The 143514-nt window shown below is 47.4% G+C and overlaps 3 protein-coding genes across 3 annotated transcripts; 2 read left to right on the plus strand and 1 right to left on the minus strand.

Annotated features, from left to right (window-relative positions):
• Positions 1-8374: 8374 nt before the first annotated feature.
• On the minus strand, positions 8375-43733 carry LOC149336071 (tyrosine-protein kinase Fyn-like). Its single transcript, XM_089552570.1, has 12 exons — positions 43462-43733; positions 35239-35386; positions 30487-30810; positions 27063-27156; positions 26786-26884; positions 24404-24507; positions 20576-20725; positions 17545-17709; positions 15075-15334; positions 13923-14076; positions 11678-11809; positions 8375-9024 (listed from the first exon to the last, which is right to left on the minus strand). The coding sequence occupies exons 3-12, from the start codon at positions 30761-30763 to the stop codon at positions 8810-8812; spliced, it is 1650 nt and encodes a 549-aa protein (XP_089408696.1). The 5' UTR covers positions 30764-30810; positions 35239-35386; positions 43462-43733; the 3' UTR covers positions 8375-8809.
• A 443-nt stretch (positions 43734-44176) lies between these two features.
• LOC149336072 (histone deacetylase 1-like) lies at positions 44177-84335 on the plus strand. Its single transcript, XM_089552571.1, has 13 exons — positions 44177-44265; positions 47535-47647; positions 50631-50748; positions 51640-51714; positions 54835-54973; positions 58860-59001; positions 62330-62422; positions 66939-67188; positions 71101-71209; positions 71314-71372; positions 74637-75008; positions 81870-81932; positions 83710-84335. The coding sequence occupies exons 1-12, from the start codon at positions 44217-44219 to the stop codon at positions 81923-81925; spliced, it is 1575 nt and encodes a 524-aa protein (XP_089408697.1). The 5' UTR covers positions 44177-44216; the 3' UTR covers positions 81926-81932; positions 83710-84335.
• Positions 84336-87097: 2762 nt separating this feature from the next.
• LOC149336073 (uncharacterized) lies at positions 87098-100401 on the plus strand. The gene is made up of 3 exons (XM_089552572.1): positions 87098-87218; positions 89085-89404; positions 96206-100401. Exons 2-3 carry the CDS (start codon positions 89111-89113, stop codon positions 97334-97336), a joined length of 1425 nt encoding a protein of 474 aa, XP_089408698.1. The 5' UTR covers positions 87098-87218; positions 89085-89110; the 3' UTR covers positions 97337-100401.
• The last annotated feature ends 43113 nt before the right edge of the window (positions 100402-143514 follow it).

Genomic DNA, 143514 nt, shown 5'->3' on the forward strand with positions numbered 1-143514 from the left:
CATGCGCTATCAAAAGCATGCAGGCAACGCAACCCCTCCAGTGCACGTAACTCGGCGAAAAAGCCAAATTTTGTCCAGCCAGAGCGCCAATGGTAATCGCAGTTTCGAAATTGTAGGAAATGATAATGGCGATTAGTAACGACCGGCTACAAATCTAGTTGCAACTAGGCGTTTAACTGTATTAGTTAAAAGTTTAATTATTAAAGATAAGTTAACCAGCTTACCACTTAAGACGGCTAGGTGGTTTTCTGGAATCCAACAACATCGCTTACTATGCCGCAAAAGCCATATTTTTGCTCCAAAAAGCGTATTTTTGAAAATTTTGGAAGTGTGCAATGAAACACCCAGTGTATGTGTGTGTGTGTGTGTGCGTGCATGTCATCTGTACAGTGCACAATCAAAAGTTGCTCGGGCTGTACTATCCTCTAGGAACGTTGGCAGCATGAGTGAAGCCAAGTTGTAGGCAGTATTTGGCTCTTACTGTTAACGCGGACACAGTACAGAACATGTAAGGACACATGGCGATCGACAAACAGTCTTTACAACGTGCAAGCAAAATGGGGCTTCCAGCGTTAGACTATGATCACTGACGCAAACTATGGAGAAATGCGCAGTACATGTGGTGATGAGGGCGAGTGCTAGCTAGTAGAATGATCACCCGCGGCTTCCAGTGGCCGTGGAACAGTCAAAAAGTGGTAAAAGCTTGATAAGTTGTTTAGGGTCCTGTAAAATGGGAAAGTCGGTTCCTGGTATATTCATCTAATTCTGCCAACTGAGCACATGCTCGAACTTATGCGAGCTTCCTGAGGTGCGCCATTGCCTTTGGATAACGTCAACTAACATAACTTTCTTTGGCAACTTTAAACTGCTTTAAACATTGTAAAGGTGCCTCCCTATAAAGCTTAAAGCTTTGAATTGAAGACCTTCCAGGTGTGACAGTGCCAATAATAACATTATCATGGAGTAACACATCCTGACATCATACTAAAACTTTTCTAGCGTTGTTTGCAAACCCGAGATTTGGAAACTAAGCTACATGCTCTAGAGTGCTTCTAAACCAATGTCTTATTGCTCCAAAGTGCTCAAGATTCGAAATTTCAGTGCTGCAGACTGCTTCTAAATCGACTTGCCTCTGCTCCAAAGTGGAAATTTTTGCTCCAAAAATTGCTCCCAATTGCATTTTACCAGTAGCATCACTGCTAGCCCTATCAAGAGGGGCACACATAAATATCATAGTGGCAACAGCTCACAAAGTGAAGCAGACAGCAGTAGTGCCGACACTATGCCAGCAAAGTGAAGCCGATAAGTAATTGGTGCATTTATAACAAACGATATCGCTTTTACGTCTTACCGAGTTTCTCAGCAAGATTACGTTTTCTACACTCAAAATCGGCAGATCACGGAGCCCACATTGTGGTGATATCTCCGTTCTACTGCCTGTACAGCTGTTTAGACATGCTCTGAAAGTGTTTGTTGAAGAAAAAGCAAAATACTGAGCACTGTTATAGTGTACTAGAAGATATTCTAGTACACTATAGCACTGTAAACACAGCACAGTGTTGCCCAAGGCAAACCCAAAGCATCCAGTTTAAAGAAGCATTTCCTTTATTACACAAGACTGCTAACCACTGAATGCAACACATAGTACAACCACATCATCAGCAGGTGTAAAAAAAAAAAAACAACCAGTGAAATATAGAAAAATACACAAATTAAGCTTCATTTGGCCAGCATATCCACCCCTTCCAAAAAACAAACACAAAACAACACAATTATACCAAAAAAGGATTGGTCACAGCTTATATTCGATTGATCAGTTTGAGCTTGGCTTAGGCAATAAAATTAAAAAATAAACACTCAAAAGAAGACAAGCATATGTATAAAGACTAAGGACATATTTGCAGCTTATGTACATGTATAAAATTTCCGTTGCAAGTGATAAATATAAATACGACATGCTCAGCAGTCTCCAGACAAACACATGTGGCTAACTCTTTTTGGCTCACCCTGACAACACAGGTCCTAGACCAAAACAAGTACTTGACCGTTGCATTTAGAGAACAAAATCACATCAACAAAGGGGCATGTGTTCGTTGCAAATGCTTCCGTGGAGCCTATAGTGGGACCTACGAAGGGCTATCATTTTATGTCTCATTCTGGTGTATGAAACACAGGCCTTGGCTAGCTTGCACAGTCTGTGAAAACATTTTACCTCTTGGAGATTCAAAATTGTCACATCTCCACAGGTTCAGTGCTTCTATGAGTGAATTATGCTTCCTGGTTAAAAATACTATTTCTTGGTAAATACTATTTCATGGTACTTCACGCACCACCTGTCATTAGCTACTACGATGCAAATCCGAAGTGCAGGGTATTAACTAACAGATTAACTAACATGACAATGAAGTGCTGACAGCATATCACTACATGTCAAGTACTTAGGCAATAATCACAGTCTAACGCGAGAAAACATAGCACCAGGAACAGTTTCGCAGAAAAGAAAGTTTGACGTGCTACGAAAAGACACGAAATACACAAGGATACAAGAAGCATCCTCCTCCATTGCTCGTGCGCGGCTAGTGTAGTGTACAAGTACAAGTACTAATACGTGTATATATAAAAGGGCAATAGAACTATGTAGACAATCGGACTGCTTGTACGTTATGTATTATATTAGCTACTGAGAAGAGGCGAAGATACAAGCAAAACTGGGTAGAAATGAGGCTGACAACGAGTGAATGGACGATGTGGCTACGATACAAAATGGCAGTAGGATTGCCCGAGACATTAGAAAAATAATGGCGTACGAAAATACGGCACAGTACTAAGGTGCCAGCCATTTTACTTTGGAATCGGAGGATAAGACAGCAACAGGTGCGTCGCAACTACTACGAGAGAGAAAAGGACCCCACAAAGGCCTTAGTGGCACTAATTCTGCACTCTGCAAAGCACTGGCAGAGAGATAATGTTGCTTATACAGTTCAGAGGACCAACACCAATTATATTCTGCGATTCAATGTGTAGAACCTCGCATCACGATTTCGTACGTGTAGTAAAGTGAAAAATTCAGCAAATTCAGGTTAAATGAAAACAGACATCTCTGCTGCCCACTCCAGAGCACAAATCCGGCATTCCTCACACTTCACACACGCATGCACACACAGTGACAAAAACACCTGCAATACGACGTCCAGGAAGGAAACAACAAAAAAAAAAACTGCAGTGAATTCCACAACCCGTCTCATTTGTTCGTCAAATTTCCTCCACAGCACACATAAAATTGAGCAACATGGTGGTCTTTTCAAGCCCTATTGCTTTTTCACGTTGGGTCTGAGCAAACAGGGTCTGTTGCCTACTTACTGTGTATTAACGTGTATTTAAGCAACACCCGCAAAACTTTACACATTGATTCCTGCTAAGTGTGATGCTTCAGTTTGCTTCAACGCAGGATGAATTTTTAACGAGGGCTGGCAAATTGCATGCCTCAGTATTTTCTTTAATACAATATCATTCTAGAGAGCTCATGCATTGCATGCTTCATGTTTTATTACAGTAAGCATCAATATGTACACAATCCACTGCACAACCCATAGACAACCCTACTCCAAACTGAGCTAAAACCTTGATTGTGCTCCTAATGCGGCACGCCAAGACATGTACCAAGTGTGGCTTACAGTAAAATTAGCAGCTGTATTCATAATATAACTATAATAGAGAAAAAAACCCTAGCAGAGATCTCGCAGTCTATGCCGTACTGGCCTCATTACAAACCAACAGACATCACTACTCAGAAGGTGCATTTCACACCATAAAATGTAGATTTGATCGTGTAATATTGAGTACATCATGCCCTGACATCAATACATACTGCCAGAAAAGTGCATGTTACAGGCCAACAGGACTTCAAGGTGATTATTGATATGTTAGGCTTACATGGGTCTTAGATAATTTTTTTATTTACTGACCAAATGCAATGAAACTGCACAGACTTATTAAGTTTTTTCTGCTGATTTCAAATATGAAATTTGTTTATTTCTAGGCCAGTTAGTTCCTGAGATATTAATAATATCATGCCATTGTCTGCTCAAACAATAGAAAAAAAAATGGGCCACCAGAAATTTAGTTTTAATATGTGGGTAGATACTACAATGGGTGAGGAATGCAACACTGGAAGCAGTTTTCAATTTTTTGTCCGTGTGGACAAATGGGCTTAATAGTTAGTTTTCAAGTGAGTTAACCAGACATACTGTGCCAGAAAACACGACACACATGAAACTAACTATTCAGCCCATTTGTCCACATGGACAAAAAACTGAAAACTGCTTCCAGCGTTGCATTCCTCACATATTGTAGTATCTACCCACATATTAAAATTAAATTTCTGGTGGCCCATTTTTTTTTCTATTGTTTGAGCAGACAATGGCATGATATTATTAATATCTCAGGAACTAACTGGCCTAGAAATAAACAAATTTCATATTTGAAATCAGCAGAAAAAACTGAAGAAGTCTGTGCGGTTTCATTGCATTTGGTCTGTAAATACAAAAAAATCCTTTAAGACCCATGTCCCCCCTTAAACTGACAAAGCACTGTTGGCCATGCTGGGAGCCTGGCAATAGATGAAGCAATGCTCAATACTACTTGACCTCTACCACCAAGTAAAGTAAGCAACTTTTCACCCTGCTAGTCATGCAATTTATGAACACTAACGTTCAGAACATGGAAGCTGTGTGACACAATTGTGAATCATTTGCTTGAGCCATTTTTTTCGAGGATGATGCAACCTATCGCGAAAATTAGGCTACTTATAGCATTTCTTTGGAGGTAGACAAGAACTAGGACGACTGCAAATTTCGTTCACTCCAAAGCTTGCTAAAAAAAAAAAGACTAAAGTGAAACACAAAAAACATGCTTCACAAAAGTTTGCCAAAAAAAGCAAGGGAAAAAAAAAATGGTCCTGTCTGTCTCCACAATATGTGCCCCGCTTGCTTGAAAAAATAAAGTTTGAGCAACAATGTAGACCTCGAATTCACTGCAAAATGCACTTCAATGCAGCGTACATTAAGTAGCAACACAGCAAAGTAGAAAAAGAAAGGAAAGCTGGCCTAACTTGTAAAGGAGGTAAAAAGTGTGTGACACTATTCACAGTGCAAAAGACAGCCGCTGCAAAAATAAAAAAAAAAATCTTGAAAATCGCATCCTATAAATATGAACAAAGAACCGAGCAAAAATGTAAAGTCTGACAGAGCCTGAATGCTTCAATGAAAAACCTGGAAGTGTGACCATGAAACGTCACTAGAAGCATAATCTCCCTTTTTGGCAGCGTTTCAGTGCAGGCTAAACGAAACACTAAAAGCACCTGTGTGTTGTGCAATGTAAACACCAATTCACAGCATGGTTAATGTGTCCACTGAGATGTGAGAGTTAATGTGCCCTTTTCTTTCCTCAAAAACCTTTTTTTTCTTCCCCTTTTTGTTTAGACAGCCCAAGATGTCAAAAAAAAAAAAATACAGCTGCACTGCCTTCAAAACCACATAAAGTTGAAAACAAACATGTACGGAACAATATTTTAGAACCGAGCACCAATTAAAGGCAGGCACTGCTTAAAGGTCCCAAACGAAAGCCTGTGAGCGGGACCATGAAGAAGAAATGCTCTTTTTAAGTTAAGATAAACACCTTTCCGGAGTTTGGAAAAACGCCCTTTTTATGGAGTTCGTTCACTTAAACCAGGGGTTCTCAACTAGATTCAGCAGAACCCCAGGGTTCCTCAGAGAGCTTTCTGGGGTTCATTCACTTAAACCAGGGGTTCTCAAACTAGGTTCAGTGGAACCCTGGGGTTCCTTGAAGAGCTTTCTGGGGTTACCAAAGCACCTAATCAATGAAAAGCCTCAACGTTCCACCTTCCTTTTACACATTCTTCTGTGACCAACCACACTGTACTTGTTCATTGCAGATTGAACACCCAGTCACTATTGATTGAACCTAGGCATTTTTCGAGGTACCATGTGGTGGCATGCTCCTTTTTACATGAACTTCAGGTAGGTAGGTATGCGAGCCAAGACATGCAATGTTCCTTATGAAAGCCATTGGGGTACCCCAGAGCCTAAAAAGATTGAGAACCCCCGACTTAAATGTTGAAGGCTGGCATTACACTTGAAAGAGGGGGACAAGTTGAAGTTATGACTGGATGAGCACAAAGCCAGATGTCCTACTTGTCATTACAGAACAATCTTGGTCCCCTCTTTTCTTCCCAAAAGAGGATGCAAGACTTTACATACACAGAGAAAGGCGTCAAAGAAGTCCGAAAAAGTAAAAGATCGCTCTAGACACAGTGGTATCTTGCAGGGCATATCACTGGGGCGGCTCACAGTGAGAGTCCCGGAACATGCAGTCCGTCACTCCCCGGGGAAGAATGGAGCGACGAGTGTGGGATCTGCCTAGACGCCGGTCGGGTGCGGGCATCAATGGTTGCGATCCAGGCATCTTCCGAGAATCCCACCGTGAGCCCCAGTAATAGGTGGTATAAGGTTGCCATGTCAAGCTCACCGCAATACAACAGTATTTTCACAAAAGCACCACTTGGAATACAATATAATACACTGTTCTATTTAGTGTCCATAGTTCACCACTGCTGGGGTGCCTTGTTTCGTTTGGCTTAACTATCACCTTTCAATTTGCAAAAAGAAGAAAAAGTGGTACAGTCGCCGACCGATTTTTCAGACTCGGCGGGAAGCGAAAAATGGCCCGAATAATCGAACAGTCCGAAAAATCCGCGAACTTAAAAAAATAAACTTCTCTGCGAAAAACTGGCTTTCAAAATCTCGAAAATCGCCACTCTCCATGTTCCGCCTACAAGGAATAATATTAGACTATCTGAGTCACAGCCATGCTTTCGTCATGTCCGCACCCTATCACATCATGATACCAGATAGTGTGAAGCGGCCACGTTCTTGCCGCAAATGAATGCACTCGCTGCACGAAGCAAGCACAGTCAGTTTGCATGGGGCAATGACGTTCGCGAAGACCGAGAGGCAACCCACAAGAAGACGCGAGCGGAAGCGAGCGCCTCTGAGTGCAGTAACCCCCCCCCCCCCCCCCCTCTACCGTGTTTGCTGCCCCGCACCACGAGGTGCATCGTCCATGCCGTGGCGGACACTGCAGCTGTCTCGCAGTACTGTTATCAATGCGATCGTGCGCCCTTTGTAAGACATGATAGCAACGATGGAGAACAAATAGCCCAGCATATCCAAGCCAGTCCGATAGCGCTCGCCGAGCTGATTCCGTTTAAATCCAAGATGGCGCCCTTCACGGTGGCGGGGAACTGGCTGGTTGTGACAGCGATGCCCGCTCGCATCTATATTAGGCCAAAATAACAAACTTTCGGTTTAAAAAAGATCAACACAATATTGTTGGCGTCTATTTTAGTCCGAAAAAAATTCAAACTTTTAGACTCCACAAAGTCCGAAATATCGGCTGTGAAAATGTACACGTTCCTATGAGGTGTGCGACGGTTACTCAGTGAAGTCCGAAATATCGCGCAAGTCCGAATAATTGGAGTCCAAAATATCGGTCGGCTACTGTACGATATATGTGTAGTACCTGATGCCGCCGCACTAGTAAGAACTGGTCACGTAACACAGTTATCTTAGCCAGTTAACTAAGCTTGGCAAACTTGTGACGAGGTCATTCACAATGCCTTGAGAGGAACCTCACAAAGTTTCCAGGAGCAGCACAACCTCTGGCAATCATCGCACAAATTCAGCGGAGGAAAGAAAGGTTTCGCTTAATACTGAAGTCACAGTCTTGGCCATTTTTTTTGTTTCGTACGGAGAATACGGACCCGTTTGGCATGACTCGTCACAACGGCAATACAAACTGTACAAGACAACTAATTCTGCTCGACAACTGATATGTATGAAGGGTACTTCTGTTAGTTGAGCTTCTTGGGAACAACTTGTGACGCGAGGGTTCTCGCGGGTTTGGATAGTGAACAAAACAGCTTCTTGAAGTCAGCTGTATTGTATGCACCCTTAGTAAACACTACTGCTAAAAAAAGGGAAAGTACAGTATAGAAGAAAAGTTTCGGTTGTCCGAAATCTTCTGTCACTGCAAAGTCGAAGGCATGGCAATGCTGGAAGCCTCAATTTTGAAGACATTTCTGGTCCTAACGTCAGCACCGAAAACCCTGCCACTTTCCAAAACTGTGGCTGAAAAGTTTGCTGGCATAGTTTTCACAATACAACTAGCAGCAAAGTTTTCACATGCACATTCACAGCGGCAGCAAGCTGGAAAGGAGAACCAAGCCGGCAATCTTCCATGCGAGGTATTCTGCATCTCAGCACTGCGGAAGACTTGACGCAAAGTCATCACGTAATTCACAAGCCCAACCTCCTTTAATAAAGTCGTTGGTGACTTTCAATAGTCCATTTCAGAAACCTGTGTGGCATTCCTTTGTAGCTGTATTACTGCACTCAGGCGGATGTCAATTTTAACTATTTCCTTAAATGAACACTGCCACAAAGAGTGCATGGAAGGCTAGAGAAGGCCGTTCGCGACATAAAGGAAGGTTTCTAAAAGGGTTTCCCATTCAGCTTGGCAGTTGAAAAATTGCACGGGGCAATGCTCTCGTCTTTCACGAGCCCTCTCTGGAGCGTGTGAACTTTCTCGGCACACCACAAGACTTGCGCCGCCGCCCTGCGATCCCGGGGCGCTTGGCGTTTCCTTTCGAGCCTCCGAAATGCACGGGAGCCAAGGACGCTGGTTCTCGGCCCTGAAGCTCAGTGGGACGCTGGCTGCTTGTTCGCACTGCTCAGAAGTCCTCGGCGTCCCTGTAGCTGGGCTCTGTGGAGACGAAGTAGTCGTCGAAGAAGCCGAAGAGGAACTCGAACGTGGGCCGCTTCTCGGGGTCGGCCTCCCAGCAGTTGAGCATGATGGTGTAGACCGACTCGGGGCACTCACAGTTGGCCGGCTTGGGCATCCGGTAACCCCGGTCCACGACCTCAATCACCTGCCGGTTGGGCATCGCTGAAACACGTAAAGGCGCAGGTGAACGAAATGAGCCAATTGCACCCCAGCTGCACAAGTAATTGGCACAATATTGGAAATGTACAGGCAATAGCCGGCCCTACAAATGATCAGTCAGGCCATCAACTTCCAATATTGGGCCAATTACCTGTGCTGCTTGGTAAGTGTCTAACTGATTCTCATTCCGGGGAAACAGAATGCTGTGAAACCACAAGCTGCCCTCCAGAATTAGCGTACCAGCGTTTAGGACAACAAACTGGCAGGGCAACAGTGAAGCTACATTGTCTCAGATCAGTGGTTATGTACAAAATCTACTTCCCCTTCCGATCTATCAGAAATCTACTCTACCTTTCTGATTTACATGCCTTCCGAGGCATGCAGCAGCCGCTTAGAGCTGTGCCGGTGGTGTTCACGAGCTCTGTACTTTGTCTCAAAAGCATTTTGCAGCATCTCAGAAGCTACAGTGTCCTCACTTAATTACATAGCTGCACCTGTACTAAATGTGTAAGGATGTAAGGATAACATGAGACTATAGTTCTAGCCCCCACAAAGCTATCACAACTAAAGCTAAAGGCAAAGGTCTGCACACATCGCAGGTTTAGCAGTGCAGTAGGCAACTTTAAAGACAACGAATCACAGGCTTGTCGGTGTGTCACCAGATCAACCTACTACAGGATGCATTCCGGTGTGGCAACATATCCTCTTGGCATTTGTGCCCTCAGCTTCCTCACAGCACTGTTGCTGACGGGATGCCACACATTGACCTGTGTCGATTACAAGTAGCAACTTGTTTGCTGAACCACTTCCCATCTGATTCATTAGCCTGTTTCAAGGGCTATCACAGAATTGCAAGGACGGCACCACAATCTGCAATCCCGTGGTCAGAAGTATGCACAGTCTTGGTCAAAAGTCTCAAGGCCAAAGGCTTTTCACTTCAGCTGCATTACAGAGCCATTATGGCACTTCAAAAGAGCGAAAATGACCCTGAAATGCTATCAGAAGGTTTCTTCTTGTGGTCAAGAAGCTTCCTGCTTGACTTGTGCTTTGAATGATCCGCTACACGGAGCATTCTAGGAACATTCATTTCACTGCAACTGAAAGCTGTGGCCTTGAGACTTTTGACCAAGACTGTACTTGTCGGGAGCAAAAGTGGTGTGCATATCATTAAACAGTCGGTCATACTTCGTTCTTGCACCACTTTTCCGCCAGTGCCTGGTGTCGAAACAACCGAGGACATAAGTCTTTTTACTTTAAGGTGCGCCGGTGTGTTTTAATCCGCGGTGCTCCGCTTGATGCAAACACCGAAAGGCATTGAAAAAGCAGTGAGCAATGCAATGACGCCTGGCATAAACCACTTTCGTTCCCGACAGTACCTTTTGTGGCTGCAGTGTTCAGAGAACGAGGAGGACGCAACACACCTGATCAAGTGCACTGAAGACACAGCGAGCTACACCTCCCACAATTTTTTGGCACACCCACGAAACTCACGACTTCAGAAGGCATTCACAATGAAAACTTTAGAATAGTGTATGCCCATTGCTCATGACATGATGGATGCAGCAACTGTGTTACAACACAACATTTTTTTTTTGCAAACACAAATCTGTGGGTATAATTTTCAAGTGCATCCTGTAAGAAAAATTCAGGGGGCACTTTGACGATCTAAAGTGCGCGAGGCGAAAGCCTTTCCTCGCAACCTTTTCTGCGTGGCCGTAGGCACACACGAGGCGGCTATGCCCCATAGCCGCCTCGGATTGGCTAGTAGTCATGACCCATGACTAACTAGTATTAATTGGTTAATGACTAACCAGTCATGATTAGTTCATCATCATCAGCCTGACTACACCCACTGCAGGGCAAAGGCCTCTCCCATGTCTCACCAATTAACCCTGTCCTTTGCCAGTTTTGCCGCCACTGTATACCCGCAAACTTCTTAATCTCAACCGCCCACCTAACTTTCTGCCGTCCCCTGCTACGTTTGCCTTCTCTTGGAATCCACTCCATTACCCTTAAGGACCAGCAGTTATCTTGCCTTCGCATTACATGCCCTGCCCAAGCCGATTTCTTCCTCTTGATTTCGACTAGGATGTCATTAGCCTGCATTTGTTCCCTCACCCACCCCACCCTCTTCCGATCTCTTAACATTACAACTATCATTTTTCTTTCCATAGCTCGCTGTGTTGTGCTTAACTTAAGCTGAACCCTCTTTGTTAGCCTCCACATTCCTGACCCATAGGTGAGTACTGGTAAGATACAGCTGTTGTATACTTCATGACTAGTTAGTCATGACTAATTAATGACTAACTGGTCATAGTTGGTTAATGATAACTAGTCATGGTTCGTTAATAACTAGTCATGCAGTTAATGGCTAGCTGCTCATGACTGGTTAATGACTAACCAGTCATGATTGGTTATGACTAACCAACCATGGTTAACTAGTCATGACTAATCAGGCATGACTGTTTAATGACTAACTTGTCATGACTAACCAGTCACAACTGATCATGACTGACCAGCCATGACTTGTGACTAGCAATGACTAGTTACGACTTTCACTTCAGATGCAGCGGACAGACGGACAGAGTCATGGCCACGATTATAAGCGATTAAAAGGCTTTCGCCTTATACGTTGAGGGTTGTAGCCCACACATACCTGGGTAAGGGATCTGCCCGTGGGTGATGAGTTCGTAAAGCAAGATGCCGTAGGACCACACGTCGGACTTTATGGAAAACTTGCCGTACAGGGCCGCCTCGGGGGCCGTCCACTTGATGGGGAACTTTGCACCTGCGCAGTGGACAGGAAAAAAAAGATTAAAACAAATAAATCGTGCACTCGCTACACACCTCTTGGTCACACACAGTGCAAAAAAAAATGCCTTTCTGTAGATACCTCCATGCAGCAAGGCAGTTTCATTCACTACCTTTGTGTGAGAGAGATTTGGACACACCTGGTACACTCACACATGCTTTTTGCAGGTACTGCTGACAAAACAAAACAAATTTTCATGGGTATAGTGAACTCTCATCACTATGAACCTCATGCTAACGATTTTTTTAGATTTGCAAATTTTTCAAAAAATCCCGCCAGAATGCCTATATTTTCAATATAAAAATATTTCGCTACTAAGAGTTTCAAAATAACAAATATATAAGAATAACGCAAACAACTTATTCAGTCACCTATAATAAAAGGAACCTAACTCTAACAAAGTTGCCCTGAATTAATGACGCTGAAAACACTATTCAGGTTTTCTGTTTATGTGTGCGTCTCTGCTGATAGCTGTTATCATCATCAGCCTCGCACACACCAGAAGCTCGGTATGGAACCGCTCGTGACAGGACAGCAAACCACTTCACTTCCGCCATGTTTCTTTTTTTGTTTTTGTTGTTTTCTTTAAGGGTGTGGTCATGCAGATGAGGCCTCTCCAGCCTCGAAGCCTTGTTTTTCTTTGTGCTTTCTAACACGTTCAACCAATTGTGCCATCAAGTTTCATGTGGTGCTAAGACGAGTGCTTCCGCTGATGCCCGCATCAGGAATAAGCGTCGACAGTTTCTGCTAAAGGAGAAGGCGCGACGACGAACAAACGGCCCAGTCTCAGAGAACCGTCTGACCGCTTAGCTTCGGATTCGCTTTTCTGAGCTTCACATCAACTCGCAGCAACGGTGGCTCGACTAGCCAGCATTTACCGGCCAGCCTAACCAAGCTGAGTACAGTTTCGGACACTGATTGCCACAATGCTGGTGATGATGATGGGCATGATGGGGTAGCGACAGAGCTCCGCCGCATCTAATCGTAAATGACGTGGGAGGCCCTCACGGTTACGAAGCAGTTCTCCTTCGATACTCCCAGCAGTATCCACACGATAAAGCATCGATGGAAACGTGAAAAATAGTTAATGCTGCGTGGTTCATGTCTCAAAATCAGGCAACCACTGCCCAGTCTTTCATGAAATAAATTTACGATGATGCAAGCAGTTCTTGACAGTTTTTCTAGATCTCATGACAATTAAAACATTTCTTAAGGCAGAAGCCTTTAACGCCTCATCATTGTAAGCACGAGATGTCGAGACAAATGTCATGCTTCTCAATTGGTCGAAATGGTTGTGACGTCACAGTGCGAGAATTTCAAGCGAGGCCAATTGTACTTTGGCTAGTAACCATGCAACAAATTAAAGGAATGGTATAGTGATGCTCCAAGTAAAATAAATAAATAAATAAAACCAAGTAGGAAATTGGTCCAGTTGGGGAATCGAACCAAGCACACTAACCACTCTGCCATGCCAGCTCAGCTGGATGGTTTGGAATGAACAAAGGTGCCTCTAGAGAATACTAGTGAATAGGGTGTCTTCGTTCACTCCCATCTTCCTCCCTTCCCTTACCTGAGGTTCAGGTGTCCACCGAGATATGCAAGGCAGATACATTTCCTTTCCTCAAAAACTAATTTACCACTCTTAGAGGCGAAGCTTAACATCTTAACCACACATCAGTGACACAAGCAGCAACACCTTGCTTAAGGCTTTCGCCTCACCGCACTTTAGGTCAACAAAGCGCCCCCCTGAATTTTTCCAGTCCCTTAGAGTTCCAATTCATGAGCTTTTACTGTACTAGCTTTGATTTCCAAGCCTCTCATTATTACGATATTTCGATACAACGAACAATTCTAGGCGGCCCCATGAAGTTTGTTGTATCGAGACTTCACCATACCTTCAAGTTTGCCTCAAAGCAAGTCTATTTATTGTAACTGCACAGACTAACACAGCATTCCCGTCACCAACAGCCTAGCAGACTCCCACCAACATGAACTAGTTCCCAGAGTTGGCACACACTATGGCTCGGACAGAACCCAGTGTAATGCAGTCCCCGCTAAAGACAGGCTTGGCCATGACGATGACACCCACCTTGCCTTGCGGTGTACTCGGAGTCTTCGATGATCCTTGCCAGACCAAAGTCCGCGACCTTGACGATGTTCTCCTCGCCGACAAGGATGTTGCGTGCGGCCAGGTCGCGGTGGATCAACTGCTTGCTCTCCAGGTAGGCCATGCCGCTCGCAATCTGCGTTGAGAGAGCCGATGATGATGATGATGGCCGTGATATCCACAAGGCAGGAGAAGAAATCCGAAAGAGCGGTCCCACTTATTCTGCTCTCTTCGTTACTAATATCTACGGCCCTCAATTCTCTATGGAGGAAAACTTCAAATTCCGTGAATTAGGAAAAAAAAGAACCGCAACACTCCACGAGAATCACAACACACCCAAGAATCAAATAAGCGTTTAGTTTTGAAACATGCATTTCATAAACCAAATGTGTCTATATTAAAATCGCGGTTGCTATTCAGTACAAGTTCGTGCTTGGTATTCTCTTCCCTTCAAGAACAGCACTAGTTTGGCGCAATGCCCCCTAAGCAACTGGATGATCTCTCTATGATGCGCAGCCCAACAGCTGTTATCAGCATGTTTCTCAATTTTTCAGCAGTGGCGTTGTCGGCGTAACACCACACGACACTCATAACGGTCAGCACACAGTGGGGTCACGCATGAGGTCACTGCAACACACCATGCAGACTGGTCAGCATGCAATCTCGTACAAATTTACAGCGACAGCTGTTATTGGCATTTTTCAGCGGTGGCGTTGTCGGCGTAACACCACACGACACTCATAACGGTCAGCACACAGTGCCGTCACGCATGAGGTCACTGCAACACACCATGCAGACTGGTCAGCATGCAATCTCGTACAAATTTACAGCGACAGCTGTTATCGACATTTTGCAGCAGTGGCGTTGTCGGCGTAACACCACACGACACTCATAACGGTCAGCACACAGTGCCGTCACGCATGAGGTCACTGCAACACACCATGCAGACTGGTCAGCATGCAATCTCGTACAAATTTACAGCGACAGCTGTTATCGGCATTTTGCAGCAGTGGCGTTGTCGGCGTAACACCACACGACACTCATAACGGTCAGCACACAGTGGCGTCATGCATGAGGTCACTGCAACACGCCATGTAGACTGGTCAGCATGCATCAACATCACACGGTGCCAACCTGGGCAGCCATGTCGATGAGGGTGTGCAGCTTGAGTGCGCGGCCCTCGCGGCTGCGCAGGTACTCGAGCAGCGAGCCGTGCGCCATGTACTCGGTGACGATGTAGATGGGCTCCTCCTTGGAGCAGACCGCATACAGGGAGACCAGCTTCTCGTGCCGGAACTTCTTCATGATGGCCGCCTCCTGGAGGAAGGCTGCCGGATCCATGGTGCCCGGCTTCAGTGTCTTGATGGCCACCTCGGTGCTGCCTTTCCACAGCCCTGCAATTGACAGACAGTGCCAGTCTTGTCAGTAGGGGCTAACAACAAACTGACGAGATCTGCTTAACTCTTTCACTAACGCGCCCACTGAGCATCGTTAGCCCGCAAACGATCATTTCATGCCCCGATTTCAGTACCTTCTCCGTTGCTAATGACCACGCTGCAGATATAGTTAGTAGGCCAGGAACCAAAGTTTTGTTTCCGATGTAGATTCCTTTTGTCCCGCAAGTGGGCACTTTCTAACGCGCTGCGAAGAAATGAAGACGCGGAACTGCGCTCATTGCCCGCCATGTTGCCCACAGATGACGCCTTCGCCGCTCAACTTCGGAGCCTTCCGCGTTGCTTATAGGCACGATGCGCATCTGACTTGTAGCCAGAGAACTGAAGTTTTGTTTCCGATATAGTTTTTTTTGCCCACACAAAATGGCATTTTTTGAACGCTCTCTGAAGATGCGGTACCATCAAAGTAGCTTGGCAGCCTCCACATGCGTGCCACGCGCTCTAAAACATAGCAAATCTCAAGACTCCATTTCGTCTGTGAGTGATTTAACCGACGTGCTGTGCAACAACGAGCCTGAAAATGTTGCAAGCTGCTGAAGATGTTTCAGTTTTCACATCCGTGATGATGGAAACCAGCCTGAAACATAGGCAGCTGCGCTCCGATGCACAGCTATAGGGTTTCCAGTCATTGTTTTGTAGCAAGAATACTATTGAAGATAGAAATGATTTTTTTTTTGCAGATAGCGGCCAGTAGAGTAACAAACATTTTGCATATTTCAGAAAATTTTTAACATTTTTTTCTTTTTAAATACAAGCGTGTCTTTGCAAGTTATGTTGAATTTTTTCCTAAAATCTTGTTTTTGGCAAACAAAAATTTGTTGCAACATGTAATTTGTTGTTTAAACTTATATGAATAGAAAGCACCTTTATTCAGCTCTGTTTCTGGGTATTGCAAAAAATATTGAATACCATAGTTTTTACAGAAAAGAAAAAATGTACTGAAACCTTCAGAAAATGGTTATTTTCCCCATGGTATGGAAAGAGTTAATCAGGCAAACATGCTTGTCGGCTGGTCAGGCAGCGGGCGAAACACTGGCTACAAATAAAGTAAAAGGCATATTTAGGAGATACACCTGATAATATTCAGCCATCAATACATGTAATTGCGTCCATGATTTTTGACATCACAAATAAGACGTCAACAATACCAGGCACAACGCCACACCAGGGAATGAAGTTGCACACCAGTTTCTCAAGTTTTTAACAATCTCGCTTTTTATAACTTAAAAATATAGCCAGCTCAGCACACAGAAAGTTTGAGTGTTCTTGAGACACAAGTTGATTCATATAAATTTGTTTATTTTTGTTTGTGTAAATAACTTTTATCAGCATGATGTGGACCATGCAAAGTTATATCACGCCTTGCAATATGCTCCTTAGCATAACTTGCAAAAGAGAAGCAGGCCCTGACATTAATGCCTATATAGAAGAATCATCAGCACCCATTTTCTCTCAGGATGGATACAGTGAATCAAACACAGAGCTACTAAGCCAAGAGGTGAAGTGGACATGATCTGTGACCTATCTGCATTGAAATCAGTGAGTGAAACTGAGTTCTCTCACACACCCTCCCAATACAACAGTGACAGACTTCTATAGAAGGTTTTGATACTTTCAGGTCAGAGCCAAGCTCTCGCACACAGGATTGCAATCTGCGCAGTCCTCATGCTTTTGTGCCGAAAAGATTGCCATGGCTTCTAACATAACAAAGGAAGGATAACTATGCGCTATACACTAAGATAGGAGCCAAACTGCTCATTTTGTTATTTCAAGACTCGTACTGCGTGCTCCATTAGCAACTTGACGCTCACGTTGGTGCATGTAAGCTGACGGCTTGTGTCAATGAGAGCCTTTATTGGAAGAAAAAGAGCAAGCTTGAATTCTTGCTCATGCAGTACTGCAGGTCTTCATCTTTTGTTGCCCAATGCCTACTTAAAGATCTCTTCTAAGCGAGAGTGCAAAAACTTGACTGAAACTTGGTTGCGATTAACACTGCCCAAAAGCTTCTCTCTCTCTCTCTCCCTTTTTTTTTTTTTTAACAAAATAGCCATTCAATCTGATTGACTGATACAACAAAAGTCTCTGATGGTGTAGAAAGGGAAAGAAAATTAAAAAAAAAAAAATCAAGGTGCAGCCATGTCGACACTCACCATACCAGACCTCGCCAAAGTTGCCGCTGCCCAACTTGCGCTTGAGCTGCACTGAGCTGCGGGGGATCTCCCACTCGTCACGTGTCTCCGGGGACAGGTCCCAGACGACGGGCTTGGGCTTGGGGCACGCGATGGTCAGCTTGTGGCACAAGCCATTTGCACCTTCTGCAGGGGGACGGGAAAGGCAAGGCTCATACGTGAATTCGGAAAAGGCAAAAAAAAAAAATACAGCGCGACCCCGCTCTCCCAGTTTCTCATGGTAACGCGAAAAAAGAAAAGCACCAGTCGGGAAGTGCAGTAGTCGAGTTGGCTGCAGTTTTCTTTTTACTTCTGGCAAGCGCAGCATCTTTCTCTGGAAACTACCGTATTTTCCGGTGTATAAGACGCAACTTTTTTTCAAAAATCTTGCTGGTGCGTCCTATACAAGGGTGCGTCTTATACGTGAATTTTTTATTTTTTTTTTACGAGTTCACAAATAACTCAGATTCATGTTCAAGCTTTTTTCACCGAAAAATATCACAACCAATAACGCGGTTGTAACACGGTTAATACTTCAATACAGGGACCGCCGTGCGCAACTGTGTTAGGTGAACTTTATTATGAAATGGCGGGGATGACGCTTCCTGGGATCATAAACACGCTGCCGTTTCGGAGGCCCCAAGCAAAAGTAATGTGAAACGACAAAAGATGGCGACAATCGCGCTTCTCACCATTGTCAAGACAAGCCAAGACAAGCCGGCGTTTTTTTTTTTTGGTCATCCTTTGCAACTTTGTATGCTCCGTGTGCGTAGTACGTACGTAGTGCATAGAGAATGTTTCAGCCGCGTTGCCTCCAGAAATGGGCGAACTTTTTGATAGCGCATCCGAAGATGAAGCCTTCGGAAGGTTTTAAGTTAAAATAAAATGTTGTTATGGACATAAGGAGAGTTCGTTCGTTTGTTTTTCTTTTTTTGCTAAAACGTGGGAGGGTATGACCTGAGTGTTGCGTTTTTTGATCACTTAAGAACTTCTAACAGGTATGGTGCATTTCGTGATCGTTGCACAAGCATGTTTAATTAAGCTTCACTAGCCTAACTGGGTAAACTGGGGCGTGTCTTATATACCAACTTTTTCAATGACAGCCTGCATATATGGCGGGTGTGTCTTACACAAGGGTACGTCTTGTACATTGCAAAATACGGTACAAGGCTTTGTGGCTCTGGTGATCTCTGAAATGCCCTGCAATAGCTCTCTGTTGGTGGAAGGAAAGCAGCTGCGATGAGGGAAAACGCACGTAGCAGGCAATGTTATGGCTTGCGTACATGCCGCTTTCGTGGCAGACGCTTCAGTGCCACACAATCCCTGTCTTTTGGACCCTGGAAATTGTAACACTGAAAACGGCGATGACAGAAACATGCCTCGGAGCCAATCCACGCAGCTGTCTCTCGTAAAGTGCTGATACGGCGTTCAGAGCGGCGTAGTTTCGCATTCACACCGTCAGTCATTTGTGCTCTCACCACAGAGGCAATAGAATTGCACTGGCACCCACAACAAGATTCACGCAACACACAAGTGTGCTCAGTGATGGTGTGGAGACAACACGCCAGAAGCTGCTGAACACGGTGGCGGCCAAACACCGATGGAGCCCTGGGGTGCATTGACATTTGTCCGAAAATCTGGCGAGCAAAGTGGATTCACTCATGGGAAAACCTAGGGCCTGTTCTCGTCTGCTGATGCCCGGGCGAGGCGGAACCACCACACTGCAGCTGTTTCTCACTTTTCCACACACTTCCTGGCCACCATGCCATCGCTCGTGGTGTACACAGATATAGTTTGAAAAGAGCATAAATCGACGCTGTCTATGTGCCGTATGCATGCTTATGTATGTTAAACGCTGGCACATTCCCACTTTTAGTTCAGATATGCAAACAGACGTGCAATGATAAGCTCAGCCTAGTGGCGCCATCTGCTTGTCAGGATGGGAACCATTACTGTCAACCAACAGACACTTTGCTTCAGCCTGATAGCAGCCCACTCGTCATTCTAAATAAAAAATGAAGCAAATTTATCACTTATTCGTTTTCTGATAGGTGAGGTGAGCCGAAAAGAAAGACCGGTGCCCCATTTATAACCAGTGAACACACTGAAAAAGGCAACAACGACATATTCAGTCCGAAGCGAGGGGTCCTGCTTCAAAGGGCGCTGCCATGTTTGTCGCCACGGAATTTTTCCGGCGGCAGAAATCAGTCCTGGAGCGATCGGCCTCGTCACGCCACCCCGCTTTCCACCCTGGTCGGCGTCAAAAGTGGCCGAATCCGCTTCACTCGCAGGATTTTTGGACAAGTGGGAACACACCCTTCAAGTCCCGCTGGTCTGCCATCATCGCTCCACACATGCTAAACGTAGGATGTAAAAATGCCAGCGCAAGGTAAAGAACTATCACGAAGTGACATTCGCGACCCAGCATGTGATGACAGGGCAGATGACCTCGTCGGCAACTTCTAAATCTAAGGTTGCTCAAGAATGAGCTGACTGGCCTTATATATGAAGAATTTCTAACATGCCAAGTGCAGACTGTCACCAAGCAATCCCAAAAACTCTGACAAGTGATGATTCATGTGTGAGCAGGCCTGTATTCCAAATCAAAATTTCTACATGCTGGGGGAAAAAAAAAAACATGCTAGAAAAAGCCCGCTTTGGATTTCTGGCAAGACATGTCCACTTAAGCAGCAACTAATGTACGGCAGGTACCTCGCAGTCACACCTGGATATGATACCTGGCGGTTACGCGATAGCGGAATTGTTATGCTACAAAACTAAGAGATAATGTTAACGGGTCACAATAACACGTGAAGCACTTTTGCCAGAAAATGCACTTGACCCTTGCAGGTGCAATTCACTTGGAGACAAAAATAGAGGAGCGAGTCACGACAGCATGAATAGCGAGACGATCAGACTAAATCAAATGTCACGTGACCGTCCAAAGCAAATCAACTAACGAGTTGGGTACTGATTAGTGGGCAGATGAATTCACAGCGCTGCAGCCACGCACCCATGTAGTAGGAGATGAGCTCTTGGAGGGTGGAGAAGGTCTTCTTGGTGGTGACAAAGAAGCCCCCGTTGTCCATGGTCTTCACCTTGTAGTGCTTCACGTGGTCCCCTTTGGTTGGCTCAAAGTCACGGATCGACAGCGAGAACGCCCCTGCATCACGCGGAGAGACGCAAGCACACCGTGAGGGTCCCTTCGCAGGCAAAACAAAAAGCGTACATGGATGGTTTATGGTTTATGGGGTTTAACGTCCCAAAGCGACTCAGGCTATGAGAGACGCCATAGTGGAGGGCTCCGGAAATTTCGACCACCTGGGGTTCATTAACGTGCACTGACATCGCACAGTACACGGGCCTCTAGAATTTCTCCTCCAAAGAAATTCAACCGCTGCGGCCGGGTTCGAAGTTACACAGATGCTGACATTTCAGTTTAGTGCGTCCAGGCGCTGAACAGTACCCCCCCCCCCCCCACTGCTACTACACTGGTGTTGCTGCGTCACGGTGGCTTCAAAAGGTTGCAGCTGCAAAAGGCAATAGGTTTGTTCACACGCTAAACAAAGTACAGGATCACTGCAAGTGATTAATTTAGTTTAAAACAACTGCTCTCCGCAGGAAAAGTCCCCGATCCGTTGCCCACCTTGCCCGCCCTTGAGCAAAGGAATGGCAGCGGTAAATGCAAGACCTCCCCCCATGCACCTCGAGGCTCAATTCCAGCTAGGCAACATAACTTTGGCCAGTAGTGGAATGCAAGAGTTAATGGGACACTGAGGAGAAATTGAAGTTGGTTTGTATCGACAGAATACCAGCTCCTGATTACAAAAACGCCACTCATACTGACAACAAAGCTCGTGTAACGTAGAAAAGAGCAAGAACCAAAATACAGGTATCACCGCCACAGGCCAAACTCGCAAGTACAAGTGCGGTGACGTCATAGGACAAAACAGTGTTGCTAGAACCAATGGTTCTAGCAACACTAGGACACGAGAAACCACGAATCACTGAGGCGCAGCCAATGCATGCGCAAATCTCCTTGACGTCGCCAGATGGCGCCACGTGCCCGGCAGCAACGCGCGCCTGCATCGGGACGAATCAGCGCCTGCTCTCCGGCGGGCTCCTGGTATTCCGCTAGCGGTAACAAGGTACACGGTATGCTAAACGTGTCTATTTGCTAGAACTTCATTGACGACTTCGAGAACGGGATCCATCGTAACGCTGGCAAAACGCCGGTGCAAACGTAAACGATGCGACGGTAGCGACGGCCACAATAGCTGATAGATGCCTTCAACATGCGGCCAGCGGTAGCTTTCTTTTCGGCTGCTGCCAGGCCGCACTGCTGGCCGCCAGAAATCACGGAGTCTGCGTTAGGTCATGTGCACATCATGTTTCACGTCACTTTGTCCTGTGTCGTCAGAAGAGAATCCCAAGTTTGAATCAGAGCGGCGGGAAAAACCTTTTCAACTTCGAATCCAAATTTCTTAGAAATAGCATCTTTCGCTGCTGGCCAAGTGGCAACAAAGCCATGAAATGCCGAACTATCGGATTTGGCTGTAAAAAAAATAGTAACAGAGCTCTCCTCACTGACCCTTTAAGAGTTATGATGTACTATATAAATACCACTTAGCCCTATCGGCTCCTGCACAAAAGACGATCGGCAGCGCACGAAAAGGACCAGACTCCCTGAAGGCCAAGAGCTTCCCGATTGTTTTCACGAACGCACATGGGCCGCTCTTGCATTTGCCCCAATTCCTCCAGACACCATAAACGAGCAGGTCACTAGGCCGGCTATTGACTGCATCGACTGATGTTTGCTGTCGGAGCAATGAACCAAGGAAAGACTGCGGTGCGGCATACTGCAGGTGCAACGAAACGAGACAGCTTGCAACACGACTGAAAAGCTAACGGTCGGGCAACAGCGTGAGGACGTCACCTTTCCCCTTCCCAAACCTTTCAAAAGTAGGCATATCCGCGCTCTGATATCCCACGTCCACACTTCCAAGCTGGCTAATTGTTAAGGCGAAAGCCTTTAATGCCTCATACTGTCGTTAGCAGCCGTGTCAGCAGGTGTGTCCGCGTTTTGGTTACGTGCCTTATATGGGCATATGCCAGTCATTACTTAATCAATACTTAATTGACGGCATTCAAATGATATTTGAATGCAATTTAAGGTATTCTATGATAATTGCATTATAATTAATGACTAATTGAGCCTAATTAACCTTTCTAGACAGACCACATAAATAAGTAAAAATTCAGGGGGCACTTTGACTGTCTAAAGTGCGTAGAGGCGAAAGCGTTTTCCGCACCACTTTCAGTGCTTCTGTGGCACTGGTGGCGTCACATGTAATTGAGTACTAATTACTAAGTGATGACAAATCACTAATTAATGGTTAATTACTGATTGATGCATGAATACTAATTAACTGCTAATTAAGGTTAAGCTTAAGCTTCGCCTTTAGGAGTGGAACGCGACAGCGTGTTGTAGCTCTGCCAGGGAGTCCACGAACGCCACCACCCGTTCGGCACAATGCCTTGCCGTTTGAACGCAACGCTTTTTGAGGAAAGGAAATGGCGCAGTAAATCTCTGTCATCTCGGTGGACACCTGAACCGCACCAGGAGTGAAAGAAGAAAGATGAAGATGGCCCCTAAAAATTACGCAAAATTCGGGGGGGGGGGGGGGGGGGGGTGCACTTTTTTGACCTAAAGTGTGGTCACTGATGTGTGGTTAAGATGTTAAGCTTCGCCTCTAAGAGTGGAACACGAGAGCGTCTTGCAACGCTGCCAGGGAGTCCATAGAACGCCATCGCCCATTCGGTTCTACATCGCCCATTCGGTTCTAGGCCTCGCTCGTCGGTAAATTGGTTTTTGAGGAAAGGAAATGTATTTCTCTCTCATATCTTGGAGGACACCTAAACCTCGCGGGAAGGGAAGGGAGGAGGATGGCAGTGAGCGAAGACACCATATTCACTTGACGTGCCTTTGTTCATTCCAAACCATCGAGCTGGCATGGCGGAGTGGATAGCATGCTTGTCTCGCACTCCGAAGACCGGGGTTCGATTCCCGAGCTCGACCAATTTCTTACTAGGTTTTATTTATTCATATGGCCTGACTAGAGAAGTTAATTAGGCTAATTGGGTAATTAAGCAATTAACTAAGCTCAGTCCCACTTACTTGGACCATCACTATATGGTCCCTTCAATTGGTTGCATGGTTACTAGCTAAAGTACAATTGGCCCCGTTTGAAATTGGCGCACTGTGACGTTACGACTGTTTCGACCAACTGAAAAGCGTGACATTCTCTGTCGACAACTGCTGCTTACAACGATGAGACATTAAAGGCTTTCGCCTTAAAACTGAGTTGGAAATTGGTCGAGTTGGGGAATCTAACCAGGGTCTCCAGAGTGCAAGACGAGCACCCTAACCACTCCGCTCATTTGGAATGAACAAAGGCGCCTCTAAAGTGTCTTTGTTCACTCCCATCTTCCTTCCTTCTGGTTGGTGAGGTTCAGGTGTCCACCGAGATATGCAAAGAGATACATTTCCTTTCCTCAAAAACCAATTTACCACTGAAAAGCGGAACGGTGGCGTTCTGTGGACTCCCTGGCAGCGTTGCAAGACGCTGTCGCGTTCCACTCTTAAGAGGCGAAGCTTAACATCTTCACCACACATCAGTGACATAAGCAGCAACATCGTGCTTAAGGCTTTCACCTTACCGCACTTTAGGCTAGCAAAGTGGCCCCCTGAATTTTTTTTAAACAACAGCTCCGCACAATCACGACGCCAATGAGTGCCTCGCGAAACGAGAAGCTGCGCACACACAACGTTGAGACGCACCTGTTGTCTGCTCACTGTTGCGGATGAGGAAAGTGCCCCTGGGGTTTGAAGCCAGCATCAGCATCTTCTCGGCATCTTTGCGAGACACCTTGCCAAAGAACCAGCTGGGAAAGAAAACAGAAACAAAGGAGGGCACCCCTGTGACGAGAGTAAACACAGCCTAGCGAATACCTTTAAAGGTGCAGTGAAGAGGAATCTGAACTCGTCTTTTTGCCACGGGAACTCAATCTGCGCGTTCCGAGCATTCTTAGAAACTTCGATTTATTGCCCTGTGTGGCCGATTTCCCTAATTAAATCGAATTAATGTCCGGCTCCCGCCCCTTTTTTTTTTTAATTCTCCCCCGTACGGTGGGCGGAGTCGACCAACGCGTGGAGTGCCTTTCACCCAGTCCCGTGGCGGCTTGCCGCTCTGCCAACGGCGGAGTAATACGTAGTAGTCCGTAGAAGCAAATAGTCCACGCATATTTTCATTTCTGTGGGCTTATTTTGCGGCTATATTATCTGCAAATGAAACTATTTATTCACGGAAACCTAAAAAACAAAATAAAGAGAAAGCACAGCCTCCACGGAGCTGGCTGAAAGGCACTCCACGCGTTGGTCGACTCCGCCCACCGTACGGGGGAGAATTCGAAAAAAAAGGCGGGAGCCGGACGTTAATTCGATTTAATTAGGGAAATCGGCCACACAGAGCCATGAATCGAAGTTTCTAAGAATGCTCAGAAGGTGTAGATCGAGTTCCTGTGGCAAAAAGACGAGTTCAGATTCCTCTTCAGTGCACCTTTAACAACCAAAACCAGCGCACTACCCGTACGACTAAAGCCCATTAGGGAGGCCAACCGAGCACAGAAAACAGGCTACTGGCAAGCTGAACAGATCCACAACTGTTGGTGAAAGCATGGAACAGAGAGATAAGGATGCATGCACCGAGAGATAGAATGGATGAGAAGTAGCATTGCACTTGCATAGCCAGTCCCATTCATTCCTTTTCAATGTGCGTGCATTTTTTTTTGTTCTTTTTTCGCTACTGTTCTGCAGTCAGGTATCAAGTGGCCCTCCTCATGACTCATCTGCAACCGTTGCCCTGCTAGCTTGCGACCAGTTAAGCTTGTTAAGACTTCTCAAGCTTTAGGTGAGCCCCACTTTTTGTTAAAAAAAATATATACCAGGTGTTTCAGCAAACAACTTTAAAAAATTTTCAAAAATAGAACTTTTGGGGTAAAAATATCGCTTTTGCGGCATAGTATTACCAGAAAACCAGTGAACCGTATTAAGTAGTAAGCTGGATAACTAATTTTTAATAATTAACTTTTTAACTATTAGAGTTAGGCGCCTACTTGCAATTAGATATTCATAGCCAGTCGTCGGTAACAGCCACATCAGTTTTTAGAATTTCGAAAATGCGATTATCCTTAGCACTGCGGCTCAACAAAATCTGACTTTTACGACTACTTACGTGCACTCGAGGGGTTGCTTTCCCTGCATGCTTTCGATAGCACATGTGCATGTATTATTCACACAATGCAGCCAAATTTTGCCGAGCCACAGCAGTGAGGGTAATTACGTTTTTGAAATTCCAAAAATTGATACGGTGATTACTATCAACCAGCTAGAAATATCTAATTGCAACCCCCCCCCACACACAACACACAAACACACACTCTTCAGTCACTATTTGTAAAGCATGCACTGTCAGTTAGACTGGAGATCAACCAGCATGACCCTTTGATAAAATGTGCTCTGAAAGCTCTTCGTTTATTACTAATAGCTTTTCCCAAATCCCCAAGGCACGAAAAAAATATGCCATAGCAAAATCTGCACCTTGGAAATGCACACACAAATAAGACTCTCATAAAGGAACAATTACTTCTTAGCATCAACCCAAGTGCAGTTTTACAGCTAAAAAGAAAAAGTATGCAGCTTTCACAGAAACTTCGCACTTGAAGAAAAATTTGTCCTGGCCCGATGATCGAACTAGGCATCAATATCTATCTGGGGTAGTTGCTCTACCAACTAATCTAACCAGGATGGCTAGCAGATGATAGGACGAGAGCAAATTGATCAACTCAGAGTGGAAATGATGCTGGTCCAATGTGTAGGAGAATCCCCAAAGGTGGAGCCCTAATGAGTATTTACTTCTTTACTACAAATCTACTCCACCTCGGAGGATTCCACTAAACATTGAACTAAGCATAGTCGAAGCATTATGCTTTACCAGACCAACTTACGCCAGTTTTTCACATCTTCTTTAATGTCTTACTGTGTGTACTGTAATAGACAGAAAGGAAAACTGTACCAACCCGCAGTCAATGGGGGAGATAAAAGAGAAAAGAAAAGAGGAAAGTACAGTGGTAGAGCGGAAGGTAACGACGCATCGAAACTCACTCTTCGCTCTCTACTGTCTTCTCAAATGCCACGTAGTTCTGCGGAATGTAGCCAGTCTGTTGACTGTTGAGCTGCTTTGCGTGCCACCAGTCTGGATCACTGAAATCACACATACAACAAGTGAATTCAATTTCAATTCAACTTGTTTTTACGCCAAGTCACACGAGCCGTGAGGCACACGAGCAGCTTGACATGGGTCAGGAGCCAGTGCTCACTGGAAGCGAACAAAGCCGAAATTCCAAAACCTGATCCCAAACAATCAAGAAATGCCGCTCACCTGTCATTCAGAATCTGAAGCCGGTCTCCCTTCCTGAAGCTGAGATCACCATCATCCCTCGCATTGTAGGTGTAAAGGGCCACCACCACTTTGCCTGCACACAGTGCCACTGTTACGACTGCACACTGTGCCACTGTTGCGACTGCACACTGTGCCACTGTTGTGACTGCACACAGTGCCACTGTTACGACTGCACACAGTGCCACTGTTACGACTGCACAAAGTGCGCTGTTACGACTGGGCAGCAGATGCCAAAAGGAACCAAGTGTTGCATTCACGCAGTTCTTATCTCTCTTTTAAATACAAAAGTTCCTGATTATCGATTTCCACCAAGGAATCCAATTCATTAATTTCTAGCCTCTCCTATGTTGGAATGGGCTTTCAGTACAGTCGAACCTGCATATATCTAACTCGCAAGGAATCGCCTACGAGTTCGATGTTGTGTGTATTTTGATATAGTAGCAGCAGTAAATTCAACAACATACAAACACACTGAGACAAAAAATTTCTTTGTATGATAGACACTTACTGCATGCGGATTACACAGTAATCTATTTGATTTAGTTGCGGATCTACTGTACCGCCATTTTTTTATTGTTCGAAATTTTTGTCACTATCTATAGCCGATACCCTGTAATGCTTGTTTATTTAACTGTAATTTTCATGCATGACTGGAAATCAAGTTGTTCTGCCAAGTTGTAAGCGGTCGGGACCTCATCAAGCTGCTCGAGCTTTAGGTCCCATACTCATCCTTTGCAAAGGATATAAAAGATGATTGATCGATTGAAACAGTCGTGAACTTTAGAGCGCAGCTCTTGGGCATCCGTTCCCACATTCTGCGTCGTCGTCAGTGCTGTCGGCATAACCGGTCGTTCGAGCAGCACAGCGAAACGTCACCCGGGAAGTGGCTGCCATGGGAAGATCCCGGAAGGTGGCAGCATAGCACCTGTCACAGCACCTGCCAGCGGTGGCAGGTGACGTTTGAACAGCTGTGTTCAAACTCGCGTTACCAACTATCGTAGTCGTGTGTCCATCTCTTTTTCTGTTTCTTCATCTTCACTGCCTTGGAGACAACACATTTTTCAATGTTTCTGATGGATTCCGAACAGATGAGACTGCAGCCTTCTATCGACGAATCATGGTGAGTGTGTGGAGCGTAATGAAGCACGTGAGCACAGGCAAGTCTCATTATAGTTTGCCTTAACATCAGCACACATGTCTTCATCCGCAAGCTCCCCTGCTGTCTCAACATTGTCGTTCGTGGAGACAACGTCGCCTCCAGCTGCCCCATCACAAATAGCACCAAGAAATATGAACACCTGGCTCCACAAATCATCAAGACCAGCAAACGGCTTCGTCGAGCTCGCCCAACAAAGAATTTGCTCACTCTTCTCCGGCAAACCAAAATGTCGGAGGCAGTTCTTATAGTTTCGTTTTTGACATCATTCCATGATTCACTTGGCACAGACAAAACGCCTATGAGGTTGATTTTTATATCACTTCCAATCCTCAGGTTCTGTAGGAACCTTTCAATCAAACATTTCCTACAACCAGCCTTCACTGTGCAGATTATCCCCTAGTCCAAGGGTTGAAGCAAAGCACCCATGCAGCATTCAGCGGCAGGAAGCGAAGGTCGATGTCGCCAAAACTACCACTGCAGCAGTGGACAGAGCAGTTGTCTACAAGGAGGCAGACATTGTGACCTTGAACTAAAAGGTCATCACTCCAAGATTTCAGCCACTTGGAAAAAGTTTACAAGTCATCCATGCTCTTCGATTGGACCCGTAGGTCACGGGAGCCGAAAGCACATTCTGTAACCATCATGGAGAGTTGCTTTTTTCTATGACGAGTGATTGTAGCTTTGTTGATCTATCCATGCTGGTGGCGAGCAACGCCGATATTCTAGCCTTGTTGGTTTTCTCTCCGTGGGACTTGTCACAACATGCCAGCGTCTTGTCCGGAAGCATCTGCCAAAATAATGCAGTTTCATCTGCGCTGAAAACATCACGGGGTTGGTCCCGCGCTGTGATGTCACCCCAGGTTTCTTCAATCCACTTGTTCACAGCATCATGTCCATGGCACGGCTCTCACCAGTGATTGCTTTGCCGATAATTTCGCGGTGTTCTTTAAAGCGCTGTGGTCAACTGGAGCCACGTCGAAAGTCGGGTCTGTTGAGAACAACAGCAAAGTCCCTTGCTTTCTGCTCAATCAAGGGGCCGGAAACGGGAATATTTCATGATCGAACGTCGAGGAACCATTTGTACACAGCTGCCGGAACATCTTCGAACACAGCACTGCTTACACATCTGGCACTGTGAGCACCTGGTCTCTTCTCCGCTTTAGTCTGAATGTCCGCCTCGTTCTTTCAGAACGGTGCTCAGCATGCTTATCGAAATCTCGTACGCTGCGGCGACTTCGGATTTCTCCTCACGTTGTTCAATTGGCATATTTCTAGTTTAATACAAAAACAGAGGTCCTGTTCTTTCACGGCTGCCATCGCGCACACACAGAGACAACGAAAGCTATGCGAAATTGCAGGTGGTAGCACGACGCACCGTACATGCAAACTATGCGATCTGGGAGCAATTTGCGTAACGCACTGGAAACTCATGTTCTGGTTGACTGTGACATACGAGGCAAATCCATGTCACTACACTTTTTTTCTGAATTATCTAGTCCAAAACAGCAGATGTGGCCCATACAGGGGTGAGGCACATACACTGGCGTGGCGCTTACATGAGGTTATAGGGTATTACCCCTGGCCCCCCCCCCCCCCCCTCCATGCCTCCTCCAATGAGTGGACCCAGTCCAAGGGCCACCTGGAAAACATCCTATTTCTAATGCCAGAACAAGGAAACAGTGTGGGGCAGGATGACAGCTCAAAACAGACAAACCAGATCCAAAAGAAAGGCATGGCACACACAAAGACCTTTGTGTGTTTATGACCTTGCCGCGGTATCTTTCTTCCTGATTTTTCTATGTGCAATTCTGTTTTGTTCTAATGTACAATTCTATATGCAATTCTGATATGTATATGTGCAATTATGTTTTGTTCGTATGTGTCTGTATTTTTGTATCTTTATTAATTGTTTCCCACCTGCTATGATCTTGTGCGATCTTGTGTGTGATCTTGTACAAGATCGCAGTATTTATAAATAAAATAAAGACACACTAGAGAAAGTTACAAGACAGACATGCAAGGCACACATGAATAGAGGCAAGGCACAGCTGTAGACACGCAACACAGAGCTGAAGACAGGCAGACAACGCATGGCATGTCTTTCTGTGCCCACGCTGCTTCCTTGTTCTGGCGTTACGAAATGCAACACCCAAACAAGCAAGCACACTGTTGGAAAAACATTCTATCTAGCAGCAGGAGAACGTGTGTTTTTGGTGACGATACACTACACCGGCAGCAACTCACCCTGGGCCGAGCCAGGGACGTTGGGCGGCCTGGGGCTCTGCCCCTCGTGGTGCAGGTGAGGCCCGTTTGTCGGCAGCACCGAGACACCGCCCGCGGGAGGCTGCTTGACGTAGCGGGGGTCGAGCCGCAGGCCGCCATTGTTGTCGCCACCAGCGCCAGAGGCCTGGCGCGGCGCGTTACCATCCGCGCCACTGCCGGTTTTGTCCAGGTCCACAGGGTCATCGTGCCGCACTCGGGGCCCTGACGCCGATGCCTCGAGGCAGTTCAGGTTGCCCATCCTGGCAACGCACTGTGGGCCGCTGTGCTGTCACTCAGCTCGCGTGTCTGAAGTCGGGGAGCAAACAAACAGCAACAAAAGTTCAAATAACGAGCCGTGGAAACAAGAACACCCCACCCCAGTTAGCACGCGAAAAAAAAAAAAACTTCAAGGGCGCTTCCCGTAATTCGACACAAGTTTGAGTATCGCCTTAACAAGGAGAAAGTGAAAGAAGAACCTGGCAAGAGAACATGCTTGAAGACTCATCTGCAGGCTTATCTGACCGTAACAATGACGGATAAAATGCGTCACAGTGAGCGCTTCATTCAATGTCACATGACACACTGGATGGTATGTGAGCTCATCGAAAGGGAACAAGGATCACAATCACACGTGCGTAAACTGAAACTTTCGTAAACTGACGGCTTTCGTGTAGAAAAGTTGGAGAGATCTAGAGTCGTGAGCCAAGGGCTAGCTCAGCATAAGTAGTCAATAAAAATAAAACAGCCAGAATAATTTTTAAAAGGTTTCGGAATACTGATGAGTAACTTGCAAACTAAGCAGTGTTGGGCATTCTTTCTTTATAGTGCTTCTAACATAATCTTTCTCCAGGTCAACTAGCAGGGCATTAGCTAGCTGCCGTGTAATCAGTGCTGCTGCCTCTCATGGTGGCCTGTGACAAATTTGAGCCGTCAGTTAGTCTCGCAAGCCACCATGCCAGTCTGACACAGATTCCTACATTGATTGCATGGCAGAGAATTAAAACAGGGCCTGACTACATAAAAAGGAACCATTCATTAGTTTTTAATACTAGCAATAATAAGCTCATCATATGAAAGATGGTGTCTTATTGTGTGGCAGTTTTGATGTTAGTAGCAGGTACTATCGACGTCAAATGAAACGCAAACAACAGAATTGAAACCCAAACGGCAAAACTGGAAGATATTACACTAGGGAGGCAGAATACTAGAGCGGTTGATTTTAGCACTGAAGAAGTAAAGACCGCTTTTTGGAAGTGTCAGTAGGCCATGTGTGTATTTACTCTCCATCCGCCGACATTTTTTATTCTTTGTGCTCGCGTTCCAGTTGTTTTGTTCGCGTTTCATTTGACGCTGATAGTACCGGCTACTAACATCAAAACTGCCACACAATAAGACACCATCTTTCATATGATGAGCTTATTATTGCTAGTATTAAAAACTAATGAATGGTTCCTTTTTATGTAGTCAGGCCCTGTTTTCTCTGCCATGCAATCAATGTAGCAATCTATGTCAGACTGGCATGGTGGCTTGTGAGACTAACTGACGGCTCAAATTATTGTCGCGTTTTATTTACTGAGAAATAAGAGGCACTCATAATTCAAGAATTCAATTAGGATGAGAGCCTTCCACTTCAGAGTTTGCGTACAGCTTTAACAAGTTCTTGCATGGTAAGTGCACCCAGTTATTCCAATGGTTACTGCTACAATTTCAATGGCTGCTACAGAGTGTTTTTTTTAGGTAATTAGCCAGAACTCAACGGCTTCCTTTTTAATTTTCCCAAGCTGCTCCTCTCAGCAAAAACCTCATTAAGTTAACGCAACAACATGCTGATGCACTGGCTGAGTAGATTTGATAATATTTGCAGCACGGCCAACAGTTATTTTCCACGCTACTTCCTTGAAAGCATGCATATAAATGTCTGCACTTAACCACCAAATGGGCAAAACTGGCCCTTAAGTTTGAATAAATGCCATACACGAAGATGCTACAAAACTACAACACTCAACACACCGTCTATGCTAAAACTAAAAAGTGGGCTAAAACAGTAGCAAAGACATACCCTAAGGGTGAAACCGGAAGCCAAGTGGAACCTTCAGAACCCGTAGGCAAATTTCACAATGCCTCTCCGCAAGTTCTCTGTCCAGAAGTTCTACTCCAGTGCAGTGTGCCCAACACACAAACCTTAACTGACGCCATACCACAAACACACAAAGTCGATAATTTCATGGGTGTGAACGCGGCGGCAGTTTGCTTTGAAGATCCATCACGAGCAGAATAAAGCCCAACGCTCTCAATGGTACGTGCGCGCAAGCTGTCACTCTAAACAACAATATATGATAGGAGGATATTGCTGGATACCGGGAGAGATAAGCTATCTCCACTGCGTTATGAGCCACAGCCCATTGAATGCTGGATGTTAGTCATCACGGTCAGTCCAAATGCATTTCAGTGGGAAAGCGTAACAATGGCATGAGGAACCAATACGACCCAACAGAGACCACTTAGCCCCCCCCCCCCCCCGTGTGTTATAGCATTCAAGCATGCAATGACGACATGAAAGCGCTGACAAGGACCAAGATTACCTATCGAGTGATAATGAAATCAGTGACCACTGATAGCCTCCTTACTGGTCACACAACTTCCTCTGATTTCACACAGGTACAGGCCACCATGAGAGGCAGCAGCACTGATTACACGGCAGCTAGCTAATGCCCTGCTAATTGACCTGGAGAAAGATTATGTTAGAAGCACTATAAAGAAAGAACACCTAACACTGCTTAGTTTGCAAGTTACTCATCAGTGTTACGAAATCTTTTAAGAATTGTTCTGGCTGTTTTGTCTTTATTGACTACTTATGCTGAGCTAGACCCTGGCTCACGACTCTAGATCTCCCCAACTTTTCTACACGACATCATCCTCCCAGGCTTCTCACTTTCCACAAAATGTACAGCATGAATGAACTGCTTAAGCTCTCTTTCATCGCTTCCTATATATCCTCTCGCAATGATCACCAGCTGAAAATATATGCACCAAAATGAACTAGAACCACTTGTCTGATTGCACAGATTCTACAATGGAGCCTGAAGCCTTCAAATTCAAAGTCAAATTGTGCAGCAAAATTTTGCTCCCACAGGAGGAAAGTCCATCTTGTGCATAGAAAACTTGTAAGGAATTCAAGGACAAAAAAATAAATAAATAAAAAGCCTTCACAGCTCGTCTCAATGCCAGTGCAGGACAAAGTGTGAACGCTTGTGTGCTTATTAGACTCGCATCACCTCAAACCATCTATCGACCAGAAACTTTAGATGTACCTAAACCTATATGTGATCTACAATGAAATTATTTCTCACAGAAGGACAATCTTTTTTAACAGCTTGTCAGGACTATATGACTGTGGGTGTCCCTCTGCTCTGCACTTCTGAAATACTCCCACTGCTCTTACAACAAACATGACTGCATTCAGAAGATAATCCAGCACCCTGTGAATGTCGAAGTCTCACGGCTGCGCACGCCCTGTCCTCTGGGTACTACCACACAAAAAAACAAGCTTCAATTTGTCTGAATTGTTTGGAACTACAAATTTTTAAAGTTTACATCACTGTGACTCAAACTGTATGCGTGCACTGGACATACTTGTGCAATGTGTTCGGCCTAATGACAATGTGGGTGATTGTTAAATTTTTACACTACACTGGAACAACTTAGTGTATTCCTCAATATTAATTCTGACTACCAGGGTTCCCTCTATCCATACTGAACCCTCCGTACACAAGCATTCTTGCATTTCACATCCTTTAATGTGTGCTTGCCATGACTGTTGTAGAAGAAAGGTGGCTGTTGACAATTATGACAGCACGCTGCAACGGGAATTTTTTCGTCAGCCACGAAGTGCAAACCCTTCCGACGTTCTTCCATCTTGAGAAAAACCAGGCGTGTGACAGCCCGAAGCAAGCCCTGTAAGGCGTAGCGAGCTGCCGCTGTTGCCAACAGCTGCCCTCATTCTTCAACGATGGCACGCAAGGGTTAGGGTTACAGCGGTGAAAGCACATCGCCACTATACGGGCCATATTAAAAAAAAAAATAACGTACAGACCGAAAAGGGTGTCACTCAAAACATTCATTTCAACATAATGCGTTTCTATTAGATCTTTTACTAAATAATTTACAGCACAGTAGGCAGAACTTGTAGGACACCCCTTGTATGGTAAGCTTCTTTCCTAAAGGAAGGATTTTATGAGAGGGTGTTCACCAGCCCAGACTGTGTTTCACTGCGAAGTTTCCTATGCTTTATGAAATCTGCAGCTCAAAGTGAAATGGTGCATAGCTTACGAAAGAAAATACTCCAATGTAATGCCTTTCAGATCTATCAACAAGTTCCCGACACAGCAGGAATAACTTAGTGAACAGCTCTCGCATGGCTAGCTTCTTTGCTTACATAAGACATCAGAGTGCTTATTAGAATAAAGATGCACTTTCACTGCGAAGTTCGCTAGGTTCCGTCAGATTTGCTCCTCCTCAAAGTGGGCAGCATGTCACGGTCGACCCTTCCCCGCCACACCACAGGGAAGAAGCCAGACCCGCGCAGACCCCAGGTGAAAATCTTTCCCAGCTCAACTGGTTTATGGAACAATTTCCAGCTGGTTCCAGTTGGAACCAACAGGAGCCCAGCTGGTTCCAACTGGAAATTGTTCCATAAACCATTTGGGCTGGGAAAGATTTTTTTGCTGGACTCACCTGGCCGTCTGGAAGTGCTGGCGGTTGGCGTGGCAGGCAGCCTCTGGCCAGTTCCCATCCATGCCCCCTGCCCTCCACAGAACACGGGCTGCCACCCTCGCAGCGGACACTGTGCCGAGACACGCACCCCGCCGCGAAGCACCGCACACTGCGAAAGCAGGGGAAGATAGCGGCGGCCCCCGTCTCAAACAAGGAAGTAGAATCGAAAACGACAGGAAGCACTTCCTGTCTCCTCCCCTCGGTGGCGTAAAGGCCAAGAAGCGGGCCTCCCTGTTGCTGCCTGCAAGCACAGCGCGTGTGTGCGTGCGTGTGTGTCAAGATGTCAGAACACCATGCAAGACCCACTTCCTCTCCAGACACGGGCCCGGCATGAGTCCAATGATTTAAGAAAAACAAGTGAAGCAACTGGGTTTATACAAAAGATGGGAAGCGGAACCCTGAAGCCTCTCTCTGTCCCCCCCCCCCCCCCCCCCTTTTTTTTTCAAATTTCTTTTGCTGCTCGGTATGCATGTGCTAGCCAGGATTATCAGTTGGATTTCTGGATGGATGTGGCAGACAAATGCAAGACTCATATCCTCTGCAGGCAAAGGACCAACAACGAGTATCCTTATCGTAAGCGAAAGCAGTTCACAGACACAACATGTAACCCCAGCAGAGCAGATCCTCTGAGTGCGCAGATTTTCACTAGGGAAAGGAGTCCACTGACATAACAAAAAGAGGTTGATTCACCCGAAGCTCGGCAAAAGATGGAGGTCGGAACCCTCAAGCCACTTTCTTTCTCTTTATTTTACTGTTTGGTATGCACAGATTCAACAAGCTAAGGTCATCTTTCATGTGTTTGATTAAGCTCACCCTAACATTATGCGCTGGGTTCAATTTACATCTCACAAATGAGACTGCTTAGCCCTTAACAAAAAATGAAACGTCTTATGTTTCTTTTTGCTAGGCAGGCACGGATAAAACCCAAAGGGGGATGACCACCAATTGTATATTTCAAGGTTGCAATGCCTTCTATTCGTGTGTTCTAAATTATTCGCAAGTTTCCAGGGATTAAACAGTGGGTCATGCTTTGTGGGTCATTTTGCACAGCAAAATCAGAGAGGCAAGTGTGTCACTCGCGGCAATAAACATGTAGTGAAACACATGTTAAACGCTCGCTGATGCGGCAACACTTGTAACAAATCCCAAGACAACTGAAGTAGCGTGGCTTTTTGGGCTTGTTGGTACATAGTTTCAATATATTGTAGCGCAGCAAAAGACGAGGACACAAGAGACGAGAAACGAACAGCACGAGCGCTAACTTCCAACAAATTTTATTCTCCTGAAGCATCACATTTATACGCCAGAAAACAGTAATCACATGTGCGAACAGTATCAATTCCTTAGAAACCCGAGCTCTTTATCTGAGAGGAGAATGGAAGGTGTGCTTACACACGCGCATCCTGACGGCATGAGGGCGTGCAAGCTTGCCAAGTCCGAGTGGTACAGGCAAGCCCGGCTTTACAGGCAGTGCCTCGAGGCTCAGCTTCTCTCGAATGGCGAAAGTCAGGCAGCCTGGCGAACTCTTCGTGAATACCACCGTATAACTGCTCAAGCTACCTAATGCTTGTGGGCTCAACATCTGCCACAACTACGGGCCGACCTTGCGAGCAGGACGAAGACAGCCCGGAGCACTGTCCACACCCTGGAGGCCCTGGATATACCGGATGACGTGTCAAGGGTTCTATCGTTAGGACCGAAGTTTGCTGTGGAGCCCAAGCCGTCAGCTGCACAACTACTTGCGATGGTACGCCAAGTGTCGCAGCGTGCAACGCAACTAGATCACGACCGCTGCATTTCAGAAGGAGTCGACGTTTTGCAATGCTCAAAGCCAGGATCTTCCAAGCTACCCCTGAAGCGCGTCGAGTCCTTCATCAAGGAACAGGACCTGGTCGTGCTGCCTGCTGATAAAGAAGGTGGTTTTGCTATTCTATCCTGTGAACTTTACAAATCCAAGGCTGACGAAGCCGTGTCTTCTGTATTTAACTGCCGCAACGAAGTAATGATGTCTAAAGTAAAAGCTAAAGCGAAGAAGCTATGCAACAAGTTAAACCTTACCAAGCTGGCTAAAGAAATAGGCGATGCACGAAAAGATTTTTTAGACGTGTTTTTCAGTGCAAAAACCCATAAACCGGAAATACCATTCAGGGTGATCATTTCTGAAACTGGCACATGGCAAAAAACAGTTTCAATGTACTTACAAAGCAAACTTAACCTTTTACCTCTCGACGACCCTTTTATGGTTAAGAAATCTGACGAAATTTTAGACTTCGTTCGGTCGCGCTCTGATGACAGCATTGTTCCATTTTCTGTGGATGTTAAGGATCTATATTACTCGCTGCCGAACGACAAGGTGCTGTGCTGTGTAGAGGAGTGCATAGATAAGTTCGGGTGTGTCGCTTTCCAGAACGCGGCGGGTGTGTCGGCGAGCAGTTTTTTAGAAATTTTAGCTATTTACTTGCAGTCAACGTTCATTAACTGGGAAGGAAAACCCCACCTTCAGAAAGAAGGGATATGCATCGGGTCGTGCATAGCGCCGATTCTGAGTAATCTGTTTTTATCCAAACTTGACAAGGCTGTTTCCAGCCACTTAGACAGCTTGGACGTAATCAAGGTCTTTAGATTTGTTGATGATTTTTTTATTCTTGTTAAGTGTGACAACGGCTCACTTAAGCCAAAGGCTCATAGCATTTTAACTATCATGAAAGAACATTTTAAATCGCTTGTTTTAACATGCGAATTGCCCATCAATAACTCCATTAGATTTTTAGATATTAACTTCACCTTTCACGCTCATCACATATGCTGGGCCTACCAGCCGCGTAGCAACAAGCCGATGCTGCCATATCACTCCGCTCATTCAAAACTGGTAAAAAGAGGTATTGTCAATTTATGTTTTCAAAATGCTCTCCAGAAATCTTGTCCGCACATGATGACCGAAAGTTTTCAAGAGCAGTCCAAGAGGCTGACTAATGCCGGGTACCCCTCCCATGTTCAAGTATCTGTTGCCGAAAAACTTGTTAAGAAAATGAAACTAGAAAATCACTGTCACCCAAACGCGGTTCCTCGTGAACGAAAAAACCTTGTTGTATTGCCTTATCTTCACAAGATTTCCCACAATTTGAAAAGAATTGGTCAACGAGCGAATGCGACCGTCGTGTTCTCGGCGCCGAAAAAACTTGCAACGTTGTGCAAACTGGGAAAACCCAACACAAACAAAGCGCGCGGATGCACAACTAGGCACCAGAAGCCATACGTCACGTGCGATGAAGGTGTTGTGTATAAGATACCCTTGTCATGCGGGAAACACTATATCGGCCAGACGGGGAGATGTCTGAACGAGCGCCTAATGGAACACGCTCGCAACGTCAGAAACGGGCAAGGCGGATCGCTCGTTGACCACATTCTCGCATGCAACTCAAAAACCTGTAAGCCTTTCTTTGATAAATGTCGGGTAATAGGAAAAAGCAGAGAAAGGGTAACGCGCGAAATCATTGAAGCCGAAAAGATAAATAGGTCAGGATGCGCGTGTGTAAGCACACCTTCCATTCTCCTCTCAGATAAAGAGCTCGGGTTTCTAAGGAATTGATACTGTTCGCACATGTGATTACTGTTTTCTGGCGTATAAATGTGATGTTTCAGGAGAATAAAATTTGTTGGAAGTTAGCGCTCGTGCTGTTCGTTTCTCGTCTCTTGTGTCCTCGTCTTTTGCTGCGCTACAGTATATTGAAACAACTGAAGTAGTTCATGAACCAAAAGGTTTACCAGAACAATAGTGAACATAAAAACTTTCAAAACATGTTTCACATTCTTTTAAATATGAAATACATATATATCAATAACAACAAATGATGAATAAAAATAATACAAACAGGTAGCAAATGCAAAGTAATAAACAAATGATTGTTGATTACTGCAGGAATTTAGTACTGTAACAAAGTATATTTAAGACTTATTCAAGCACACCACTGGCTTCTTGTTTTTACAATGCTTTTATCCAGAGGTGAGGCCTGCGTTGCAGTTTATGGGGGTTTAACGTCCCAAAGCGACCCAGGCTATGAGGGACACCGCAGTGAAGGGCTCTGGAAATTTCGAACATCTCGGGTTCTTTAACGTGCACTGACATCGCACAGTACACGGGCCTCTAGAATTTCGCCTTCATCGAAATTTGGCCGCTGCGGCCGGGATCGAACCCGCGTCTTTCAGGTCAGCAGTGAGCGCCATAACACACTGAGCCACCGCGGAGGCCAGGCTCGTGTTACATATAACCACAAAAGCCCTTGGCAAGAGTTACCTTCATGATATTCACAATACATATTTATCCAGACAACGCGGATGGTTAACTACAATAACACCCTTTTTTTATCCAAACGCACAAAATTTACATTTCGGTGATTTCTGCCATTTTTCAACAAAGGGAGTGGCGATCATGCAAGTTAAATAATTATGCCAATTACTCCCGACCTTGCTTAACTAGACAATCTGATTAAAGGAAAAATGAGGAGAAATTGAAGTTGGCTTGTATCGACAGAATACCAGCTCCTGATTACAAAAACGCCACTCATACTGACAACAAAGCTCTTGTAACGTAGAAAAGAGCAAAAACCAAAATACAGGTATCACCGCCACAGGCCAAACTTGCAAGTACAAACGTGATGACATCATAGAACAAAACAGTGTTAGGACACGAGAAGCCAGGAATCACTGAGGCGCAGCCAATGCATGCGCAAATCTCCTTGACGTCGCCAGATGGCGCCACGTACCCGGCAGCTACGCGCGCGCCTGCAGCATCGGGACCAATCAGTGTCTGCTCACCGGCTGTAGGCGGGCTCCCGGTATTCGGCTAACAGTAACAATGTACACAGTATGCTAAAGGTGTCTATTTGCGATAACTTCGTTGAGGACTTCGAGAACGGAATCCATCGTAATGCTGGCAAAATGCCGGCGCAAATGTAAACGAAGCGACGGAAGCAATGGCCGCAATAGCCGATAGATGCCTTCAACGTGCGGCCGGCGGTAGCTTTCTTTTCGGCTGCTGCTAGGCCGCACTGCTGGCAGCCAGAAATCACGGAGTCTGCGTCACGTCATGTTCACGTCATGTTTCACGTCACTTAGTCCTGTGTCGGCATAAGAGAATCCCAAGTTTGAATCAGAGAGCGGGAAAAACTTTTCCAACTTCGAATCCAAATTTCTTAGAAATAAATGCATCTTTCGCTGCCGGCCAAGTGGCAACAAAGCCATGAAATGTCGACCTATCGGATTTTGCTTTAAAAAAAATATTAATAGAGCTCTCCTCACTGTCCCTTTAAACAGCTACGATAATATTTGTTCCATACATAAAAACTGCAAGTAGCCCACGAATGGCTCTTAAGGGGGCACAGACAAAATTTTGGCTGCATATCCTTTCTTTGTAATGGTGTGCAATGCATTAAACATTAATCACCATGCAGAATTTGCCTATGCCCAGCAAACAATTTACAATTGAATTTCATTTGTCATGTTCCAGTTGCGATTTCAACAGCTGAACGGCGGCTATGACATCAAAGTTAACTTCAAGTAAAGAGAAGTATACAAAAACTAAAATAATCACTGCTTCGAAGTTTTCACTCAATATTCTGCCAGCCTTCCCCCAAAACTGGGATGAGAATAATTACTTGTTCATTAGCTGCATAGAAGAAGTGAAACTAAAGTAGTATGAGAGATTAAAATCAAATCATTTACCAGGTATTAGCAAGTTCCAAATACTGATCTGTGTACACTAATGTCTTAAGCACCATTCCAAAGACGAAAAAATGCAGCCAAAAATTGCCCGCAACTGCTAGGAAAAAAATTACTGAACTTGTTTAGGGAAGGATCATATACGGCAGTCCCTTTACACTTGCTAACCTAAAAAGTTAGTGAACATACGCTGTGGAAGTCTGCAAGGGCGGGGAACAGGACACTGCTGGAATGAGACCCCTGTTTAGCAAGTTGAAATACAGAAAGGTGCTCTTGACACTCGCGTAGAGCTATCCGTAGAGGCTGATGTGTTCCTAACAAATATTCAGCAGAGTGAATTTCAAGTACCGTTAGATCAGCATCACGATCAACACTTCAGGAATGATAAAAGACATTTCACACCTCCAGTTTTGCGCAGATATGCCACAAGCGACCGAAACGCTACTACGAACCAAGAATTATGATTCGCTATGTAAGGCAACAAATCAAAGGTGCCGTAAATGCATCAACTGCTTCCGATGCCAATTAGAAAGGAGTAACTAAAGGAGCTTCAATTCCCTGGCAAAAGCATGGCGATACTCTGCAAACTTCATTAAATGCTATGCTCACATTTATATTCACATGGCTTGAGGAGGTACACAGACTTTATTCATCCATTCAACACCAGCACACACAGAATTCTGCACAGGACGCTGTAATGAAGCCTCTAACCTTTAGCAATAGGTAAAGCTTACGCTTAAGCTGTCTTTCCACAAGAACTGTGCAAGATTGAGATTCTCCCACAGCATGTGCATTTCCTGCTGCTCAGCTTTGTATGGTTTGGACTGTTCATTCAAGTGTTTTGAGTCTTCATATTCACTCCTGCTTCGGTCAAACATTGCACCACAGTATGGGGAAAATAATAAGCATTCGAGACGTTGCACAAATAGAAGACACAGACTTCTCCAAAAGCATGACTGCTACGCATTGTTTACGAGAAACCTGATTTCTCGTTGTCTCTGGATGCAATGCTCAACTGTTGTAACACTAACCCACTACTACAGTGCATGCATGCACACTGCATGAGTCTTACTTTCACTCCGCTGCCAACAATCAACACAGTTGTGAATAAAAAATAAAAGTGAGGAAACTAACAACTTAATCCCGCTGACCTGCTCACTCAGCTTACTTCAGCATTTCCACTTTCCACAGGTGCACTCTTAAGGATGCATTTTTGATGCCCCACGTATGTGCTTCACAGGAAAGAATCCCTCGTTTCTTTCAAGGTAGCAACCTCTGACACCGAAACACTGAGGAAAGTAACCGACCTTCCCCGGCGCCGGTCTCTTAATGGTGCCGGGCGCCGTTGGAGAGCGATTTAAACAGAAACAAACCGAAACAAGCGTGACTAAAAACGGCCAGGCGGTTTGCAGAGTGCGAAGGGGGACGGGTTGTGGGCCATAAACGAAAGAACGCGAAAGAAGTGACGGGGGTAGAAAAGAAAAGAGTGCAGCAGCGGCGGGGGGTTTGGAAAATGATCAACCCTCTTCGGAGGCGCGCGAACTTCTTCGCGCTAACCGTGACCTGGCGTTTTTCCAAGAACGGAGACGGCCGCCGTTTCATCTCCTCTCACCTCGACGCATAGTCGTCGGGCCAGTTTATAAAACGCGGAGCCGTCCGTCCGCGCCCAGCCCGCAACAATAGCGTCCGTTACGCAACCTTGTATCAACGGGCCGTAACGTTAGAGAACACGCTTCATAAGCGCGACGCCGTCAGACACGGGGATGACGCCGACGTAGACGATCTGACACACACGCTGAACGCGTCGTCTGCATGGGTCGTAACTGCGAGAACCAGAACCTTGAGAATGGATTAACGGCTTTCGTCTACACTACACCAGACAAGTCCAACAGGCCGATACACCCGTTCAATTTGGATTAGGGGCGGGAATTAGATGACGCTTCCTCGCTGAAACGGCATATATCGGTCAGAAATTGGCCGTCATTTAACTGGGTCTACGCGACCGCCTATTGTTCACACCATGCAGCCGCGGTTCACGCATTCGGGTCGCCGCGTTCTCTAAAAATAGTTCCCGGGGCGCTTTGTGAGAAAAGAAAGAAAAAATGGTGAAGCAGAAACTCGTCTCTTCGAAAGTTGCTCAGCCGCGACGAAGTAGTGGCGGCTTGCCGTGGCAGTCAGGGTGTTAGTACTACTACGAGAACAAGATTCGCCAATGCCGCAAAGACAGAGCCCGACCGAAGATGTCACGAAGACGTGCCCGCACAGGTCGCGACTAGACGGCGAAGGCACGGACGGGCGCGAGAACGGGCGAACGCATCTTCGTGACCCAGTCGTGCGCGATGTCATTTTTATAACGGGCTGCAGCAGGTCTCGTTCTTCCCAAGGCGAGTCGAGGCGCTGAGCTGATAGTCACAATGCCAAACGTGCGCGTGCGATGAGGCTTACTGCACGGATCAAAACGCTCACCTCGCTGGGATCAGCTCATGATAGTGCCCAGAAAAATATCCACTGTCGTCTGCAGCGAAGGGTCGGGCCGGCGGAGATCACAGTAACACGGGTAGTGGTGGCGGTGGGGGGGGTGGCTTTGCGGCGATTCCGGCTCTTCGCTTTCTTTTCCTGCTGTTTAGTTTCCCCTCGCACTTCGCGGCGGGACCTACATGCTAAGCGAGTACGCTACGGCGAGAGCAGCTCGCGGGAGACATCTTGACAGGGCATCGACACAGGCGGCCACCTTTAATCCCCGCAGGCCTCTCAGAAAGCGGGAGTCAACCATTCATGCATTTGAATTGTGGACAGATGTCGCTACTAAACAAACATAGCCATCTTTTTTTTTTTGTTTACAGGGTTTTATTTCACCTCTCCTCAATAATTTTATTAAATCTGCTAGTAAAAACTCATAAATAAAGAATTGTTTTTGAAATGTGGTTCAATTTAGATTGTTTGTGGCCTAGAACGACATCCAACAGGGCAAAAACTGGATTTGAAGTTTTGATGGCAGTACTGTAGCGCTAGTAGCGTCAGCTTTTCTTTAAAACAACTAAGATAATTTATACGCTTAATCAAGTTTACTTGACTGAAAACATTTATTTTGTCACAAAATGCTATTTTATACCCACAATATGCTCAACGTTTAGTTTTAGTTCGTGATCAGTTTTTGTCAAATTTTTGCGATTTTGGAAGCTTTTGTAACGAGGCTAGTTACCACGTGACCTCCAACAAATATGGCCTCCACAATGCACTCAAAAAAGCGGGTTTGTTACTATTACGATGGTAAGTTTAGTTAATTTTTGTTAATATTAACGTTTTCGATAGTTGTCATAAGCCGTGACATTCATTTTTACAGGCGTGCAATGTTCTTGTCTTCTGATGAGTGCTGTCTTTCCGGAGGCCGGTTGAAGTTTTCTCCGGCAAGCTTCGGCAGCTTGACAAACATTTCGCTTTGTTCGCATCTACGGGGCGGTTATTGGTGCTTCGACGCAATAGCGAAGCTGGTTACCTGGGTTTACATAGAAAATGCCACTGGAGTTGCAATGTGCGATGTTTTTTTTACACCGAGCGTGAGAGTTCTGCTGAGATCAAGCAGATTTAAGAATAAAGTTACTGCGGCGAAATTTCGGAACGAAAAGTTCGTAAAAGTTCGGTTAGGCGGTTGTGTTCGTATTTGTGCATTAAGTGCAGATTTTGCTTACTCGTCGTAGTTTAGTGCTTCAACTGCTCAGTGCACTAATATTTATGAGTTTTACATTTGCAGTGAAGGATCCGGCAGTAGGTAGTTATACTTTTCGCTTGCGAGAGGTTCCTGGTTCCAGGGCGAAGCTGAGTTCGTTTGTTGATTATTTTCGAACTCTGAGAGAAACTAACTTGACAGGTTTGTCTGCAGCGCTCGCGCGTTTTTGTTTTTGCTATGCGTGTTAGGCGACAGCGATGCACGTGAGCACAAATTTCGCAGTTCAGAATTCTTTGTACATTGTTGAGTAAATATTGTGATTAGGCGCCGTTAGAGAATATTGGTCGAATATTCGGACCGGTAAAATCGCGCCGTCCTGACAGCGCAAAAGTTGAGTCACTTCTTGTCGCAAGCAGCTGTTTTCATCTAACGCGAAGCACAATTCGTTCAACAGATGACCCGCAGAAGCGAGCTGCTTCATTGCGTTTTCTATTTTTTAGCTCCGTACGGACAGTCCGCCTAATTACGAAACTGTATTACGTCAGAATGATTACGCAATAACGTGTGTTCTGATAGTTGAAACATTTTGTTGCTGGTGCATCGAAAGCTACAGGAACGTAATGTACGACAGTCAAGAGGAGTTCCTATTTTCGAAACTTATTGGTGCTCACTATGTAGGGGCTCTTGAGGTCACAAGGCATTGCGTATACAGGGTGGCTAGTTTTTGTAGCACAATCTCTCCTCCGTCCTTCAACAAATCTGCTGTTACCTGATCCTCACCAGCTGCTTTCCCTCTTTGCATTGCTCCTAAAGCTTTCTTTACTTCCTCCTTTGTTGCTGGCAGGATGTCCCATTGCTGTGCTCGACTGCCTAACATTATCTTAATTCATAAGAAAGGAGACGTCAAGGACTTGAAGAATTACAGACCAATCAGCTTATTGTCCGTTGCCTACAAGGCATTTACTAAGGTAATCGCTAATAGAGTCAGGACAACCTTGGACTTTAGTCAACCAAATGATCTGGCAGGCTTTCGTAAAGGATACTCGACAATAGATCACATTCACACTATCAGTCAGGTGATAGAGAAATGCGCAGAATATAACCAACCCCTATATATAGCCTTCATTGATTACGAGAAAGCATTTGACTCAGTGGAAACCTCAGCTGTCATGCAGGCATTGCGGAATCAAGGTGTAGAAGAGTGCTATGTGAAAATATTGGAAGATATTTATAACGATTGCACAGCTACTATAGTTCTCCATAAAGTCAGCAATAAAATTCCAATACAGAAAGGTTTCAGGCAGGGAGACACGATCTCGCCAATGCTCTTCACTGCCTGCTTACAGGAGGTATTCCGGGGACTGGAATGGGAAGAGTTGGGGATAAGAGTTAATGGAGAATACCTGAGTAATTTGCGATTCGCTGATGACATTGCCTTGCTAAGCCACTCAGGACAAGAACTGCAAAGCGTGATCAATCAGTTAGACAGGCAGAGCAGAACGGTGGGGCTAAGAATTAACATGCAGAAAACCAAAGTAATGTTCAACAGCCTAACAAGGGAACAGCAGTTCGCCATTGGTAGCGAGGTGCTGGAAGTAGTAAGAAAATATGTCTACTTAGGGCAGGCAGTGACCGCAGATCCGGATCATGAGAGGGAAATAACTAGAAGAATAAGAATGGAGTGGAGCGCATATGGCAGGTTCTCTCAGATCATGAATGGTAGCTTACCAATATCCCTGAAGAGAAAAGTATACAACAGCTGTATGCTACCGGTACTCACCTATGGGGCAGAAACGTGGAGGCTAACTAAGAGGGTTCAGCTTAAGTTAAGAACAACGCAGCGAGCTATGGAAAGGAAAATGATAGGTGTAACGTTAAGAGATCGAAAGCGGGCGGAGTGGGTAAGTGAACAAACGCGGGTTAATGACATCTTAGTTGAAACCAAGGGGAAGAAATTGGCTTGGGCAGGGCATGTAATGCGAAGGCAAGATAACCGCTGGTCCTTAAGGGTAACGGAGTGGATTCCAAGAGAAAGCAAACGTAGCAGGGGACGGCAGAAAGTTAGGTGGGCGGATGAGATTAAGAAGTTTGCGGGGATACAGTGGCGGCAACTGACAAAGGACAGGGTTAATTGGAGAGACATGGGAGAGGCCTTTGCCCTGCAGTGGGTGTAGTCAGGCTGATGATGATGATGTAGGGGCTCTGAAGTATGCAGCTCGAGCCTATGATTCGTTGTTTTTTAACCGATGCTAGTAGTTTTCGATACTAAATTATGGCGTCTGACCCGCAGTACAACAGGCAGTTGCAGGGACCTGTCAAAACTTGGCATGCAAGTCTTGCGAAGTACTTCAGCTACATGCGCTAAAGTGGTTCTGTGCTTGGGCGCTCCTGTAGCATTGGCTGACACCAGTAATGAGTGTGCGTGGACAGGGAACCTCTTTTTGCCTTCCACTGGTAGCTCGTGAAAGGTTTAGGTATGGAAGGTCACTGCTGCAAAAGAGGCACGTGCAGGCGTTGGGAAGCAATGCAGTATCAGTGGTGGTGGGCATTCAGCAGTATATTTATCTCATGTGTTCTGCAGTCTACTGTGGTTCCTAAAATCTGCTGCCTTGCAGCAATGTCATGATTCTGCCATATATTGCACATTGCTGTCAGTGGAGTAAACTTGAATGAGAAGACGCAAGAATGTTCTCTGAATCTTCTGTTTAACAGTTATGTATCATTTGGTTTGCAAAAGATGACTTTGCAAGATTATTGGGCATCTGAGATCAGTGGTGTGCTTTACATTTAGTTTAGCGTTGTGTATGCGAGCTTCCCGCAGAAGTTGGCTCAAGTGCTGTTTTGTGATATTGCTTTCTTTTTTAAATTCCAGGCGACATAGGGAACTACTATTATGGCCAGGGACATCCGATGAAACCTCATCGTATGCGGATGACTCATAATCTTATTCTCAACTATGGGCTGTACCGGAAGATGGAAATCTATGTGAGACATTTGATTGCTTTGTCTTTATTTTTGTTTGATTTTTGAGTGTATGGTCCACCCCGGTGACAGTCTCTGACCGCAAAGACTGTGTTTGCCCCGAGACACACTACTGTTCAACCATGGTGGACTACCGGTTGGCTTGTGTCATATCGAGATGGGTTGCACCAGATCCTGCCCGACAAGTCACTGTGTTGCCTACTTTGTCTTAAAGGGCAACTGAAGCGGTTTTAGAATTCGATGTGTTTAAGGTTGCCGAATGTGCGAAATGTGCTGGTAAAGCCTGCGAAATCGTTTTGCTCTAGCATTTGAAATGGTGGCGTAATCGCCGAATAAAGTCGTCGTCGGCGTTCAGGCTTCTCTGATGTGCACAGCGACGGGCAGAGGCCCCGATAATGACGTCACGTATGACGGCACTACGTTTCCAGCGAAGGAACGGTTATTCCATGGAAGAAAACCGACGCCACCGAAGGTGAAGTTCACAATGCATTGTTTGGCGCCATCTGACGACGCACAGCAGCATGTAGGCGTAAGCAGCGGACATCTGAAATTTCGGCAACAATGACGTCACTGCCGAGTTTCCTCACACTCCTCCAGCGTAGTGAGGAGAAGCCCAAACATCGTCGCGGTTTTAATCGACGATTATGTCACCATTTTAAATGCTAGTGCAAAAATACTTTGCATGGCTTATCTAGAAGCTTGATAGATTGGAATTCTTGAATAACCTCGAATTCTCAAAAAACCGTTTCAGCTTCCCTTTAACCCACCCCTCTCACCTGTTTACGTCAAAATGCCATTCCCTCTCGATAAGGTGTCTATTCATCCATTTTTATTTGCACTGTATGTCTCCAGGGACATCTTGATAGGTCATCTTCACTGTTGTGTTTGTTTGCAGCGGAGTGCCATGTGAGTTCCTGCCCAAGCACGTGCACTGGTGTTTTGTAGGGTGTCTTGCCAACGATGCTTTCAATTCTGTGTTGAGCTTCCAAAAAATTTAACATGGGCTGTTAACTCATGTCAAAAACCGAACAGGTATTCAATTTGTATGGGATCGTAAGGGCTTTTAACATGCACTCAGCATAAGTGCCATCGTGTGCTGATTTGTGTCTAGACGCTGTCTCAGAGCACGTTAAAACTAAGTGGAAATATCATGCTGAACTCTAGAGTGCATTAGACTAAGAGAGAGTAGCAAAATATATATAGTTTGAGACTATCGCTTGAGTCTAAGGTTTCTCTTATCATTGTCTCCTCGGGCAGCATCAATGGCCCTGCATGTCTTAGCTTCCATCTTTTCCAGTATAACATGCGTGCGGACACAAGGCCTTTCAAATTATGCCCATATTCTATAGTGGCTGGCTGTATAATGAAACAGTCCACTGTAAAGAGCTAGTACAATATCGCTAGTTGCAAAATAGAGTAGGTAAAAGGAGAGAGTGGAGTGAATCGGGCATGCATGGACATAGGCGATTGAGGAACCCAGAAAAAAAAAAATTCAGGGGTCACTTTGGCTGTCTAAAGTGCGTAGAGGCGAAAGCGTTTTCCGCACCACTTTGACTGCTTCTGTGGCACTGGTGGCGTCACATGTAATTGAGTACTAATTGCTAAGTGACGACAAATCACTAATTAATGGTTAATTACTGATTTGTGCCTGAATACTAATTAACCGCTAATTAATGACGCTTAAGCTTCGCCTTTAGGAGTGGAACGCGACAGCGTGTTGTAGCGTGGCCCAGGGAGTCCACGGAACGGAACGCCACCACTCGTTTGGCACGATGCCTTGCCCTTTGAACGCTTTTGAGGAAAGGAAATGGTGCAGTAATTCTCTGTCATCTCGGTGGACACCTGGACGAATTTTTCTTTAACTACGAAGTTTCTGTGAAAGCTGTATAGCTTTCCTTTGTGGCCGTATGGCTGCGCTCGGGTGGACGTCAATGAGTAATTACTCCCTTATTACAATTCTACTCCACCTTGGGGGATTCCCCTAAAATATTTGGTCAGGAAGGGAGGAAGTGGGAGTGGAAGAAGAAAGACAAAGATGGCCCGTAATGAAGAAACTGAAAATTGTATTTGAGGAAAGGAAATTACACAGTAACTGTCTCACATATCTCGGTGGACACCCGTCAAAATTCAGGGGGGCACTTTTTAAACCTAATATGCGGTCACTGATGTGTGGTTAAGATGTTAAGCTTCGCCTCTAAGAGTGGAACGCGACAGCGTCTTGCAACGCTTCCAGGAGTCCATAGAACGCCATCACCCATTCGGTTCTATGCCTCGCTCGGTTCTGAGGAAAGGAAATGTATCTGTCTCTCATATCTCGGTGGACACCTAAACCTCACCGGAAGGGAAGGGAGGAGGATGGGAGTGAGCGAAGACACCGTATTCACTTGACGCACCTTTGTTCTTCCCAAACCATCGAGCTGGCATGGCGGAGTGGATAGCATGCTCGTCTCACACTCCGAAGACCGGGGTTCGATTCCCGAGCTCGACCAATTTCTTACTCCATTTTATTTATTTATATGGCCTGACTAGAAAAGTTAATTAGGCTAATTGAGTACTTAAGCAATTAACTAAGCTCAGTCCCACTTACTTCGAGCACCACTATACGATCCCTTCAATTGGTTGCCTGGTTACTAGCCAAAGTACAATTGGCCCCATTTGAAATTCGCGCACTGTGACGTCACGACCGTTTGGACCAACTGAAAATCGTGACATTTCTGTCGACAACTGCTGCTTACAACGATGAGACATTAAAGGCTTTCGCTTTAATAAAAAACGAAGGAACCCAGGGGCTCTGTGGAACACAGTCCCGAGAACCTGGAGTCTTGTGTCGTGTGTGTTTCAGTAAAGTTTTCTGTGGCTAAAGCTAGGCTGCGAATCAGTTTTCTTTCTTTACGGCAGTGACTGGCTGTCTGAAACACTTTGCATTGTAGGGGCATTTGTTTGGGCTTGACTTTTCATTCGCTCCGTGTCTTTGCCTGTTGTCCAGCGGCCACACAAGGCAACCCAGGAGGAGATGACCAAGTATCACAGTGACGACTACATCCGCTTCCTGCGGAGCATCCGGCCCGACAACATGTCAGAGTACAACAAGCAGATGCAGAGATGTGAGCTCCCTTCGTCTTCCGTTGTTCAACGTTCTTTTATTCCATGTTAGGGCCCCGCCGCGGTGGCTCAGTGGTTACGGCGCTCGGCTGCTGACCCGAAAGACGTGGGTTCGATCCCGGCCGCGGCGGCTGAATTTCGATGAAGGCGAAATTCTAGAGGCCCGTGTGCTGTGCGATGTCAGTGCACGTTAAAGAACCCCAGGTGGTCGAAATTTCCGGAGCCCTTCACTATGGCGTCCCTCATAGCCTGAGTTGCTTCGGGACGTTAAACCTCAGTAAACTAAACTATTCCATGTTAGGCTTACACTTGGTGCAACAGTCGTCACGGTGGCTTAGTGGTTATGGCGCTCGGCTGCTGACCTGAATGATGCAGGTTCGATCCCTGTTCTAATGAGAAATTTTGGTGGACACAAAATGCTAGAGGCCCGTGCACTGTGTGATGTCAGTGCACAGAACCTCAGGAGGTTGAAATTTCCCTCCACTACAGCATTCCTATAGCCTGAGTCGCCTTGGGACGTTAAACCCCTTTAAAACCAATCAAACCAAACCACTTGGTGCAGTGTTCGAATTATACGTGGTGCTTGAATTAAGAGGAATCTGCTGTACGTTAGTATTGTCACATGCAGTTGGATTTTGGGATGTTAAATGGGACAAGGGAAAAACTTTTTTGTGTGAAGAAGAATGGAGTTGCAGTCAGAACCCGGAGATCCAGGTGAAGAAAGGAAAAATGCCACCTTGCTGTTGCACCTTTCATGGGAATCGCAGCTTTTATAAAAACAAACAGAGTCCGTGTACAGCAGGAAAAAGTGTGCAATCCCATGCTTTTCTGTTGCGTGGTGGGTTCAGTCGCAGATTTTGCTTGCTGAACTACTCCGGTTTCTCTGTTTGCAGTCAACGTCGGCGAAGACTGCCCTGTTTTTGATGGCTTGTACGAATTCTGCCAGCTCTCAACAGGCGGCTCTGTGGGTAAGTCTGGGAAATGGTGATGCCATTGTCGGTTTATAGCCCCTGCTTCATAATTATTTTAATACGTTAGCATTAGAGCTTGCACTCGGCCACTTAGCTGTTGTGTGTGAGGTCCGTTCACTGTAGTAGGATACAACTTGAAAAAACAGCAGTTGCTGACACTTGGTCGCAGTTAGCGGCGTCCTGTGTTACTCCACTGGCCAGTCGCAACAGTAAACGAAATCAGCCTTTCAATGTTTGACTGTATCAAACGGTCCACGTATAAAAATTCTAGAGCTCACAACTTTTTTCTTGTGATAAGCTTCTTGTTTACGTAGCAAGAAACATTTAAGCAGCGGACTACTTTTTCGCCGTGGAGGAATTCTGTGCGCGGAGGCTGAATGTGGGCGGAGCTTCACTGCAGACTTAAGTTGTATCTGACTATAGGTCACGGGACCTTGGGCCGTTATCACCACCTGCCCACCGGATTGTGAGCAAACTGACCACCATGGCAGGTGGCAGTTAAATGAATGATTGGTCGTGAAAGGTTACTCCGGAAGCGCAACCTGCATATCCCAACTCCCACCAATGGCAGCACCTGCCATCGCAGGGTAGTGGCGCATTGCTCACTTTAAAACTGCTGCACCACTGCGCAAGGAGTGGTATTAGGACTCCCACGGGTCTAGAAATGTAAAGTAGAGAATGACTAATTCCACATATATGGGCATTGACCAGATAAACCCTATCGCGCTAAGGGGGCTCTGAAACACCTTCCGAGGACAGCACACATCAACTCGCTCAATCACTACATTGTGTTGTCGTGAACACCGGAGCCAGTTATAATACACATATACAACCCGCCGCGGTGGCTCAGTGGTTACGGCGCTCGGCTGCTGGCGCGAAAGACGTGGGTTCAATCCCGGCCACAGCGGCTGAATTTCGATGGAGGTGAAATTGTAGAGGCCTGTGTGCTGTGCGATGTCAGCGCACGTTAAAGAACCCCAGGTGGTCGAAATTTCCGGAGCCCTCCACTACGGCGTGCCTCATAGCCTGAGTTGCTTCGGGACGTTAAACCCCATAAACCAAACCAAACCATCTACACGCAGCACAATCACGCGTGAACATTGGCGAGCCCTTCCTGGCGACTTTTTCATGCTCGTACCCTCCTCTGTCTTTCGCACCTGCGTACGCAAAGCAGAGAGGTGGCTATTGGTTAAATTCTTTCAGACGTTGGGCAGCTACCATGGCCACAGCCGATAAGTCGCATAGCTCCAGTGGGTCAGGTTTGGGGGGGTGGGGGCGGGCGGTGCCGACCTTCCAATGTGCTAAATGTGGCTAGAGGAGAGGGAATGGCACGAAGACGGTGAAATTCAAATTTTTACTACAGATAACTCAGTTTTTACAAAGCACATTAAAAAAAATCATTGCTGGACAATATTCCTGAAGCGGCGTACTTTAACATCCCAGGCACACTGCAACTTAATCAGAGCCCCTTCCAGTTTTAGCGCACTTGCACTAAGACCTCCGCTCACAAATTTCGCCGGTCTTTGTCTGAAGCCTGCTTATGCTTAGCTTCGAAAGCAGAACCTCGAACCGAAACCGAAGGGAAAACCAAAGTGCTAGCACACCTAAATCACAGTTGGCCCAATCATGCTAAATTGTCCATCATGTTTTGTCAGGGTTGGGGTGTCCAACATCTAGATTTCTTTTTCGTATGTGGCCACAGGCAGTAGTAGTCTCTATAATCTTTTTTTTTTCCCCCGTTTTCATTAAACATGGTGCCGTCTGACGAGGAGCTTTAGTCCTTGGTGCGAAATCAACCAATTTTCATAATCATCAATTATAAAAAAGGCAGTTTGGAAGCAACGATTAGCGGAGATGGAACGGAGTGCATGCAGCATGCTAGGGAGACTGCCACTTAACATGGAAAAATTACTTGCGCATAATCTCATGCATGGCAGAGCAAAGTGGGTAACCCTTCTGCATGAAGTGTACCCCAGGGGAAACGTGTCTGTGCTTAGTGTGTAGTACATGTGAAGCGTCACATGCTTCAAACACTAAAAAAAAAAAAGACAAATCCATCGAAGTAGTGTATGTCGCGTTTTCACCTGATTGCATTTAAATTTCCTTGAATTTACTGAAAACGCTGCAGTCTATTGTCGATGTTTCGCGCTCCTTGGTGGAAGGCTTGCTGTGGAAAATTTTTGATAAAAACTGGCATGGTGTGTGCTTTCCATTCTGACGGTTAATTTCTAAAGTGACTTTATGGGGGGACATGGGTTTTAGAGCATTTTTTTTTATTTACAGACCAAATGCAACGAAACTGCACATACTTATTCAGTTTTTTCTGCTGGTTTCAAATATGCAATTTGTTTGTTTCTAGGCCAATTAGTTCCTGAGATATTAATATATATCATGCCATTGTCTGCTCAAACAATAGAAAAAAAATGGGCCACCAGAAATTTGATTTTAATATGTGGGTAGATACTACAATGTGTGAGGAATGCAACGCTGGAAGCAGTTCTCAGTGTTTTGTCCGTGTGGACAAATGGGCTTAATAGTTAGTTTCATGTGTGTCGTGTTTTCTGGCACGGTATGTCTGGTTAACTCACTTGAAAACTAACTATTACGCCCATTTGTCCACACGGACAAAAATCTGAAAACTGCTTCCAGCGTTGCATTTCTCACACATTGTAGTATCTACCCACATATTAAAATTAAATTTCTGGTGGCCCATTTTTTTCTATTGTTTGAGCAGACAATGGCATGATATTATTAATATCTCAGGAACTAATTGGCCTAGAAATACACAAATTTCATATTTGAAATCAGCAGAAAAAGCTGAATAAGTCTGTACAGTTTCATTGCATTTGGTCAGTAAATAAAAAAAAATTATCTAAGACCCATGTCCCCCCTTATTGGTTCTGAGGACTCATGTGGAGCCTACCTGAACAAATCCTGTGCCCACTGTTTAGTCCCCAGCTTGACTCTGAGTTGAGCTTCTGTCTTGAGACAAGAGCAGATGGAAGTTTCGATTCAAAGTTGTAGCTGCCATGGGACGTCTATTTGTTTTGAGGAACTGTTTTGTCACAGCGTGGTGTTTTGGTGCGAGCTTGCTTCTTTGCCCGTCTCTCTGGGCAGCTGGTGCCGTGAAACTGAACAAACAGGCGACGGACATTGCCATCAACTGGGCGGGCGGCCTCCATCACGCCAAGAAGTCGGAGGCTTCGGGTTTCTGCTACGTCAACGACATCGTCTTGGCCATTCTCGAGCTGCTCAAGTGAGTGGCTCTGCCATTTCCCTCTCGGGTTGCCACCTGACTGAAGGGGGGACACTGGTCTTAGACCTATTTTCCTTATTTTTAGTCCAATCCTAATGAAACTGTACCACCTTGCTCAGTTTTTTATGCTGATTTCAGCAATGAAATTACCTTTCTCATAAATTAGTCGGTTCCCAAGATAATTCATTTTAATTAATCATTCATTAGTACCTCAGTGCAAAAGAAACTGCTCAATAAAGAATCATTTTTAATCCATGGCTACATAGTATGGTGACTAAAGAGTGCAATAATCAAAACCATTTTTCCAATTTACCCTCATTAGTAATTTTACAGCACTTGGAATATCAATGTTCAAAGTGTGAATGTAATGCATCGATAAACTTTGCAAAGTTATAAAATTTTGAAGTGCGATTGAACAAATCTGCTTCGATTATTGCACACACTGTGCCTTCAGCTTCCCTTAGCAAACAATATGACATCTCTGTCTGCCCTAGATGTTGAGATATCGATATACTAAGACAGCCAGGTGTCCAGAATTTTCATGCCATTAAATTGTCTGCTCCTGCACAAATTCAGCTCACACGATGATCTGAATTGGATATTATGGTCAAAATGCTGATTTCTTGAAGGAAAAAATTGGTGCAGTTAGAAAATAATAGCTGGAGATTCCACAAATGTCATTTTTTTTTTTAACCGATTTTTTGGTCATTTTTTGTCTCAAAGACCAGTGTCCCCCCTGAAGTTAGTGCATCATAAATCATTTTACCGTAAGGGTAACGTATTGGATTCCAAGGGGAGGCAAGCGTAGCAGGGGGTGGCAGAGAGTTGGGTGGGCAGGAGAGGCCTTTGTCCTGCTGTGGAGTAGTCAGGCTGGTGATGATGATTACGATGACATTAACCCCCCCCCCCTCCAAGCGATCTGGCGAGATCTGGAGCAAAAATGCCTAGCCCCTCACCACAGCTAAGGCTTAAGGGGGGACATGGGTCTTAGATCATTTTTTTTTATTTACAGACCAAATGCACTGAAACTGCACAGACTTATTCAGTTTTTTCTGCTGATTTCAAATATGCAATTTGTTTATTTCTACGCCAATTAGTTCCTTAGATATTATATATATCATGCCATTGTCTGCTGAAACAATAGAAAAGAAATGGGCCACCAGAAATTTAATTTTAATGTGTGGGTAGATACTGCAATGTGTGAGGAATGCAACGCTGGAAGCAGTTTTCAGTTTTTTGTCCGTGTGGACAAATGGGCTTAATAGTTAGTTTCATGTGTGTGATGTTTTCTGGCATTGTATGTCTGGTCAACTCACTTGAAAATTAACTATTAAGCCCATTTGTCCACACGGACAAAAAACTGAAAACTGCTTCCAGCGTTGCATTCCTCACACATTGCAGTATCTACCCACACATTAAAATTAAATTTCTGGTGGCCCATTTCTTTTCTATTGTTTCAGCAGACAATGGCATGATATATATAATATCTAAGGAACTAATTGGCCTGGAAATAAACAAATTGCATATTTGAAATCAGCAGAAAAAACTAAATAAGTCTGTGCAGTTTCAGTGCATTTGGTCTGTAAATAAAAAAAAATGATCTAAGACCCATGTCCCCCCTTAAGGGGGGATGAGGGTCTTGAAAATTTTTTTTTTATTTGTTAACATATCTTTCTGAAACTTAGCACCTGGGCATATCATTGAATGCTCATTTCAAATATGCATTTAGATTTCAAATATCTCAGCTGGAAGGAAATATGTGGCGAAATAAAAAATCCTAATTAGGTCAATTCTTACGGGTCTTTTTAGTAATTTATCAGTTAAGTAAACATTTTTAAAGAATAAGCAGACGTTTGCAAAGGCCCAAAGCACATCCTAAAGCTAACAAAATGTCTACAAACTAATTTTGTTGATCATAAATAAACAACAATGTTGGAAAGAAAAAATGATGTGACAGTTATTAGCCCACACTTGGCCTAATTGCTCATATATCATGTTTAAAGAAAAAAAGAAAGCTTTAGGATGTGCTCTGGGCCTTTGCAAATGTCTGCTTATTCTTAAAAAATCATTCTTTAACTGATAAATTACTATAAAGACCCGTAAGAAATTACCTAATTTGAATGTTATTTTGTGATAAATTTTCTTCTAGGTGAGATATTTGAAATCAGCATTCTATGATACACATGCGTGCTAAGTTTCAACAAGTTATGTCGAAAAATAAAAAAAGTTTTCAAGACCCTCATTCCCCCTTAACATTCGCATTACATGCTCGAAACTGTTCCGAGTTTTTAAACGCGCATAAAAAACGTGCACCTGACCTCTTTAGGACTGGTTCAGCATGTTTGCTTTATCTCGCTGCAATTGGCGAAGCTGTTGAGCTTAATGAACTCTCCCCCAAGTTGATGTCAACGTTTCTGCAAAAAAAAAAAAATGGGTTCATTATGCAAGTAATGGTATTCTCTTGCCTTTCCTTCGTGAACATTGCGAATTGTGGAAACTGGTGAGGCTGCAGATAGAAACAGGAAGATTGTTTTGGTTGTTGTAGCCAGTCAACATTGACTGAAATGGATATTTATTGAGAGTTTTGTGCATCTATGTGTTCTTTATTGCGTGTGGCTGAGGAGATTGCATAGACATGTTTTAATAAGCTTTTTGAAATGGAAGCCGGAGGGTCCCAAACCTGAGCAGTACAGTAGAACCCCGCTGTTACGTTCCTCACTGCTGCGTTTTCCTGGCTGTTACGTCGCTTTCTTCGGGTCCCGGCATAGCTTCCATAGGATCCAATGTATTGGGAACCCCGCTGTTACGTTGTAGCCGAGGAAACGATCCCGCATGATACGTCGCAACCGGGCTCCCCGAAACCCGCCCGGGAATGCACGCCAACCGCCATTTTGATTTTTGACGAGTCTTGGCCAGGCTTTGGCTACGGAACTGGCTGCCAGAAGCCGCACGCAAGTTGGAGGGGCCGCCACTAGACGGCCATCCGCCTCGTGAATGTCGAAGTTATAGACCGTGATGCCGCAATCTTTGTCGTGCTTTGATGGCGTCATGGCATCATGCAAGCGGAAGGTGCTTCCGCTTGAGGAAAAGCTGGACGTACTAAATGGAGTACTAAACAGAGTACTGAACGTACTAAACGGAGTACTGGACGTACTAAACGGCACTGCAGTGCGCGGTGTGGCTTTCGCATAGAAGTGGAAACTACCATGGAAGATGAAGAGCCTCTTGTGATCAAGAGCTCACTGAGGCTATGAATTGGGCTGGGTGCCACAGGAATCGCAAGTTCCGTGGGTGCTGCCGCCGTGACATGGGAGTTCTAAAGCATGGCAGAGATCATTGCGAACTCGGTTGTGAGTGAAACCGCTGACTGCGATGACGAGGAGGAGCGCGAGCCGCATGATTCCTGGGAGCTGGCAGATCCGATTTTTGGAGAAGCCGTCGGGGCTCTAGACCCCCTCCGCAGGTATGTGCGTCGCACCGCAGAGCTACGCTGGCAGCAATGCGGCCTTCCAGGCTGTTGAGAAACACGTGGCGCTTTCCAGCGAGCGAAAGAAACTCCAATCCACCATTCTCGATTTTTTTAAAGTCCCAAGGTCACTTTGCGGAAATGAATTGTTTCAAGTCAAAGCTGCACTGTTTTCATTCATTTTTGGAGCTTTCCTCGCTGTTGCGTTCTCTTGGCTGTTACGTTTTTTTTTCCTGGTCCGGTCAAAAACGCATGAACGGGGTTCTACTGTATAGGGATTTCAACCTGGAGTGCACGTGCAGTTGTGTGTGATTTAAAAAGAAGCTACTTGTTGTGGTAGTCACTCAAAGAGGGGCATGGCTTGGAAGATCTTTTTAAACCTGGTCATGGTGTCAAGTGCCCCTCCGGTGAACCCTGCAGGTACCATCAACGGGTGTTGTACATAGATGTCGACATCCACCATGGTGACGGTGTGGAGGAGGCCTTCTACACGACGGACAGAGTCATGACATGCTCCTTCCACAAGTATGGGGAGTACTTTCCCGGCACGGGTGATCTCAGGGTAGGTGTCTCCTTGTCAGGCGTGCGGAGTCGCATGCTGTTCTGGGGGGTTGGAAGATCTCTCGCTGAGCTTAAAGTGGTTGTTGGTGACTTTCTACGGGCTTGCGGGAGTAAATCTGAGAAAAATTTTGCAATGATATACTACTCAAAATGCCTTTGTTCCCAGGGCCTTCACTGTTCTGTTTGAAAGTTTGTATATGAGGGCGTCAGTATGATAGCCTGGAAAGTGTGGAGGCTGAATGTTAATCCTTGTACTTAACTGATGCACTCTCTTTCGCAAGAGAGAAAGAAAGCACTCTCTCCATGTTCTCATCTGTAAGGGAGCACTGTTTTTAGAACTTTGGCAGTGGTTTGATAACAGATTGATTGCCACTGTGGTTTTTTTTTTCGGATTGTCTTAGTATAGACGGCGGTGGGGCACCCACCGTAGTGCATTTTTATCCTGACACCAGCCGTCAGTAATGACCCCGATGAGACCTACTTATGCTTTGAAGTTTTCTTGTTGTTCTTTCAACAAAGTGGTAGGTAGTGACAATATAGGTTACTTGTACCTGACCAACAATCCAGTCTGCACTGTCAAACATCACAGGTTCATGTCTCATCATCATCATCATCAGCCTGACTACACCCACTGCAGGGCAAAGGCCTCTCCCATGTCTCTCCAATTAACCCGTTCTTTTGCCAGTTCCGGCCACTGTCTCCCCGCAAACTTCTTAATCTCATCCGCCCACCTAACTTTCTGCCGTCCCCTGCTACGTTTGCTTTCTCTTGGAATCCACTCCGTTACCCTTAAGGACCAGCGGTTATCTTGCCTTCGCATTACATGCCCTGCCCAAGCCCATTTCTTCCTCTTGATTTCAACTAGAATATCATTAACCCGCGTTTGTTCCCTCACCCACTCCACCCTCTTCCGATCTCTTAACGTTACCCCTATCATTTTTCTTTCCATACCTCGCTGCGTTGTCCTTAACTTAAGGGGGGACATGGGTCTTAGATCAATTTTTTTATTTACAGATCAAATGCAATGAAACTGCGCAGACTTATTCAGTTTTTTTCTGCTGATTTCAAATATGCAATTAGTTTATTTCTAGGCCAATTAGTTCCTTAGATATTATATATATCATGCCATTGTCTGCTGAAACAATAGAAAAGAAATGGGCCACCAGAAATTTAATTCTAATGTGTGGGTAGATACTACAATGTGTGAGGAATGCAACGCTGGAAGCAGTTTTCAGTTTTTTGTCCGTGTGGACAAATGGGCTTAATAGTTAGTTTCATGTGTGTCATGTTTTCTGGCACTGTATGTCTGGTCAACTCACTTGAAAACGAACTATTAAGCCCATTTGTCCACACAGACAAAAAACTGAAAACTGCTTCCAGCGTTGCATTCCTCACACATTGTAGTATCTACCCACACATTAAAATTAAATTTCTGGTGGCCCATTTCTTTTCTATTGTTTCAGCAGACAATGGCATGATATATATTAATATCTCAGGAACTAATTGGTCTAGAACTAAACAAATTGCATATTTGAAATCAGCAGAAAAAAACTGAATAGGTCTGTGCAGTTTCATTGCATTTGGTCTGTAAATAAAAAAAAATGCTCTAAGACCCATGTCCCCCCTTAAGCTGAACCCTCTTTGTTAGCCTCCACGTTTCTGCCCCATAGGTGAGTACCGGTAGGATACAGCTGTTATATACTTTTCTCTTCAGGGATACTGGTAAGCTACCATTCATGATCTGAGAGAACCTGCCATATGCGCTCCACCCCATTCTTATTCTTCTAGTTATTTCCCTCTCATGATCCGGATCTGCGGTCACTACCTGCCCTAAGTAGACATATTTTCTTACTACTTCCAGCACCTCACTACCAACTGCGAACTGCTGTTCCCTTGCTAGGTTGTTGAACATTACTTTGGTCTTCTGCATGTTAATTTTTAGCCCCACCGTTCTGCTCTGCCTGTCTAACTCATTGATCTTGCTTTGTAGTTCTTGTCCTGAGTGGCTTATCAAGGCAATGTCATCAGCGAATCGCAACTTACTCGGGTATTCTCCATTAACTCTTATCCCCAACTCTTCCCATTTCAGGCCACAGAATACCTCCTGTAAGCAGGCAGCGAATAGCATTGGCGAGATCGTGTCTCCCTGCCTGACACCTTTCCGTTTTGGAATTTTATTGCTGACTTTATGGAGAACTGTAGTAGCTGTGCAATCGTTATCAATATCTTCCAATATTTTCACATAACACTCTTCCACCCCCTGATTCCGCAATGCCTGCATGACAGCTGAGGTTTCCACTGAGTCAAATGCTTTCTCGTAATCAATGAAGGCTATATATAGGGGTGGTTATATTCTGCGCATTTCTCTATCACCTGATTGATCGTGTGAATGTGGTCTATTGTCGAGTATCCTTTACGAAAGCCTGCCTGATCATTTGGTTGACTGAAGTCTAAGGTTGTCCTGACTCTATTAGCGATTACCTTAGTAAATACCTTATAGGCAACGAACAGTAAGCTGTTCGGTCTGTAATTTTTCAAGTCCTTGATGTCTCCTTTCTTATGAATTAAGATAATGTTAGCCTTTTCCAAGCTTCTGGTACTCTCGAGGTCACAAGGCATTGCGTATACAGGGTGGCTAGTTTTTCTAGCATGATCTTTCCTCCGTCCTTTAACGAATCTGCTGTTACTTGATCCTCACCAGCTGCTTTCCCCATTTCATGTCTAGTCGGTGCTTTTTCTTGCTGTGGCATGAATTCCATGGTACTTGCTCGAGTTCAGTGCTGAATTCAGCTCCCAAGGCTTCTCGGTGTTTGTTATTTATTCCCATCAGATCCAACCGCATTGTTTGTTCCCTAGTTGCCACATCACTTGAAGCATCTGCTTTATTTTGTGCATGCAGATAGGCTTAGAGATTCATCCTACCGACATGTTAATAAGCGCTGTTTTTGAGCTGTCACAGTGTCTAATTTTATTTTATGGCCCCATTGTTTGACATGTTCCTGCTGTGTTTCCTCATTTAGCTTTTGGATACCGCGTCTTGGCATTCTGTGATTTTCATTGCATTGAACTTTGTAGTATCCCACTTGAAACCCAAGTGTGAGTATAAGGGGAGTTGGCAGTAGGACGTTCGGCAGGCTTATGTTTATGATTTCATGATGTGTCACAGTGCTAATAGATAGGATGCATGAACAAAAGATCAGCTGATCACAATGAGTCCACGACGACTTGCCCAGATCTCTGTTTAATCTGTGTTTCTGGGTTCTGGCTTCACTGTGTAATCGCAGTTCGATTACATTTTCGCCTTTTTTTTTTTGTTTTCCTCTCCCCAGGATATTGGTGCAGGCAAGGGCAAGTATTATGCCGTCAATTTCCCCCTCAGGGACGGCATAGACGACGAGTCTTATGAGAGCATCTTCCAGCCGGTGAGTAGGGGCATGAGAGAGGCCCGGATAGTCAGCAGTCCTGCTCTTTTCTCATTGTTCCATGCGCTGCAGCTTTGTTTTGAGCATCTATGGAGCTGGCCCTGGTTATTGCTGGGGCTTGCTGTGGTCAAGCTTCTGGCTCTGTAGTAAAAGCTTCGTCAGTCCAGTTCTAACAGAGCTGGCAGAAGTGTCTGCATTAATGAGGTTTCAGTGTGCGACCCTTCTTCATGATGCGTATTCTTTGTGAGAGCTTCTTAGTGCTTGTAAAAAAAAAAAAAAAACTTGCAAGCCGCTGCGGTGGCTCAGTGGTTTTGGCGCTCGGCTACTGACCCGAAAGATGCGGGTTCAATCCCGGCCGCGGCGGTCGAATTTCGATGGAGGCGAAATTCCGGAGGCCCATGTACTGTGCGAATGTCAGTGCACGTTAAAGGGGCCCAGAAACACAATCTTAGTTAACTGTTTTGCCTGTTGATTGCATACAGTGATTTATAATGGTGCTATTAGCGTTGGTAATACCGCGTATATTCCGTTTTTTAATATTTTAATGTCCTCCCAAAAACAACTTCATGGCTCTGATGGTGTCGCCCCACAGTGGCGGGTTTTTAGCAGCGGATATGACATCACCTGGCACGAGCTTGATGATCGGACAAACAGTAAATATACTGCAATTGTGTGAATAAATAGACACATTTTGCACCTGTCTGCGTTTTATATTAGATCAACAAAAACAACTTGTTTGTCTTAGATAAAAACCCTGCAAAGCAAGTAAAATAAAAATACACCACCAGGGGCGCTCTGGCATGGAAACGACGCTGCCAGTCTCAGCAAAAACGAGTTACAGGGAGCAGGCAACCATGGAGTACAAACTTCCGCGACATGCTCTGGCTGGCTGTTTTGATTGGTTGTGCCAGGTGCCGTCATCGGGAGAGTGAAATAGGAGTGGGAAGCCCCGCCAAAATCGAGTTGAGGGCAGCGTTTTGATTGCTTGTATTTTGAAATTTCTCCACTGAATAACTCCCGTTCCTCTACATCGATTCCTGTAATTCTTTTTAAGTCAGCATCTGTGTGACATAAAGAACCCACCTGAAGTATAGCCGGTATCCCCCCCAAGCAGTGTTTCGCAGCCCCTTTAAAGAACCCCCGGTGGTCGAAATTTCCGGAGCCCTTCACTATGGCATCCCTCATAGCCTTTGGATGTAACACTTTGGGACATTAAACCCCCATAAACCATAAAACCAGATTTGCAGGTTAGGAGGGGGTCTTGCCTTCGAGCGCCCTTTCTGCTAACCCATATGTATAAAATTGTGTGAATCGAGAAATTTGACATGCTGATGATTTGCTGCATAAAATTAAGCTAGTGTATGACAGTTGCAATCTCATCATTTCTGGTAGTTAGACAGTAAATACTGCTGATGGCGTTCATATTGATTATTATTACCAGTACCCATAGGATGTGGTGGGACAGATGTCAGAGTAGTGGCGCATAGTTATAACGCGTATGTGGACCCAGAGTTTGTTTTTTGAACCAAGCCGTCGGCAAAACCGTCACAGGCAGTCGTGCACTGCATGGCTACTTGATGTGCACATGTCTGCATGTTAATTCTGATTCCGCAGGCAGCGTCAGCTGCGCTATTGCTATTTCAAACTGACTTCGACATCTGCTTTTGGTGAAACCTAATGAGATGTGGGCTTACATGGATGCGAGAAAAAAAAAAGTGCAGCCAATTAGCATAGTTAATCAAACGCAAAGTAGGTGCTCTAGCACTGCTTACCCCTTCTATGCTTTTCTGTGCATTTTTGCACTTTGTTATGATTCGTTTTGCTTTGGTATTAAAGGCGGGATTATAAGGGGGAGAGTGACTAAAGAGTGGACAGAAAGGGAGGTCTGTGAGGAGAATGCAAGGCTGATATGAGCAAAGCCAATGGTCTAGAGTTTTGGCAGTGAAAGAAGGTCCCCAGGGTGAAGAATGGGAATCGAAGAATGACGAAGTATGCTTGAAGGCGAGCGCCCGTTAAAGGTGCACTGAAGAGGAATCTGAACTCGTCTTTTTGCCGCGGGAACTCAATCTGCACGTTCCAAGCATTCTTATAAACTTCGATTTATTGCCCTGTGTGGCTGATGTTCCTAATTAAATCGAATTAACGTCTGGCTCCCGCCTTTTTTTTTTAATTCTCCCTCGTACAATGGGCGGAGTCGACCAACGCGTGGAGTGCCTTTCACCCAGTCCCGCGGAGGCTTGCCGCTCTGCCATCGGCAGAGTAATACGTAGTAGTCCGTAGAAGCAAATTGTCCACGCGTGTTTTTATTTCTGCGGGCTTATTTTGCGGCTATATTATCTGCGAATGAAACTATTTATTCACGGAAACCTAAAAAAACGAAATAAAGCGAAAGCAAAGCCTCCACGCAGCTGGCTGCAAGGCACTCCACGCGTTGGTCGACTCCGCCCACCGTACGAGGGAGAATTTAAAAAAAAAAAGGCGGGGGCCGGACGTTAATTCGATTTAATCAGGGAAATCGGCCACGCAGGTCAATAAGTCGAAGTTTCTAAGAATGCTAGGAACGTGCAGATTGAGTTCCCGTGGCAAAAAGGCGAGTTCAGATTCCTCTTCAGTGCACCTGTAAGATGCAGAGGTGAGCACAAGCTGCTTCATGATGCAGCGAGCAGCGGGGAGCTGACGTCTAGGGAGCACTGCGCATATGCGTCTGCTGCCCGTGAAGGCTGAGGGCTGACTGACGCAAGGGAGGAGAGGCCAAAGTTGAAGGTGTTCGAGTGACTAGCTCAGTCCGGATAGCACGCGCTCGCACAACACAACACTCCGCCTCCTCATATGACGCCGAATTGCCACCTCCTTTTTCGCGCTTCAGGTTCACGGAGAAAGAGAGAAAGCAGCCTCGGGCAGACGTTGGTGAAATCTGTGATTGCAGCTAGCAGTGCTGCGCACTAAAAGAAAAGGCCACTTATACCCCTGTCACACTAGCAAATTTAATGTCATTCGAACCTAATGGCATTCGATGCATCGAATGTCATTCGGTCTCTGTCGGTGCTACAGGCAAAAAAAATAATGTCATTCGAAAATGATGGCATCGGCGATCAGTGAAAAAAAAAATAGTCCAACTGAACGACATCAGTGCGCATAAAATATGTTTGAAATTGTTGTGCAGTGGTTCAAAAGCGGCTGAGAACATTTGTGTGGCGTATTATAAGCTTAAAATATTATTTCCGGCCATTCTGCACCACTTTAGCCATCAAAAGCCAAGCCAAGTACAAAGTCAACCACAAATTCGATAAATGTAAACAAGCAAAATGGCTGACATGGCGGTGCACGGACACGCGCGGAGCTTGGAAACGACTTCCAAAAGGTGAACTGCTCAGTTACGTCTTTAAGTACCTTCGAGCTTAACGAATATGGCACGCCAACCAACAAGAGTCATGCATCCCAAAATGACCGACGGTCGCGGGAAAGGCGCTGCTTCACGCTCGGCCGCTGCGGTAGACAGCTGAGACCGAGAATAACAGCTATCCACGACAGCCAGCAGAACTAAATAAATGCACTTTCTAAGTTTGGCAGTGTGCACATTATTTTTTTCGCGACGCTTGTTCGTGCTGCGGGTCTGGTGTCCAGAGTACGCATTCAGTTCGAGATCGAATGCGAATGAGTTCCCCTAACTCATTCGATGGCGAATGTCATTCGAACCTAATGACATTACATGTTCCCGTGTAGCAGTCGATTAATGACATTAGGTGCTAATGTCATGTGACAGGGGTATTAGTTGGAAAAAATGAGTTGCAACAGAACCTTGCTTCGAAAGTTGTTCATTGTGTGGGGAGAACTAATTGCATTGCTTTGTATGGTTTACTGAGGGGGAATAGGAAACACTTTGTTGTGGCGGAACTTTCGCTGTAACAGCATTTGTTGTAGTGGGAGAGAGAGAGAGATGTTAATGAATACAGGAGAGGTCTGCCTGGTTGTTAGCCTAGCATGCAAGGTTTGACTGTATTGCCATTGACAGTGCGCGAGTGGTGTCGACGATGGATAAATGGGATTGAAACGTGATTGTGTCTCCATAGCTAGCACGCAGTATCAGTATCAAAGCGTGTAATCATTTTTTCTTTTTGTACAATGTCGCCTTTTGTGATATAATTGAATACTATGCAGAGACAAAGGTACAGTCGGGGACAAAAGTCTCCGGACTACGTGTTCCTCAAACGAAGCTTATAACTCTACTATCAGGCAGCTGCTGGAGACCGCACTTGTGGAGATGAAAGAACAAAAATTTAACTTTTACCTCCACAAGTGTGGTCTCCAGCCGCCGACTGATAGCAGAGCTATCAGCATCGTTAGAGGAACACGTGGTCCGGAGACTTTTGTCCCCGACTGTACACTATACTGTATTTACTCACCTATTAGTTGATACGTCATTCGGCCCTCTAGCTTCGGGAAACTGAAAAAAAAAATAAGGAAGTGAAGGTTGGTGACTGGAATGGTGGCATCGTCTCCTTTTCTCCTCCCCCAGCTCATCTCCAAGGTGATGGAGATGTACCAGCCCAGTGCGGTGGTGCTCCAGTGTGGGGCCGACTCCCTGTCGGGCGACCGCCTCGGCTGCTTCAACCTGACCCTCAAGGGGCACGGCAAGTGCGCCGAGTTTGTGCGCCGCTACAACCTGCCCCTGCTGCAGCTGGGCGGAGGAGGCTACACCATCCGCAACGTGGCACGCTGCTGGACCTACGAGACAGCCGTGGCCCTGGGCGTCGACATCGCCAACGGTCAGTGGGGACAGACAGCACACTCTGTGGTTTCATATTTCCATACCGCAGGAACCCTAGGTGATAGGACCGTGACTGAGCAGTATGTGGGTACGATGCGAGTTTGTAAAAAATTCAGGGGGGCACTTTGTTGACCCAAAGTGCAGGGAGGCGAAAGCCTTAAGAGCAGTGTTGCTGCTTGTGTCGCTGATGTGTGATTAAGATGTTAAGCTTCAATTCTAAGAGTGGAATGCTACAGCGTCTTGAGACGCTGCCAGGGAGTCCACAACACCATCCGCTGTTCAACTCTATGCCTTGGTCATTGGTAAACTGGTTTTATGCGTAGCATATTGCAATCACTCAGTTCAGCCCTTGGGCACGGCCGGGCAGCCACCAAACCACTAAAAAAATATAAAAAAATAATGGCTGAGCATTGTGGTGGTTGCCACCGCCCCGTTTCAAAGGGGCCCCTTCTATCCATCCATCCATCCATCCATACCTCACAGAGGAAAAGCTGCTGAGAAAATCGAGTGCCGCCAAGCAATACCTCACCCAGCCAAGCAATACATGCAATGCATTCTTGGCTTAACCAAGCTAAGCCTGGGCATCTTTTTTGAGGAAAGGTAATGTATCTGTCTCCCATGTCTCGGTGGACACCTGAACCTCCTTGGACACCTGAACCCCCTTGTAACTGGAAGGGAGGAAGATGGGAGTGAATGAAGACACCATGTTCACTAGACAGGCCTTAGACAAGCCTTTGTTCGTTCCAAACCATTGAGCTGGCATGGCGGAGTGGTTAGGATGGAGGGGTTAGCATGCTTGTTTTGCACTCTGGAGACCCTGGTTCAATTCCCCAACTCGACCAATTTCCTACTCGGTTTTGTTTATTTATGTGGTTTGACTAGAAAGAGCATGACACCTCTGCTGACAACCTTCTGTCGACAGTGATGAGGCATTAGAGGCTTTCGCTTTAAAATTCTTCGCTTGAAGTGCAGTCTGCAGAATTTTGGGTGCTCTGAACGCTCTCCTGCAGCATACAAATCCACGAGCTGTGATCACAGCCACGGCCACTAAGTGCCGCTCTCACTTTGCCAACGTGGCAGTTTGCAGTCATGAGAGTGCACCACGAGCATTGAGCAGTGGTGCGAGGTTGGCACATTGTCAACGCCTCAATTGTGATTTGTTACGCAGCATGCAGCGTGAACACTTGAAGAGGTGGTACATGGTTGTGAATAAATTTCATCAGCCGTAAATAGGTTTGCGTGATTGCATTCCCCGTGCCTCACCGTACAGATTTTGTTTTGTGGCAGGTATTCCAGAAAATTTGGGGTCATCTTGTGCTGTAGCCGCACCCGAAATCCACAGTTCTGGTTTTGTGGTTTTGTTATTGTTGCGCACTGTCATCATCAGGCATCCAGCAATAGGAGGCAGTACGTAGATGCGGCGGCAGTTCGTAGTTTCTATTTCCACACCATTTCACCACATTTACCTCGTGATGACCACACTGTTAGAAGCAGGACAGTCATACCTTGTACGGAGTTGGGACCGCGAAGCCGGTACTCGTCTGCTTTTAAAAGGCAAGTACCGTATTTACTCGCATAATAGGCGCACCCCCAGTTCAGTCGCGAAAAATCAGATTTTTTATTCCCGCGCATAACAGGCGCACTCCGAACTTGGCACTGTGATCAATACTGTATTTGCACGATTGCAAGCCGACGCCTCCCCACCCCCACAGTCATTATTTTAATAAAGTTTTTGCTGAACTTCTAGTCCTCACTAGTGCTGCTGCCGTCGCAGATGCTGCGGACCCACAGCACGTACAACAACATCGCGTGGAACAGCCGCACACAGTTTTCAGGGATGCTCACTTTAAACGTCTGTTTGGAAAGCTTCATCTCCAGCCGGAAACCTTCCGGTCTTAGGACCCCGAAAACCGCGGCGATAAGAGTCGCATACGAAAAGTTAGGCACGCCGCAGTCGCAACTGCCGCACTCCTCGTCCACATCGAATTTCCGGCCTGCCGCACACTTGCCGTGTTCGAGATCTAACTCCCAGCCGTGTAGCTATTAGGGCGCTTGTCCGTCGTGCTAAAATAGCAACGCTCGGCAGCAGCGCAAGAGAGCCACAACTACGATGAACTAACACGCTACAACAGAAACCGGCCCTTTGACAGCCATAAAAGACTGGAGCTGATGATGCTGGTGTCGATATGGATAGCAAAAGTTCGCGGCAGACGAAAACATTGATGATGATGAGCTTGATCTGGGGCGCCATCCGTGGGTGGCACCTGGAAGCTTTTGTGTGCGTGTGTGGCCTCCGCGATCAAGCGCACGTTGCTCGCAGCCACAGCTGACCGCGGAGGCCACGGCGCGTGCATTTCGAAGGCTATTCCCGCGTGGGTTGTGGAAAGTTTGGGCGCGGCCCTTGCACGGATATTTTTTTAAAAATTATTTCCTTCGGGAAAACAGGATGCGTCCCATGCACGGGCGCATTTATGCGGTATGTTCAATTTTGCGAGTTGAAAAATTTCCGGAAATTTTACCTCGCGTAATAGGCGCACCCCGAACTTTGAGCCAGGTTTTCTGGAGAAAAAGTACGCCTATTATGCGAGTAAATATGGTAATCGTTCCTGCCAAAGGCATCAGCGCCTTGTCAAGTGCTGCTACATGTACTGGATGAGATATGGAGGGCCTGCCGCCGAACTGCTGAGATGGGTCTCTTGAGCATGCTCTGAAGTTGGGTCGTGGGCGCTTGGACAAGCATTCCCGAGGGGCTCGTTTGTCGTGCTTTCAAGAAATGATGAGTATCGAATGCACTTGATGGTATTGAAGACTTCTTTGAAAAAATGTTGTTGACATGGGACTCGTGGAGGACAATACACCCAATGACAACGATCACAGCAGCGTTGAATATGCAAATCAATGTCTTAGGTGAGCTTTCCTTGCTTGCATTGCATGCATATGAAAACTTTTTTTTTTTTCTATCCCCACGTTACGCCTCATGTTTTATGCAGGTCAGTATTGTACGTTGCTTTTTTATGGTCTGTTGAACAATGGAATCTATTTATTTCAAACTTACTTAAGGGGGGACACTGGTCTTGAAAAAAAAATTTTTATTAATGAAGTCACAGTTACGAAATCTTCAGGGAATATGTATTTTTGTGTGCTGATTCTAAATATGTCATTTAATTTCATGTAAAACAATTCCTCGAGCACTTATGCACTTTTTATGCTAGTATTTTGCGGAGAGTTTTGAAGAAAATTTGCTGCGGGAAACTCGCTGAAATGTATGCCATTGGGTTCTCTTGACACCAAGGAATACAATAAGGGTGAAATTGTCTTTCTGCCTATCATAGAACTTAAGTTATAGAGTTTTGAAGTTGTCGCTTCAGAAATGAGAAGGAAAGTGTGTATATTCCTGTTTCTGAAGTGGCAGCTTCAGTACCCTATTACTCAAGTTCTATGAGAGACAGGATTATAATTTTACCCTTATTGTATTCCTTGGTGTCAAGAGAACCCAATGGCATGCATTTCAGCGAGTCTCCTGCAGCAGATTTTCTTCAAAACTCTCCGCAAAATATTTGCATAAAAAGCACATAAGTGCTCAAGGAATTGTTTTACATCAAATTAAATGACATATCTAGAATCAGCGCACAAAAATACATGTGCCCTGTAAATTTCATAGCTATGACTAAATTAATAAAATTTTCTTTTCAAGACCAGTGTCCCCTCTTAATTCGGCCTTCCTTTTTACTTGAACTGACAATTTGGTCCCGTCAGTATAGAGTGTGGGGACAAGGCTCTGCATTATTTCAGCAAACTTTTGTTCATGTGTGATTTCAGTTGTGTATTTGAGAGTTAACAGTCGAGCCCAGGCTCGGCTGAACTGCCCGAGTGACTCCTGAGCCTCCTCCGTTCGTATGCTTCTGTGCAGAACTCCCATACAATGACTACTTCGAGTACTTTGGGCCAGACTTCAAGCTGCACATCAGCCCTTCCAATATGGCCAACCAGAACACACCAGAGTACCTTGAGAAAATCAGGTGCGCATCCTTTGTTTTGCTATCCGCACCTGAGATGTTGCTGCTCTTTCGTTTCGTTGCTAAGTGGATTTCACCTAAAACGAGCCGTCCTTTTTCTGTTTCAGGACTAGGCTCTTTGAGAACCTTCGAATGCTTCCTCATGCACCGGGCGTCCAGATGCAGCGTGAGTTTTTTTGCATGGTTTCGTGCAGGTTTGCATATGAGGTGGTGTGCGTTGAAAAAGATAGCAACAGTTGGCATGGAAAAAAAATTGGAAGAAAGACAGTGCACCCATAGAGTTTCTTACTATTACCTAGAGGGAAAGCTGGCAGCCCATCTGTGGGAGTTTGCATGGCGACCCCTCGAGACCACTTCAGCCACCATGGGCGCTCAAAGCATCATGGGGCGGTGAGCTACTTGTTGCGGAACTGCAACTTTTGGCCAAAAAATAATAGAAAAATAAAGCTGTTTGATAACTACAAACGTCCTAACATTCGATATCTGGTCTAATGATTGCAACAAACGAGCAGAAAAGCATTTAAGTGCAAAGTTTGCCCAAAATTAGAGACGACTCGCTCTCCTATTGGCCTAGTGAAGAAAACTATAAAAACTAATATTTCGTAATTAACAGGCGCAGTTTTAACAGTAAATATGTTTTCAAAAAAGATGTTGTTGCTTAAATACTATAAGAGGTTTTTTAATGGCATTTCGGAAAAGTGAAACCTTTTATTGGCGTCGTGTGTCTATGCATTTTCACTACTATGGTTTTTGTGCACTGCGTTCGCGCGAAAGTCGTCTGTGCACACACAAACAGCCTTTTCGGAATGAAACGTCTTAGTAGTGCCACTCCGTGTTCCCGAAAAAATACGACTGTCTCGCAACAAGTAGCTCACCGCCCCATGATGCTTTGGGCGTCCATGGTGGCTGAAGTGCAGCGCCGCCAGCTTTCCCTCTAGGTAATAGTAAGAAACTCTATGAGTGCACCTGCTTTGTGCGGCACCTTGGCATTTTTGCTATGTTTTCTTTTCATGCAGTTCAGTTACAGTCGCTGACCAATTTTTCAAACTCTGTGGGACCCGGAACATGGTCCGAAGAAACGGAACAGTCCGAACAATCTGTTCACGTCTAGAGAATAATTTTTCTGCAGAAAGCGGAAAGAACTGCTTTAAAAATTGTGAACTTCACCGCTGCCTACATTCCACTTGCAATATTAGACTTTATCTGTACCACAGTCAGGCTTTCGTCATATCCGCACCACCACTCGTCATGCACGAGCCATTCAATGTTATGGCTGTGTCATCTAAGGCATGCTGGATGTGTAAAAATGTGGGCTTAGTTCATTTTATTTTTTATTTTTTTATTTTACGGAATGCGCCGTAGAAGTAGGCGGTAGAATGGTTCAACAGGATACCGGGAAGCTATCTCTGGAGACTAAAGATCTGATTAAGAAACGGCAAAGCACGAGGACGTCTAATTCCACAGACAGGGTAGAACTGGCAGAGCTGTCGAAGTTAATAAATAAGCGTAAGGTAACCAACATCAAGAAGTTTAACATGGAGAAAATCGAGCATGCTCTAAAGAGCGAAGGTAGCCTAAAAGCAGTGAAGAGAAAATTAGGCATAGGTAAAAAACAGACGTATGCGATAAGAGACAAAGAGGGCAATGTCATTAGCATTATGGATAAGATAGTTAAAGTAGTCGAAGAGTTTTACACAAATCTATACAGTAGGGATTGTAATCAGAATGATACTGAGAGGGGCAGTAGAGCACACCAATGGGACATCCCGCCAGTAATGAAGGAGAAAGTAAAGAAAGTCTTAGGAACAATGCAAAAGGGGAAAGCAGCTGGTGAGGATCAGATAACAGCAGATTTGTTGAAGGATGGAGCAGAGGTTGTGCTCGAAAAACTAGCCACCCTGTATACGCAATGCCTTGTGATCTCGAGCGTACCTAGAGCTGGGAAAATGCTAACATTATCTTAATTAATAAGAAAGGAGACGTCAAGGACTTGAAGAATTGCAGTCAGATCAGCCTATTGTCTGTTGCCTACAAGATATTTGCTAAGGTAATCACTAATAGGGTCAGGACAACCTTAGACTTCAGTCAACCAAATGATCAGGCAGGCTTTCGCAAAGGATACTCGACAATACACCATATTCACGCTATCAATTAGGTGATAGAGAAATGCGCAGAATATAACCAGCCCCTGTATATAGCGTTCATTGATTACGAGAAAGCATTCGACTCAGTAGAAACCTCAGCAGTCATGCAGGCATTGCGGAATCAGGGTGTACAGCTGCCGTAGTTCTCCTTAAAGTCAGCAATAAAATTTCAATAAGGAAAGGTGTTCGGCAGGGAGACACGATCTCGCCTATGCTATTCACTGCCTGTTTATAGGAGGTATTCCGGGGCCTGAAATGGGAACAGTTAGGGATTAGAGTTAATGGAGAATACCTAAGTAATCTGCGATTCGCTGATGACATTGCCTTGCTAAGTCACTCAGGACATGCAAAGCATGATCAATGAATTGGACAGGCAGAGCAGAACGGTGGGGCTAAAAATTGACATGTAGAAAACCAAAGTAATATTTAACAGTCTAGCAAGAGAGCAGCAGTTTGCAATTAATGGCGTGGTGCTGGAAGTAGTGAGAGATTATGTCTACTTAGTGTAGGTAGTGACCGCTGATCCGGATCATGAGAGGGAAATAACTAGAAGAATAAGAATGGGGTGGAGCGCATATGGCAGGTTCTCTCAGATCATGAATGGCAGTGGAAAGAAAAATGGAAAGAAAAATGATAAGTGCAACATTAAGAGATCGGAAGCAGGCGGAGTGGGTGAGGGAACAAATGCAGGTTTATGACATCCCAGTTGAAATCAAGAGGAAGAAGTGGGCTTGGGCAGGGCATGTAATGCAAAGGCAAGATAACCACTGGTCCTTAAGGGCAACAGAGCGTATTCCAAGAGAAGGCAAGCGTAGCAGGGGGCGGCAGAAAGTTAGGTGGGCGGATGAGATTAAGAAGTTTGCGGGAATATGGTGGCCGCAACTGGCGAAGGACAGGGTTAATTGGAGAGACATGGGAGAGTCCTTTGCCCTGCAGTTGGCGTAGTCAGGCTGATGGTGATGAACTCGCCCCAATAACACCTGGTTATCATGTAAGTTATGTTTCTGTTTTAAAGGAGGGCTTGCTTTTAATGCCACTTTGGTAATTCTTTCGGCCCGTGTGGTGTTTTCCCGAAGTGTTATCACATGTCATGCGAGTATGTGTGGAGACTTGCAGAAGTATTGGCTTGCCGTCAGCCACCCTACGGTTGCGCGCTGCGATTGTCACTTGTACCACCACCCGGGTACTGCTGTATTGCTTGAGCAGCAGCTCACACAACAGATTGCTTGCGAACTCACTCTGGTATCGTGCAATGGGTACTGCAAGCTGTGCATGATGCAATGCAGCCATCCCCGAAGACGCCATGGACCAAGAGAGCGAGGACGAGGACAAGGTCAACCCGGACGAGCGCATCAGCATCCGGGCCTCAGAGAAGCGCGTGGCCTGCGACGAGGAGTTCTCCGACTCCGAGGACGAGGGCGACAACCGGCGCGACAACCGCTCGCACCGGCCCAAGAAGCACCGCAAGGGTTCGGCCCCTGGTTCGGCCGCAGCCACTCCGGGCGCAAACACGGCCGCGACTCCCACAGGGGGCGCTGCGGTTGCCCCATCGCCTACGGGGGGTGACGACGAAGCCAGGACATCGCCGGCTGTGGACGTCAAAGTCGCCGTGCCTCCTGGTGCAGATGGTCCACAGGCTCTGAAGAAAGAGGCCGATGGTATGTGTTGTAGCTGAACGGGACGCTGCTCTTTTCAAATGAGCGGTAAAGAAATTGGAGCCACTCGCCCGCTGCATATGACGGGTGATCAGTGCTAGCTGGTGGCACCAAGGATGATGTTGCGCATAAATGCCAATGAACAAACACAAGTGGCCATAGTAGCCTATGAATGATTGGAATCATCCGTGGCTGTGGGGAAGTGTGCTCTCTATCCTGGTCCTGGTTTTGAAGCCTGTGGTTCGAATTTGGTTACCCATGTTGGTTTCTTTTGGATGGTGGGGTCCAGGCGAGTCTGGCCGTAGAGGGGCTGTGTGTTAAAGTAAGACATGATGTTGGGCTAGTCGCCTTCGCGCAGTTTTGTTTCGCTCTAGCTGTGTGTTAGCTGGCAGCTTAATTCATATGTGTACGTAGGTTGGCGAACTCACTCGTGAGTCGACTCACTAGGGCTCACATTCAGACCTTGAGGGGTGAGTGAGTCGGGACTCGAATCACAATCATGATGTGAGTCGTAGGTGAGTCCGAACTCGCATTAAGATCAGGATCTGAGTCGTGAGTGAGTCCTGGCTCAGGTTCGAATGGTCTGTGTTTTCACGGCGACAGGTGCTTAGTTTTTTTTTTTTTTTTTTTTTGTGCTGGCAGCGGAGGGGAGGAATAATTTACTGCCACGACGGAGCACGCTAGGGGCAAGGCAGCTTGACGTTAGTGTGGGGTTGAAGAAGATTCCGTGGAAGCGGGGTGACAGGGGTGTGTTTGTCCCTTCCCCATTGCTAGATTGCGTGGGTGCAGTAATGAGCCGCATAGGGATTTGTCTAAAGCTTTGTCCAAGTTCCACCATGTCGGTGCTGGGGAGGGTGCCGGCCTTCGTTTGTCGCGCGTCTCAGTTAGCCCGGGGGCTTGCCACTTGAGCACTTCAGTGAGCCCCTGTGTGGCTTGAGTCAAAACGAGGGAGTGAGTCCAAATGAGTGGTGAGTTGAGATGAGTGAGTGAGCAAAGAGGGAGAGAGAGACGAGGTCTGACATGAAAGCTGGAATGAATGTCAGTTGAGCTTTCCGCACAAATTTTTCATTTTCGGTTTTTATGAACATGAAAATCGAGGGCAGGTTATAATCACTTAAAGGTGCACTGAAGAGGATTCTGAACATGTCTTTTTGCCGCGGGAACTCGATCCACACGTTCCTAGCATTCTTAGAAACAGTGACTTATTGCCCTGTGTGGCCGATTTCCCCAATTAAAATGAATTAACGTCCGGCTCCCGCCTTTTTTTTTTTAATTCTGCCTCATACGGTGGGCGGAGTCGACCAACGCGTGGAGCGCCTTTCACCCAGTCCCGTGGAGGCTTTGCTTTCGCTTTTGTCGTGTCCGGTCGCTGTGTTGAATGCAGCGAAAGACGCACACGGTACTTTAAGACTTCGTTTATTTAAAGCCGATGAGGGTGCGACCAGCGTCGACCGAGGCAGGAGCCGAACTGGCCGCCCGAAGAAAGGAGGGAGCGGAGAAGCGTCCACGGGAGGGAGTGGCTTCCCAAAACAGGAGGAGGATGCGGGGGCGCACCATGGGGGGGCATCTGGCGACAGCGTGCGACGAGGGGCAAGTGGTCGTTAGGAGGAGGATGCGAGTGGTCGTTAGGAGGAGGATGCGAGTGGTCGTTAGGAGGAGGATGCGAGTGGTCGTTAGGAGGAGGATGCGGGGGCGCACACACACAAAAGCAATAAGGGGACACAACACTTCCTTCCCCCTTAGAAAGTTGCCTGGTATCGTGCAGGGGGTCTGCGCTCACGCGTGGAGGCGCGCTGGCTTTGTGCGCTCGGGGGAGAAACACTTGTAGGCTGGCTGTTGTTCGCTGTGTCTCCTAGGTCTGTCCTGGGCGAAGTCTCTTCTTCCGGGAAGAGGTGCCAGGCTATGTGGGAAGATGGTGCACGTGTTCTCTCCGCTGGCGGACAGCTCTCAGACGGCGTCGTAAATCTACGCAGCTGGTTGAGATGTCGGCGTGCTACTGTGCCATGTATGTTGACGAGCCAAGAGCGCAGGCCTATGCGTCTGACAATTGTAGCTTCCTCCCAGCGTGGCTTTTTCAGAAACTGTCGGGCGAGGACGCGCTGCCCCTCATTAAGCGTGCCGCAGCGCGGAATTGCTTTTTCTTCCCGGAACGTCTCTGCCTTTGGCTCGGGGAGGATGGCTGTGAGCTGGGTTCGCATTTCACGCTCGAACATCATTTTCGAGGGGGTCTCGCCTGTTGTGCTCTGAACCGTCGTGTGCTGCTTGAAGAGAAAGCGCGCAAGGCGGCGCTGCAGCGAGCCTGTCTGATCTCTTTCAAGGGCGCGTTTTAGCTCGGCTACGTAGCGCTCGGCTTGTCCGTTTGTCGCTGGGTGGTAGGGGGCCGATGTAACTGATGAGATCCCGTTGTCGCGATAAAACTTGAGGATCTCCGCAGACACAAACGGTGTTCCGTTGTCCGACACTACCTTGCGCGGCAGGCCGAACGTTGCAAATAGTGATCGGAGGTTGTCAATGACTGCTGCCGAAGTCGTCTGTCCCATTTGCCTTATCTCAAGCCACTTTGTGTAGGCATCTACGACCACAAGGAAAGTGCAGCCCTCAATTGGTCCTGCAAAATCAATGTGCAGTGTGTGCCATGGTGTGTCTGGCTTTTCCCATTCTGGGACAGGAGCTTTCGGCGGGGCGCTCCGGCTGCTCTGGCAAGGCCTGCATTCTCGCACCACTGTTTCGATGTCGTTGTCAATGCCAGGCCACCACATGTAGCTTCTGGCACACTTTTTCATTGCAACGATGCCCCGATGTCCGGCGTGGATGAGAGACATAGCTTGTGCGCGTAGTTCTCTCGGCATCACAACTCGGGACCCAAATATGATGCAGCCGCGATGGGTGCTCAACTCTGTAGCTCGCCTGCGGTAAGCGTCGAAGTTGTCCCCTTTGAGTTTATGCACGTTGCCTTGTTGAACAGCTGTGTAAACTAGCCGGAGAGCTGCGCACTTCTGCGTAGATGCTGCAACTGTGCCTGCTGTAAGCGGAGGTTCTGGCAGTGCTTCGAACATCAGAACGTCTCCTGGTGGAAATGGTTCGTCAACAGTTGCGTCTAGTGGCAGACGGCTTAGCGCATCGGCGTTTTGATGTTTACTCCCATTGCGGTAGACCAGAGCGTAGTCGTACGCTGAGAGTTTGATGCACCAACGTGTCATTCGCGGAGACAAAGTTGGTGGCATAGGCCTTTGTGGTCCCAGAATGCCCAATAGCGGTCGGTGATCGGTTATAAAGGTCACCTTCCGGCCGGCAATGTACTGGTGAAAATGTGTCGCCGCGTAGACGATGGCTAGCCCTTCTTTGTCAAGTTGCGCGTAGTTGCGTTCTGCTTGCGACAACGTACGTGAGGCGAAGGCGATGGGAGCTTCCCTTCCTTGCTCGTCAGTTTGCGATAGAACCGCGCCGACTCCGTACGGTGATGCGTCGCAAGCCAAAAGCAGAGGCTTCCTTTCGTCGTAGTGGCGGAGGACTGTACATCTTCGAATCAGGTCTTTCAGGGCATCGAATGACTGCTGATGGCGTGGCGACCATGTCCATGTCACATCTTTCCGAAGGAGTTGGTATAAGTCGTTGGCCACGGTAGCTCTTTGTTCCAAGAACCGGTCGTAGAACGTCAAGAGTCCGAGAAAAGCCTGTAGCTCCTGCTTGTTTGTTGGAGCTCGTGCTTCTGTGATCGCTCGCACTTTGTCCTCGGTAGGGTGAATGCCTTCCGCATCAATTCGGTGTCCCAGAAATTGCACCTCTGGCACCGCAAAACAGCACTTCGATTTGCTTATGCACAAATTAGCGTTTGCTAGCCTTTCGAGAACGAGCTCTAGGCGCACTGCATGCTCTTCAGTGGAAGTGCCACTGATGATGACATCGTCAAGGTAGACACAAACTCCTGGGATGCCCTGAAGCACTGTCTCCATGAATTTTTGAAATATGGCCGGGGCTGCAGCTACGCCAAAAGGCAGTCGCTTGACTTTGTACAAGCCTTTCAGAGTGTTAATTGCCAATAATTCAGCAGTTGACTCGCTCACCTTCAGCTGCTGATACGCCTGGGTGAGGTCCAATGTGCTGAAGACTCTTGCGCCACGCAGTACACTGAATACTTCTTCAGGTGTCGGTAGCGGGTAAGAGGACGCTTTAGTCGCAAGATTGACGGTGCTCCGGTAGTCTCCGCAGAGGCGTATGGTTCCGTTCTTCTTGCGAACTACGACAAGTGGTGTGGCCCATTCTGAATGCTGCGTCGGCTCGATGACACCTTGCTGCTCCAGTTTGTCCAACTCTTTTTCAACTGAATCTCGGAGAGCAAACGGCACCGGCCTGGCCTTCAGAAATTTGGGTTGCGCGTTGTCCAACAACTCCAGTGTGACCGGGGCCCTTCGTTTCCTGGAATCTCTTCCGAGAATACTCTTTCGTATTTCTCTTGCAGTTGCTCAACCATGTTCTGGCTCGGCGTCTGGTGTATGCCGCATATCATCACGCCTAGTGGAGAAAACCAGTTTCTCCCTAGAAGGCTTGATCCTGTGCCCTTCACAACAAGCAGAGGTAGCGTATGGGTCTGGCCGTTGTAGTTAACCTGCACGTTGGCAGAGCCCAATAGTGGCAGATTCTGTCCTGACCACGTTCGCAGGTGCGTGTCGTCTTGTTGCAGGGCGGGTGCGTCAGATGGCCATGAAGTTCGGAACGTGTCCTCACTGATCAGAGTACAGGCTGCGCCGGAGTCCACCTCGAACTTAATCAGCTGGTGATGTACGCTTACTTCTGTAAAAATCTTCGGTCGCGTGCCGAGATTCATGGTGTTCAGGTCGTACAACACAGATGGTGTTGCTGATGTTGTTCCATGGAGATCAGATAGCGGCGTATTCTCTGAGGCGTTGACGCTGTGATTAGGCTGGGAAGGTGACTTTATCTTGGCAAGTCTCCGTTTCGTAATGCATGCTCTTTCGATATGCCCTCGCTTGTGGCAAAAATTACACGTGGCTGACTGGAATCGACATCCCTGGGGGTTGTGTTGGTCGTCACACCGCCAGCAGCGTTGTGCCTTTTTGACCGATTTTACAACAACAGAAGGCTTGCACACCTGGTTGCTTGTCTGGTGTACCGGCTCGGTGTTCCGGCGAATCCCTCTCTGCTGGTGACCGGCGCTCTCCGCTCGAACGGCGATGTCGTAAGCTTTGCTGAATGTGAGGTCCTTCTCAGCGAACAGGCGCTGCTGCAGTGACTCGTCACTCAGTCCGCACACAAATCTGTCGCGTAACATCACGTCCAAGGGAAGCATGGTGGTGTTAGCAGAAGAAGCTGCGTCTCCCTCCTGCCCGGTAGCTGTTGTCGACAGCGTTCCAAAATTGCAGTCGGCAGCGAGCTTCTTGAGCGCGGCTACGTAGGCGCTCACAGTTTCTCCTCCCAGTTGATCTCGTCGTTGGAAGCGAGCCCGGCTGTAGACCTCGGATGGCCTTGGGTCGTAGTGCTTTTGCAGCGCTTTTACGATGTCGTCGTAAGACACTGCCGCTGGTGTGCTTGGCTGAATAAGGGCGCAGACAGTATCGTAGGTCTGCTCCCCGCACAGCGTCAGCAGGTTGGCCCTCTTCAAGGCTGGGTCTGTGATGTTGTTAGCTTCAAAGTAGAACTGAAGGCGTCCAACCCACGATGAGCCGTTGAACTCTGGTATCTGATTGGGAAACCCTCGCGTAGCCATGGCTTGTCAATAGCGTTGCGTAGCGCGGGTCGAATCCACTTTCTCGTCGCCACTGTCGTGTCCGGTCGCTGTGTTGAATGCAGCGAAAGACGCACACGGTACTTTAAGACTTCGTTTATTTAAAGCCGATGAGGGTGCGACCAGCGTCGACCGAGGCAGGAGCCGAACTGGCCGCCCGAAGAAAGGAGGGAGCGGAGAAGCGTCCACGGGAGGGAGTGGCTTCCCAAAACAGGAGGAGGATGCGGGGGCGCACCATGGGGGGGCATCTGGCGACAGCGTGCGACGAGGGGCAAGTGGTCGTTAGGAGGAGGATGCGAGTGGTCGTTAGGAGGAGGATGCGAGTGGTCGTTAGGAGGAGGATGCGGGGGCGCACACACACAAAAGCAATAAGGGGACACAACAGCTTTATTTTGTTTTTTAGGTTTCCATGAATAAATAGTTTCATTCGCAGATAATATAGCCGCAAAATAAGCCCGAAGAAATAAAAATACGCGCGGACTATTTGCTACTACGGACTACTACGTATTACTCCGCCGATGGCAGAGCGGCAAGCCGCCACAGGACTGGGTGAAAGGCGCTCAACGCGTTGGTCGACTCCGCCCACCGTACGAGGCAGAAATAAAAAAAAAAAAGGCGGGAGCCGGACGTTAATTCGATTTAATTGGGGAAATCGGCCACACAGGGCAGTAAATCGCAGTTTCTAAGAAAGCTCGGAACGTGTAGATCGAGTTCCCGCGGCAAAAAGACAAGTTCAGAATCCTCTTCAGTACACCTTTAAGTCTGCAGTGAAGCTCTGCCCACATTCAGCCTCCGCACACAGAATTCCTCCACGACGAAAAAGTACTCCGCTGCTTAAATGTTCCTTGTTGCATAAACAAGAAGCTTGTCACAAGAAAAAAAATTATGAGCTCTATTATTTTGATATGTGGATTGTCTGATATAGTCAGACATTAAAAAGTTGTTTTCGTTTACAGTTGCGATTGGCTGGCGGAGTAATACAAGACGCCGCGGCCCAGTGTTAGCAACTGCTGTTTTTTTTAGTTGTATCCTACTATAGTGCTAATAATTAAGGCGTCATTGCTCAAAATTCTAAGATGTGTCTACTGACCTGCCTTCTCTGTTCATCTGTTCTGTTGTAGATAAGGAAGACAAGAAGATGGACACCTCAACAGTGGATAAAGATACAAAGCCTTGAGTCGAAGGTAGGTCTAGGAACGTGGAGTTTATGCAGTCACTTTAAAGCCCGTCGTTTCTCCTCTGCTGAAGTAATGTTTTACTTTGCACTTTTCAGTGATGTATCATTTGTTTGCAATGCATTGCAAACTTTGTGTACAAACTTGCATGGATAACAGTTCCAACCAGCTATGCTTTTCAAGGCATAGCCATATATATACCGTATTTACCCAATTCCAACGCGCACCTTTTTTCGGGGAAAATACGTCTCAAAATCGCATGCGCGTTGGATTCGAGTGCAAACCGAAACTGCCCCATAGCTGGCCATCGTCATCGCCATTATACGATGTGGGAGCTCACTAACTGCTGGCAAACATGGGAGCACGTTTGCTCGTCGTTTTCTGCGTCGCAGGAGCCGTTTTCAACCGGTGTGGCGCTTGTCATTGGTCGCGTGCTCAACGACCACGGACCACGTTCACGGCGACGGTATCCCTTGCACTGCCGCGGGCGGACGCCTCATCACTGCCTTTGCACGATCGAGATACGCGGCTCGAAGAATATGTTGATGAAACAACGGTTGTCAGAAACGCGTCATTTCGGCGGTAAAGTTCCAAAAACGATGCGAGTCCTTTCCGTTTTGCGGCCGATTCTCTGACGGAGATAACATCGTCCGCAGGCGGGGCACGCCGCGCCGCTGACGAGGTCGTGCATCATGCTGATCTCACAGATAACAGCGCTTCCACGCTCGTTTTTACGCTTGTTTTGGCCGGCGAACATCTTTATCTTTCGCTCAGATGCACTGACGAAGTCATGGATGCTCCGCAAGAAGCTTGAAGGATCCAAATGGTGCATCGCCGTTGCCGCAGTTACGCCTAGCAGCAGACGAACCTCCCGTCACCGGAGCTCTCCGCTTGCACTTCGAGCGTCTTCCTTTATACTGATGCTTTGTCAGGAACTTGCGTGAACAAAAATCTCGTTTCTCAGTCGCATCCATATCGGAGAAAGGAGAAAAACCCGGGCAGAAGCGTAGGTTCACGTCTCGGTGGCGGCAGAACGAAGAATGAGCGTCTGCGTCCGACCGTGCGGTGGAATGCTCGTAGCCAATGGAAGGGCTCCGATCGTACCACGTGATTTGAAGGGCCAGTCGCGACGTTCGACGCGGGCGGGAAACGGTCTTTTTTTTTCGTATTTTTATCAAGAATGCGCCGCTGCCGAAGTGGCTTCTGGTAGAAGATGGGTAGGCCTACTTCCCCGCGAAAATTCAAGAGCGGGCGACGCCGTGGAGCGAAATGCCGCGTTCCCGAAATTCGGTCAAATTCGCACTTTCGCAAGCCACCGCGAGTGCTTTAATTGTATTTTCTTTAACGCAAGAAAATACAAAATCGACTTTATCGAAAAAAGTCGCGTTTTTTTTCACCCGCATCTCTCCTTAAAATATAAACACGGTGGCAAATTATTTTCATCCGTGGAAGTCACATGCACGTTAGAAGCGGGGCGTGTAGTTTTTTTTCATTACCAATATCGGGCACGCGTTAAAATCTGAGCTTGAAATTTTTTTTTGTTCTATAAATTGTGTGCTCGTTGGAATTGGGTAAATACGGTATATATATATATATATATATATATATATATATATATTATCATGCCATTCAGGTGAGCTTTGAAGAATATGAAGAGTAAGAAGTAGGCATAGAAGAAGAAGACCTCGATTGAATTCAGGTGCTTCTGTCAGAATGCAGTGTCGGTAGCAGTTGTACGCGGCGCTGTTGCGTGTGTGTATGCGCAAATTTTTCTTCACTTCCGCAGGGAACACTTCACCTACCCACATTTCATGCAAGAAAAGAGGAGGAGAAGGAGGGAACAGAAAGAGACATTTTTTATCACTAGCCATCACAGCTATCGCGAGACTTCAACCACCCCGTTCCACTGAAACAACCAAGCCACAGTGTCGTCGCAGGTGCAGAGGAGAAATAGTTGTATTTATCAGACTCTTCGCGAGAAGAAAAAGAAAGTAGTTTTTATCGTCTCACTCATGCGCCCCCCAGAGCTGCCTCTGTGTGTACCCGCCTCCCCCCACTTCTTTTTTTGTCTTTTTTTATTGTCCGTGCTCGTCATGTTTCATCGAAAAGTGCATTGCCTTCGTCGTTAGTGCTCCAGCTCTTGACTGCGGCATTTCCCATGTGTACAAAGTGTTCAAATCGTCATATAAATGCCCTCCCCTGCCCTCTGCTTTGTTTTGTTACCTTATTTTCTACAAGGAGGTTGTCATGAATTTTTGATGGAAGTCTTAATTGAAACCCCTTGTTCTCTGGCGGTCGACAGGAGCGACCGACAATTAAATGTGCGTGTGGCATGATCAGTGCTTCTTGGTCTCCACTGTACGACTGATTTTGCTACCGTTTCTCATGCTCATTAAAAATTTTCAGGATGGACTTTTTTTGTCATTATTTGCACATTGAACCGTGCACAAGTCAGTTATCGTCTTACTGATCGCAGTAGTTTTAGGCATTGGGCCGATGGTTTTAGGAATGGAAAGCTATCAATGCATGAAAATAAAAATGGCTGAGGCTTAACTTGGTTAAGCCTGGAGAATGCGAAGCATCATCGTGTCGCGTAATTTGGAGGCGCACAACCACAGCGACGGCGCGAGGTGGTGCCACGTGGTGTGACGTCATGTATCACGTGATTTGGAGGCGCACAGCGACGGCGCGAGGTGGGCCCCGTTTCTCCACTGCCGTGACGTCATCGTGTCACGTGGTGTGACGTCATGTATCACGTGATTTGGAGGCGCACAGCGACGGCGCGAGGTGGGCCCCCGTTTCTCCAGTGTCGTGACGTCATCGTGTCATGTGGTGTGACGTCATGTATCACGTGATTTGGAGGCGTATAACCACGGTGAAGGGCTGAAGTGGTAGGTAAAGTAGTATGCTTCGCATAATATTCTTGTATGCCTTTACTGTTTGCAGGTGGATTGCAGCAGCACTTTTTCTTAAGAACTGTAAATGGCTGCACATTTCAATAAGGAACTAAAATTTCTTGTGGTTCAACCTAACATAATACTTGGGGAACACATCAGATTATATGGCAGCATTGCATAGTTGTATGCATGTCGGCATAAAGTAACTGCAGCAAAAACTCTTTACAGTAGAACCTTGTGGTATCTGTATGTATGCATCAAATTATCTTTTTGGTTTGTGGTGAAGCTGTATTAGCAGCAAGGCTGTTGTCCGAGATAAATTCTTGAGCTGGAGCGTTCCAGTAGTATGGTAGGAAGTAAATATGCATGCACTGGAGGCATTGGTTGGGATGGCTTTGCCTCTTGAGGACTTGCATAGTGCTGAAGGGCCCGTGTTGATCTGAGACACAAATTGTTGAAGCCTCAAGTTTCCGGGGGTGGGGCAGCAAGTCATCTCGTAAGTTGACTATAGTCGGATACAACTTAAGTCTGCAGTGAAGCTCCACCCACATTCAGCCTCCGCGCACAGAATTCCTCCACGACGAAAACGTAGACCGCTGCTTAAACGTTTTGTGTTACGTAAACAAGAAGTTTTATCTCAAGAAAAAAAATTATGATCTCTAGAACTTTGATACATAGATTGTCTGATATAGTCAAACATTAAAAAGCTGATTTCGTTTACTGTTGCGATTGGCCAGCGGAGTAATACAAGACGCCGCGGCCCAGTGTTAGCAACTGCTGTTTCTTTAAGTTGTATCCTACTATAATAATATCGTTGATCGCCATCATTTTGCTCTTTCTCCCGCTGATGCTTGCTAACTTTGGCAAGGAGTGATCATTCACGATCTACATACAAGCACCTCCCGTATTACTTTTGACAACTGCGTGCCAAGGTAAAGTTTCTATTTCCAGCTGGAAACCACTCAATGCCAACTGGAACTTTGCTTGCGGCTGGAACATGGAACCGGAAGTTCAATCTCTTCCATTTTCAGCCGTCAGTAGAAGTTTGGTTTCTTTAGTTTATTAGGGTTCAACATCCCAAGCGACTCAGGCTATGAGGGACGCCGTAGTGAAGGGCTCCGGAATTTTCGACCACCTGTGGTTCTTTAGCGTGCACTGACATCGCACAGCACACGGGCCTCTAGAATTTCGCCTCCATTGAAATTCGACCGCCGCGGCCGGGATCGAACCCGCGTCTTTCGGGTCAGCAGCCGAGCGCCGTAACCACTGAGCTCCCTCGGCGGGACGGTAGTACAAGTGGACACGGCGTCGCTCCAGTTGGAATGGGTACCCCCGACATAAGTCTGCTGGGTCTCCGTTTTTCACGGAGGTGTGCGTTTATTTCTAAAAGTTTCTGCATTGTAGGCAATGTCAAGGTGAATTAAAGCACATGCATTTGCAGTCGATATGGGGCTTGGAAATAATGTCAAATATGTGGCAGAATGTTAATGTTCCGGAGCTGCATGTATGGGGGAGAAAGAGGAACAGCTTCAAGAAAAGAACAAAAGCTCCTCAAGGGTGGGCTCCTACTTGTCCAAGAGTGACGCTAAGGGTTCCGGATTAACTTCAACCACGCATAGCTTAAATACGCGAGAAAATTCGGCACCTAAAAACTGCTTGGCGACGGCTGCTTCAATCTCGCCGAGCCCGTGGGCGCGCTCCGTCAGCCTTTCCCGCATATATTGATACTTCACAGTGCTCACAGGTGTTTCCACGACCCGTGACCTTGGCCTCTGTAGCCGTACGCCAAAGCCGTGGACTGCGGCGAGTACATTTTGTGTAAAAAATACGCGGCCCAAGGGGTTCGCTGGTTGGTCTCTAGCCCTCGTTCCCCCGTCGACGCCCTCGGCTGCAGAGGCGCGATGACGAACCCAGCAAACCAAAAACCTCTCAGAGACGTCTCTGAATGTTTTTTGGTTTGCTGGGAAGGCTCCCGTCAACTTTGTGAGATTTTTACCGCTAACACCGCACATCTCGAAAGCAAATCCCTTAGGACGTAAATTTTTGACGCAGATTGGACTACATTAGAGCCCGTAGCGCGTGTTGCGCGTAACCAAGTTAGGAAATACGCTGTGTAATAGTTTGTACTGTTTAAAAAATGGATAAAGAGTCGGTTTTATTTTTTGTGTCGTCGAGATTTGAATGGCTCCCATCTTCATACGACTTCCCTCAAATGACCACTACCGCCGTAAGTAGCGCTGACTGCTGTCGTCACCGGGCAACAATGAGTAAACTTTTCTTCCGCTCAAAAGTGCGCGCACGGTACGCGGTGTAGATAACTCATAAATGACGCGAAAAACTAGCATGCAAACTAAAGCTCATTTGTGCTCTACAAATTGAAAGCATCGCGACAAAGCGTGTAAGTGTTTACTGATACCAGCTGGTGGGTACCGTTTCTGTCGGCGTTGTTTTTCGTGTTTCATCGCAGCTGCAGATAACGGCGTCCCGCGTTTGCTACGGAAGGAGGTGACGACAGCTGGGATATAATTGATCATTTTATATTCTGATTTCTCGTGACCGTAGAGTAGTCATTCTGCTATTAAATTAAACATGCAGTGTTTGCTTCAGTGGCGTTTGCGTAGTTTGGGGTGGCCACGTTCCGACGTGGAACATGCACGGAAGGCGGGGTTCCCTGCTCCCACGTGACCTGGTAGCCGGCGCGCGTGATTTGAACGCTGTTTGCGGATCCGTCAGGCGCTAAGTGCAGCAGGCGGGCTGCTTTCTGACACTTCGCTTTGCGTCTATGTTGTCGTAACTGTTCGCACTCAGTATCTGTGAAACAAATGTGCGGCCTCTAGATGTGTGATTTGTTCACAAGTAATAATACTAGCGATAATAGTACTTTATTGCTGCCATTAAAATAACAGTACGAGACTCAGGTCTGGCGAAGCCTCATCGGGCTTGAGAGGCAGCCCATGACAGGGATAAAAAAAAAATTGCACAAAGTGCAAATAGTAACTCGTATCTTGAACAGCTTTTGAAATCACATGAAGGAATAACAGAAAAAAAAAAGAACAAGACACGCGGGCCCTACAGCGCGACGTAAAATAGCATACAATGCAAGGCGTTCAATGCAGTATAGTTGGATACAACTGCAAGCAATACAGTAGCAGTACAGTTTTGCAGCAGTATCCGTGACCTAATAAGTAGGTCTTCCATGACATCATCGTTTGGTAGAAACTTAGTTTCGATTTCGGTTTCCTGGTTTTAGTTTTTAAATACTTCTCGGTATACCGAAAAACGTTTTTGTACCAGAGTGGGGACACTAAGGAGTGTGACAGGGTTATCAACTCAAGATGTTCAAAAAACTCCTGGAGTTGCACTTTAATTAGTGACTGCCACACACTGTCCTCCCTCGGCAAAGGAGTTACCTAACAGAAAGGTAATCACAAGATGAAATTGTAAGCGCAGGAATTTTGGGGCCCTTGGCTTGAGTAAAGGATTAAAATGTTGATTTCTTCCCAGGTGAAAATCTTTCCCAGCTCAACTGGTTTGTGGAACAATTTCCAGTTGGAACCAACTGAAACCCAGTTGGTTCCAACTGGAACCAACTGGAATTGCTGCCGTGATTTGTCTTTGGAGTAATAGGTCACCCTGTCAGCCATGGGGTGCTGTTTCCAACCTGTTGATTTAAAGGGCCACTGAGGCGAAACTAAAGTTGGCTTAAAGCAGTTGATTACTGCATTCTAATGACAAAGAGGGTACTTTTGCAAAAAAAAAAAACAGTTGATTTTTTCTGCTTTTTTTTTTGCGCTAAAAAGACAAAAAAATAGAGGAAGGAAGTGCAGGTATCGCCACCATTGGCTGTTTTAATGAGTAAACTGTAATTGCTGATATTGTGTGTAGTTACAATTCTCTGTGATTAGACCACACCGTAATCCAATTTCAATCGGAGATCACGGAGTCCATTGTGGTCTCGACGTCATCACCAAGGAAGTTGTAATTGAATGGCGCAAAAAGAGAAAAAAATCGACTCTCAATTTCCAGCAGTAGCTATGTCATTTGGTGCCGAACGAACGAGCCCCAAAAAGCTAAAGAATCACATTTTTATTTATTTATTTACAGAAGACTGCTGGCTTTATTGCAAAGCCTTAAGCAGGAGTGGGTTTTAAAATAGACTTTGTCAAAAAGAAAACCTCCTTGTTTACATTTTCCTGTGAACAAAATTTGGCTGGAATTGGACTCAGTTTCCCATTAAGTTGTATTACTGCCATATTTGCCGCAGGTTCGGAGGTCGTTGCAAGTATTGCCATGCCATACACGGAGCGACCAAGAGTGCGGCACCGGCTTCGTGACTACGCCTTGGGCGTCAACTGGCGACCGACGCGCTTTGCCGAGGATGTGCCCGCCACCTTTGTCTGTGGCCTGTGTGGCGTGATTCCCAAGCGGACGCTGGTGCTGCCCTGCTCGCACGCTCTGTGCGAGTCCTGCCTCAGAGCGAGTGCCACTGAGGGCGTTGGGATCTGCCCCCTGGACATGGTGCCTTTCGCCGAAGATGAGTGTCTCGGGAACTCGATGGCATCCAGGAGAGCGAACAGCTTGACGGTGAGTGATGCTCGGTGCATAGATGGCCCTGCATGTTGTGCCAGAAGCCCCGGATTAGGGCCACCCTGTGAAATAAAGCTTTCTTTCTCTTTCTGGTATGCACCTTGCATTCCCTCGCCGACACGTGCGTGTAGACATTTTTATCCAAGGTGCTGCCGTCTTTCGTGCCACACATGCCGGAAAGAGGGACGGCTTCTTTTTCTCCCTCCGTTTTCTCTTTTGCCTCGCAAGGCACAATCAACTCAAAAGCTATGCTACAGCATCCACCAACCTAAGGGGGGAACGGAGAGGACAGGGAAGCTGACAAAACGCGACAAAACTTGTGAGGCCGATTTCCTCAAGTTGGGTAAATCCGATGAACGCTGATCCACACTGTGCGTGAGTGAGTTCCAAGCGAAGAACGGCCAGTTGGCAGGAGGTTTGGGACAGGACGGACCTGGCCGTTCTTCGCTTGGAACTCACTCAAGCACAGTGTGGATCAGCGTTCATCGGATTTACCCAACTTGAGGAAATCGGCCTCACAAGTTTTGTCAGCTTCCCTGTCCTCCCCGTTCCCCCCTTAGGCTGGTGGATGCTGTAGCATAGCTTTTGAGTTGATTGTGCCTGTTTTGCAAATGGCATTGCAAAAGAACCCATGCCAACAAGCAGGGTGGTGGCGCCGAAAGGGAGTTGCGCTTGCCCTTTTGCAGCACCGTTACAGTACTCCCAAGAATCCTTGCACGAAAAGATAAAATCGACGGCTTACTGCTTCAGCTAGGATTAAAATGTGTTTAAAAAGAATGCTTTTATACTTCTGATCTCCTTAAATCGTAAATACTTGACGGGAGTGATGTCTCAGTTTCATGGTAATAGCGGCCACCAATGTACCGCTACTTCCTACATCTAGTCCTCGGAGTAATGGCTTTCTGCCAAGAGGTGTAGCCGCAATTGCTGCCTCCATGGTTAGTAAGAATGGGGAAGCGGTGTGCATCTATGTAAGGCCGCTTTTTCACTTTAGAGTTTACAAACTTTATAGCAGCAAGTAAGAAGGCCAAGTAAGAAGCAAGCGCATGGTACTTCCATAGAACATTGCGGAGAAAAACGAAGACGACCCAGAGGAAGATGCAACGGGCGCCCACTTCCAACGGAAGATTTAGGTGTAAATGTGACATGCATGCATTCCTTTCATGTTAAGGGGGGACCCTGGTCTTTGAAAAAAAAATTTTATTAATGAAGTCACAGTTATGAAATTTCCAGGCCACATGTAGTTTTGTGCGCTGATTCTGGATATGTCATTTAATTTCGTGCAAAACAATTCCTTGAGCACTTGTGCAATTTTTATGCAAGTATTTTGGGAAAAGTTTTGCAGATAATTTGCTGCAGGAAACTCGCTGAAATGCATGCCATTGGGTTCTCTTGACACCAAGGAATGCAATAAGGGTAAAATTATCATCCTGGCTATCATAGAACTTGAGTTATAGAGTTTTGAAGTTGTCGCTTCAGAAATGAGAAGAAAAGTGTGTATTCCTGTGTGTGAAGTGGTAGCTTCAGTACCCTATTACTCAGGTTCTATGAGAGCCAGGATGACAATTTCACCCTTGTTGTATTCCTCGGTGTCAAGAGAACCCAATGGCATACATTTCAGCGAGTTTCCTGCAGCAAATTTTCTTATATGCTGTCTCCAAAAGACTTGCATAAAAATTGCACAAGTGCTCAAGGAATTGTTTTACACAAAATTAAATGACATATCTAAAATCAGCACAGAAAAATACATGTGGCCTGAAAATTTCATTACTATATCTAGATTAATAAAAAATTTTTTTCAAGACCAGGGTCCCCTTAACCTCCAGTTGAAAGTTAGCTCCTCTTTGGTCTTTCTCTGTGTCATCTTCATTTTTATGCACCATGTTCTATACTCCGTTTCATACATAGCTGTCAACGCAGCCAAGGCTGCGGCGCCTGTTCGCGCTCCTCGTCCGCATCGTAATGTAGTGCGTCAAAAATGAATAGAGTAATGAACTCAAAATTAAAGTAAATGTTGGTTGATATTGCAGTATATTGATAATGGTGTTTTATTTTGCAAAAAGATTGCTTTTTCTTTAATGTTCTTCAAAACAGAGTGCCTTAGTTTTCTGGTTTTTTTTCCGGCTCCACATGTATCAGGTTTTTGCAGCTAGGCCGGCCGGCAATGTCGTCTGCTTTCATCTTTCGGTTTCCGAGTATGCGAAAATGGCACCGCTATAGCCTACTCGCTCGTTTTCTTCGCCCACTGCGGCTTCAAAAACATCTCCTGCTCGCCTGTTCTCCAAGCTGAAGTCTCCGAAAATTTCGAACGACTGCAAGCAGGTTATTGTCAACGTTTACTCTAGCGTAAGGAAGCGCTTACCGGAAGAGATTATGCGTGAAGTTCTCGAAACTGTGGGCGAGATGACCGGGGTGAGCCCTCGGACAGTTGCGAGGTTCAAGAAGGAAGGTCTCGCTACTGGAATAAGATCACCGCAAAAACGACCTAGCAAGGTGACCATATCTAGATCTCGCAGTGTTAAATATGACAGCTTTGCAGTCAACGCCATCCGACTCAAGTTACATCGTATGTATGCCGTGCACAACACTGCCTTTTGCCTTCGAGACAAGTAAACAGCGCTGTGTTTTTCAAAGTAGGTATTTGAGTTTGACAGTTTCGAGTTTCTACCTAATTAATTTTTTAAGAAAAATAAAAAAGTAATAAAAAAAACACCCGAGCCGGGAATTGAACCTAGGCTCTTTGTAAAATGAACACACAGGCGCGCGCTTCGTACCACTCAGCCACGACGCGAGGCGGACGAATACATTTTGCTTGTTTTTTGCAGCGGACTACTTCCGTACCTTTGACAGTGTTGACAGCTATGTATGAAACGGAGTATACAAGCAAAAACTACTCGCCAAGCTTTTCGTTATCTAAAAGAGCTGGGCTTGTTTAGAGCGGTGAATATATTATCGATATTTTGTCACGCCTGAAGGCGCGGGGCCTGTCTAAGGGGTGCACTGTGTAGGTCGCGCAGAGAAATAATGCAAAGCACTCAGTGCTGTTTGTGGCGTTATGCAGAGACTGGGAAGAAATTAAGCCTTTTCGTGGGTTTTTTTTTGTTGTTAAATCTTTTTCCGGCAACTACACACCCGTGAAAGATGTCAAACATTCCTCTTCCTACCACACCGCTTTCTACTTCAGTAGCGAACCAGTGGAAAGTCTGCACGCTATCTTTGTTGTTCACTGTTTAATATGGTTCTAGCACCCGGGCTACAAATATGAAAATATGTTTCTAAAGAGAACGGGGGGGGGGGCTAATTTTTACTCGTAGTTGTGGGACGTTTTCACAGGAGCCACGCAATATTCCAAATGCCGTTAAAGCGTAATAGACGCCAAAGTTTGGTTGTGTGTTCCTTTTGTAATGATTCACAAGACATTAGTGGGCAGAAATCGCCACATGGAATTCGCTGACGCCCGATAAATAACTCAGAATTGAATTTATTTTTTCATGTTGCTTCAGTTTTGGTCTCAACGACTGAATGATGGCTGTGACATCGATGTTCAGTTCAGGCCTCTTGAGGGAGACTAAAAAAATGCCATTGTAGCTGCTTCTTCATTTGTTGTTTTAGCTTTCGGAAAGGCTTGTGTTGACTGTAGTGAATTTACATGACGAAGCAGTCATTACATAGTAGTTTCTGAATGCTTCACGCAACCTGAACTGAACTTTATTTATTTATTTATTTATTTATTTACCCTAAAGACCCAGAAGAGGGCATTACATAGGGGGGGAATGATTAAAAGAAAGCACACATAACAAATCAACTCATAACAAATGATGGTAAATATACAGAAGGCAGAGTTTGGGTAACATTTGGTTAAGTGCAGTATAACACATTGAAACCGCAAAATTCAACACGTTCAAACAAGTGAGTAATAATTAGGGCAAAATAAGTAACTAAAAATACAGTGGCACACAAAAGGGGCTCCGGAGCTGTTCAGCACACAAGAAATGGCAAAGCAAAAAAAGGACCGCCAAAAAGTCACGGACACGGTAAATCATCTAGCACTCTATGACGCATGTTCTGTGTTCAAAAATGTTAGTAAAGCTGTTTGAAACGATGATAATTCAGTATGGCCGACAATGCTGGATGGCAATGAGTTCCATTCATTAATTGACAAAACCAGCGGTGACTTCTGATATTTTAGTGTGCGAGCGAAAATCGGACGTACCTTATGCCATTGCCACTGTTCGGTTACTGAGACTAGAGCTGAAACAGCATGAAATAAGAGATTTAATTATAAATCATTTACCAGGCTTAGCCAAATTCCACGCGGTAACACATAGGCTATATACTGATGCCTTCAGTACCATACCAAGCAAAAATATCCTGTTCCTAATCCTTCAGCGTCAAGGATGGTTCTGCATAATAAGGTATTTTGACGGTGGCAGTGCCACACTTACTTGCCCGTCTAGCAAACAAACTTGAGACCATGTTCCCGTTTTTGAGTGTGACCCTGAAGTATATGCTGTAAGTCCTGCAGATTTTAAAAATAGGCTTTCTGAGTTAGAAGAGCACTTTTTTTCCATATAGCTTTGCCACTACTGTATCGCATCAGAATACAGATAAGACGTGCTAGCTGATAGGTTCGTTACCCATTTTGAGTGCTTAATTTTGAAGAGCGCTTTTTTTCGGCAGAGCATTGTAAGCGGTGTAGCACATCAGAATACAGCTAAGTCGTGCTAACTAGTAGGCTGGTAAACCAATATTGAGTGTTTAACTTTTTAACTATTACTGTTAGTCTCCTTATTTATTGAGAGGCATATCCATATCAGGTTTTAGAATTTCGATAACGGAGTTACCCTTGGCACTGTGGTCGAACCAATTTTTGGCTGTTTCGACAAGTTACATGCACTGGAGGGTCATCACAAAATGAACAAGGGAGGGGAAAACCTCAGGTTGCTTGAGCCAACGTTTCGACAAGGGGACTTGTCTTCGTCTGGGCAAAGCGTTCATCATTGGCAGGGATTAAATAGGGCCTTCGCTCCGAGGAGGAAGGCCCCGGGGGTGGGGAAGGAAAGAGGTGTGAGAGGGGATGCGTGTCAGGAAGGGGTGGGAGGTGAATCTTGGTTCGTTAAGCTGCAATACTGAAAAAACTTATACCCGGGGTGGTGTGTAATGAACAAAGTCTTTGAAGGGGCTGCGATGGAGGGGAGGCGCTTGGTGGACCTGTAAGACTCAGATAAGGGGATTAGTCAGCGTGGTACAAGGCAAACAAAATAGGCTGGCACTGGAAGGAGAAAGAAAGGGGGGGGGGGGGGGGGGGGGGGGCATTTCCAAGGAAGGACAAGGCAGGGGTGGGGGGGAATGGCTCGGGTTCAGAGAAAGCCAAAAAGTGGGGGCGGAGGGGGTAACAGGAATGTCATGGTTTCCGAGAACTGATAGTAGGGGAGTAGGAGAAAGAAAAAAAAGAAGTGAACAAAGGGAGAGGGTGAGAAGGCCGGAAATGTGGTGGAAGGTATGACGTGGGTCTAGGTTCTAGGAAATGGTCTGACCACGTGCAAGACATTTGTTAGTTTAAAATCATGCTAACCCTGGAATGTACCTGAGAGATTCCAGGTTTCCTCTGGACATGTTAATCCCTGTTGGTTGCAGTGTTTTAAATTTGTGGATTTCAAAGCCTTTCAAAGCCTTTGTTCATTACACACACCCCCGGGTATAAGTTTTTTCAGTATTGTAGCTTAACGAACCAAGATTCACCTCCCACCCCTTCCTGACACACATCCCCTCTCACACCTCTTTCCTTCCCCACCCCCGGGGCCTTCCTCCTCGGAGCGAATGCCCTATTTAATCCCTGCCAATGATGAACGCTTTGCCCAGACGAAGACAAGTCCCCTTGTCGAAACGTTGGCTCAAGCAACCTGAGGTTTTCCCCTCCCTTGTTCATTTTGTGATCGCCAAGGACCATCTACCATACCCTCTCTCTACCATGCACTGGAGGGGTTGCTTTGCCTACAAGCTTTTCGAAAGTGCATGTATTTTGGCGCGATGTAGTCAAAATTTCTTGGGTTGCAACGCCAAGTGTAACTACTTTTTCAAAATTCTAGAAACTGACATGGATATTGCTTGCGGTGTGTTACACGCCTCTCGAGAAATAAGGAGACCAACGGTAATATTTAAGAAGTTAACTATTCAGAATTAGTTGATCAGCCTACTAGCGAGCACTTTCCTGAATAACAGCGCGAACTTGGACGAGGACTGAAGAAAGACACATGGGCAGGCACTGTCTTTCTTCAGTCCTCGTCCAAGTTTGCGCTGTTATTCAGGAAAATGTCGTACCAACTCGCCCAAGCATCCGCTTTAACGTCTAGCGAGCATGTCTTAGCTGTATTCTTATGCGCTATGTTTGGTTTGGTTTATTGGGGTTTAACGTCCCAAAGTGACTCAGGCTATGAGGGACGCCGTAGTGGAGGGCTCCGGAAATTTCGACCACCTGGAGTTCTTTAACGTGCACTGACATCGCACAGTACACGGGCCTCTAGAATTTTGCTTCCGTTGAAATTCAGCTGCCGCGGCCGGGATCGAACCTGCGTCTTTCGGGCCAACAGCCGAGCGCCGTAACCACTGAGCCACCGCGGCGGGTCTTATGCGCTACACCGCTGACAATGCTATGCCGAAAAAAGCACTCTTCTCGCTAAAAAAAAACCTATTTTTAAAAACTGCAGATGCATCTTAGGTGAAACACCCGGTATAGCCATCAGAGACATTTTCCATGACCTTTTATCCTATAGTGTTTTTATTTTTCCTTTTCTGAAGGCTCACTGCTGGAACGAAGAGCAGGGCTGCGAGTTTGTGGGCACCATGGAAGCTGTGCTGCTACACTACGAGGAAGAGTGCACCTACCACGCCCTCGAGTGTCCACGGTGTGCAGTCAGGGTCCTGCACAAGAATCTCCCGGCACACTACGTGGCCGGATGCATCACCAGCACTCTTACCGCAGGCACGGAACAGCCCTTGCCTGATACCCCGAGAACTAGCCGCGACTGGAATAACAACTTGGATGATCTAAAGGCTGCACTGAGAGAGACTTGCAGTGACCAGTTGGTTTCCATTCAGAACCAAATGAGCGAGCTTACGAGATGCGTGGAGAGTCAAGGTGCGCAGTTGCTGGATGTGGCCCGTTTGCTGAAGGAGTCCGAGGGTCACGCGAAGAGTGGGATGGCAGGGAGAACGGCGATGGACCATGACGGTTCCTCAACATCGGCGCAGCACTGTCGATCTGATAGGTCGTCAGAAGGTGGAACCAACCAAACGACCACGGCGACAGAGAAGATGCTCATGCTTCGAAAGCTTGAGCGCCTTGCCGATGTCTCGCTGAGTGCGCTGGAACACTTGCGTCAGAAGGTTCAGGCTCATCCCTCACGCCGCCCAATAATCGCTCGCTGCGAGCACGTTACTTCTTATTCAGGAGGCTTGCCCATGGTGGACAGCACTCTGTGGACACCGCCCTGGCAGCCAGACTGTTCTTCTATGGAGTACCTCGTGACCGTGAGCAACGGCGGCGAGATATTGAACTCCCCGAGAGGGTTGTACTGGACGATCGCTGAGGTGACAGCATGGTACCGGCGGGACAGCTATGTGACGGTGGCCGTTGGCACGTGTGACAACTCGTTCGAGCCGTGCGCTTACTTGGAGGTTCGCCTGAAGTGCTTTGGCTTCTTGAAGAAAACCTCTCTCCCGCTGTCGCCAGACTGTTGCGTGACACTGCTCCACAAGGTGCCGACAAAGAACCGAGTCCTTCCAAGGATGCCCGACATATGTGTCGAAGGAGGATTCAATCGTTTCGCGTGCTTATTCAGGACTGAACTCACGGTGCTCAACGAGAGAGGATTCCTTCAAGATAATGAACTAAAGTTAGGTGTTGTGCTGGTTGAAAAGCAAGTTTGAGAATCGTTAGTGCCGAGTTCTTCTTGTTCCAAAACCATGGGCGTGATTTTCCCTTATCTTTCCGGCGATTCCTTTTGATATTCTGTGTTTGCCCATGTTCTCACTGACCTCTTGTTTCTTTACAACATGTTGTCGGGCTAGTTGGCTTATAGCGATTGCAAAAAAAAAACTGCGCGAAGACGACGGGACAAGAAGAGGCACAAATATGCACCCACAAGACACACAAAGACGCTTTGTGTGTGCTTCTACCTTCTTGTCCCGTCGTCTTCGCACAATTTGTTTGGCAATCACTCGTTTCTCTTTGCATAAAGGGCGTCTAAAAATGACAGTGACATGGCCTGCTTACTGTGAAGTTGGGTAACATTATGGAGACGCCGCGGCCACAACCGAATATTATGGAGGCTCTGCCGCCCACATAGAAGACAAAAACAATGACGTAGAGGTGGCTTGTGCTCGAACTTGCCAAGCGAACCCATTTCATATCAGCCGCCCATTCTGCCCTTGATGAAACCCCGCATGTTAAACTTGGTGGAGGTGCTGAGTATGCCGTTCACCCGAAGACGGATCCCTCCTTAAACTTCGCCTGATTTGCGGCCGTGCTGTCCTCGTCCATGTTTGACTCTTCACAGCCAGGCAGCCCACTTTCGATTGTGTCGTCTTGGACCCTTCACAGGGTTGGCACTGACGCCTCGCGTCCGATCCGACAAAAGCCCTACCGAGCGTCATCGTCATCTGAACTCGAAGTGATCATGAATGAGTGCGAAATATGTTATTCAAAGGTGTTATTCAGAAGTTGTCGAGTCCTTGGGCCGCGCCAGTGATTCTTGTCTGGAAGAAGGACGGCACAAAAGACTTATACTCCCTTCCTCTATCAACGATAACATCGATTGCCTATTTAGGCCTCCTACTTCTGTTGGCCTCCAATGGGGGTGTGTTGGCAAATTCCTGTGCATCCAGAAGACATTTATTACATGTGTTGGCCATTATCAAAAGTAGGTTTTTTGAGGTAAAAATATGGCTTTTTCAGTGTAGTATTACCAGTGCTGGTGGACACCAGAAAATCGATGAATCGTTTTAAATAGTAAGCTGGTTAACTAATTTTTAAAATAAATTGGTTTTTGAGGAACGGAAACGGCGCAGTATCTGTCTCGCATATCTCGGTGGACCGCCGTGAAGGAAGGGAAGGAGGAAGGTGGGAGTGAAAGAAGAAAGAGGTGCCGGTCTCTGGAATAATTTCGACCACCTGGGGATCTTTAACATGCACTGACATCGCACAGTACGCGGGCGTCTTTTGCGTTTCGCCTCCATCGAAACGCGGCCGCCGTGGTCGGGTTCGAACCCGGGTACTCCGGCTCGATAGATGAGTGCCTTAACCACGGAGCCACCACGGCAGGTACATTTTTAGTAAACTTTTTAACTATTAGAGTTAGGCGCCGAGTTGCAATCAGAGGTTTGTGGTCGGTCTTTAGTGATAACCATATCAGTTTTTATAATTTAGAAAGCGCGATTAGCCTTGACGCTGTGTCTCGGCAAAGTCTTGCTTTTTTGGCTCGTTACGTGCACTGGAAAGGTGGCTTTGCCTGCATGTTTTTCGAACACACGTGTTTTGGCACGATGTTGCCAAATTTTGTCGAACCGCAAGATAATCGCATTTTCGAAATTCTGAAAACTAATATATGGCTGTTATATTAGCTCACGACCGGGTACAAATCTCTAATGGCGACCAGTTGCCTAGCTGTGGTAGTTAACAAGCTAATTATCTTCTAGTCTCCGCCAACAGTGGTAATACTATTTTACTATGAAATTTGGGTGAAGTTTCGTGCTGCTCCATTGACTAGTTAGACTATTGACTCAATGGCCATTGGAGCCGTCCATGTACCATCACTAAATTGGCGTGCGAGTCAATAGACTATCGGTTCGATGTCATTCGAGAGGACTGTGAAAGGGGTGTAAGTCTCGTGATGGGTTTGGTGGGGGACCCCCACGCCGGGCTGAGGCAAGTGGTGTTAGCTGAGGGCGCCCATCGATGACTAACAAGTGCGAACTTTTGTGCGCTGTAGCTCTGAAAACTTCCTCATTACCACATACCGCGTGTCGATTGATTAGTGCGTTACAATGACAAGAAGGCTGCATTAATTGAAAACTGCGTTTTTATAAGCTTGAAAACATTAAAAAAAATCATGTTTACTCTGTGTGGTGTAACACTCCAGTTGAGCGTTTGTACGCCATATTGCTCCCCTAAGCGTCCAAATTATGATGGGAAAGCCGCAACTCTTGCATGCAGGAGGCGGGCTTGATGCAGTGGTTAGAGCAAGTAGGGTCCCTAGAAATACTAGGGGCCCTAGAGCAAGTGCAGGCTCAGTCCGCTTGATTCTGGCTGCCGAACTATTATTCTAGGCATATTACTTTTGCATTGAATCACTGAATAATACAGGTTTCTAGTAATGCGTCAGCTTCGTGAAGGCCTGTCTCAATGAGTTACGAACAAAATACTTCCAGTAGGGTGGATGAGTGGTGTCATCTGTTGTAAACGCCAAAATCACAAACGTTTTCTTTCTAACAATCGGTGAACACTTGTGATATTAAAATTGCTTGTTATTGATAAGAAAGCATCGTTTTCAGTGAACATGTGCGCTGGAATAAAAAAAAAATGCCGCAAAGCGCGAGAACAGTATGTGTACGAATGGACTGTTAGCAACGGTCTGGTGCTAAACGATGCAAATGAGTTGGCTTCTCCGCAATGCATGGATGTTTTTCAACCATGTAATCGTGCTTAGCGCTAGTGACGCAGAGAAAAAAACGCAACTCTAGGTACTTATACACTGACTCTAAATTCTGCGAGAGTGATTCTGCGCGAGTGCAATGCGAGGCAAATACTGGTGGCTGCACGTGATCACGACTCTAGCGCCATCTCTTGCCACTATGCACACAAAGCCTATTGGCTACGCAACATCGCCCCTCACAGCATCCACCGTGCTTCCCTTACCAGCCACCCTACCTTACCCGCACCACGCTTGGAACGGAGCCACGTGCGGGTCGTCGTAGGACGTACCAATGACAGCTCTCGCTGTAAAAATCTCCCCAAGCAAACTGCAATTACGTAAGTACTTTTTTACGTGGATCCCTGAGAGTCTAGACCTCACTGTTATCCAGAGAGCAATCACAGAGTCCGTAATAGTCGCGATGTCGTCAGCAATGCCATGGGTTCGAACTGAATTGGGAAAAAAATTCAGTTTTGAACTCGAAATTTCTCAGCCACAGAAGCGTCTTCTGCAGCCGAACCAACGTTAACTAAGAAAAAAAAGAGGCTGGTCAGCGGACCCCAGAACAACAACAAGATGAAAGTGTTTTCAGTATTCGTTAAAGGGTCCCTGAAAAGTGTGTTGGAGGTTTGCTATAAGACGCTTGCATTATGCAGAGTACAGACCACCGAGCGTTCATGCCGCGTACGAGACCTCGAAAACGACCGCCGCTTCCGCGCCTCGCGGCGACCAGCAGTGTCGAGCTTTCGCCCGAATCCGCGCGCATTGCGTCATGTAGAGCTCTTTACGTCAGCAGCAGAATGCCACCATTGGTTCGGCGCGCCAGCGCCGTCGGCGCCAAACCAGTTTAGGAGTCGTTGGCTCCGCCTACAGTGAACTAGAATAGCTCCGCCCCCTGGGGAATTCCCAGGCGCGTCGGCGGTTGGTGGAGGGGTCGAGTGCGTGGAGCCGGCGGACCGACATTTCAGCGTGCAAAAAAGTGACGAGAGGAGAGGGAAAGGCGCGCAGGCGCGGAAATTCAAATTTCGACTACAAATAACTCAGCTTCCACAAAACGTATAAAAAAAAAACTTGATGGGGGATAATTGTGAAGCGGCGTACTTTAGCACCCTAGGCATATCGCATCTTTGTTGAGACCCCCTTTCACAGATTTAACCCTTCCACACAGGCGCGACTAGCAGGCTTTCGCTGTTGATTTGGAACTTAGTAAATCGATCAGTCACGTTCAGTTCACTCTGTTAGTCTGAATACTTCGATTCACAGCATCTATGAAATAATACCGACAAGAGACAGCTTTCTTGCTGTTGCTACTATAACAGATGTCACACATTTAGTGCAGATAGAAAAAGGACTTTATTGAAAAACCTAAAAGATTTTCTGACGTACTATCAGCGTCATCCCAAAACGTGAATGGGAAAGCATAACATAAAAAGCAAGGACATAAGATTGTTGGATTCTTGAGAAGGAATACACGCAGGGCAGTCCACTTCCATGCAGCGATCTTCGGGCAAGTGAAAACGAAACTGACTCTCAGACTGCGTCAAGTCAAATTTTGTTTAGCTGATACCATTTCAACTGCCTTGCTGACGTTTCATTTAATGTTGACAGCAAATTCAGCTGCATAGCACAGTGAAATACGGCACAAAATCTGAACGGGATTTAAGGAAATCAGATTTATGTTGTCCGTTTGCGGAAGTTTCTTGGCTAGGTTTTAATTTTTTTTTTTTTTTACAGTGCCCCGCGGGTAGAAGAGCTTTTTTTGAGCCATTGGACAGTTAGAACTCTCCTCCTCGCATCTTCAGAACTTTGACTTGCCACAGACGCCAGCTTTCGCCATGCTAAGGAGTAACACACGAGGTGGCCATGATATTTAAAGTGCAGGCGACGATAATCGCTGGAACGCTGCCTTCGAACTGTTGCGAATCTGTTCGCCCCTTATTACCGGGACTTTGTCCTTACATAGGCAGCACTTAGCGAGTACAAAAGAACTCAGAGCAACTGGCTAACAACCTTATTTTGGCTACTGTGCGCTATTCAGACAACACTACGGATGGCACAAGGAAACATACTTCGCAAACAGTAACCGAAATGCAGAACCAGCCCCAACAAGGCGGCACAAATACGAAAGGCCTCTCCGGGTATATTCGCCTAAAACTGCAAAGGAAAAAAACGGCTGAGTTTGCGGGGCATTCGCTTTCTTGATAGCCGTCACAGTTGCCGTCGCACCGCCCGAAAAAGAAACGCCTAATCTTAGAACGTAAGTCACTCCCGTGTCAATTTCAGAGAATCGCAGTCTTCTTCGTCAGAGCCATCCGGACAGTCCTCCATGTCATCACATTGCCACAAATTTAGAATGCAAAGCTCGCTGCTGCAACGGAACTCATCCTCGTGGCATATTCGACGACCGCAGCCGTCTTCGTCTTTGCCGTCCGGGCAGTCGTCCTGGTCATCGCATCGCCACGAACTCGGAATACACCGTCCGCTGTTGCAACGGAATTTACCCCCGGGACATGTTCGATGATCGCAGTCGGTTTCGTCTGAACCGTTCGGACAGTCGCGGTCGCCGTCGCACAGCCACGTGTCCTTGAGGCAGCGACCAGTGTCGTTGCACGTGGGCCCCAAACAGGGCTTCAAGGAAACGCAGTTTTGTTCGTCCGAACCATCAGCGCAATCACGTTCCCCGTCGCAGTGCCATAAACTCCAAATGCAGCTGCTGCCGTCTCTGCATGCGAAATGTGCTTCCGAACACCGCAGCGGGAATGTGCAGTTTATCTCGTCCAAGCCATCTGCGCAGTCGCGCTTACCGTCGCATATTGACGTGATCGCTAAACAAGTGACATTCCCGCCGTGAGCTACGCAACCGATTTCTTCGTCCGCAGAGCAGGATGTAGTGGTGTTTCGACACAAGTCCTCTTTTTCGTCCGATCCGTCATCGCAGTCCGGTTCACCGTCGCATTGCCACACCCCCGGTATGCATTGGTCACGACTACTCGTGCATCTGTACTCGTCCTCGTGACACGTCCTGGTGTTGGAGTTGCAGTTCAGTTCGTCCGATCTGTCGCTGCAGTCCGGTACTCCGTCACAGCGCAGTACGGAGGCTACGCATTGGTGTAACACGGTGCACTTGAACTGCGCTGGCGAGCACGAGTCACTGACCTCGGTGGCGTTTCGTAGACTGTAAGAAGCGGCGGATGTGAAGGCTGCAGTGACGAACAGCAGGGTCAAAAGAGACTTTAGGGAAGCTGGTATAGTCCAACGCATCATTTCTGTATTGCCTGGAATGCAAAGTCCACCAGGCGCACTCAGAATGCAGAAAGCGAAGTTCACGCATACACGTACACGAGCCGCATGGACTTAGCCGAAAGATTTCGAGCGTATATATACAGCTGTCCCTCAGTTAGCATATCACCATGTAAGGCACAGCCGCTGGGCATGCCAAAAGCTGCTGAAGAAAAGCGATAAAGGTGTTGTATCTCCTGTGAACGGCGGGCTTCCATGCCGAATCTTAAAAGAACAGCCAAGATTTGCACTGCAAGCACATGCGCGCTGCTATCTCGATTTGCGGCCGAAAGTGTGGATGGCTGTTTTGTTCGTGGGGAATGTTTTATCTCTGCGGCGTGGGAACACAAACAAATTTCGGGGTTGGAGCCTTGGAGGCTGCGTATTTCTTTTCTTCGCTTTGTATTACTGAATGATATGACATCGGTAGGAAAGTAAGTATTTTACTAAGCAAGCTGCGTCATTAAAAAAAAATGGCAGATGATTACGTTAATCGGTAATGCGCAGTTTGAGCGCAGATCTTCGCACTCCACCTTCCACCAATGTCATGTGGCGTGTTACGCTGCTATAGCCACCCTCCGGGATCTTCCAGTGGTATACTCACCTTCAGGTTGTCCATTCCCCCGCTGTCGCAGTGGCAGGTGGTGCTTCGCTCTGCTGCTACCTGCCAACCGTGTCAGGTGACGTGTTACGCCGACAACGACTACGACGCGCAATCCACGAACGGGCGCCGAAGAGCTGCGCTGTAAAATTCGTTGTCTATTTCGTCCCAGAGAGTATAGAGCTGTCTTTATAAAAAAAAAACTGCAAGAAAAATTTATCACATTCCAGAGCGGCTCATAGTGAAGGCGGCAGCTTCACTCAAAGGTAATTTGGCTGCACCGGGGCAGCGTGCATAGCCACTTCGGGTGATTTTGCAGCTTGAGGAGCTCTGCCGACATCCCTTGCCGCTTTTGCTCCTTTATGTGCCGCTGCATTCAGGCGTTTTTGTAGCGAAAGCTACATTGGCCACGAACTCGCGATTTCGCTATGGCGGTGCTCCGATGAGGCACAGAGACCGACCTTGAGCCGTTGCCTAGCAACCACCGCAGTTGGCGGATGCCGCGCGCTCTCCGCGCCATCTGGCATGACGTCACACCGCGCGCCTCACCGCAGAGCCGCCGCCGCCGTTTGGTATGACGTCACACCGCTTGCCTCCTCGTTGCGCTCGCCTCCACTGGTTTTGCCAGTTGTGTCGTATGCCTGCTTTCGCTGCGCATATCCTAGCATAGCCGAGCTAAGCCACTGCCAATTTTTTAGTGCGGAACCATGAAACCTCGGCGTAACTCTGGTATAAACTCGGGTTTGTTCGGAGGAGCATCGCGCCAGCTGTATGCAAAAGGCTTCGCGCCAACTGCCGTCGAGTGGAGAGAAGGTGTAAAGATGAATACCGAGTGCACACGCCAGAAAGAAGAGGCGAACAATGAACCCATGCTTTCGCACGCCTACTCGGTTTAACTACGTTAAAACCCTACCACTTTTTTTTTATGGAGTTACGCTGGCAGCTATAGCGAAATGCTTCACGCGCTCTAGCGCTCGGCCGCGCCTCTTGTGGTCGAGAGACGCGTAGGACATTTCGGCCACCTTTTCAGCTCCGTGTGCGGCTTTATAATGTTGCGTTTGGCGACGTGAGCGAGTTTACAAGCGAGCTAAACAAACAATTCTCAATGAGATGTGAGATTTCGTTGTTAGGGTCACGAATGGCAGGAAGCTTTGGAACACAAACATAACACGTAGTGATAAGGATAACTTAAGTTACAGTGACAACAAAATACAATCACCACATGAGCAAAACGGTCATAAAATCACCACTCGCTGGCAGAAAAGTACCACCGTGGGGTGTAAAATATATCACAATATGAAATATATCACGCTTGAAGGACAGTGCACGGATCTGCGATGTTCCGGTGTCTCTGTTGGCAAGACTTCCGTAGCCTTTACATGCCACCTAAAAAGTACGGGGATGTGATAGTGGTGCAAGCAGAGGAACATGAAATGAAGAAGAAAATGAAGCAAAGAACAAAAAAAGGGAGAATATGAAACGAAGAGGTTTGCAGGGCTTATTAACCAATCTTAGCATACTTTCCTGTCGTCCTGCATCATCTGAACAGTTTAGTTGCCTTCCTACCAGCCTCCCCGCGTCCCTAATTCGATTGAAAAAAACACTTTAAACAGGTAATGGATATAAATCCCAGAACGATTCAATGTAGCATAACGGGTCTTAATAATATAAACGAGCGGCCTCTGCAGTCTTCTATATTTACAAATTTTGTCATCCTTTGAAAGCATAATAAACCTGCTGGTGCTAGCCTTGGCGGTTGTTTTCAGATCATGCGGGAAAAATGTCTGAGCACAGCGCTGTACAGCCAATACGCGATATTTCGAAAAGTTTTCACTGTGCCTGTATGCGCTTACTGGGACGCCAAGGTACTTGCGCGGTACACACGTCCTTGTCACGCCAGCATAATTAGCTGTGGCAGGTCCCCACAATCCAGACCACAGACCGCAACTCTTGGAACGATTCATTTGGGCACGCGAAACTGTGGTAAACTGCTTGTTACGTCCTTTATTGCTGGTGGCAGGGTACAGACTGGCGGGGAAGCCGCCAACACGTGACACATGGTAGCTCAGGGTTGCTTGGCCCTAAAGATTGTCCCGCTATAACACTCCTCCCCCCTACGTCACGAAGTCCTTCAGATACGCAGGGCGGCTGCGTTGGCGCTGTGGTCGCTGGACTTGAAGGGAAGCACTCGCTTCACGGTCCTCACCACAGGAAGCAGATTCGGTACTGGGCGCTGCAGCCTCCTCCAGTCTTTCTCCTTGGTCCCGTCTTCCAGGGTCCTCTAGGCTTGAAGGAATGCCAAGCCCGGAACACCCTGCCGGGGAAGCAACCAGCGGTTCCTCCTCTTCACACATCCCAGAAGCGAAACTGTCCAATGCGTAGCTGGCAGAACGACTTCTGAGTTGGTCAACATGACGTCTCCATCGACGACCGTCCTTGGTGACGACCAAGTACGACACTGGTCCTGTGACAGCATCCACAATGCCCGGCAACCACTTGGGCCCATAGAGATAGTTGCGCACAAACACTCGATCCCCCACATCAAACAGTCGCACTGCCTGGCTACGGCGCTGCATCACCTGCTCTTGTTTCTGCTGCACACTGGACTGCAGGTCAGGATGCAGACGCTCTAACACAGTTGAAAGTTTCCTGCCCATTAGCAATTCGGCCGGGCTCTTGCCTGTTGTAGCATGAGGCAGGATATGCTGGGTCATTAAAAACCTAGCCAGACGTGTGTCGATATCGCCTCCAACCATTCGCTTGAGTACTCCCTTGGTTTCGCGCACCATGCGTTCTGCTTGACCATTCGAAGAAGGGTGATATGGGGCAACGGTCACATGTCGGATTTGATTCCGGCACATGAAGTCTCTGAACTCCTCCGAACAAAAGGCAGTGCCATTATCAGAAACAACAGTTTCTGGAATGCCATGGGTAGCAAAAAGGAAACGAAGCTTCGCACAAATTGTAGCTGTCGACATGGAATTCATCCGGCACACTTCCAACCACTTTGAGTGAGAGTCCACCACAATGAGGAAAACTTTGCCTTGGAAGGGCCCAGCAAAATCGATGTGTAGTCTTGTCCAAGGACGCTTGGTGAATTCCCAAGGGTGAATCTTTGCAGCTGCTGGCGCAGACCTGGATTCCTGACAACGTGCACAGTCTCTCACTTTCTGCTCAACATCTCTGTCGATTCCTGGCCACCACACGGCTCCTCTGGCAAGCCCCTTCATCTTGACAATTCCTGGATGAGCTGTGTGAAGAATGTCCATGACATACGGTCGAGCTGGCTCTGGAATGACCACACGACTGCCCCACAGCAAACAACCTTGGTACACCGACAGTTCATGCTTGCGGCTCACAAACGCTGCAAACTCTTCTGGCAGCTTACCCTCTGGCCACCCATGCTGCACCCAATTGCAGACTCTAGCCAACAGCTTATCCCTTGACGTGAATCTTGCCACCTTCCTAGAGTTCCATGCTACTTCCGGCGCCATTTCCAGCATCCCTACTTCCCCAAGACGCTGCTCCTCTTCCTCTGCCCTACTGGCTCTCAGTGGTAAACGACTGAATGCATCAGCATTGGAAAGCTTCTCCGCTGGTCGATACTCAATTTCATAGTCATAAGCCGATAACATGAGGGTCCAACGCAGCATCCGTGGTGATAGCACCTGGGGAATGGGCTTGGCATGGTGCAACAGTCCTAAGAGAGGTTTGTGGTCTGTCACAATTTTGAAATGTCTCCCATATAGAAACTGATGATACTTCTTTATGCCAAAGCCGATGGCGAGCGCTTCTCGGTCTGTCTGGGCATAATTCCGTTCTGCCGCACTCATAGTTCTCGACGCATATGCAACCGGTCTCTCGCTGCCATCTTCGCACACATGACTCAACACAGCACCCAGTCCGTACGGGGATGCGTCACAGGCCAGCACTAGGGGTTTGTTGACATCATAGTGCACCAGAACATGTGATGACTGTAGCAGATCTTTCGCCTGGCGAAATGCTTCCGCCTCAGCTTCCATCCAACGCCACTCGCGACCCTTGTCCAACAGCCGGTACAGTGGCTCCAAGGCATGAGCTGCTCCTTTAAGAAACTTGTTGTAAAAGTTCAGAGCTCCTAAAAAGGCTTGAAGTTCCTTTTTGCATGTCGGCTCTGGGGCCTTGTGAATAGCACGCACCTTGTCTTCTGTCGGCTGCACACCTGCAGAGTTCACACGGAATCCCAAGTAACACACTTCCTCAACACCAAATTGACATTTGTCAAACTTTAGTCGCAGACCGTCTTCATGAATTCTTTTGAGCACTTCTTGTAAAAGAGCATTGTGCTGCACCTCATCCTTTCCACCGATCAAGATGTCATCCAAGAACACAAGAACACCATCAATTCCATGCAACAGTTCTTCCATGTACCTCTGAAAGATAGCCACTGCCACTGCCACGCCAAATTGAAGACGGGTTACGCGGAACAGTCCCCGATGTGTTGTAACCGTCAACAAGTCAGCTGTTTCTTCATCAACAGTCTTCTGTTGATACGCCTGTCCGAGGTCTAGCCTTGAAAACTTCGAGCAACCTGCCAGCCTGGCAAACAGCTGCTCCGGTGTCGGCAGGGGATACGTCTCCCACTGCACTACACGATTGACTGTGCTCTTGTAGTCCCCACAGATCCTTATCGATCCATCTTTTTTGACAACTGGAACGACAGGTGTTGCCCACTTCGAGTGCCGCACAGGCTGGAAAATGCCTTGGCTCACCAACTTGTCCAGTGCTTCGTCCACCTTCGGTCTCAATGCAAACGGTACTTGTCGTGGCTTCAGAAATCGCGGCGGAGCTGCCGGGTTCACCTCTATGCGTACAGGAGGCCCTTTACTTGTCCCAAGTCCAGGCTCAAAGACTGAAGAATACTTCTTGAGCAAGGCTGTTGTTCCCCTACTGCCAGTTCGACTCGGCTCGTACACACTGTGAACACCACTCAGACTTATTCCCAAAGACTTGAACCAGTCCCGACCGAGAAGTCCGATACTAGCACCCTTAACCACCACCAATCGCAGGCGATGTTCCTGCCCCTTGAATTCCACCTTCACGGTCAGTTCACCCAACACTCGTAGTTCCTTGTTATTGTAAGCTCGGAGATGAAGAGTACTTGGGCGCAACGCCCTTTTCGATATTCGCAGCTTCTGCATAGTCCGGTCGTTGATGACTGAACACACTGCACCAGAGTCCACCTCCATCTCTAGGGGACTTCCGTTGACGCGCACTTCCACTCTCACGGCTGGCTCTTCACCAGACAGCACGAACACGTCGTAAACGTCCGACGCAGCATTCTTGTGACGGCCTCCACTGGCCCGTTTTTTGTTCTGAGAGTTGGGTTCAGCCGAAGCGCGAGCTGCCGCCTTCCTCCTGCATGCTCTCACTATGTGCCCTCGTTGCTTGCAGAAGTGGCACTGCATATTCATGAATGGGCAACTGCTTGGCGAATGCGCACCCTTGCAGCGGAAACATACGCTTGTGCTTCCAGGCGAACCAGCCTGCTTATGGGTACCCTCCTTGGCTGTCACTGGCGCAGAGACCTTCGCAACACACGGGTCGAAACGCTGCCCGCTCACGCTGCCAACTTCACACGATGCGGCACTGCCGCGAATTTGCTCGGTCTGTCGCTGCGCAGATTCCATTGCAATGGCTTTCTCCCGAGCTGTAGCAAACGTAAGCTCCGGCTCCGCCAGCAACCGACGCTGAAGGGTCTCGCTTCGCACCCCGCACACTAGCCGGTCGCGCAACATGTCATCGAGCGACGCACCGAAATCGCAGTGTTCCGAGAGACGTCGCAATTCTGCGATGTAGTCGGCAATTGACTCACCGGGCTGCTGTTGACGTGTGCCAAACTTGAAACGCTGTACTGTCACCGACGGTCGCGGCGAGAAGTGGTTTGAGAGACGCCTGACGATCTCATCGTAGGCCACGGCCGACGGCGCATCCGGAGAACAAAGGGAGCGAACGATGGCATACGTTGCTGGGCCGCAAACGCTGCAGAGCGTTGCTCGCTTCTTCTCGTTACCGTCGATGTCGTTTGCTTGAAAGAAAAATTCGAGGCGCTCCAAATACAAGGGCCAAGACGTCGCCTCTGTTGGAACGAATTCCTCAATCGTGCCCAGCGCAGTTGCCATTTTTACCTCGTCGCCAATTATATGTTACGTCCTTTATTGCTGGTGGCAGGGTACAGACTGGCGGGGAAGCCGCCAACACGTGACACATGGTAGCTCAGGGTTGCTTGGCCCTAAAGATTGTCCCGCTATAACACTGCTCATTAAAGCGAACAACCTCATCCTGGCTATAGCAATTGTTTTGTCTGCGCAGAAAAACGCCAGATCATCAGCATAAGCTAATACTTTGAGCTCACTATCTAGGATACGGAAACCTCGAATGGCACTATTCTGCAGAATGCTCATCATACATGCCGACTCTTAGAGTGCGTACAGAAGTGGCGATAATGAACGCCCTGTTTGAAAGACGAAAAGATGGACACGGGTTGTAAAAGAGAGAGAAAGTAATTTAATGAAAAGGAAACGTGTGAAAGAGACCTATTCGCATTGAAGCGGGTGGAGTAACTAATGTAGCAAGGAAGTATTCCTTTGTAGACAAATGAACCAACATTTACGCGTTCTAAAAGTCAAAAATAGAAAATTGTGCCGGACACATCAAAGGCTTTGGCGACACCTCTAAACAACGTTACTTCATGGCGAATAAAGGTGAACCTAGTGTAAGCGTTTCCTTACGACCGTATGCTAATGAATAGGGGTGTCATTAGAAAGGAAGGCGTCTTTAAAGAACCTCACAAAACAGCTCGCGATGAGACAATGCTTTTAGGTCGTGAAGCTCTCAGTCTAGAGAGCACCCACATCCGTTTGATACAGCGATCGCGATGTCCGTAATATGCTCGACGTCGTCAGCGTCACGTCTTTGAATGAAATGTAAGGAAAAATATTCCATTTGGAACTCTAAATTTCTCAGGAATTAATACACCCTTTGTTGCTGAACAAACGCCGACCAAGCGATGGAAGACAAGCCAACGAAACTTTGAAGGTAGATTTCCCCTCAGCGCCCCTTTAACCTTTCACCATTGGCGACCCGTAATGCTCACTACAGCTTTGGAACGTAAATATCCATCGATCAAGAATCCTGAAGCCATTTCGATTGGTCTCAATACTTCGATTTGTAGCACATAGGAAGTTATGTAGGTAGGAAGAGGCAAGTTTTCTTGTTCTTGCTTACAACTGACATCACACACTGTACTGCCGAAAGGAAGACCTTTATTAAAAAGCACAACGTTTTTCTGCTGCACATTCATCTTCATATTATACTGCAATCGCTATGCAATCCGACCGTCTTGTAAAAAAAAAAAAATCAGGTTTATTCATCAAAACGTTCCCTGAAATTTTTCACTAAAGGGCTCCTGTCCAGGCTTTTACGTTGCTTCTGGTACAGTAAAACATTCCTTACTCTCAAAATACTGGACAGCGAGAACTTTCCCCTTCGCATGTTCAGAACCGGGATGCGACACGAGTGCGAGTAGACCTCCGCCATGCTGGGCAGCAGCAAATCTGGTGGCTCGGATAATTACAGGCTTTAGCGGGCAATGATAACCACTGAAATCCCACCTTCTGCTTTTCAACTGTTTGCACTCCATCGTGGGGAGATGTCCTTCGAACTTTGCCGACTCCTGACAATGCTTGGCAAGCAAAAACAGACACAAAATGCCCAATATTCTTGATCTCTTTAGCTTGATCTCCTTGAAGGGACGTTGCAGATAAGACAGTTCCAGCCACGCACCATTGCCGTAATCACGGAGAAGAAACGGCTGTGCTTGTGGAGCAGTCTTTTTCGTCAGAGCCATCTAAGCAGTTGCGGCCGCCGTCGCATTGCCACGCAGTCGGAATGCACCGTCCGTTGTTGCAACTGAACTGGCCCTGGGCGCAGGTTGCAACACTGCAGTCAGTTTCGTCAGATGCATCTGGGCAATCTTCATCGCCATCGCATCGCCACACACTCGGAATGCAGCGCCCGCTGGTGCAACGAAACTGACTCTCCTGACACTCCCGAGGATCGCAGTCCGCTTCGTCCGAGCCGTCAGGGCAGTCTCTCTTCCTGTCGCATCGCTTTGAGCGTGGGATGCAACGCCCGGTGTCATTACACAGGAACTCAGCTTCCGAACAGCGCAGCCTGAACGCGCAATTCTGCTCGTCCGAGCCATCGAAACAGTCTTTTTCACCGTCACACCGCCACGTATTTGGTATGCATGGTCCATCGTTTGCGCATCTGTATTCACCTTCGGAACACGTCGTGGTCGACTTGCAGTTGTGTTCGTCCGATCCGTCGCTGCAGTCCGGTGTTCCGTCACAGCGCAGCTCCGAGGCAATGCACTGATCGTTCGCGGGGCACTTGAACTGCTTCCGTGGGCACGGGTGAGGCACTTCAGCGGCACTTGGCACGCTGTGAGAGGTAGCGCAGGCGAAGACGGCGGTGAGCAAGGCCAGTGTAAGAACAGAGCGCAGAGAAGCTGGCGCTGTCCATTGCTCAGTTTTCATGGTGCTCGGAATGCAGATTTTACTAGCGCTGAGAAAAATTAACGGAGCGAAAGTTACGGGGACATGCGTACGAAGCCCTCACAAATACGAAACGTTTTGAGCTCTCTGCCTCTTATACATACAGCTGCTTCTGAGTTTGCGCTTCGTTGGGCAAGACATTACCACTGCGCATGGCTCAAGTTGCTGAAAAAAACTAACCGTTGCCTGCGTCGCTCTACAGGCTGATTGCTCTAGTGTTGCAAAACTACCCGAGTCAGATAAGCGGCGGTGTCCCTTCAGCGCCGCAACCTGCCATGCAACAGGAGGTGCCGAGTGCTATTTTCTTCGTGGTGAACGTTTTATCTCAGTGGCGTTGAAACACACGTGGACGGGGTTCGGATCTGTGTTTTTCCTGTTTCTGCTTCGTCAACTCAATGGTGACAGCGGCTGGCAATGGAGCTAACACGCACAGTCGAGGCAACCCGCATGGTATTTTAGACAATACAATACAATACAATACAATACAATACAATACAATACAATGCAGTACAATACAATCATTATTGTGTTTAAAGGAAAAAAAATTTAGACGGCAGGCCTGCCAAAGCCTCGTGGGCTTCACTGGCAGTGCCTGGCAGTCAGTGCACAGAAAATTGCAGAAAGTTATTAGTGGAGCGAAATGCTTAATTACAAGGGATACAAAACGTGATTTTAAGCTTCGAGAATTCTGAATAATTTATTGATCTCACGTCTTTTATTTGCACCTAACACAGGCCCTGGCAATTCATTAAATATGGCTGGAACATAATAATGCCGCGTTCTTCTTCTCCAATTCGTCGCAGTATTTGGGTGACGTAAGCTTATTTAGGTCTTAGGCAGCGGGTTGGAGTATACCGTATCTTAAAATCATTGCTCCAGAGGCACTTAATTACAACACTTTCAACAATCAGAGAAGTTAAAGTTCGGCAAATTCAACAACTTAAGGACATCGGCGTCTTTCCTTGTACACAAATCGTATGCAGCTACTGACAACAAAGAACGCAACATTCAATTAAATAATAGCTAAATATGACAGATCACAATATTATTGGAGACTGCCAAACCTTACTATCGCGTTGGTCTGTCGCTAGTACTGTTGAACAAACCCAACCGACGGCTTGAGGCGAAAAGATAGTATGGTGTATGGTATACGTGGTTTAACGTTCCAAAGCAACATGTGATGAGAAACGCCGTAGCGGAGAGCTCCGCATTAATTTCGACCACCTGGGGTTCGTTAACGTGCGCTGACGTCGCACAGCTCACGGGCTCCTTTTGCGTTTCGCCTCCATCGAAACCCGGCCCCCGAGGCCGGGATTGAACCGGCGTACTAAGGCTCAGACATCGAGCGGCCGAACCCATGGGCCACCACGGCTAGTGAGGAGAAAATAATGCCGGCATTGTGGCGAGAGCGAATAACGCATCAGTACCGAAACGTCGACTGCGATTCGACCGGTGTCGCATTGATTCGAAGAACGACTCTAATCCGGAGCGATAGTCAACCACCGTCAGCAGCTCATGGAATGAGTTGTAGAAAGAGGACCTTGTTGCCGGTGCGCGATCGGTATCGACAAGGAGAAAGCTCAAATACAGCTCATGAAAGACAATAGCATTCCGTTGCTTCGTACACGCAGAAAACTTAACCGTATTTCTTTCCTCCATAAAATTATCTCAGGCAAGCTTAGCATTTCTCCCCCTTCATTCATCAAGCACTCCACTGCTCGAAGGACCCGCCATACTAGGGAGCACTCCTTACAGGCTCTTTTCGCTAAAACAAACTCATTTAAGCACAGTTTCTTCCCTCAAACAATAACAGATTGGAACGCACTCCCTGAATCGTTTTTTAACTCTCCGGACGTAGAACAGGCGCTAAAAACATTTTTGCTTCAGTAAAAAGGAAGTGACTCTCCTGTATTCAATTTTAAGCATGTATTTCTCTTTGTCGTTGCTATGTTCATCTTTTAAGTTCCATTTTTGCTGTGTGTCACATGAAATGTTTTCACGTGGTGTTGTGATTTGTGTTTTCTCATGCCCCTCCTGCTTGGGCCAACGCTGGCCTGCAGTGTTTTGAAATAAAATAAAATAAAAATAAAGGATGCTGCGCTGCCGGAGCTTCAAGTCCAAAGCTATGTGGTGTCTACTTCCTTCTTTTTTCCTTTCTTTTTTCTGTTTTGTTTCAGTCTTTCGTTCTTAGTTTTCTCTCGTTCTTTGTTTCTCTCTCTCTCTCTCTCTCTTTCTTTCTTTCTTTCTTTCTTTCTTTCTTTCTTCCTTTCTTTTTCTTTCTTTCTTTCTTTCTTTCTTTCTTTCTTTCTTTCTGTCTTTCTTTCTTTCTTTCTTTCTTTCTTTCTTTCTTTCTTTCTTTCTTTCTTTCTTTCTTTCTTTCTTTCTAGCTTTGTTCCTTCCGTATCTCTCTCTTTTTTTCCCTTTTCTTCTTCTCGGACTTCTTTATTTTATTTATTTTATATACCGATACTGCAATCCCAGGACGGGATTTTCGCATGGTGGGCACACAGAAATAAAAATACAAGTACAATACTGAGTAAACAAAACAAAGGCCACAAATTATTAAAGCATATACAAAACAATCAGCAAAAAAAGAGAGAAGAAATTAATGAAGTCAGTGCAACAAGACAGTAGTCAGGTCAAATTAGCATGAACACGTCAAATCTCGAGCGAATAAATCAATACTGATCACAAAGAGCGCCAAGTCCATAATATATGAATAAATTCAGAACGTGGCGGGAGTCAGGAGCGCAATAAAACAGAAAAGTGTAGTAATTAATTAATACTCAATCTTCCGATGAATGATGTCTGGACTCGCTCCTTTGTTTGTCTTCCTTTACTTGTTTCCTTTCTTTATGAATTTTTTTTCTCGTATTCTTCATGTTTCTTTCTCCCACTGCAACGTCACGCCGCGCATGCGCAGAGATGCCAGCGCGTCCAAACCGCGCCGCCACCTCTCCGCGTCGCAACCCGAACACAATGTACACGAGCGGATCTGCTCTGACGTAATGAACCGAAGACGACGCGTCGCGCATACGTTAAGAGCCGGACATATTTATGCTCTGCCAACCATTCATATTCGGGCGACTCTATTTAGTCGCCACGACCAAACACATTGTGCGTACGTTCGCACGTAGTACGTTTGCGCGTACGCGTGCATGCACTGTCGGCTCGGCGGTCGTCACAGACCGGTTACGTTCCATTCAGCGCCTTGTCCAAGTCACCCGAGGACAATGGAGCAGCGATGACAATCGCGACAGCGCTTGTTGTTAACGGGCCTGTGTGGGAGATCCGATAAGCGAGGCCCAAAAGGCCAGGCAGGATGCTGCGCGCCAGCGACTTTTCAATGGTCATCGGAATAACCGGAGTCCTCCTAATGGAACCTCCTGTAGAGTAGGGCCGACGTGGTGGAAGAAGTTCGCGAGAACTGTGCCCAGGTCACCGGCCTTGGGAACCGCGGGGGATGTGACGACGTCGAAATAGTTGCCGCGAGTACTCGCCCCTTGTCCACTTTGACAACTGCTGTTCCACCGAAGGACTGCGATTTATTTCGTTGAGCATGCTTTCCGTGTACTGTCTAAAGAAGGTATTATTAGGTTGAAGTCAGGGCGCATTTTCAGGAGCCACTGACATTGTAGAAGCATATGATTACATTGTCCCGGCTATTCGATGCAGCGACAGGATATGATTTTTCTGCAGTTGACTTCCTTGTCATGACAGTGCTCCAAATATGGCTTAGAGCAAGGTCTGGGGAAGTTAAGCTTATGAAAGGGCCTCCTCATAGATGGCGCTGTTCATCCTCACTGAAAACAGTGCACTTTATAGAGCATGATGACTAATCGTTCATCGGCCATGTTCGGGTTGCATTGAGATGTCCATTGCGGATGCCTTCGGGCGTATGTGCACCGGTATGTATACAGCTACGCTGTACCAACTAAAGCAATGCTAGGCAAACCAAGTCATTGGCTTATTTTGAGTACTGCAGCTTCCAGATGAAGTGAAGTACACGCTTTCTAGAGAAGCATTTTTTTACTTCGTTAGAAGCAAAGATCATTCATAAAAATCAGTGTTTATTCATTGATGAATAACTAAAGTTTTCAGCAGTGGCGATGACAGAACAGACAGAATGTGTCTGGGAAGAAATTTTACCCCCCCCCCCCCCCCCCCCTCTTCTCGCCTTCCAAAATAGTGTTAGCTACCGGTCTGCATGGAAAGACCACTCGCGATAACCGCTTCCCAGCATCAACCCACTCTTCACGTTCATGTGCTCTTGTTTAAAAGAGATAGGAGCTAACGTTTTTAACGGTATACGCTATGGGAGCAGTTCAAGCTTCGTGCCATGGCCAAAACTAATTGCTTTCTCCGGGTGGGGTATACGACGAATTATAGTCATGCAATTGCTTGAGACCGACTCTAGGACGGCAGCCGAGCTATGGACACGAATTGACGCAGAAGTTTAAAGCAAGTTTCGGCACAACATTTGAAACAGAACTTGGGCAGTGTGCGCTGAAAGCATTTTGTGTAAGCGAACGAAAACGAAACGACGGGTGGCTGCGTTCCAGCGGACGGTGATTGTGGATACACGTATGCCGGGATCACCTCTACGAAACCTCTAAGGTTTGAATCCGGGTCAAGTTGTCATAAGGTTATGTTTCGCACCACCTCTAACAACCGCTCGATCTCGCGCGTCCCCTTTGTTACCAGATATAAGGGCAACAAAGCTTAAAAAGACACAATACAACTCTATACAATAGTTATCTTAAGTAAAAATCGATTCTGCGGCTCTACCTGGCTATATTGATGTGTGCCCCCCAGTAAAGACTTATTTCTTGCTCATAAAATTGCACGAAAATTTTCCTTCCACTCGATTCAGCCTCGTGGCGTCTACACCAAAAAAGGACTCCGTGATAACCGCTTTCAAGTGAGTGGCAGTGTAGCCTAGGCCCCGGGATCCTCGTAAAACTTGTGTCGACGCACTGCAGTTTACTTTCGAAATCTGTCGGTGAGGGCGACACTTGTGTTTAATTTTTAGGCCTTTTTTAACCTATAAAAGCGTCGTTTTCAGCGAATTCGGCGTTAGAAGGCGACTCTTTCGACAGAGACAGACTTCGCTTTGCTCTTCTGTGTTTCTTTGAAGTTTTTGCGTGGAAGGAGGTCTTCTCCCTCTCCCGCGCATGCGCTTGACGCGGAAGTTGTCGTTTATCTCACCGATGCCAATTACGCAAGAGGCGCTGGGGTCGATCTGGAAGACCCCGCTATGCACACGCCATTCACTCCTATTTATTTCCGTTCACGGAGCCTGTGACACACTTCCTCTCCGCACACCCGTTAGCGGCGAACGCTTGCTTGTGCGTATTTACTTATCGACGCGAATGGCTGCGTTTATACACACACCGCCCTTTATGGACAGGAAAGACGACAAGAAGCCATTTCCGAACGCCGTCTGCTGCATTCGCGAGGAAGCCATTGTTTCCGGCAATCCACGCGCCCCCGCTTCCGGAATGATTATCTATCCAGTCGTCTGCTTACTTGAGGAACTCTTCCGCCATGTCCTCTAGCTGTTGCAGACGAGTGGCGTGGTCTGAGCAGACGTCAGATCCAACGATGACTCTCTCTTCGTGAACCATCTCGGTATTGGTCGTGGGCCGCCATTTTTAAAACGTTGAGCTTTCACTGGAATAACTTTCTCGTTGGTTCATTGCGCCGCGCTAACTTAACTCGTTTGTGCTGGTCAAACAACTCTGCAAGGCAATTTCGCTGCTTGCAGATAAGCTGAAGCGCCGCGCACTGATGAACAGCAAGTCAGTCCAAGATGGCTGGGCCCACTGGTTGAAAGTAAAATTATCTTACTTCTATGATCGCTGGATTCTTTCCACGCCAACACAGGTACTCTCCTGGCCACATGCCGAAAAATATCAACATCCCGATTGGCCCGAAACTTCAAAGTTCAAATTTGTTGCGTTACCTTTTGGCAGACATTTAACCTATTACTATTTGACAAGTCCAGTCAAAGTTGTGCGAGCTTGATTTTTTTAGTCCTTAGTAGAGGGCGCACGCATCTGCTAGTTCCCAATTATTCGTCACGTCAGTAAGCTGGGTTTTGAAGCAGGCTTTCGCGACTGCCACCGTAAAGACAGCGGTGCCAGTCGTTAAGGCGGCCTTTTATTCGGGGAAATAATTTGCTCGTTTCGGGGCGCAGCCGCGCCGCTTGTCACTCGTCCGTCAAGGGCTCTGCCGTGACGTTATTGCCGCGGAGCCTTTCAGAAGTTTGGTCACGCTTCCTTCTGTTCGTCGCGGATGCTTTTGAGTCAACAGAGCGCTTGACGGATGCGCGAGCCATGGCAGTTCCCTTTCACGAACCAGATGTACACACACTGCACTGTACGCGCGAGCGTGCGTCGCCGTCTGCTGCTGCTGCTGCTAACCGGTTTTGTCTGCGACCCTCGAAGAGCAGACGATGACTGTTGGGGTCGACCGTGCGGACTGCTTTGGAACGAAGTGACGTAATTGGCGGTAGCCCGGGCATCCCGTCTTTGGTTGGCGGTTGGGTCGCTTTAGTACGCCGCCTGTCGTTCCGACGGGTTCGTTTCTTTGTTCATTCGAGGCACTTTCTCTTTGTGAATCCCAGCGTTTGTAGCAACGGTGTGGCTGTTTATTTATTTATTACCTCCAGCGCCTTGTAAAGCATAACAGGGGGGGGGGGGGGGGGATTAACAAATTACAGGTACATTGCATATGAAGCATACATAAATAAATAAAAGAAAAAAGCATCAACAGGCGTGACAGGAAAACAAGAACGTGAGCATGCCAGCCAAAATGAAAAAAAAAAGGTAAAGAAAAGCACATCGAAATATATCAACGTGATACCTTCAAGAGCAAACACACAAGTAGCTAATTAGATAAGTGATCACGCAAGTAGAGAAGTCAACGTCGAATCTATTGCAATTCGCGGAAAGCTGGGAAACCGGCGCTGAATTTCACGTTCAACCTCTTGTGCGTGATGATAAAAATGCTGTTAACAATCACGGAAAAACACGTTAGTCTCAAGTACCTTATGTATATGGTTTCTACACAGCGTCATAGACATCTAGATGATGCACCACGCATATATCTTCCAACAGCCAGACTTCCAAGGCGCAGATGGCAAGAAACAGGTTAGGGAAACGTGCGAATCTTCACCGTTATCGTTATTCGCTAAAATGGCGGTTACTGTAACGTCGGTGCAAGTCACCCGTGGATATCTTAAGTGTCAACATGGAGATGAAAACGTTCAGAAGGGACTGTCCCGTCACGCGGCAGGCCTCCGCAAGCCAATGCCTCTTGAAGTCGTTCCCTTTCTACTCTGAACTCTTCCTTGGACAGCCGAAAGGAAAACTCATGCTCACCAGAGAAATATTTGGATGGAGTCGAAATTCTGAGGCCCGTGTGCTGTGCGATGTCAGCGCACGTTAAAGAAACCCAGGTGGTCGAAATTTCCGGAGCCCTTCACTATACGGCGTCCCTCATAGCCTGGGTCGCTTTTGGACGTTAAACCCCATTAAAAAAAGTATTTACCAAAAATAATGAGCTCAAGGGATTTGCTTATCGGCCGCGCGGTGGGGCACTGGTACTATCCGTGAAATTCTTAGCTTGTGAGGAATCGGGACGAAGATTTCCTCCACCTTCAAGACATGTGAAACTCTGTCGATGCAGAAAAAACCACATGGCTTGGAGCAGAAACAAGCCCTTTGAATTGTACAGAGCTGGACGTGAGAGAGTGGGAAAAAGTGATGCGCAGAAACAACGTCCGATTGTACGTCAGAGTAAGAGAGTGAACATCAAAGGTAGGGAAGCACATACATCCGGAAAGAGCTGAGATAAAGCTGAGATAAAGCTGAGATGAAGTGAGATACAGTGAGGTACAGCATAGATAAAGTGGCAGCGGTCGACTCAGGTGAGGGCTAGATGAAGGCTAATGCTGGAGCTTTCTCCCGTATAGCACTTAAACCCGATGCTCTTGTCGCTGCTGCTGTTACTGCGACCAATGATAACAGCTGTGGTTGGTCGCTTGCTGGCAGCTTACTGATTATCGTTTCGATGACTATCGCTGAGTATTGCCGAGCTGGGAACGAATCGGTGTTTTATGCGTTCGAAGAACTTAGCTATTCAGAGAATCTAAGCCAATCCAAAGTCCTCTTCGCTGGCTACATAATGTCAAAATCATGATGTGTCGTGTTTTAAAGGAAATGAAGAAAGAAAAGAAAGGGATGATTGAAGGAAAGAAACAGAAAAGGCAGAAGAACCTCGTCGCAGCCACAAGCGCGAGGTCGATAGAAAATTTTGGCATCAAAAAAAAAAAAAAAGACGAAACGCAACGAATAAGGCCTGGAAAGAAACTGCGAACATGGCGGCGTACAGCGAAATACACTCACGTCGACCAGGAACTGGGAAAAAAAATAGAAACAAACACGCACTCTCGTCTTGGCAAAGGCGGCGGTGACAAGAAACGACGACTGCCACGGCGGTGCCGGAGGCGTCAGCGAGCGCGTGTGTGTGTGCGAACTTGACCCGTCATATGCAGATTGCGGGCGCCGTTCGCTTCTCCAAGAGGGATGCATTACACGGGTTGGATCCTGTGTGTGTGCGCACGTGCGCCTACACCCTCCGACGGATCTTGCCAGGGCACGTATACTCAGCTCAAAACTAAATAAGGTGAAGGAAAAAGAAAGAGCCAGGGACCGCACCACGAGCCGAGCAACGCGGTCGCCAACTCCGCCTGGGCCTCCCTTGCGTCTGTTTATATAACCGAGTGGTGCGTTCCTAATGAGGAACTGTTTCGGGGGTGGTGGTGCTGGAAGAGCGTGTGTGGTTTTTCGGGGTGTGGGCTACGCATGAATGTATAATGGTCGCTCGGTGTTACGGGCGCCCTTATGCTTTGGAGCGCGGCCTGGAAGGGCGCTGGAAGGGTTGCGTGCGCGAACTGTTATGGTCGCTGTTTCTGCTTTCGTTGCAGCGATGTGTGCTTAATGCTGTTTCCCTGGCAACGGGGAGTGGTGTTGGCGCACCTCTGTAATAAGCGCGACGCAAGAGCGTTATGTGAGCCATCGTTGCGGCATTTGTTGTTGTTGTCCTAAAAATAATGGCGCGTACTCACTGCGGGGTATTGGCCAAGACACAGGCGGCGATTGGCAGGTGCTCAAAATGTTAAACAATGAAATAAATAACAGAAAAATGTAATGGAAATAATGATAATAATAATTAGGAAAGAAATGAAAGAAATTCAGATTTGTAAATTGAAATAAACTAAAATACTGTGAGATCGGTGACTGAATGAGGGAACGGGGCTAAACGTGCCATGTTTAGGGAAGCTTTCGTTGCAGAGAAATATTGATCACGAGAAAGAGCTTAGGACGATGGCATTTACGCTTAGATGTTTCTTTCGTTGATTCTTTTTTTTTCTTTCTTCCTTATTTTTCGTGTTTCTTTTCATGCGGTAGTATCAAAAGCCTCATTGGGAACAAAAAAATGTGTCGTTGGTCATAAAATTCGTCCATTGGCTGGAGGGAAGTGGCGGTACCAGCCCGGATAATTGTCATTGGCCAAAAGGAAGTGATGTCACCAGAGCGGATAATTACCATTGGCTGGAGAAAAGTGATGTCACCATACCGGATGCGGCGTCACCAGACCAGAAGTGACGTCACTCCCGGTAAAGGCATCAACAGCTTTTAATGCTATCGCATTGACAACACATATGGTGTCCTGTGATTTTTTGAAAGGAGGTAGGTGGGAGTGAAAAAAAGAAGAGAGAAAGAGGTGCCGCAGTGGAGGTTTCCGGAATAATTTCGACCACCTGTTGATATTTAACGTGCACTTACATCGCAGAGCACATGGGCGCCTTTTGCGTTTCGCCTCCATCGAAACGCGGCCGCCGCGGCCGGGTTCGAACTCCGGAACTCCGGCCCAACAGCCGAGCGCCTTAACCACTGAGCCACCGAGACTTTTCCTTTTTGTTGTTTTCGTTTCTTCGTTCTGAAATGGCTGGCATTGCCCAGTGGTGTGCGTTGCGTAATCCAATGCAATCTCTTCTTCGGATGCAAATGCAGCCCTTCGCACAGTTTTCAAGATGAACTTATACTGACAAGCCCAACTTTCCACATTCTTGAAGTCAGGATAGAGAGAAATTTTTTCGTTCTCGATGTCTCCGCCTTGCATTGCTCAACGTCCAGAAATCATCCACCGGTTCGTGTGTAGCTACTTAGTGCTTTTCAAAACAAGCACATAGTGGTGAATCACAACTAACTCGTCTGAGCTATACTCTTAGCACGAGTCTGTTGCCCAGCGTTATAATTAGACTTGTCACGGAGAGATCGAGCGGCCGTGGCCTTGTCCTAGGAAGCGCAACTGGCTATAGCAGCACAACACTACTTTCGACATTTGGGAGGACTTCTAAGAAAACGACTGCTTGAAGTTCTCCGAAGTTCTCCCAGTTTTCCTTGGGATAACTTCAAGCAACCGTTTTCTTCATTCCTCCCGCACCAACAATCTCCCCACCCTGTTCAAGCCAACAGGTCGCATTGTCAAATAAAGCATTGTCGTCATCATTCGGACGTATCCGGCACACAAAACTACATAAAGCGAGGTCGTCTGCTATTGCCGCGAAGTGTCGTCTGCTCGAAGAGCGCCAGCAGACGACGCCGCGCCGGATTTCGAAAAGGAAATCGACGTCGGCGCGTGCGTACAACCGAAACCGCCACCTCCCGCGGTGGATTCCGGTCGTGCCACCTTCGCCTCTAATTCCTTCTCGATCTGATCGCTTCCTGCTTATGTGAGCGGAGCTTGCAGCTCCGCTTCTTTTTTATATATGTGCAGGCTTATGAATGCCATTTTTTTGCGTGGTATTTTTATCGCGTCGTCGCCGTCGATGTGACCTCTTAAAGGGTGGATCCGTCTCCTCTCTCTCTGAACCCGCGCATCGCTGCGGCGCCGTCGTCTGCATTCGCAAATGCATGCAGACGACGGTAGAAGAGGACGAGTTGCAGACGTGCTATTCGCATACATGGCACAGACACTTTGGGCTGGTTTGATGGCTTATGGTTCACGGGATTTAACGTCCCAAAGCGACTCAGGCTATGAGGGACGCCGTAGTGAAGGGATCCGGAAATTTCGACCACCCGGGGTTCTTTAACGTGCACTGACATCGCACAGAACACGGGCCTCTAGAATCTCGCCTCCATCAAAATTCGACAGTCGCGGACGGGATCGAACCCGCGTCTTTCGGGTCAGCAGCCGGGCGCCATATATCCAGTGAGCCACCGCGGCGGCAGTGCTAGTTTGAAAATTGCTTGGCCCGCTATTTTTCGCGAACAGAGATGCTCCTGTGCTTGTTATCACACTGTCGTACTTCCATTCGTGCTTTTGTTGTCGGTAATATAAGTACTGAATTTATCCTGTTCAATAATGGTTGACGAACGCAGCTGCACTCAATTTGCACCAGATGGATCTATTTGCAAGAAAACGCATAAGAAATTTGCGACAAGTTTCGATTAGGTTGGTTGGTTTGGTTGGTTTATGGGGTTTAACGTCCCAAAGCGACTCAGGCTATGAGAGACGACGTAGTGAAGGGCTCCGGAAATTTCGACCACCTGGGGTTCTTTAACGTGCACTGGCATCGCACAATACACGGGCCTCTAGAATTTCTCCTCCAAAGAAATTAAACCGCCGCGGTTTGAGCCGTTTATTGCAGGCTTAGCTATTTTTTATGCTTGCGTTTGTGAACACTTGCTGTGGTGCATTTATGTCTCGCGTTTCCAATTATCGCCTCCAGTATAAATCAACGTATATGCACAAATACATTAATAAATATATTAATGCCCCATAAACAGCTGTCCTTGTATGGGCGCGGATAAATGAAACACAAACATGGCAAAGCAGTAACTTCGCCTGGTATGATAAGGTCATGCTGGTAATTAATAATCCAGCAAAAGAGCACATATTGATGAGGAGCGCAAGACAAGAACCCGCAAGCGCTGCATTTCAACAGCTGATAATACGTTGCATTTGACGGTACATTTGAGAATGTAACTATTGAATATGTTGGTTGGTGGAGGTGAAATAATTCTACAGTTCTTTCTGACTGTCCAAAGAGAATCATCCAGTCTCCAAACGGCTTTAGAATGCTTCTTCGAATCCTGTATTCTTAATAGTGTACTCCGCATCCGTTTTCAGCAGTGCTACTGTTTACATTAACCGTCATTTTTGTTTTTGGTCGTTTGTATTTCCTCTGAATACCGGTGCCTAGAAGCCTAAAGTTCCTTTCGCCGCCGCGGTGGCTCAGCGGTTATGGTGCTCGGCTGCTGACCCGAAAGACGCGGGTTCGATCCCGGCCGCGGCGGCTAGAATTTCTTTGGAGGAGAAATTCTAGAGGCCCGTGTACTGTGCGATGTCAGTGCACGTTAAAGAACCCCAGGTGGTCGAAATTTCCGGAGCCCTCCACTACGGCGTCTCTCATAGCCTTAGTCACTTTGGGACGTTAAACCCCATAAACCAACCAACCTAAAGTTCCTTTCTCGCTGAGGGAAAACGCACACATTGACAATGTTTCTTTGTTGTTGTTTTTTTTGCCTTTCCGCGCGCCTTTGTTGTATTGAGCAACCTTCGCATACGGCGGGTCCGTTACCCACCGTTGCAACAAACGCTTAGCCCTTCGGCCGGCTAAGCGCATACGTATCCGCGTATGCCAATCGTAGGCGACGCCGGCTTTTAGTCCAAAGCCAGCCAGTGACGTCAGAGTTTCTTTTGAGACACCATCACGGCGCACACTTCACGACGACTCTCCAATGAAGGAAAGAAATGGAGGAATTCCGAGGGGGAGAGTCTTTGGCTGCGTTTGCCCGCGTGCAGTGCGTAGTATACCCTTTACACTTGTCTCTCTACAGGCTTTCGTTCTCTTGGAGAAATAAAAATAAAAAGCCGGAGCCGCGCGTAAAACACACACAGCGATGACGTCATCCATTGGTTCTTCTTTGAAGCGTGTCCTTTGTGTGAGCCGCCAGTGATGAACGACGTGTCTACACTGCCGTGTCTTCAAGTATCTGCCTCCTCAATACTTTTTTTTGTTTTTGTACTTTTCCCCTGCCTTGCGACGGTAATAAAGTTGGCATTTGGCTGGCCGTGCACGAGTGGATTGCGCGCGTATACTAAAGGAAAGTTCTTTGCTGCGCTCTTGGATAGACGCCCTGAGGATAGAGGTCTTGGGGTCAGGGCCGCCGTTGGCTACTTGTGCAAAGGTTATTCGCCGAGGCTAATCGGTATGCCGCTGTGTATATAGCCGCAGCGCTATAGGTCTCCCGTTGCATGAAGTGTGAAAGGTCAATAGACAGCAAGACAAGAAAGATGGAGGGTCAGCGATTTAATCGACGCTATATCGAGGGATTCATCTCGGCCGGCGCCCCGCCGCTGTGGCTCAGTGGTTACGGCGCTCGGCTGCTGACACGAAAGACGCGGGTTCGACCCCGGCCGCGGCGGCCGAATTTTGATGGAGGCGAAATTCCAGAGGCCCGTGTACTGTGCGACGTCAGTGCACGTTAAAGAACCCCAGGTGGTCGAAATTTCTGGAGCCCCTCACTATGGCGTTCCTCATAGCCTGAGTCGCTTTGGGACGTTAAACTCCAATCAACCAAACCAATAAACCAATCATCTCTGCCGGCCAAGTGGAGGCGTGCTGTGACAACATTACTGCTGTGGGTTGAGACAGATTTATCTATTCAGGAACCCTGTGGATATCTTTTGACGTCGTCACACGAAAGTTGTTAGATGAAATAATCACTGACAATTAAGGACGCATCATTACTGAGTGACACAACAGCGAGATGGTGCAGATAATGTCAAACATGGCTCATGGTGGCTTGAGGGATAGTAAATATTGGCGCTATAAATGCAGCCAGACTAATGAAAGACGCGGAAAAGTGTCCATAAAGGGGGGTGATGGGGATATGACACGGTCCCTATGAGTACAATTACGCCATTTCTGCGAAGAAAAGCAGCTAGCGATGATTGAATGCTTTCGGGCACAACCAGACTACCGTGATGACCGTAACAAGATGTGTTTTACCGCAAGCTGGGTGGTGTATACACCATTTCGCAAAGCCCTCAGCGATGTCTTACAGGCGCCAGGTCTGATCCGAAGAACATTCAGATACGAGGCTACCGCAAGTCCCGAAGCCACGTTCGTCGAGATGAGGTTTATAAGATGTAACCATCATCGCCATGGTCATCATCATCTTCATCTACAACATCATCGTCTGCTTCACTGTCATTCCCGAGTGGAGCCACTGCAAGAAACCGAACTCTCTTAGCGATGTTCAGTTCTGTTCCGCTCGATCACATCCGCGTCTACTCCCTGCTTTTAATTTCAGCTAACATACCCTCAACCCGCGTCTGCTTCATAGTCATTTGTCCTGCAATATTACCTCATCTGTCAGCAGGTGAAGATGACATGAATCGCTCGGCCACACTACATGGGTTTTCCCTGAGGAGGCCATCTCTAACGTCTTTCTCGTACCGACGCCTGACTTAACCGTTCGAGAATGCAAGTACACACGCGCTCCTTCTGCATACATTCTGAAACAGTGAGTCATACGGAAGCAAGTAAACAACCTCTGCCTGCATAACCCCTGCATATGCATGATGACTCGGTAGTTCTCCAACCATGTCGAAGGACAACGTATATACTCGGTGCCGGCAGTCGGAGACCGTCTTCTGTTCACGGGGAAAAAAAACACGCGCTCACTCACATAGCGAGAAGGCTGGAGAGGGGGGGGGGGGGGGGGGGGGGGGGGGGGGCGTTCGAGCGATGTCGCCAGACAGCGGATGAAAGAGGCACCACACGCAACGGGTCGGAGTAAATTAAGGCCACCGGCACATAAAGACGGCACACGCGACTGCTGTCAGGCGCCCATATACGCGTCGCCCACACCGAATTTCGCTATAAGCGACGTATGCGGCAGGCTAGAGGATTCTCCAGAAGTGCGCACGCCGTGAATACATTCTTCCTCCGCGTCGTAGCACACAGGAACGAAAGAACAATGACCTGTACCCCACCTCCTCCACTGCTGAGCGGCAGGCGTTCGGGGACGCGCTCATTCATCTTCATATAGTGTGTCCTTTAATTTTTCTCATTTTTGTTGGTAACCGTTTTGCCGTACGTGGCAGCCTAGTTGTGTACAGCGCTGTGAAAAGAGTCGAGAAACATGAAGACGCGAGAGAGTTAATTCCTCTCCGGTTCTGTGATCGGGACCTAAGGTCTGTGTGACCGCGGGCATGAGTAATATTTTGTTTAGTTTAGTCTATGGGCTTCAACTCCCAAAGCGAATCAGGCTATGAGGGACGCCGTATTGAAGGGCTCCGGAAATTTCGTCCACCTGGGATTCTTTAACGTGCACTGATATCGCACAGCACACGGGCCTCTAGATTTTCGCCTCCATCTAAACTCGACCACCGCGGCCGGGATCGAACCCGCGTGTTTCGGGTCAGCAGCCGAGCACCATAACCACTGACCCACCGCGGCAGCCGCATGGATAATGCGTATTGGAGGTAAATGGGAGAATCTGGGAAAACATGGACCACAAGACGAAGGATTAGTCCATGCGGAGACAAACTTATAAATTGACGTCCATTTTTGAGGGACTAATAATAGTTGTCGCAAAGCAGTTCGTACCTAAACGATCAACCGCTTTGATAATTAGTCAGTTTTAGCAATTAGACCCTACCACACTGCAAATAGAAATGTTCGGTAAGGAGAGGGCGCAGCAACTGCCTCACTTTTCGGCGGACACCTCAACCACGCCGGGAGGGAAGAAATGAAAGAAGGATGTGAAACAATTCCTTTCATGTCGGGTTCTTTAACGTATACGTTGACATCGCGTAGTAAACGGGTGTTAGCTTTTTTTCCCTCCAGCGATACGCTACCGCGGCAACCGTAATTCGAACCACAAGCGGATTTTCAGCCCCACTAACCCTCCCATAAATGTACGCTGTAAACGGAAAGGAGTAAAAAGAAAGTGAGCAGTTCTCTAGAGCACTCTCTTTTATGAAAGGGTGAGCTAGAAGACAACTTACTCCCTTTTTGATCCTATATATGCGTATTCGAGTGTAGAGCACGAATACATGTTTAGAGCACTTCAAAACACCACTAGACGAACCTGTCGAGAACCGTGGCTTATGGTTTATGGGGTTTAACGTCCCAAAGCGACTCAGGCTATGAGGGACGCCGTAGTGGAGGGCTCCAGAAATTTCGACCACCTGGTGTTCTTTAGCGTGCACTGACATCGCACAGTACACGGGCCTCTAGAATATCTTCTCCAAAGAAATTCGACCACCGCGGCCGGGATTGAACCCGCGTCTTTCGGGTCAGCAGACGAGCGCCATAACCACTGAGCCACCACGGTGGCTGTCGGGAACCGATATGCCTCAAAGACCACATTTCGAAGTTTAGTGTACTGCAGTGTCTGCGATATACTCCACTGTATTTCGACTGCGCGAGCGACAGCAGGCATCGTCATAAATTTCACTGCACGGAATAAAGCGGGATGAGCGTCTATGTTGCGTCTCTGAGCGCGCGAGCTTTCGACGACGACTTTGTGGGGTGCCGACGCGGTATTTGTCGGGCGTTGTGAGCCTTAGACGGTGCGGCGCGCGTGTTTTGGGCGTGAGTGCCTTCTTGCTGCTCCCGCCCACGCCACGATGGGGTGAGGTGACTCATTGCGGCGAACCGCTGCTCGGGAGCTGCCGCTGACAGGCTCAAAACAGAGCGCCTGCCTCGTTCGTCACACCGCCACATCGAGGACAAAGTGCGCGCGGTGCCTCGCAGAAATGCGGTGGCGTCTCACCGCAAACTGTGCGGCAATCCCACCTGTGAAGTCACGTGTTCGAAACACGGACTCGAAATGCAGGCGTTAGTTACAGTAAGTATACGTTGGCGAACCGTCTTAGCGATAGCTGTTTCAGAACGTTTTGTAGACCTTAGCATCTTTGCCGTCGCCCAAGTAGTAGGTGTAAAATGAGTAGTTGCAGATTAATAGCAACGGCAGGAGTAATCGGCGTTCTATATCTAGCAGTTGTAGTTAGTGGCAGCATTACTAGTAATTGTAGTACAAGTAAAGATAAAAGTTGTGGGGTTTAAAATGAGGAGATGAATACGTTCTCGCCGTTTAACCGCGGCTGACCCAGTTCAAAACCGCCCGGACCCCACCCCGTGGTCGCGAGCGCTACCGAGCGCGCGCCGACCACGGCGGGCCTTGCTCTGCGGGAACAAAGGAACGACACACTGGCTGACACAAATAAGGCATTTATTGCTATAACAACAGTAACGCCAGCTAGCAACAAAGTACACTGAGGAATCGAGGATGTGCGCCTCACCAGCACGGTCACGAGCGAATGTTCGCCCACGGTAGGGCAGGGGAAAAAGTCCGAGGCCGGACAGGACGGGCTTGCGGGAACATGTTCCCACAACGAGGTCGCCCGCCGGCGAAGAGCGGAGCCTTGCGCGTGAACGTCCACGTGCTTCCCTGATGCCATGCCGAGCGGAAGAGAGCAGACTCTGCCCCACGCGCGCGCAGCAAAACGCCATCCGTGGCGCTGGTGTCGCTGCGACGCGAGCGTCCTCCCCTGTTAGTTAAAGTAACACAAGTGAGAAGAGTGCCTTGCGGGGAAGCTTACCACAGGGAACTAGTGCGTTGCGGGAAAGCGAACGCAGGAGACGAATGCGTCCCCACAAAGTGCTTTCTGTTTATAATAATTTTGCTGATATGCAGTAGCGCAGGGAACATAGCAGGGAACGTAGCGCAGGGAGCAAAGCCTCTAAAAAAGATGGCCCAGGCAAAAATGCAGCAAAAAGCTTAGAAACAGGATAGTCACACTCACAAAGGAAATTGAACACCACTGCGTAGAACTCGCGAGACAGCAGTGGAACCATATCTGCGCAAATGTAAATTTCAATCTAAGCACGAGAGAGACGTGGAACCTTCTGCGGCATCTCCTACATCCGGAATGCAACAAAGCTACGACTCAAAAGGAAATCACTAAAATTTTAAACATAGACCCAGGCACGGATCAGGATATTAAAAACACGCTATAGTAGAAATACTTCTGCACAACCCTACCAGAGTATAAAGGACAACCTAACCTCATCCTGGACGCGGACATAACAGTGCCGGAAATAAGAGAAACCCTTCATAAGATACGCACGACATCCGCCCCAGGAGAGGACGGCATTAACAACAAGACACTCAGAAACTTAGACGACGCTTCCATCGCAGCCCTTAGGGACTTTGCGAACGAGTGTTGGAGGGAGGAAAAAGGCGCAGCGTCTTTGAAACACGCCATCGTTAAATTTATCCCAAAAATGGGCAAAAAGCTCGCGCTGGAAAACCTCAGACCTATTTCACTTGCATTTTGCATAGGAAAACTGATAGAGCACGTCATACAAGACAGACTCCAGTCCCACATGAACAAAGAGAATTTATATCCAAACACAGTCGTCGGCTTTAACCACATTTATCAACGCAGGATACGATGCTGAGACTAGCGAACGAAGTCCTATTTCAAAAGCAAGAAAGGAGCACCAGGGCAATCCTAGCTCAAGATTTAACCAAAGCATTTGATAACGTCAAACACTAAGCAAGCCAAGACGCTCTCTTTCACCGCTGAATGTAGGCTAAAGAGCGTTCAACTACATCAGGGACTTTCCGATAGAACGGATAAAATCCAAATTGACACAATCAAATCCGAGACATTAGTTTAGGAGACAGGAATGCCGCAAGGATCGGTACTCTCCCGTTTCTTATTCAATATAATCCTCATGAAAATGCTACACGAACTCGCAAAAATCCCAGACCTAGAACACTCTTTGTACGTGGACGATATCACCCTTTGGATAACTAAGGGGAGTATCGGCACGATACAATATACGCTAGAACAAGCGGCAGATGTAGTAGCAGAGGAGGCACAAGCAGCGGGACTCGCTTGTTCCCCCCAAAGGTCCGAAGTCCTCATCCTACACCCAAAGCCTCAAAGAAAGAATAAAACGCCTGAGATCAAAATCTGCGCGAAAAGAGCAGCCATCCCAGAAGTGGAGGCACTAAGAATCCTGGGAATGTTGATACAGTCATATAAAAGAAACGACACATTAATAAAGACACTGAGGAACACCGTCAACCCAATCTCCCTCCTCATCAGATGCATCGCGAATAGGCGAGGAGGAGTTAAAGAAGCCGAGACCAGGAAACTAATGCAGGCATTCATTCTTAGCAAAGTCATCTACTCTACGCCATACGTTACTCTCACATTCAAAGAAAGAGACGAACTGGATTGTCTAATTAGACAGCCCTACAAAATTGCGCTCCACCTCCCCCGTCACACGCCAAATGGAAAACTACTGCAGTTAGAAATTCATAACACCTTAGCGGAAATGATGGAAGCACGCCTCACCGAACAATACGAAAGACTATCAGGCACTGAAACAGGACGTTTCATCCTAAAGAAAGCAGGAACACAATATGAAGGAATCCGTTCGCACACCTTGCCAAGACACGTGCACGAATATTTAATAGTCCGTCCTCTGCCCAAACACATGCATCCGCACTACGATACGTACAGAAGGATAGGGCACAAAAACCTCATGAAAGATTTTCAGTTCACAAAGACACGGCGCACGTGGACGTGGCAGAACATGCGGACAGAGACGCCTTTTCCCTGGCAGTTGTCGATCATCGAGGTTCTCCCCTTGCATCGGCGACGATCGATAAAAGAAGGAAGGGAAAACTTTATTTGGACTAATGCTTTTTCCTGCGGTTTGGGGGCATCTTCAGAGACGCCTTGGTTCTATCCCCAGGAGCCTTCTCTGTCGAAGTCATCCGCCTCTAATCAATGGTCGGTTGCCCTCAGTCCAGGGCTCCGCTGGCCACTGCCGCCCGTTGAGCTCGCTGTACCAGACCTCGTTGGTCTTCAGAGCAATCGCTGGACAGCAGAGTATCCCACTGCTCCGCACTCGGGTTTTGTATTTTGGGGACCACGTCTATGTTTTGGCAGGCCCATGTGATGTGTTATAGAGTAGATTTTTCGTCGCATTAGGGACATTTGTCCGCGTATATCGTAGGGTGCATTTTTAGTACATTTAGGTTTGGGAAAGAGCCTGTTTGTAATTGTCTCCAAGTGACAGCTTCCTCTCTGCTGAGAGATTTGTGCGGCGGGGGATATCGCATTCTTCTGCCTCTATAGTTTTGTAGTATGGCCGAGTATTCCCTGGGTGCTGGCTCGAGTTCCGCGGTCTCGTCGGATGAAACAAAATTTCCGGAGGAGGCCGAAGAAGCTGCCATAGCTTTAGCCATCACCTCCACCACTGCCAGATACATCATCAGCGACTCTAAAAACGCAATTCGAAATTTGGCCAAATGAAGGGCCCACTCCGCAGTCATCAAAATCTCACAAAAAATCTCCAATACTCGCCAGCTCACATTGATCTTGCGCCCCCCCCCCCCCCCCCCCCCTTCGGACCACCCTGGAAACGAGGCAGCCCACCAATTTGCCCGAGGATTCGTGGTTAACCGGGAGGTGCGCTACCCCGAGCTCAGGTCGGCCAAGGAGCGAGTGACAACCTACAAAGAAATTACTACCCACTTCAAGAAAGAAAGACAAATCTTCCCAGAACCACATAAATCGCTGAGTAAAACAGAACAAGTCAGTTGGCGGCAGCTCGAAACAGACACTTTCTTTAATCCGTACATGTACTCCATATGGTTCCCGGAGCAGTACAGCCCCGTCTGTTCTCTCTGTGGCCTTGAACACTCTCTCCTCAGTAGGAGAAGAGTAAGCTAGGAGAGGAAATAAGTGCATGGATGGTTGGAGGAAGCACAGATGGACCCCCCGGAGTCTGACCAGTTCTGAGGCCGCGAGGCCGTTGACGTTCTGGACCTCCACTGGCCGGGACTATCACACATACTTCCGGTGTCCGAAAAACCGCGAAAAACCTTCGACGGCTAGTAGCCGGCAGGTGCGAAAAGCCCTCTAGTGTGCAAGAGGAGCCCCAGGTAGCTACTGACCCCGTGTTAGGTTTTCCTGTCTCCGACGGTCGGAGCCCGTTGCGTATGGTGGGTGGTCGGGCATCCCGTGAGTGGGGCCGCACCATTGGGCAATCTCGATGCTCTCCCTGCCCTGGCCAGGCGGGCCAGTAATGGAGTCGAGATAATTGAAGGATCAGAGCAAAAAACTCGCTGTCCCCATTCCCTTCCCACGTCCCATTTCCCTTTCCGCTACTTCCCAGGGGAGGTCAGGGGAGCCTCCCCGGGCCCGCTCTCTCGGCTGTGGGTCGCTAATGTAGCATTTTCCCTAATATTTTATTTTTCCACCCACGGGTGGTCAAATTACAACTTGCCTACGGGCCTCCTCTTTTATTTTTCAATTGGGTTAAGCCTGTTGTGTGTAAACGGTGCAGGCAGGGGCCTATTATTTTTATTTCCTTTTCGGTTGCCCCAACCTATTCAATGTGGACACCAAAAGGCAGACACACCGCACATCCTATACTCATGTAATCAAGACAAGCCATCGCAGAGTCTGCAGCTCCATACCCAATCGCAGTGGGAGGCCGCGCTGCTCAGCTCGGACCCGAAGGCTCAACTCCGTGTCACAGAGCAGGCCGGAAAGGTCGCCGAACGACATCGTCAGCCGGCCGCCTGGCGCCCTGTCTAGAATATTAGCCCAACCATCGCGGGGAGACAGAGAGAGAGAAAAAACTATTTACAAAGGAATTCGGGGCACGCCCCAGGGTCCCCGCACGACCCCACTGCACTCAAGTGTTTATGTTCCTGAGGTCCATAACACTGGCAGCACGGCCGGTGGCGATGGTCCGCACGGCCGGGTCCTCCGAGCGCAGCAGGGTCTCCCAGTCCTCCCAGGTCTTGAGGTTCTCTAGGTTCCGCGGGGGAGGGTCCGCCGGGCAGAGGGAAAGGATGTGGAGGGAAGAAGCGAAGGGTTCTGGGCATAGGGCACAGGCGGGAGTGGGAAAGGATGGATGATAGTGGGCTAGGGTAAGGGGTGAGGGGAGAGAGTGTGTCTGTAGTCTGCGCCAGAGTGTTGCGTGTTTGTTATCTAGGGAGGGGTGGGGCGGGGGGTAGAGCTGGCGTGAGGCTCTGTAGGCCTGGGTCAGCTCACTGAATGTGTGCATGCGCTCCTTCGTGAATTCCCGATCCGAGGTCACTTGAGCCCGGTTTAAAGAACCTCGGGCTAAAATGTTGGCAGCCTCGTTTCCGGGATTCCCGGAGTGCGCAGGCACCCATATCAGCTCCACATGGCGGGGCGGGGGTGCATCGGGCGAGTCCAGTATGCCAAAAGCAGGGACATGAACTCGGCCTCGAGCAAAATTTAAAATCGCAGTTTTGGAGTCACTTAATATATACCGGGCTTCCGTGCCAGTGATAGCTAGTGCAATGGCGGCTTCCTCTGCAGCCTCTGGGGACGTGTCTGGAGGGAGAGGTAGTGTGAGGAGGGCGGATAAAGAGGAGTCCACCACAGCTGCTGTCGGGAACATCACCCCAGCGTGTGCAGTAGTGATATGTAACGTTTCTTTTATGCGAAGCATACTACTTTAGCTACCACTTCATCCCTTCACCGTGGTTATGCGCCTCCAAATCACGTGATACATGACGTCACACCACGTGACACGATGACGTCACGACAGTGGAGAAACGGGGGCCCACCTCGCGCCGTCGCTGTGGTTGTGCGCCTCCAAATCACGTGATACATGACGTCACACCACGTGACACGATGACGTCACGACAGTGGAGAATCGGGGGCCCACCTCGCGCCGTCGCTGTGGTTGTGCGCCTCCAAATCACGTCATACATGACGTCACACCACGTGACACAATGACGTCACGACAGATGAGAGACGGGGCTCCAACTTGTGCCGTCGCTGCGGTTGCACGCCGTGTGAATCACGTGGTATGGTGACGTAACACTCCCGCGCATTTCGAACGCGCGTTCACACTCGGTGTAGGTGAAACGCTCGCTCCACCTGGCAGGCGGACGCGGCTTCCGTGGCAATCCAGGCGCTCACCCAACGCGCGTCTCGGGGTTAGTCGGCGTTCCGCTGTAGCCATGCCGTTGTCTTCCCCCACGACGAAGGCTTCTAGTGGTTGTATTAAAATGACCAAGTATTCAACCAAGGAAAGTCATGTATTACCAAGCCTAGCCATCAATATGCTTCGCATCTGACTAGGCTTAACCTTAGCTAAGCCTCAGCCATTTTATTTAAGTTTACTGCCATTCGCTGGCATCACGTTACACAGCGGTGAAGGGTGACAAATTGTAAAATGGATTCGATACGAGAAAGAATGGATTCAGCAACGAGAGGCGCCGTCCATGTCGAATGAGTTACCGCTGCCATTTCAGCCGAACCGACTCGCGTACTACGCGTTCAGAACACTACACGAAACGCTCGAATCTGGACTGCCTGGAAAGAAACAGTAGGTGTTTTTTTTTTCGAATCTGCTGCGAGCGCTTCAGCACGTTTTCTTATAATAATTCTGCATCGTGCTCTGCTTCAATCTTTAATTAATGCTTCTCATAACAAGGCTTTTGCAAGAAAAATAGCCAGATATTTCAAAAATAATGCACAGATTTTGGTGCTACAAATTTGTGCTGAGTGAAAATGAAAATTGGCGTTGAGGAGAGGATATGGTGCAATAACTGCCTCACATATCTCGGTGGACACCCGAACCGCGCAGTAAATTGGCAAATCAGTTTTGAGGAAAGGAATTGGCGCAATATCTATCTCACATATCTCGGCGGACACCTGAACCGCGCCGTAAAGGAAGAGAGGAAGGTGGTAGTGAAAGAAAAAAAATGCCGACGATTACGTTACTTCCTATCGCGAAATCAGCTTTTCGATAGATTGAAGCAAAGAATTCGAGCAAGGCATGTATGTACAATTACAGGCAACTTGTTATTTTTCATACTTATTCCTTCTTCAAAAAACACTCGGCTAACAGTTTTTGATTGTCATGAAGGAAGCTTTGTGGACGGAGAAATTTATTTATTTATTTCGGAATACTGTCAATCCCTTCTTGGGAAGTTTACAGGATAGATGGATACGAGGTCTGTTAGAAAAGTATCCGACTTTATTTTTTTTTACAAACACCTGATGGATTTGAAACAAGCACGCTTGCACCAGCCTACCTTGAACCTTCGTGCGCATGCACAAATTTTTTCTCGCCTGCCGATATCGTCAGTAACTGGTACGCAGTGTTTGAGTGAGTCAGTGCGCAGTGCTCTCGTCGGTTTTTTATTGCAAGGAAAATGGCGGTGCGACAGGAGTAGCGCTACTGCATCAAATTTTGCCAGAAACTAGGCGATAGCCAAGTGGAAACCATTCGGAATATTCAGACGAATTTCGGTGACAATGCTGTGAGCAGCACACAGATTAAGCAGTGGTACAATTGGTTTAAAGACGGCCGCACATCGGTGCAGAGAGAGCCACGCTCTGGTCGGCCATCAACATGCCGAAATGGCCAGGTCATTGCCGAAGTGAACGCTGTGGTGACGCGGGACCATCGTGTGACTATCCGAGAAATTGTGGAAGAGGTGGACATCACCAATTTTGCTGAACATTTCATTATCACCGAAATTTTGGCCATGGAGAAAGATGCGGCGAAATTCGCGCCGAAGCTGGAGTAAAAGCAGTGGAGTAAAAGCAGCTTCGTGTTGAAGTCTCACAGGATATGCTGGATTCCACAAACAGTGACCCCGATTTCATCAACACCATAATCGCTGGTGACGAGTCTTGGGTGTACAGGTAGGACTCGGAAACCAAATCTCAGTCGTCACAATGGCAGCATTCCACGTCTCCAAGACCAAAGAAGGCCCGCCAAGTGCGCAGCAATGTCAGAGTGATGCTGACTGCTTTTTTTGACTCCCTCTGTGTGGCACACCACGCGTACACACCCCACAAAGTAAACATTGACCAAAAGAATACAACAGGGATGTCTTCCGTCGCCTGCGAGGTGCTGTGCGGCGCAAGAGGCCGAAGTTGAGGTGAACAGGAAATTGGCGCATCCATCATGACATTGCTCCTGCACATTCCTCGCACTAAATTCACACTTTTTTCGCGAAAAACCACACTGCTGTAGTCCAACAGACTCCTTACTCTCCTGATATGGCCTCCTGTGACTTCTGGCTGTTTCTCACAATCAAGAGGCCATTGAAAGGAGCGCGATTTCAGACAAGAGAGGACATTATGGCTGCAACGACAGCTGAGCTAAACTCCATTCCGAAAGGGGCCTTTTCGGAATACTTCCAACAATGGCAGCACCATTGGGAGAAGTATGTGGAGTCCCAAGGAGACTACTTTGAAGGTGATTAGGTTTCCAACGCTCCAGTTATGCCAGTTTTTTTTATTTGGCAAAAGGTCGGATACTTTTCTAACAGACCTCGTATATGCTCGACTTGCTGCGTCAATGCCTGGTTCTCAAAGACGAGGTCTGTTCAGCATTCCGCGAGGTTGTCACAGCTGTTGTCCGAACTGCTCCTCATACGGCCTAAGAACCACCGCTGTCCCCGCTCCCCCATTGCCATTGAATTGAATGGTTACGCGGTACATGAGCTTGGCACCCTCCGTGTATTGGGCCTGCACATCCAGAACGATGGCAAAAACACCACTACCCTCAAGAAACTCAAGCAGGTTGCAGGCGCGATATCGCACCTCATCCGCAGGGTTTCGGGACATCATAGAGGCATGAAGGAGCGCGACCTATGTCGCCTCATTCACGATTTTGTCCTCAGCCGTGTACTGTACACTACCCCATACTTACAACTATACTTACAACTATCCAAACATGACATAAACGCTTTGGATGGTTTGATTCGCAAGGCATTCAAGGTAGCACTTCATCTTCCCCTCAACACACCCACAGACAGATTACTAGGCCTGGGCCTCCACAACACGATCGGGGAACTGCTGGAGGCCCACCGGCAGGCCCAATACATCAGGCTCACAAAAACTTCCACAGGTCGGTATATCCTGGACTCCCTGGGAATCAGAATACCGGCCAACGACCCAACCCTCCTCGCCATCCCACGATCCCTTCACCGAGAGCTTCTCATCAGGCCGCTCCCGAGGAATATGCACCCGTCCCACCATGAGCAGCGCCGCAGAGCCCGTGCGAAGGCACTCCATCGAGCGTACGGCCCCGAGCCGGGCGCCGTATGGGTGGACTCTGCTTGCACGGGTGATGAAGCGACAGCAGCTGTGGTGGGCTCCTCTTTATCCACCCTCCTCACAATACCTCTCCCTCCAGACACATCCCCAGAGGCTGCAGAGGAAGCCGCCATTGCACTTGCTATCACCCGCACGGAAGCCCGGTACATTTTAAGTGACTCTAAAACTGCGATTCTAAATTTTGCTCGCGGCCGACTCCATGTCCCTGCTTTTGGCATACTAGACTTGCCCGATGCACCCCCACCCCGCCAAGTGGAACTGATATGGGTGCCTGCGCACTCCGGGAATCCCGGAAACGAGGCCGCCAACCTTTTAGCCCGAGGTTCTTTAAACCGGGCTCAGGTGGCCTCGGATCGGGGATTCACGAAGGATCGCATGCACTCATTCAGTGAGCTGTCCCAGCCATACAGAACCTCACGCCAGCTCTACCGCCCGCCCCACCCCTCCCTAGATAACAGACACGCAACACTCTGGCGCAGATTACAGACACATACTCTCCCCTCGCCCCTTACCCTAACCCACTATCATCCCTCCTTCCCCACTCCTGTTTGCGCCCTATGCCCAGAACCCTTCGCTTCTTCCCTCCACATCTTTTCCCTCTGCCCGGCGGACCCTCCCCCGCGGGACCTAGAGAACCTCAAGACCTGAGAGGACTGGGAGACCCTGCGGCGCTCGGAGGACCCGGCCGTGCAGACCATCGCCACCGGCCGTGCTGCCAGTGTTATGGACCTTAGGAACATAAACACTTGAGTGCAGTGGGGTCGTGCGGGGACCCTGGGGCGTGCCCCGAATTCCTGTTGAAATAAAGTTTTTCTCTCTCTCTCACAGCTGTTTGAGCCGTTACGAGCAAGAGGAAAGGGATGTCCTCCCGCATAAGTGGTAAGAGGTTGGTTGGTTGCGACTGAGAGGATGAAAAGGAAAAGTGCACGGGCCTGCCGACTGACTCAAGCCGAGCCACCACCGCTGCCACGTGCAGATACGAGAGAGTTGAAGGATAAGAGGAAAGAGAAAAAGAGAGAGTAAAGACGCGCGTCGCAACAACCGCGTCCGCCGAAGCATACGCTGGCTGAAAAAGATAAGCGGCCGTGGCCCGAAGGCTGCAACCCCCGACTAGCAAAGTGGTCAGAAATTCCTTTCCCGCTTGTCTTTATATCTACATTAAAGTCCTCACCCCACCTCTGGGAGGCTTATCACAGCCTCTTGGAACGCTGGAAAGGCAACAAACATAATAGGACACTTAAAAAGCGGCTGGCCGCGCTGCAGACACAAATCCAACAACACTCTGAGGAGCTCTGCCGGTCCAACTGGGGCCAGATATGTGACGGCATCGCCGGAAACCTGTCCAGAAAACGCGCATGGCAACTCCTGCGACACCTCACTGACCCACACACACCAAATCAGCAACACAACACCACGTGGCACGCCTCACACACGAACACCTTGACACACTTCAAACCATGTACACCTCTCCAGGCGCCCCCACACCTCTACCCCACTACACAGGGCAAGCAAATCCCACACTCGACACCGACATCACGGAGACGGAAGTCAGAGCGGCCCTCCTGATTATCCGCGCCAACTCCGCACCTGGTGCAGACCAAATCACAAACTCCATGCTCCGTAATCTGGACGACCAATCGATCACACAGATTACGGAATACTTCAACCAGTGCTGGAGGGATGGTAACCTCCCGCAGTCCTGGCGCCACGCGAAGGTAATATTCATACCCAAACCCCACAAACCACTTACAATCCGAAACCTTCGCCCGATTTCGCTAACCTCATGCCTCGGGAAGCTCCTCGAGCATGTTGTGTTAGCGAGACTCACAAGTCACATGGCGGACAATAATCTTTACCCGCATAGCATGGTGGGATTTCGCCCCCATCTATCCGCACAGGACGCCATGCTGCAACTCACGAACGACCTTTTCGACCCCCTTCTTCCAGGTCACACCAAGGCAGTCTTAGCTTTGGATCTTACCAAAGCTTTTGATCGCATTGAACACCAGGCGATCATGACTGCTCTATCCCCCTTGAATGCGGGTGCGCGCACGTATGCCTACATTCAAGCATTCCTCACTGACCGCACAGCTGAGATACACTTCGGCCCTCTGTCTTCCCCCTCCTACACTCTTCAGAGTATCGGCACCCCTCAAGGGTCCGTCCTTTCCCCCTTTCTCTTTAACATTACCCTCATCCCACTCGCCCGAAAATTGGCCACTATTCCCCACCTGAAGCACACTCTTTATGCCGACGATATCACCATGTGGACCACCCACGGGAGTGAAGGCGGCATAGAGAACACCTTACAGGAAGCAGCCACACTCACCCAAAATTACGCACGGACCATCGGACTGTCTTGCTCCCCAGAGAAGTCCGAACTCTTCCTCATCCGGCCTAAGAACCATCGCTGCCCCCGCTCCCCCATTGCCACTGAACTGAATGGTGACCCGGTACCTGAGGTTGGCACCCTCCGTGTATTGGGCCTGCTCATCCAGAACGATGGCAAAAACACCACCACCCTCAAGAAACTAGACTAGACTACTAGACTCGCCCGATACTAGACTCGCCCGATGCACCCCCACCCCGCCAAGTGGAACTGATATGGGTGCCTGCGCACTCCGGGAATCCCGGAAACGAGGCCGCCAACCTTTTAGCCCGAGGTTCTTTAAACCGGGCTCAGGTGGGCTCGGATCGGGGATTCACGAAGGAGCGCATGCACTCATTCAGCGAGCTGACGCAGGCCTACAGAGCCTCACGCCAGCTCTACCCCCCGCCCCACCCCTCCCTAGATAACAAACAAGCAACGCTCTGGCGCAGACTACAGACACACTCTCTCCCCTCACCCCTTACCCTAGCCCACTATCATCCATCCTTTCCCACTCCCGCCTGTGCCCTATGCCCAGAACCCTTCGCTTCTTCCCTCCACATCCTTTCCCTCTGCCCGGCGGACCCTCCCCCGCGGAACCTAGAGAACCTCAAGACCTGGGAGGACTGGGAGACCCTGCTGCGCTCGGAGGACTCGGCCGTGCAGACCATCGCCACCGGCCGTGCTTCCAGTGTTATGGACCTTAGGGACATAAACACTTGAGTGCAGTGGGGTCGTGCGGGGACCCTGGGGCGTGCCTCGAATTCCTTGTACAATAAAGTTTTTTCTCTCTCTCTTTCTGGGTGAGTGGACGCCTGAATCGCGCTTATAGGTACGTGTGGTGATGAGAGAGAGATGCGGGCTGCATGCGTTAGCGCTGACAAGGGTGAGCGAACTCTCGCGATCTACCATTAACTGCCACCTTCCAGGGTAGCAGGGTGGGTTTGGACGTGAATGTTGATATAAAGGCAAAAAGGAATTTCTTAACACTTATTCGGGAGAACATTCCGTTCCTCTCGCTCGTAACGCCTCCAACGGCTGTGACAACCTCGCGACATACTTGCATAGACCTCGTCTTTTAGAACCATGCATTGGTGCAGCAAGTCAAGCATATATCCATCTATTTCTCCGACGACAAGGAATTCCTCATCACAATCAAGAACTGTTAGTAGAGTGCTTCTTGAGGAGGAATATGCGTAAAAAATAACAAGTTGTCTGTATTTGTGCATGCATGTCTTGCTAGAATTCTTTGCCTCAATCTATGGAACAGCTGAAACTGCTGATGAGCTGCACTCAAAGCGCCGTAACCACTGAGCACCGCGGTGTCCGCAAACGGTTTAAACTGGAGAAGCATCGACATTTGTGGAATGCACTGCTACTCCTGAACCTTCTTCGCGGTGTCCCCAGTGCGGTGCGACCGAGACCCTCGAGCACACCATGTTCGAGTGCGTCGTGGCGCGAACTTTTTGGAGACTTTTGTACCGCATGTTTTTTGTAACTCTCGACGCGCGCACTAGGCCGCGCGACTTTTTTGTGCGCCTGCTCCTTTGCGTGGGCGCTTTTGTGTTGTGGCGCCAGCGTGGCGTCGCGTCTCTACAGGGCCGACCGCAGCGAGCCATGTTCCCCCTGCTCCAGCGGGTTCGGGCGCGCCTCTTCCAACAGGCGTGCCTGGACCGAGTGATGCTCCCCGAGGAAGAGTTCCTTCGGCGTTGGAGCACTCGCTTCATCGCCGTCGACAGGGGCCGCGTGACCGTACGGCTCCTGCCTTATTGAGTGTGTGCAGTGCGCGGTGTTGTTGCGCGTTTCTTATTTAGTTAGGGAGCGGGCTTCCCCCGCGGCATCCGGACATTATGGACACTGTGGACATTATTACGTGCAGTGAATGACTTTTGTTTGCAGGGCGACAGGAGTCGCCGTCGTGTCTTGAGTGATCGCTTTTCCGTAATCGAGCGACACTAGTCGCGAACTGTACTCTTGTATTTTTTGAGGGACTGTGGTCCCTTATCGTGTAACCATGGGGTCCAATAAAATTCTCTTGGAAGCTACACCTGAACAGCTAGAGTGGAGCAGGTGGGTGCGATGGCGACACTTGATGTCTCACACGCTTCCAGCAGACGTCCGCGACTTCGGCTGGCTGCGAGGCTGGAGGGTCTTGCCTACGGGAGTCCGCGTCGCAGCGTGGGCCATCGCACCCTCTTCGCGGTGTCCGCAGTGCGGCGAGACCGAGACTTTCGAGCTCGCCATGTTTGAGTGTGTAGGGGCAAGAAAGTTTTGGCGACTTATGTCGCCTATGTTTTTTGTTTCTCTCGACGCCCGCACCAGTCCGC

This window comes from Amblyomma mixtum, chromosome 7 (genome assembly GCF_055824585.1).
Source record: "Amblyomma mixtum isolate Tamu chromosome 7, ASM5582458v1, whole genome shotgun sequence".
Lineage (NCBI taxonomy): Eukaryota > Metazoa > Arthropoda > Arachnida > Ixodida > Ixodidae > Amblyomma > Amblyomma mixtum.

Coding starts and splice junctions, on each gene's coding strand:
- LOC149336071 (XM_089552570.1), bottom strand. CDS start 30,763: ATGGGCAACCTGAACTGCCTCGAGGCATCGGCGTCAGGGCCCCGAGTG. Junction 26,885..27,062: donor CTTCAGATTCTGAATGACAG/GTGAGCGGCATT, acceptor GTGTGATTTCAG/TGATCCAGACTGGTGGCACG. Junction 24,508..26,785: donor AAGACAGTAGAGAGCGAAGA/GTGAGTTTCGAT, acceptor TTTCTTTCCCAG/CTGGTTCTTTGGCAAGGTGT.
- LOC149336072 (XM_089552571.1), top strand. CDS start 44,217: ATGGCCTCCACAATGCACTCAAAAAAGCGGGTTTGTTACTATTACGAT. Junction 51,715..54,834: donor CTCAACAGGCGGCTCTGTGG/GTAAGTCTGGGA, acceptor CTCTCTGGGCAG/CTGGTGCCGTGAAACTGAAC. Junction 71,373..74,636: donor ACCGGGCGTCCAGATGCAGC/GTGAGTTTTTTT, acceptor GATGCAATGCAG/CCATCCCCGAAGACGCCATG.
- LOC149336073 (XM_089552572.1), top strand. CDS start 89,111: ATGCCATACACGGAGCGACCAAGAGTGCGGCACCGGCTTCGTGACTAC. Junction 89,405..96,205: donor GGAGAGCGAACAGCTTGACG/GTGAGTGATGCT, acceptor CCTTTTCTGAAG/GCTCACTGCTGGAACGAAGA.